Source organism: Xenopus laevis, chromosome 1S (genome assembly GCF_017654675.1).
Source record: "Xenopus laevis strain J_2021 chromosome 1S, Xenopus_laevis_v10.1, whole genome shotgun sequence".
NCBI lineage: Eukaryota > Metazoa > Chordata > Amphibia > Anura > Pipidae > Xenopus > Xenopus laevis.
The window spans coordinates 81,974,035-82,118,213 of NC_054372.1; the positions used below are offsets into that span (position 1 = coordinate 81,974,035).

General features: G+C 39.4%; 1 protein-coding gene across 2 annotated transcripts; it reads left to right on the forward strand.

The window, feature by feature from the left end:
- The first annotated feature begins 21,905 nt into the window (after positions 1-21,905).
- On the forward strand, positions 21,906-83,263 carry timm44.S (translocase of inner mitochondrial membrane 44 homolog S homeolog). Of its 2 annotated transcripts, none has more exons than XM_018237923.2 (13): positions 21,906-22,461; positions 22,852-22,968; positions 26,536-26,706; positions 29,060-29,140; positions 32,435-32,584; positions 34,482-34,621; positions 37,407-37,492; positions 42,346-42,438; positions 44,107-44,231; positions 45,943-45,993; positions 47,683-47,772; positions 54,558-54,668; positions 82,204-83,263. In XM_018237923.2, exons 1-13 carry the CDS (start codon positions 22,432-22,434, stop codon positions 82,321-82,323), a joined length of 1,365 nt encoding a protein of 454 aa, XP_018093412.1. In that variant the 5' UTR covers positions 21,906-22,431; the 3' UTR covers positions 82,324-83,263. The 2 variants fall into 2 exon arrangements, with proteins under 2 accessions (XP_018093412.1, NP_001087692.1); NM_001094223.1 differs by having other exon boundaries at positions 22,391-22,461; positions 22,852-22,959; positions 82,204-82,931.
- The last annotated feature ends 60,916 nt before the right edge of the window (positions 83,264-144,179 follow it).

The window sequence follows — 144,179 nt, forward strand, 5'->3', positions numbered from 1 at the left end:
TAATCAATCATTGCTGTATTATAAAACACAAAACTGTTTCTAAAATCCTAATCTCTCCATTGTATCCTAACCTTTAGTTTGTAAAAATAAAAAATGTATCAGTTAATAGTGCTACTACAGCAGATTCCTGCATTGAAATCCATTTTTCAAAACAAGGAATGGATTTTTTTATATCTAATTTTAAAATTTGCTATGGGGCTAGACATTTTGACATTTCCCAGCTGCCCTCAGGTCATGTGACTTGTGCTCTGATAAAGTCACACTTTACTGCTGCACTGCAAGTTGGAGTGATGTCATTACCCCTCCCTCCTACAAGCTGCTGTAATGTAGATAGAGCCTTGTCTGCTGAGCCTGTCAATTGAACAATAGGCAGGAATCAAGATAAGCTCTCACTGACACACTTCAGAAGAACTGAAATAAGATAGTCCTGTGATCACTGCCCCCACTTACGTTTCAAAAATAAATATATATATATATATATATATATACACACACACAATTCATTTTGGGCACTGGAAAAAATATTTTATATAGATAGTTTATTATATTTGTTTACACAAAAATGAATGGCAGAAACACAGGAGTACACTCCCAGGACTGATGACAGGGAATAGAAAAAAAGGATAAAATAAGGAGGACATACTTGAAAACCAGGAAAACTTAGGAGGAAGTCTAGGAAGGGTTAAAATAGCTCAGGAGAAAGGAGGCAGTAAGTAGTTAATGAAAAAAGAAGTATTGCAGGCAGGAAAGGAGCAAGGTCTGTGTGCGGTGGATAGCAAAGGGAACTCACAGCTCCTTTACCTCATCTAGTAACCAGTAAAACAAACTAGGAAGGCAGCAAGGAGAGAAAGTTCCCCCCACCAAAGGAATGCAGAGAACAAACTTACAGAACTGCAGGAGCTTTGATAGTGTCTGTGGGAGGAGGGGCTGCTAGTGCAGCTGTAGAGCAGGAGGTAGGAAAGTGAAAGTAATTGCTTCCCTGCAAACCATGTGACCTCTCTCCTCCAAACATCACACGCATGGGCAGAGAGGGGAGGGGGAGTGTACAGCTAGATTCTCAGGTCGTAGTGCAACCTGGCTTTTCATTACAGAGTGGCTGCCTCCAAGCACACAGGTAATGTTGTGCCTGCTGTTAGAGCAGCACAGGATGAATGTGTAATGAGCAGAAATGGAAGCCCCCATGACAAAATACAAACTAAAATAACTTACGCATGGATTTGTGGATTAACATTTTATTTGCCAGACAGTGTTTATGGATGTGTGTTTTTTATAAAAATGCAAAAAAAAAAAAAAAGTTTAAAATGACGACAGATTCCCTTTAATTTAACCAGTAACCTTCAGTGTGGCACTGTATCAAATGCTTTAGCAAAATCAAAAAAAGTAAATCACATCCAGTGCCATCCCAGAATCAAGGTCCCTACTTACCTTCTCATAAAAAAACTAAGTTAGTCTGGCACATAAACGTCTATTACACATAAAACCATGCTGGCACAAACTCAAAGTATTATGATTTGCTATGAAGTCCAGTATCTTATCCTTTATTAACCTAACCCTTCGAAAAGCTTTCCTACCACTGATGTCAGGCTAACTGGCCTATAGTTTTGAGACTGAGAATGGGATCCCTTTTTGAATAGCGGCACCCCATTAGCAATATGCCAGTCTCTCGGCACTATGCCAGACTTCAATGAATCCTGAAAAATTAGGTAAAGAGGTTTGGCTATCACAAAGCTAAGCTTGCTAAGTTCACTGGGATGAATACCATCTGGCCCAGACCTTTGTTTATCTTAACATATTCTAGTCTCTTTTGAATTTCCTCATGTGTGAACCATGCATCATTAGTTGTATTACTAGAAATGGGACTATTAGGAAGGAAACCTTCATTAACTGGTTCCTTATTTGTGTAGACAGATGAAAAATATGAGTTCAGAATCTGCTCTTTTTTTGTTTTCATCAACCAGCTTCCTGCTTAATTTTTTTACTATTAACATATTTAAATTTGCATTTTTTTTACTGCTTGCTGCAATATCCTTTTCCATATCAATTTTATCTTGCCCAGGGCCAGATTTACATAGTGGGTGCCCCTCGGCCCACTGCCGTTTGTCGCCCCTGCTCTCCCCATTATTTGTGCAAATTTTCATCATCAATGGCGCATGGGAAATTTAAAAAATGATTGTATCTCCAGCGCATCCCCAGTGTTTTTCAACCAATTTGGGTGTGGTTGGGCAGCATGCCGCCCCCCTAAAATCCTGCCGACCTAGGCCTGGGCCTAGGTGGCCTTTCCACAAGTCCGGGCTTGAGCTTGCCTTTAGTTTTTTTGCATTATTTATTGGCCTCCTTGTACCTTACATAGTAACATAGTAAGTAAGGTTTAAAAATGATACACATCCATCAAGTTCAACCTTTTTTTATTTATTTTTTTCCCTTCTTTTTCTTTCCCTTTTCTTTCTTTTCTCTTTATTGGATGTTCCACAAAAAAAGGAGGTTCACACATTGTGAGAAGTGAAATTATATAATTCTACCCTGAAGTTGCTGTACTGGTAGATACATAAGCTAACTTTTAGAAGGGGTTAAATTCTTTTTTTAACAAGTGAGAAAATAGACGGTAACTAAAAGTAGCCCGTGTTACAAAAGTTTATCCAAGGACTGACCTATTTGCTCTCTTGGAATTAGGAAGAAATTTCCCCCCTATAAGCAAGTTGGAAAGATTTTGATATTTGTTTTTTTGCCTTCTTGATCAACTAGCAGTTAGGTAGGTTACATTTAGAGATAAAACGTTGATGGAAACTCAATGTTTTGTTTTTCAAGATTTCTGCTTTACAACAGTAGTATCTATAGCATTGGGGCACGCTTGTGCGAGTATATGAATAGATGAACAGTGGTCAGAAGTGGGGCAGTAGAAGGTCGTGTGTGGGAGGGACAGATGCTAAGGTTCAGCACACACCTGCCCACGGCCCGAGAACATCATGCAGAAGTCGGCCCAAACCCACCTGACCCGCAGGTAAACCACCACTATTAGTACTTTAATACTGTATAACCATAGACCATTTATATTACAATCTGCAGCCCTTCCTGATCAGTAAGCACAGAGGTGGCTTTTGAAGTTCTCCCCCCTTTTCAACACGAGCCAATGAGCAAGGGGGAGTTGTGTTGTTGCAAGTGAGTTGTCCAGGGGCCCAAACAACATGTGGTATAAAATGGTATCACGCTTTCACCTTCAGTCAAAAAGCAGTCGTCTCTATGTTTTCGAAGGCTTCCAGCATATTTTACTTGTCTTTACCCTGGTAGGTGGTAAACACATGACCACATACACACAATTTGACAACTGTACATATATGTACAATCTTTATCAAAGTAATCCATTATCAAAAAAAAAACCTTAATTTAAGCATTGTATGGCCCATTGTGACTAGAACTCCAATCACACTGTAAAATTATGTATTTTTTTCAATCATTAGAGATTTTTACTGTGTTTTAAGCAGTGTTGTTGCATCCCAAATCTGTGTTGCTATGGATTACTTGTTTTTGCCTATAATGTCTTGATTGTACAAAGACACTACTGGAACAAGGAATGGGGCCCCTGATCCTACTGTACTATAGTTTTTCAGGTATTTGCATTTATTGATTATATAACACTGTAGTTATTTTATTGTATCCTGCATTGATATTGACTGCTTGCCCTTAAGAATTGTGTGTGGATTATCCGAGACCTTTCTAACAAAATTCCCTCAAATTTTTTTTTTTTGTTTTTTGGTCAGGTTCACACCTTTGTTCACTTTTTTCAAATTTGAATTTTTTTTATTTTACATATCAATAAAATACTGACATACATCTTTATTATACAGCAATATTTACTCTGCTTTCAATATACCTTGTTATACATAGAAATAAATATATATATCCCCATCGGAATGAAAAAGAAAAAATTAAACAAGTTAATACACATGAGATTGTTGTAGTATGGAGTTATTGACAATTAGCAATATTAAATATGACATACCGTGTAAAATATATACCATATCTTATTTAAGTATTTGTCGTCATCGGTCTATACCCGTATGAATTGGATATTTGGAAATATAGGGCTCCCAAATGACGAAACTTGTTTACCTCGTTATTTACCAGTGCCGTTATTTTCTCCATTACTAATAGCACCCTAATTTTAGCCTGGATAGAATCCCACATATGAGGAATAGATCCTTTCCAATGTTTAGCTATACACATTCTAGTAGCAAGGCATAACTTAAGTATCAATAATGTAGTAGGCTCATTATATGTTTTATTTTTTGGTAATAGGTTTAATAAAATTTAGTAAAATATTTAACCTGCATATCATACATATTTCCCGAAATACCCGTTTCCAAACTTTTTTTACTTGGGGTCATTCCCACCACATATCCATATATGTCCCTACCTCCCCACTCCCCCTAAAACACTGGGGAGAGATTGCATTTTGCATTTTATGGAGTTTTTGCGGTGTCATATACCATCTTGCGATTGTTTTATATCCATTCTCTTTTAGTAGGGTGTTAGTTGAAATCCTAAAAATATTTGGCTATATCTGACTCCAAGATATCTCCTCTATTGAGATACCTAGATCTTCTTCCCATTTGGTTTGAAATCCCAGAAGCCTATTATCTCCTGCGTGGATAAAATGATCATATAATCTAGAGATATATCCTTTAAGCTTTAGACCCTGTTTACACTGTCGGGCTATTTGTGCGAATATTTAATGAAATTATATAAAATTATTTAAAAGAATTTAAGGCTCCTTATAAGTAATAAACAGGAGGAGTCTTAAATAATATATGCCCAACTCTGAATTCGATATCGAGCTTTCCCAATCAATTGGTACAAAGGGTGAAAAATCAGGACAACTATTTAACAAAATAATTAATTTATTTATATATAATAATAACAAATCAAATTATCACTTCTTTTAAAATCCACCAAATACTTCTTAATATAAACACAAGATAAAATTTATCAACAGATATTAATTGATAAGACCAAAATCATTAATATGGCGAGCATCCACAAGACAATATACACTCTTATTAATAATAAGGTATTGGAATCAAAGGAGGAATATGTTACTGATTCTGATTTGCTAAGGAATTCTGTCCTTAAATTTTCCTATTTCCCCATTAAATTGTTAACTTGGATATCATATATATATATATATATATATATATATATATATATATATATATGTATATATATTAATGAAAAATAAAATGGACCCAAATTTAACAGATTATTCCCAGTTTGCAATTCTGGGAAAGTCAATGTTTAGGGTATGACTATAATACACATAGGAATAATAAATATCCAAGCATACAACTTAATCGAGAAAAAGTATAACCAAAATTTATATTTACCAGATGTAGAGTTTTCACTGGCCTGTGATGTCACCCTGATCTCACTTTCTGGATCTTTAAAAGCCACTGGTTCTTTTCTTTTTAGTTGAAGAATGAATCTTCTTATAGTTGAGAGTCTCCAATTAGTTTTAGATTTCTTTCCTTCTCTTTCTTTCAGATGTAGAGTTTTTCTTATTCAGTCAGCCCTCCTTTTCTTATCCTCTTTAGTTTCTTTTTCTTTTTTTTCTTCAGTATCACAGTGTCTCCTAATTTATCCCTCCTTTCTGTCTAAAACTCAACCCCTGGGATTAATCAATTAAACAATTGGAATTGAAGGGTAGTCTCCAAAAAGTTAAAATATCACCATTTAATCTAAATATTTTGTAAAATGTCAATCATTGACCCCTGGGCGTGATGTCCTACACTACCTGTAGATGGCACTATTGCCTCAAACATCATGACCTAAAAATATCTAAAAAATACATAATAGCCTTTGACCTGCTTAGTCTGGTGTTAAACATTACTGTTGACATTGTCTGAGACTGAAACAATACTTTATGATTCCTTAATACTTTTGGTACATATACAATATACTTGTGAATACACTAGCCATTCAAAATTGGTCTGGTCTTTGATTAATTATTACCCTCTCAAACAGGTGTGCTCTATACTGTGGATAGTTTGTATAATCCTTCAAGGTGTTCTCATTTTATTCACACAGACACCAAGGATTATACAACCTTTGAGATTTGCTTTAAGCATAAAGGTTATACACCTGTGTTAGGAGTCTGATAAAACATCCTTTTCAGAACAGAAGTTTCTTACCAACTAAACATTAATTTATATAAAACAAAATATAACATTCATTACTCAACACTATATGATTAATCAAATATGCATAATATCAATCATGAATATGTATTCTATTGAGTAAAATAATCATACGTTATCATTAATAAACCTGAATATTCTTATAGTTAATATTCATCTTATTTGAAAATCCGACAACACTCCAGTTCATACCTGGTATAATTTCCATCGCACCCCTCTTTTATTAAATCCTTTATCCAATGTGATAACTGCAAATATCAAAAATGCTCACGTATGGTTATATTATAACTTTCTATTAGGTTGTCAAATTATATAATCCTATTTCTAGCCAGCAGATCTCTACTCTCATAAGACCCTTTTGTATCCACCATTGAAAATCTGCAGTTATTTTATCAGATTTAAATGTAGCATTTTGAAACAGGAGTGTCAACAGGGACCTTTGCCCAGATAATTTATCTTTGAGTTTATAAATTGACCATAATCCTAGAGAATGTCCTACACAAGATGTAGCTTGTTTCTTTTCCTGCAATATGGACACATTCCACATAGAGTCAGCCAAATTAAAATTGGAATGTAACTCCTGTTCTAATAAAACCTACCAAGGTTTTTCTCTCTTCCAATGCCATGCTTTGATCTGTGTAAATTGAGCTGCTTTATAATACAAAAACAGGTCTGGAGTCCCTAATCCTCCCTTATATTTACTTCTCTGTAATGTTTTTTTACTTACTCTAGCTTTTTTACCTTCCCAGATAAAATTCTCTATGGCACTCTGTAAAATATTTCCATCTATCTTAGGATATTTTTTTTTTTTAATCTGCCTAACTGCTAGTTAGCTACCTTATAAATGATTCGGCTGTCCCAGCTAACTGATAAGCATTAAAAGCACGCCTTTTCTTACCTACCTCACCAAAACACTTCTATTGAACCAAAAAGGTTTTGCTTTGCAACGATGAAAATACTGCCATGTATATTTATTAAGCAGCATTTTAAAGACTTCCAATTTTTGTTCTGTGTTTAACCCTGTGAAAAGAATTTCCCACTTAATATTTGCGGAGATGCCCTTATACTGTCAAAGTTTGCACGTCTGAAATTTAGTGTTTTAGTTACTCCCTTATAGAATTGCTTCTGCAACAGAATCTGAAAGGAGACCATGTCATGATCACCATTTCCTAAATGCTCACCCATACAAATGCTTGAGTTCAGTATTATTAGTTATTACAAGAGAGTTATTATTTCTAGTAGGTTCTTGAACTAGCTGGAATAAAAATTTGTCATTCAGCACATTTACAAACCTACTAGCTTTTTCTGTCATGGCAACCCTATTATCCCAGTCAATGTCTGGATAATTGAAGTCACCCATAGCAACAACTTGACTCAGCTGTAAAGCTGCTTCTATCTGCAAGAGTAGCTGCGCTTTATACTCGTCACTTATACGAGGTGGTTTATAGCATACACCAATGATAATTCTCTTTCGAACCTTTTACCCAGAGGGATTGCACTCACTCACCAGTGCCAGCAATGGTTATTTCTTTAGTGCATGGCTTTAATTCAGGTTTTACATACAAACACACTCCTCCACCCTTTTTAATCTCTCTGTCCCTCCTAAAAAGGCTGTAACCATTTAAATTCACAGTCCTGTAACATGTTTCATCCCACTTTGCCAACCTCTTAGCCATTCTTTCCCATAGCACAGTTGACCCCCTTCCATTGAGGGGCAAACAGTCACGAATGTATAGGTTGTACCCCAAGGAAAAAATCAGCCCAGTGCTCTAGGAACCCAAACACTTCCTTCCTACACCAAGACTTGAGCCATGCATTTAGCTCCCTAAGCTCCCGCTGTTCTCTAAACTCGATATACCCGATCAACCACATGTCGAACTGCAGCACCAGGTAGACAGCAAATTATTCGGTTATAACGATCTGGATGATAGATTACCCTATCCACTTTCCTAATAATATCTTCTGGAATATCTCTAATCGTTTTAGCTAGTGGCTCCAAAATTAAATTAAATATTAGTAGAGATAGCGGGCATCCTTGTATTGTCCCGTTAGTGATTTGGAAGGGTTGTGATAGGAATCCCATGTTATTGACTTGGTTTGGAGTATAGCGCCAGTATAGAATGAAATATTTTTCCTTGGAATCAAATTGCTTGCAAAGTTTCCACTATATATAGCCAATGTACGCTGTCGAAGGCCTTTTCGGTGTCAAGAGCTAGTAAGATTGTTGAGGTTTTTTGGTGTGTAACTTTTTCTATGAGGGATATCATTTTCCTGGTGTTGTCCACTCCCTTTCTTCCCATAGTAAAGCATGATTGGTCTTTATGTATGATGTTTGCTAAAATCTTTTTTAGTCTGTTTGCTAGTACCTTTGCACATAACTTTGTTTGGGGTGTTCATCCTGTACTTTGCAATAGCAACAAACCTACATCACAAAAATGGTGGTAACAATATCAACCCTAAATAGCCCCAACAAAAGGTCACAATTACTACATTGGGCAAAACAAGCAAAAACAACCGTACTGTGCCTACAGGAAACCCATTTACTAACAGGGCAACCCATTAGACTTATTTGTGTAAGGAAGGCTTACCAGCATGGCTGCATTCCGTCCCAAGATGGCGGCACCTCTTCCTTCCATGTGGATCGTCCTGGGCGCAGTTTAGTGACGTCATCATCTAGATGCCAGCACAAAGACGCCAGCGTGATGACATCAACAGGTACGTTTTTGGCACCAATGAAGGGCTATTTAAGGCGCCAGAGCACTCCAGACTATGCCCTACAATAGGTTCCACTTAGTGAGTTCCTGGGTGTGCTATATTCTTCTGTTATCTGATCCTGATCTTGACCTTGCCTGATTATACCTTGTATTGAACCTTTGCCGCCTGTACCGACCTTATTGCCTGAACCTAACTCTTAACCCCTTGGATACCTCGATCTGGTGAGACTGTGTTTCCTCCTTGGTCCGCTACCCCTGTCTGAGCCTTCGGGCCTCATACAATTTGTAATTTGGGGAAGGTTGTCTACCGCTGTAGTGTAGCTTTGGTTATTTTATGTTGGTAAACATAACGCTTTTTTTGCATAATACCCCATTATATACTCCACATTTTGTAACATACCAGCAAAAGGCATCCTAAATATGCAGCGTCGGACTGGCCCACCGGGATACCAGGAAAACTCCCGGTGGGCCCAGGTGTCAGGGGGGCCCTTGTACTGCTAAAGATTTGGCCTATTTCATGGCCATTTCATATTTCTTTTTGAGAACAAAGAGGCTAAATAGATGGAATAATAGATTATAGTATGTAAAGAATAGAGAATAGGAGACTATAGGTTGAGTGAGGAGAAGAATAATAATAGTACTGAGAGTGGGCCCCTGGTCTATGGTTCTTTGGTGGGCCCCTGGTCTAAGGTTTTTGGGTGGGCCCCATACATAGACCCCCAAATGAAAATAGTACATACATGTGTATTATGCACCATAAGACCCCCTAAAAGTATGGAGACCCAGAAGTACACATTCTGATGAATCTCAAGCAGGTAATTACATCTTTCTACTGCAAACTACCAAACTGCAAAGCTATGCTAAACATAACAGTTTTACTTGCATTTTACCCCATTATATACCCCACATTTCGCAATGTACCAGTAAAAGGCATCCTAAACATGAACACCAGGGGTCTACTAAACAGGTTGATGCCCAATATGCATAGATTTACCAAACTATGTCACACACTGAGACCCCCAAATGGATATATTGTAGACACAATTTCCATGGTCAAAGTGAAGTAACAGAACAGATTAGAATGGTATAAAATCACTTAAATCCAACAAAACCACAAAAATTAATGCTTTTTTTTGCCTAGTGTAATCACCAGTCAGAATCAGAGTTTGAATATTTTAGCATGACAGAAATAATCGAACACCACCAATGCAAAGCTAAAAATTTAAAAAAATGCCTAAACATGCAATAAAATTACTAAAAATGGACCAAAATCACCAAAATTGCAATATAATCACCGAAATAACATACAAAAGGTATTGCGCAGTGCAATTGGCAAATATGCTATTCACAATGGCAATAAAACAGTTTTTTCAGGCAAAAAAAACAGACAATGCGATAAAAAAACAGACACAAAATAGTGTAAGTGTATTATGTGTGTATACAATTGGCAAATTGCATGTTGTGTGCATGTGCAAGTGTGTGTGAGTGCTGTGAATGTGTGCTCACTGCCTAGGTTCTGGGGTACTCGAACATCCAAAGAAAACTGTAGCACACCGATCAAACTTGTCTTGTGAAGAAAAGTGTTTTTATTGGCTCACGGCAGACATAAAGTTTGGCAACGTTTCGGGCCACGCAGGGCCCTTTATCAAGGCTTGATAAAGGGCCCTGCGTGGCCCGAAACGTTGCCAAACTTTATGTCTGCCGTGAGCCAATAAAAACACTTTTCTTCACAAGACAAGTTTGATCGGTGTGCTACAGTTTTCTTTGGATGTTCGAGTTATTTGGACCTTGAGCAGGAGGTCCTGTGGACTGTTTAGCACCCGGCACCCGAGAGGGTAATTACGTTCAGGTGAGCACTCTAATTCTGTGTAGGTTCTGGGGTACATGAATGAACAGAGTGAGTGGCTTTAAAAGCCACTCCTCCGTTCCCAAACCCTTTAATGCTGTAGAACGTAGAATCTACGTTCTGTGCCATTTCAAGAGACTTTTCCACAAAACGTAGATTCTACAATTTACTGCATTTAAAAGGTTAAAGAGATCATCTATCATAACATTGTCTCTGCATGCTATCTATAGTTTTGCCATAAAAGTATTCAAGACAACAGTAAGGGAAGAGTTAAAATCCTTTAAACAACCAACAGCCTTTGAGTGGCAGATGTCAGATAACGAGGAGGCCGGACCAAGTGGGTTAGTTCCGGGAGAAGATTCACCTGAAAGCGAAAGTTGGGAGGAAGAAGAGGATTACTCCTCTTCCCTAGATACCTCCATTATTGCTCCTCTTATCAGAGCAGTAAGAGAAGCATTGTCTCTTAAGGATTCAGAACCCACACCAGCCAAATCGGTATTTTTACCATCAGTCAAAAGATCAGCAGACCATTTCCCTATCCATGAAGAGGTCAAATGATTGCTACAGTCAGAATGGGAACAGATGTCTAGGTGAGTCTCAGTACAAAAAAGATTCCTCAAGTACTATCCGTTTAAGGAGGAGGACGTAAAGGACTTATGCAAAGTCCCTCTGGTAGATGCCCCTGTAGTTCATCTCTCAAAACGTATGGCTCTTCCAATTGATGACGTAGCCACTCTTCAGAATCCCATGGATAGAAGAATGGAAGCTGAATTAAAGAGGGCTTTTACAAATGCAGGGGAAATTTGTAAACCAGCAATGGCAAGTATCTCGGTGGCTAAAGCCCTAGAAGTCTGGATTGAAAACGTAGAACAGGCTCTCAGAGCAGGAAGAGAGAGGAATGATATCCTTGAAGGATTGGTGGAACTAAAACTAGCAGCAGCCTTCCTCACTAATGCAGCTGTAGATATCACCAGACTAGCTTCAAGATCCATGGCCTTATCGGTATGTAGCAGAAGAGCGTTGTGGTTAAGGCCCTGGGAAGCAGACACAGCCTCCAAAATGGCTCTGTGTCACCTACCCTTTCAAGGCCAAATACTATTTGGGAAGAAGTTGGAAGAATTAATTTCCAACAAAACTTCAGGGGGCAAAAGCCAGTTTTTGCCACAATCCAAAAAGAGGATATATACATTTAAACAATCAGGCAGAGGGGGAAATGCCTTCAGAGCCTGAAGGAACACTTCAGACAATCGGTCCTTTCTTAACAGACCTGAGACTCTAAGACAGTCACATAGGAGAGGAGGCCAGTCAGGACTTTTCAGACAGACTAGAGGGAAGAATCTTCCCCTTCCTAAGAAGCAATTCTGACGGTCTGCCAGCCCAGGGGTTTTGTATAGGAGGCAGATTAGTGGAGTTCCAAAATTCTTGGGCGGAATCGATCAGAGACTAGTGGGTTCTGGAGACCATAAGTCTACGTTACAGACTAGAGTTCATAGAACCCATCAGAGAAAATTTCTTCATTTGTTCCCCAAATCCTCAAGAGAATAAGAAAAGTCTTGTGGATTGCATTCAGGATCTTCTGACACAAGAAGTCACAAGAAGTCATTTCCCCAGTCCCAGAGGAAGAAAAAGGCAAAGGAATTTATTCCATCTTCTTTTTAGTAAAGAAACCTTCCGGAAAATGGAGACCTATTCTGGATCTCAAGAAAATCAACACATATTTACAAGTAAAAAAGTTCAAGATGGAGTCACTATCCTCAAGTAAAAAACTCCCTGTCCACAGGAGATTGGCTATGCAGCATAGACATCCAGGATGCATACCATCATATTCCAATATATCCCAGACACTTCAAATTCCTGAGGTTTGCCGTTCAGGAGAAACATTATCAATTCACCGCCTGCCTTTCGGTCTCTCAGCGGCTCCCAGAGTTTTCTCAAAGATAATCGTAACCCTAATTGCCCACCTAAGATTGAAAGGAATAAGGATATTCCACTATTTGGATGACCTTTTGATTGCGGCTCAATCCAGGGACAAATTGTTAGGGGATTTGCAGATAGTTATCAATCAACTAAATTCCCATGGTTGGTGTCTGAATCCTCGAAAGAGTCAATTGAAGCCAACCCAGTCCCTCCAATACTTAGGAGCTTGGATAGATATTCCAAGAAATCCAATAGCTCTCTCTCAGGAAATACAGAAGAAACTAGCAATTCAGGTGAGGACATGTCTGGAAAAGAGGAAAATTCCAGCACGCCAATTTATGTCAATGTTGGGCTCCATGTCGGCCTCAATAGGTCTGTTACCTTGGGCCCAATGGCACACGAGAATTCCCCAGATATCATTTCTCAAGCAGTGGAAAAGACAGAGTCTGGATCAACAAATCATTATCAAAGAAAATGTAAAGAAAGAATTAAGATGGTGGCTAGATCCAGGAAGACTAAACAGAGGAACAGTCTTATTTTCAGAACTTTGGTTAACCCTAACCACAGACGCCTCGGGAATAGGCTGGGGGGCAGTCCTTGGACAACAAGTAACACAAGAAGTGGCAAATTCCCTTAGGAGATCTGCCATCAAACATCTTAGAAGCAAGAGCGGTATTCCAGGCACTTCAGTTCTTTCAGGGAAAGATACAATGAAGAAATGTAAAGATACACTCAGACAATGTGACAACAGTAGCCTATATTCGGAAACAGGGAGGCACAAAAAGCATCTCCATGTTGAAGGAGGTGTCCCCTCTCTTTCAGTGGGCAGAACTTCACTTAGTGGACATAACAGCCATACATATTCCAGGTCCACAAAACAAAACCGCAGACTTCCTAAGCAGAAAAAATCAGGACATATTCCTCTCCATAGTAAGAAGATGGGGATCTCCCTCAATAGACATCATGGCAACAGAGAGGAATACCAAGTGTCACAGATACTTTTCCAGAAGAAAAGAAGAAGGGGCAGAAGCAACAGATGCCCTGGCTCAGAGATGGAACTTTCCTCTAGTTTACATATTCCCGCCAATTCCCCTAATTCCGTAAATCCTTTAGGAGATCATAGCGGAAAAAGTGGAGGTGATAGAAATTTTTCCCTTTGGCCTCGCAGGCCCTGGTTTACAATCCTACAGGGGCTGGTGATAGATCATCCATAGAGACTTCCAGGAATAGAGAATCTACTACACCAAGCAGGGATGTATCATCCGAATCCCTCAGACTTGAGCTTGATGGTTTGGAGACTGAGCGGCAAAAACTCAGGTCATGGGAGCTATCAGAAGAGGTAATAAATACTCTTCTCAATTCAAGAAAAAACTCAACCAATGCCAGGTATTGGAAGATTTGGGAGAAATTTCAACTCTGGTGTAGAGCCAAAAAGATTAAAGAACAACCCAATTCTGTGGCACAAATTTTGGGGTTTCTTCAGTCTGGCTTGAATAAAGGATTCAGCCCTTCAACTCTAAAGGTCCAAGTATCAGCCTTATCATCCATTTTAGGGGTTAGATGGGCCCATCATCCACTGATAGAGAGGTTCTTCAAGGCTACCAAAAGATTGGTTCCAATTAAAAGAAAGTGTTGTCCCCCAGTGGGATCTGCCCTCAGTCTTGGGAATTATATCGGAAGCTCCCTTTGAACCTCTACAGGACATCTAACACTTAAAGCATTTTCTTATTAGCTATCACTTCAGCCAAGAGGGTAGGAGAACTCCAATCCCTGGCTCATGATTCTTCCAATCCGATATTCCAATCCGGATAGAGTAGTTATTAAATTTATACCAGACTTCAAACCAAAGGTTATATCCTCATTCCACAAAGAAGATGAGTTAAATCTTCCCTCCTTAGACAAGGAAGATCCCAGACTAAAAAATCTGAATCCGGTAAGATGTCTGAAAGAATATGTCACAAGGGCTAAGCATTAGAAAGATGGATAGACTGTTTGTCATTCCAGGAGGTAATAGGAAGGGTTTAGCAGCATCCAAAAGTACCTTGGCTAGATGGATAACGATTATCATCAAGAAGGCTTATTCCTTAATGGGCAAAGCAAGTCCGCTACAAGTAAGGACTCACTCTACATGAGGCATTTCGGCTTCATGGGCAGTGAACATGGGCACACCAATGGAAGTGGTTTGTAGGCCAGCTTCTTGGTCATCTCTGCACACATTCATATCCCTCTATAAAGTGGATGTGGCTAACTCAGCAAGATCCCAGTTTGGTAGAAATGTTCTACAATCTGTATCAATACAAGAATAAACAAATACTTGCAACATTCGGAGTGTCAGGAGAATAATTATTATTGCCCGCCCAATTCGCTTGGGTACTTCCCAGGCGTAGCTGACATGGTGTGGCCAGGGAAAAGGGAAAATTACTACATACTTACCGTGATTTTCCTTTCCTGGCCACTAACCATGTCAGCAAGTTGCTCACCCACCCCTTTTAAGTAATAGACAGCTTGATACTAGACACCAGGTACTGGGCTGTGGGGCTATTTAAAGTTTATTGGGGGTGGATCCTTCTGTATGGAGCGCAGGGAGCGGCTTACCCAGGCGTAGCTGACATGGTTAGTGGCCAGGAAAGGAAAATCACGGTAAGTATGTAGTAATTTTCCCTTATCTACAAAAACCCCAATATCCTTCTCATTTAAGGAAACTCCCAAATCACTGCCATTTAGTGTATAACTTGCATTTATATTATTTTTGCCAAAGTGCATAACCTTGCATTTATCAACATTGAACCTCATTTTCCAGTTAGCTGCCTAGTTTCCCAATTTAGACAAATTACTCTGCAAAGTGGCAGCATCCTGCAATGGAACCCATAGTTCTGCACAATTTAGTATCATCTGCAAAAATAGAAACAGAACTTTCAATGCCCATCTCCAGGTCATTAATAAACAAGCTGAAAAGCAAGGGAGTATCTATATAGAAAAATTAAATGTATTTCTACAGCTTACCATTCTTTTGTCAGATGGCAGCATTTGCAACATTGGGAGTTGGTGCTCAGAATCATTTCCCTTTCATTTGAAAGGCATTTTCAGCAAATATGACCTAACATGCCCAGTTCTAAGCATTTTTGTCTGCCTGCTCAGAGATTTTGTAGTCATCTGGACAGCAAATCAAATTGCTAGATATACCGGTTCCATAATATAAGGACAGTGCTGGATTTGCTGGGCGGGCACCCCGGGCACCCGCCCCAGGCCCGGTCCTATGTGGCCTCGCTACAAATCTGGGCCTGTATAAGGATAATTGGCCTACAATACATTTGCTTTTTTATGTCACAAAATTGTAGCCTTACAATTTAGTTAGATAAGAAACACTGTGATTAACAGAAAAAAATATTAAATACATTCTAATGTGATTAGCTGATTGTCAAAATGTTCTTTCATTGATATGTATTCTTTCTGCTAGTGTGTGTGGTTTTGTAGCTTCATTTTCTCTTTTGCTCTCTATGGTTTAATATACTTCCTTCTTGAAATATATGTACAAAGTTAGCCATGTTGGAGCTCTAATAAACCAGTTGTTTAGCAATAACCAGTGAATCCTGCAAAACTTCCACTTTTAAGGTGAACATAACACTTTGTTTATGGCAACATGGATTACAATTCTGCTGTTTGAATAGAGCAGCAGCAGCAGCAGCATAGGATAAGTGCAGAAAAGGAACCACTCTCAGGAGAAACTACAGATCCACTGCAGAGATGGCTGCCCTGAGACACATGGAGGAATTTGATGTAAGTGACCCTGCTTCTTGGCACTCATGCAGAAAGACTTTCCTATTTTCTAGAAGCAAACACTATAGATAACCCCGAGCAGAGAAGGGCAATGCTGCTGACTGTCGTTGGCCCTAAAACATTTGCAGTCATTTGCTCACTCACTGCACCAGCTTCTCCTAAAACAAAAACTTATGAGTTGTTACCAATGCTAAAGGAACATTTTTCTCAAACACCATGTAAATATACAAAGATTTCACTTAAACCTTGTATAGGATGTGGTGCTCAGCATACAGATGCAGCCAGCCTGGTTTGTACGTTTGGCGCGCTGTAACTAAGCTGGATAGGCGCGCTATTCGCACTGAATGAAGATCCTCGCGCTGCCTTGACGAAGCAGAAAGATTTCCACTTCGTTTCCTTGAACTGCAATTCTTTAAACAGACACCAGGTGTCGCATAGAACACTTACGTCATAAGAAAGAACGTATTGCAGAGAGAGATCCTTCTGGTGTGCAAACTTCTCATGTCTAGCACTGAGCTCTATTGTAGCATAATGGTTAAGTTGCGTGACTTGAAAGCTGCAGGTCTTGAGTTCAAAACCTGTAACATCTCCTTTTTTTTAATTAATGTTTTGTAAAGGGCAACTAAGCCCAATATATGACAAGCCACTTTTTAAAGGGGAACTAAACCCAATATACGAGATCACACTTTTTAAAGGGGAACTAAACCCAATATATGAGATCACACTTTTTAAAAGGGAACTAAACCCAATATAGGACATCCCACTTTTTAAAGGGGAACTAAACCCAATATAGGACAATCCACTTTTTACAGGGGAACTAATCCAAATATATGACATCCCACTTTTTAAAGGGCAACTAAGCCCAATATACGAGATCACACTTTTTAAAGGGCAACTAAGCCCAATATATAACATCCCACTTTTTAAAGGGCAACTAAACCCAATATATGAAATCCCACTTTTTAAAGGGCAACTAAACCCAATATCTGACATCCCACATTTTAAAAGGCAACTAAGCCCAATATACAAAATCACAATTTTTTTAGGGGAACTAAGCCCAATATCTGACATCCCACTTATTAAAGGGCAACTAAGACCAATATATGAGATCACACGTTTTAAAGGGGAACTAAACCCAATATAGGACATCCCACTTTTTAAAGGGGAACTAAACCCAATATAGGACATCCCACTTTTTAAAGGGGAACTAAGCCAAATATAGCACATCCCACTTTTTAAAGGGCAACTAAGCCCAATATACAAGATCACACTTTTTAAAGGGGAATTAAACCCAATATATGACATTCCACTTTTTAAAGGGCAACTAAGCCCAATATATAACATCCCACTTTTTAAAGGGCAACTAAACCCAATATATGAAATGCCACTTTTTAAAGGGCAACTAAACCCAATATCTGACATCCCACTTTTTAAAGGGCAACTAAGCCCAATATACGAGATCACACTTTTTAAAGGGGAACTAAGCCCAATATCTGACATCCCACATTTTAAAAGGCAACTAAGCCCAATATACAAAATCACAATTTTTTTAGGGGAACTAAGCCCAATATCTGACATCCCACTTATTAAAGGGCAACTAAGACCAATATATGAGATCACACGTTTTAAAGGGGAACTAAACCCAATATAGGACATCCCACTTTTTAAAGGGGAACTAAACCCAATATAGGACATCCCACTTTTTAAAGGGGAACTAAGCCAAATATAGCACATCCCACTTTTTAAAGGGCAACTAAGCCCAATATACAAGATCACACTTTTTAAAGGGGAATTAAACCCAATATATGACATTCCACTTTTTAAAGGGCAACTAAGCCCAATATATAACATCCCACTTTTTAAAGGGCAACTAAACCCAATATATGAAATGCCACTTTTTAAAGGGCAACTAAACCCAATATCTGACATCCCACTTTTTAAAGGGCAACTAAGCCCAATATACGAGATCACACTTTTTAAAGGGGAACTAAGCCCAATATATGACATCCCACCTTTTTAAAGGGCAACAAAGCCCAATATATGAGATCACACTTTTTAAAGGGGAACTAAACCCAATATATGACATTCCACTTTTGCTCTTTCAAGTAGTACTTAAATGTCACCAAAATCACCAAATTTAGGAAAGGCTTGTGACTTGGTGCTTTGGAGTACAAAGACATGCATACCCAATTTGGATTTGCAGGAATGTGTACTTTCCAAAAATATGTTTTTTTGGGTTGAACTCATTTTTTTCTACTTTTTCCCCCCCAGTGATGTAAATGTGTTGATTTTGCAGTACTTGAAAAGACCAACCATATGGGGGGGGGGTCTTCATTTTGGGGCCTGTATACGCCACGTGCTTGGGGTACACTTATATGTATTGGGCATCCCACAAATCCAAACTTATGTGCTGCTGCCCTTAGTGCCTACTATTGACACAAAGCAGAACAGCAGGTATTGGGCTGTTGATGTTACCTGCCCACCCCCTCTCCACCATGTCTCAGTGTCCTGCTGGGAAGTGTAAACTATAATTAGCATATGTTAAGAAGGAAACAAATAGTAGCAGCTAGCTTTCTGATTGTTGGGATTGCCTGTGAGAGGATTGGGGGATGGTTTAGAGCAAGGTGATCTCAAATTACAGCTTCAGACAAGCATGTGAGGAGTCTCAGCAATGGAGCTCTGAATTTCAGAAAACCTGTCTCCCATAGACTCCAAATAATCCAAATTTTAACGAATGATTTCCTTTTTCTGTGTAATAATAAAACAGTAGCTTGTACTTCATCCCAACTAAGATATAATTAATCCTTAGGGTAGATTCAGGGAAATTTGAATTTATAAGTTCGAGTGCATAGGATAGACTTGCAAATTTTAATCGAATTCCAGCAAATAGACTATGCCTTTCTACTCCCATTGCATTCTTGGTATTGTAGTTTCACATTAACCTTGGCAGTAGTCATTTGCTTAATAAAATCTATGTTACCCAACATGCACTGGGATGGTACACTAGGGCAGTGATCCCCAACCAGTTGCTAATGAGCAACATGTTGCTCTCCAACCCCTTGGAAGTTGCTCTCAGTGTCCTCAAAGCAGGTGCTTATTTTTAAATTTCAGGCTAGGTAGCACATTTTAATTGCATAAAAACTAAGTATAGTCACAAGTAGAGCCTCTTGTAGGCTGCCAGTCCACATAGGGGCTGCCATATAGCCAATCACAGCCTTTATTTTGCACCTCTAGGGACTTTTTTATACTTGTGTTGCTCCCCAACACTTTTTACATTTGAATGTGGCTCACGGGTAAAAAAGGTTGGGGACCCCTGCACTAGGAGGAGAAAGGGAATGCTGAAACGTGGACGTAGTGGTTAAATTAAACCCATTTTGTGTTGCTAGGTGCAGGGGCCAATAAGGCTAGTTGAAAAACTTGCCACAGGCGGCAACGCCAGATAGGTTACCAGGGGCGGCAAAAAGCCTCTCCTGGTATCTTTAAGAGCCAACTTTACGGTTTTTAAACTGGAAATTTGGCTTTACTATTGCGAGAGTGCAATTGCGCTTCTTGCACAGGCCTAGTATTGAGGCCTCCCCCCAGGACAGGTACAGGTCATCGGGCGAGGGAGCGGCATTGCAGGATCTGCATCAGAAACTGCGCTGGGTAGGTGGCAATCCGACCCTTAAAGGAATAGTAACATCAAAAAAATGTTTTAAAAAATTAGTTAGAATACAATGAAAAAATATTTAAACAAATTTTAGACAAATGAAAATTTAAAATTGCAAAGCCTTTATTAAGAAATAACTTACCGAAATTCCACTTCCGCTCCTCTTCAGAAAAGGCGACCATCCACAGTGTGGCGCTGGATTTCTCCTCCTTGGCTAGCTCCCATAGTCTACTGACAGCAGGAAAATGTTGGACTGTGCTGGAAAGCTGCCCAGCTGGATGAAGAGCTGAAGTGCCTGGTGTGCGGCTCCTTCTACAGGGAGCCCATTATCCTCCTCTGCTCCCACAGCCTGTGCCTATCCTGTGTGCCCGGAACATCCTTGTGCAGACCCCGGACTCCCCGGATGGCGCACCTCGGGGGAGATCTTGCAGGGCTCACAGACATCGCTGATTGTCTATTCATCCCCTCTGAGTCACTTGCGTCTATCAGCGGAGGAGGAGTGAGTCCCATGGGTGACTGCTGCTTCCACTTGGGCCCCGCAACAATTAGCTTTTATACCATGATCCTCAGTGGTAGGTATTAGTGGGCGATACTGGGCAAAGAACATGTGTCTTATACCAGGTTTCTTCCATCTCAATAATAGGTATTAGGATGGCAGACAGGGTATTGAGCTCATACAAGACATTTAACCCCCTACTGACACGATTTCAGCCATTACTGCTGGCTTTGGCTTCCAACTTTATCTCTGGCCGTAGAGCTGTTGCCCCAAAATAATTGTAACGAATCTCTGCAGAGAACTGTTTCCCCCCATATCAAATTTTTAGCGGCCCCAGGTATATCCTGAAATAATAATGGGAACAGCTTATACAGTAACAGTGATCTTTCAGACCTACCACTGAGGATCATGGGGCCCGGTGGGAAGCAGCAGTCACCCACGGGACTCACACCTCCTGCACTTATAGACGCGCCCAGAGGAGATGAAGAGACAATCGGCGATGTCTGTGAGCCCTGCTGCCCGGCCGGTATTTTACCGGCCTAGCCGCTAAAACACCTGCCAAGGCCGGGGCCGGTAATACACCAAACAACCAAACTAACCTTTTTGCTGCCGGCTTGAGGCCAAACGCGTGCCGTGTCCCCTCCCCCTTTGACGCCACGACCCGCCCAACCAATCGCACACTGTGGGTCTGCCCCGTTAATCGTCGCAACCCGCCCCCTCTGGCATCAGAGCCCGCCCTTTTATTCCTGCCCCTCCACCGGCCGGTAGAGATTTTTTTAAAAGGTGGCAACCCTAGCTGTCAGTAGACTATGAGAGCTAGCCAGGGAGGAGAAATCCAGTGCCGCACTATGGATGGTCGTACTGTCACCTTTTCTGAAGTGGAGCGGAAGTGGAGTTTTGGTAAGTGATTTCTTAATAAAGACTTTGCAAAATTTTAATTTGTCTAGGTGTTTTTTCTTCATTGTATTCTAATAAATTTTTTTGATGTTACTGTTCCTTTAGAGCAAATGTTGTATACAGGTCAAAGATTCCAGCAAACACTTCTGTCTACCAAGTTGTGGAAAATTACAGCACGAACAATAACTATAATCTATAATTAGAGGGTTCTTAGCTGCGTCACCTCACCAGAAACCAACGTTCCCTCTAATTCCTTTTCGCTATGTGCGGAAAAAAAGTAATTTCTGCACACAATGTAAAGTTGTGTGCACACTTTTAAAGCGTGCGCGTGTCAGAATAAATGCAACATTTGGCGATTTCACATTCACACAAAATTCTTTGTGCGCAGGCTTCAAAATTTGTGTGAGCGCGCACAAGTTCAGAGGGAACATTGAGCCTGGCAATACCCAACAAGCAGAGAACAATTGCAGTGACACTGCAGATCCATTTGTAATTGCAACTCACATTTATTCATCGCAATTACCTTTAATAACCGCATCGTGAGCACAATATCGTTTGACTGCATATTTAGAATTGGGCAATAGTCCGGCATTAGAATTTATTTGATATAACACCATCGCTTATAATAAATGGGCCGGACGGTGCAAGTTCGTTGAAACCTGCGCTTCTGTAAATTAAATGCTTTAAATTAGCATCTATTATTCCATTTTGTGCAACATTTTTTAATTCGTACATGGCACTTTCCTTAGTCAGATGCAAAACCCAATAATACCTTACCTAAATTTGGTAAAAATTCTCCCCACCCGCAACACTTCACGCGTGCGCAACTTGACATCCAGAAGAAGGGAAACACATTCTGCTTCAGTGAGATCAGAACACTGGTGACGATAATCTGTATGCGTCTGTGACAAGGGAAGGTCATTCTGTGGGTCAGTTCCTCCTCCAAGATGGCGGCAGCCTTGTGCTACTCTTACCGGGTGAGTGGGATATATATATATATATATTTTTTTTTTTTTATATATAATAGGGTGTCGCTGTGTGTGTGTAGTTAATACACGATAACACTTCTGGTAAAAGTCAGGCCTCTTTTGTACGTCAGTTCGGTAGTTTATTGCTGGCGTATTTCAGCTCAGAGGCACAGTGCTGGGTCTCTTCAGCTGAAGCCTTAACCCCTGCCCTCACATGGTTGTAATATATACAGTAAATGGTTGTAATATATATAATGAGTTACTTTACACTGTTGTGTTACTATGAGTAAGGTTTATAAAAACTGCTTTGTTTTTCCAGTGCGCGGTACAGTCAAATGACAGGAGGATTCGCCAAATACGGCATACAATTAATGTGTTCCTGAATTTGTTCTTTTCCAGATGGGCATTTCCAGCAAATTAAAATTGATAACAACAAGATATCCTGTGTCTCTTGTAAATAATGGAAGTGTTTATTGTGTAGGCTGCCCTACCTTGGTTTGCCAACGGGTAAGGAATGTATGTAAAATATGTATATACATTTTTTTGTGTAACCTGCTCTCTATTAAGTACTACATTTCTTCTGTTTATTTTATGCTCTTTTTACCTTCCCATTCCTTTTGTGGTTAATTTTAGACTAGATTCAAAAATGAGCCCCAGTAGGACTCTGCTCAACTTGTTTCTATGAATACTGCCATCTTTGCAGGCAGACTGCAGGATAACGTATGACTGACAGCACTTTTATTTCATTTGATTGCTCTCAGAAGATGTCAGTTATCAAATGATCTATTATGCACTGTGGTCCATATCGGACTGCCTGAATATTCTAAATGTCAAATTAGTAATCGTTATTATGCTTATGCCGTGGTTGAAGCTTGTTAGTAAGCCTTTCTTGTGCAGTAGACTCTTAGTGATCCTGTCTTCAGAGAATTAAGGATTTTTTAACCGTCCTTATCTATGTATTTTTTTTTTTTCAGTAAGACGTGTGAATTTATCTAATCACCTCCCTAAAGCAGTTTTACTGGCACCCCTTTAAAGGGGTTGTTCACCTTCAAATCTTTTTTTAGTAAAGTTGGTTTCAGATTCTTTACCAGAAATAAATGTTTTACAATCACCTTCTCTTTGCAACCATTTTTCTAATATTGAAGTCATAAGTGGATTTTAATGAAGGCTTGGTGAGACTAAGATAAAAAAGGTGGCAGCACTAACTGTAGGCAATCTTTCCAGGTATCCAAACTCACCAAAACAATTAGCATCCACAGAGGTTCTTTATTCAGGGTACATTTGCACAGTTGGAGGTCAAAGGGAATACATTTATTTTCCTTCGTAACTTATGGAGCGGAACCTTACACATAGAAAGCAGAAATGGGAAAAGAACAATAGGAGGAACTTGCATCACACATAAGGAAGGGGAATAGGAGGGGTTACAGACATTGAAATAAACACCTTGAAATATGACTTTGGTCACTAGATGGCAACATAACTATGCATGGAAAGAATTAAGCATGTGAATTTTAAATATAGTTAACAAAGGTAGTGCCTGTTTTGCAATTACAGATTTTGCTTATTTATATGTCTTAAATGTAATCAATAAATGTTGTGTATGTGTCTATGAATGCTCTTTGTGCACTACTGTGCTAGTATGCTTTAAAAATGTTACTGCAATTAAAGATTAAAGTAGTAGAATTTAATATTTTTCATATAAAATATACCGGCAACTACTCTTATTTTATGTAATGTCACTATGTGACATTCAATTAATATGCAATTCCCCCAACCCCTAATGTTTCTTCAAGTAACTCCATGGTGCCCAGTGACACAACTACTTACTGAATAGGATCTGAAGGTGGTCCACTTGTCTAAAAGAGTGTGGGCCAAAGGGCCAATAGAGAAAAGGTGCCTAGTAGTACAAGACATAAAGGGTTGTAGTTTCTAATCCAAGTATATTTTTATACTTCCTCATGTGAACTGACATGCTCCTGTGCAAATGCCTGTGGCTCTGTCTATGTAAAGGCTGAATTGTGGCAATTGTACTGTGTACAATTACTTGATCTCATTTCTGATTCAGTTGCGCATGCTTGTTGACCGATAACTTCAATGTCATCGGTGGTGTTCATAAGCTGTGAAAAATAATAAAAGTTTTCAATGTAGTTAATTAGCCAAACATGTAATCTATAAAGGCTGGAGCTACTGGAACATAATAGCCAGAACCTAGCCAGTCATCACTGAACAGTTTTGTCCCATGTGCCTCTTTTCAGGTTTCTGATTAGAGAGATGTAAAGCAGGAAGTTGGATTATTATGCTAGATATCTGCTTGCTTCAGCCTTTATAAATTACATTTTTATTTAACTATAATAGAAACCTTTTTTTATTTCTCACAGCCTGAACTGTTCCTTTAAATTATATAAGGATAAATAACTGTTAGGGAGATCTCCCTAGCTAAATCTTTCTGCCTCTTAACAAAATCTTTGTGACCTAGCTGATACACATTCAGTTTCCTTCTCAAGCTGCAGATATAAAATACATATTTAAAGGAATAAAATAATTGTTTCATTTATTTTGCAAGTTAAAATCATTACAATAAAATCACTAGTAAATCTTTTCCCTCAATGGTAATGTTATTCAGAGTCTAAGAAAATACTTTTGTATATACTCTTTTCAAAACCAAATTCTATGTTTCTTCCCCATCATCCTCTGATTTAAAAACAGTACCTAAAATCTTGACAGAGTCCTTTAGATGTATTGTATAATCTAACGTAAATCTCTTAACATAAATTGTTTCTTACTTTACCTTAGTTGCTTTTGACTGCAGCTGCCACCACACATCACACAACACGGCTTATAGAACATAAAAACTAGATAAAATGCAAAAGGGAACACGGGACAAACATGCTTGACATCAAATTTTAAATTAAAGGGGCTGTTCTCCCTCCAAACAGTTTTTTAAAACTATGTGAAGAGTTGCTACCATCAAGGGCGTCTGAAGGAACTGGAATTGGGGCAAGGTGTGGCTGTTAATATTTTTTGGGACAGCTGTAAATATGCCACAAACAGGTATTTCACAAAAGGCGAGTGAGTGACTGTGCCAGGAGACTAGTGAGTGAGGACATTAAGAGACCAATGACACATCAGTTTATCTGGCTGAGATTGGAGAGACTATGCATACAACAACTGCTCTGAAGTAATTTACCAGTCACATCATTATGGAGTAAAGGAATCCAGAAGGATCATGGGATTGAGCTGGAAGAAGGTTGTATTGTACATTGAGACAAAAGCTTTTGCTTTCTGACTAAATGCCACATGTTAACAAACACACATCATAAACCTGCCATCAAAGAATGGTGGAGGCAACATTATATAGTGGGAATGTTCTCTGCAGCAGGCCCTGTATGGCTAAAAGAATAGAAGCTAGTAGAATCAATGGAGCAGAAGTGAAAATCATAGCGGTAAATCTGATGCAGTCTGCAAGACACCTGATACTTGTGAGAATATTTGTCTTGCAGCAACACAGTGACACCAAGCATATAATATTTGTCTTCCACCCAGACAATGACTCCAAGCATAAAGCCAAAAATGTACAAAAATAATAATGTTAATGAAGGTCCAGAAGGTGACGCCCATGAGCTCCACTGTGCTTACTCTGCACTAATACATGAGCAAAGTGTCCGAGGCACTTTTAGGGATAATTAACTATGCAGGGAGGGGGACTATCTAGGGTAGTAGGTAAGGGCTTTTCTTATTGGGGGGGGGTTATTTCTTTAAAGGCACTGTATATTAACATTCTTCTTATGACACCTTTCCTTAATTCAAACATCTTGTTCCAACATAACCAGGCAAAATGACCTGAGATGGCTGCCTACACACTAATATTACAGCTAAAAAAATACACTTGCTGATTCAGGAATGAACATTTTTATTTGTAGAGTGAATGAATTATTTGCAGTGTAATTTATAAATAAAAACTGCACCATAAAAACCATGACAGAATCCCTTTAACATTCTGTCAATGACACCTTTCCTTAATTCAAACATCTTGTGGCTTCATATAATTTAGACATTTATTTCTTTATTATACATTTTCTGTAGATGCGATTCTACTCATCCAATGGGAGAAGAGGTTTCCTGGGAGGGTTTCTTGACAACATTAAACAGGAACTGTCAAAAAATAAGGAAATGAAAGAGAACATAAAAAAATTTCGAGAAGAAGCAAAGAAACTTGATGAATCTGATGCTCTACAACAAGCTCGTAGAAAATTTGTAAGTAGAATAGATACTTTAGTTATATACACTAGGACCTCAGGGATCCCCAACCTTTTGAACCTGTGAGCAACATTCAGAAATAAAAGGATTTGGGGAGCAACACAAGCATGAAAAATGTTCTTGGGGTGCCAAATAAGTGCTGTGATTGGCCATTTGGTGCCACCTATGTGGATTGTTAACCTACACTGAGGCTCTGTTTAGCAGTGCACCTGGTTTTTATACAACCAAAACTTGCCTCCAAGCCTGGAATTAAAAAATAAGCACCTGCTATGAGGCCACTGGGAGCAACATCCAAGGGTTTAGTGAGCAACATGTTGCTCACGAGCTACTGGTTGGGGATCACTACACGTAGTGGAATTTGTATCAGAATTTTCCATTTGAAGGCCTTAAATTATGGCACATTTATCAGTGATCAGGTAAAGTCACAACCCCAAATCAAAATTTATTTACAGTTAGGTCCATAAATCTTTGGACAGACACAACTTTTTCTGATTTTGGTTCTGTACATTACCACAATGAATTTTAGATGAAACAACTTAGATGCAGTTGAACTGCAGACTTTCAGCTTTAATTCAATGGGTTGAATAAAAGGTTTGCATAAAAATATGAGTAACTAAAGCCTTTTTTTTTTTTAACACAATCACTTCATGTCAGGGGCTCAAAAGCAATTGGACAATTGACTTAAAGGCTATTTCATGGGCAGGTGTGGGCAATTCCTTTATTTCATCATCAATGAAGAAGATAAAAGCCCTGGCGTTGATTTGAGGGGGGGTGCTTGTATGTGGGAAATTTTGCTGTGAACAGATAACATGCGGTCAAAGGAACTCTCTACGCAGGTGAAACAAGCCATCCTTAAGCTGCAAAAACAGAAAAAACCCATCCAAGAAATTGCTACAATATTAGGAGTGGCAAAATCTACAGTTTGGTACATCCTGAGAAAGAAAGCAAGCACTGGTGAACTCAGCAACGCAAAAAGACCTTGACTTCCACGGAAGACAACAGTGGTGGATGATCGCAGAATCATTTTCATGGTGAAGAGAAACCCCTTCACAACAGCCAAACAAGTGAACAACACTCTCCAGGAGGTAGGCATATCTATATCTAAGTCTACCAGAATGAGAAGACTGCATGAAAGTAAAAACAGAGGGTGCACTGCAAGGTGCAAGCCACTTGGACTTCTCTAAAAAAACATCTAAAAAATCCAGCATAGTTCTGGAAAAAGAATCTTTGGACAGATGAAACCAAGATCAACCTCTACCAGAATGATGGCAAGAAAAAGTATGGACAAGGCGTGGAACAGCTCATGATCCAAAGCATACCACATCTCTATAAAACATGGCAGATTTTTTATGTGTTTATCGATGATGTGACACAGGACAGAAGCAGCCATATCAATTCTGAGGTATTCAGATACATACTGTCTGCTCAAATCCAGCTAAATGCAGTCAAATTGATTGGGAGGCGTTTCATAATACAGGTGTACAATGACCCAAAACATTCAGCCAAAGCAACCCAGGCGTTTATTAAAGCAAAGCAAAGAAGTGGAATATTCTTGAATGGCCAAGTCAGTCACCTGATCTGAACCCAACTGAGCATGCATTTCACTTGTTGAATACTAAACTTTGGACAGAAAGGCCCACAAACAAATAGCAACTGAAAGCCGCTGCAGTAAAGTCCTGGCAGAGCATTAAAAAGATGGAAACCCAGAATCTGGTGATGTCCATGAGTTCAAGACTTTAGGCTGTCATTGCCAACAAAGGGTTTGGGCCCCTGAAATGAAGTGATTGTGTTAAAAAAGTCTTTAATTCCTCCAATTTTTATGCAATCTTTTTGTTCAACACACTGACTAAGCTGAAATTCTGCAGTTCAACTGCATCTGAGTTGTTTCATTTAAGATGCATTGTTGTAATGTACAGAACCAAAATTATAAAACCAAGTTGTCTCTGTCCAAAGATTTATGGACCTAACTGTCTGTGTATGGTATATTTGTGTTAATCATGACTCTATTTGACGTTCTCATTTTCACAACTGCAAAGCCACAGTCTTTTTGTCTTTGGGAGAACAAAATAATTATTTGGGGCTATTTGTTGAAATTATTTGCTTTTTTAGCTTTCTAAAACTTTACATTTTTCACAAGTAATCAGGATTTTATCATTCTATACGCTGGTCTAAGGGGCATACGCACAGACAACATATTTAAGATGGTTAAAAATCACCCAAATGTGGCATTGCAATCCATAGGGATTTTACAATAGAGGAATGATTCTGCATATTCGTTTACATCATTGTACTTTCTTTTTAAATGCACTACGTTAATGCAAATAATGTTTTTCATAATTTTTAAATGCAGAAAACAATAGAACTGGAAACAATGAAGACTTCAGAGGTTTTCAAGAAGAAATTTGGACAGATAACAGACACGATGAAAGAGGTAAGGATTGACAATAATCTTAGCAAGACATTGTATGCAGTTATTGACCATAATACACTTGCCTGTATTGGGGGACATAGGCACCATGAAATGCCTGCAGATGGAGAACAGACACTGAACAGTGACTCCTTCTCGGGGCTTCATCTCCTGCCTACTTCCTGCATTCTTAAATTTTTTGTAGTGCACTCAGGAAGGAAGACAGACACCAGGTTGCTCAGGAGCAGTGGTTAGGATATATTCCAGGACAATGCAACCTAGGGGCCAAAGTTTTCATTCTGAGCCCCTCCAGCCTAATGAGATAAAAAATGACATCCTCTTAACCCCTTTTTACCCTCTGCCTTACCCACTCTCTACTTTATTTCTGAGGGGTCACTTGTTTTGTGATTCCGTCCCTGTCGGCTCTAATTTTGATGAGTCAGCCAGTTCAGTCAGCTTCACCTGTGGCTTACACTCAGTCCATGCTATCATGACTGTTGTACCTTCTTCCTGTGCGTGTCTTCAGCAACCATCTTGGTACCTCCAGCAAGAACCCTGCTAAGCCCTCACAGGTAAAAACCCTCCTCTGCATGAAGGGGTGCTGACCCCCAAAAAGCATACTCCTTGTCTGCTGCTTAAGGTGTGGCTTGGGTAGCGGATCCAAAATGCTAGCGGTCTGAGTAAAAATGCAGGTTGTGGATCCGGTCAGGTTCAGGTCTTAAAATTTGTTAGGCGAAAAAAAGAATTTAATGGTAAGGCCAAGTATTCCTCTTTGTGGTGGGGAAAAATAGATGTTACATGTATGTATGTTATGTACTATATATTCTGTAAATTTTGTTAGCCCAGGTTTAACTGCTTTAAGTCGTTTGGTATGTGTAGCAGCTTTGCACATTGGTTTGTAGTAATTTTGACCCATTCATCCAGGCAGATTTTGTTCTATGTTGTGCAAATTACCACCCTGATGATGCTTGTTCATCTCAATTTCTGAAATAGAAAAATAAATATTTTCTGTAGCTAATTTTATTGCTTTAAAATAAAAAATAACATTTGCAATTGCACTGCCAAAAAAATTTCTCACGTTTATAGTAGAAGATATATTTAATATGCATATGTACAACATAGCTAACCCCCTCAATGCCTGCAAGCAAGATAGAGAACAAACTAAATGAAGTTAAAGATATGTGTCAACTACAAAAACTGATTGACTACCGCAAAGAGAGACATTTTAAAGTTTATCAATATATGATAAGGTTGTCTTCAGGAGGCCTGCTGTTAATGGGTAGGTGGTTTCCCTGTTACAAAAATGCATTGAGCTTTGTAAAATTGTGGAGGTCAGCATGTATAGGTTTTATAACAACCACTAAAAATAGCTAAAATAGAAAGCCAAAATTGACGACATAAGAAGAAAAGATACTGCTCTTGTCAATTCCACAGTCATCTTATTTGTATTTTACAATACAAATAAGTTCATAACCCATAGGAGCCAAATGTTTATAACCATATCCCGACAACCCCTGGAAAAAATATGTTGTCTTGTAGAATGGTATAGTTTTATTAAAGGGAAACTAAAGTCTAAAATAGAATAATGCTAGAAATGCTGTATTTTGTATACTAAACATGAACATGAACTTCCTGCACCAGATCCCTAATTAAACAAACAATTTATACTTTCAAAGTTGACTACAGGAGGTCACCATTATGTAACTTTGTTAAACATCTTTGCAAGGCCATACAAATGCTCAGTGTGGTCTGGACTGCTGTTGGGAGGCTTAGGAATTGTCATAAATTAATAAAATAGCACAAATAATATCTGCCAGAGTCTGATACAGCAAGACTTATCAATGATCAGAATATGCAGACTGCACTGGGTCCTGTGTTGTCATCTAATGTGGATTTTATTGTTTTTGTATTGTTTAATACAAACTTTCTCCAATTCTCCAGAATTTGTGGCTGCAACAAAAAAAAAATTCTCCAAATAGAATCCCAGTTTATCTTTTTAAATCTGGCTCCGTGAACTTTGTCCCTGCAGCTGTAGTTGGAAACATTAAATAGAATGTAAAGGCAAACATAAAATACAATTTTTACTTTATTAACTGAAAAAGAAACCTGTTGCATTAAACCTTTTCATCAGCCATGATGCTAGTAAAATAGCATTTTTATTATTACAATCCATCAAGAGGCCATCAAGACCCAGAGTCTTACCCAATGGAAAGAAAATTATAATAAACCTGTTATACCTTTTGCACAGTCGAGTTAACTGTTTTCTGTGGTCTGATGTCATTACATATCAGTGTTCTGAAATAAGCACTAAGTTCATCCTCACTGAACTGGTTATCTGCCCACAAGTTCATTGATAGAATACCATTGTCTTAATGTATAGTAGTACAAAATTCTGTGTATATATTCCTGTGGTGCTCAATCTGGAAACCTTGCTGCAAACCTTAGCTCCAATCATCTATGGAATGTAGAAAAACAAATTTCAGAGGTACAACCTCCTTTCTCAAGTGCTCTCATCAGTGTAATTAAGTTCATAGGTATATAAAGGTGCAGAGGAGGAATACTCCCCTCCAATTAAGTGACATCACAATGTGCATATACAAACATACCAATTAAAGGCTGTAATACCTTGTCTATTAGTATACTATTATAATATCTGTGTAGTGACGTGAAGTGCTTATCCAAACATCAATAATAAAGGTGAATTGTCCATATATATCAATGCAATTTCCTCTTTATATTCAGATGTAGGATCCTTCCTTAATTTTTCATAGTGTTTCGTATTTGACAATTGCTTAAAAGCTTCTCCCCACTTATCTACTTTTTTTTTTTTTATAATGATCTGTGTATTATTTTTCTATTCCATCATTGCATTAAATTCATCCTTGGACAAGTTATACAATCTTTTATCCTTGGACTGCCAACCAAGGGATGCAACATCACGTGTAACCAATCGTTCAAAGACATTTAGCGATTCACTGTATATCTCCGGGTTATAGTAGGGATTTCTTTTTTTCAATTTGCCAGTACTGTCAGAAATATCTGTTTGATCCTTAAAATACTTTTTCAACTTCAAGGTCCTAACGAATCTGCTAAGATCCACTTTGAAGTTAAAAAGATTGCCCTTGTTATATGTACCTCCGAAACGTGGAGATCTCAAATTGCAAATATTTAGCACAATTGCCAGAGTGTGTGTGCCATCTGATTTTCTACATACTATTGTCTTAATTGGTTGCAAAGGCAAATGTATTAGCTTGTTTATCAGTTTTGAGTTTTATCAGTTTCATCCCACAAGCTGTTTTTCACTTCTTGCTTCTACAGAGTTTGGATGAAGTTGGCAAGAGTGACCTGGGGCGTAAAATTAGAGAAGGTGTGGAAGAAGCAGCCAAAACTGCTAAACACTCGGCTGAATCAGTAACCAAAGGAGGGGAGAAAATTGGAAAGACTGCTGCCTTCAAAGCAATCTCTCAGGTAATAGTACTGTTATACACCGGAGGGCCCACTGAACAGAGCAATGATGGTTATGAAACCACTCTCAATATATTAAGATATCAGAAAGGCAGAAATAGAAAATGAGAAAATTACTCCACTTGATAAGACCAATTCTAACTTATACTTAAAGGAAATGTTCAGTATAAAAATAAAAACTGGGTAAATAGTCTCTGCAAAATAAAAAATGTTTCTAATACTTATTATATTTATTTAGTTGGTTAGCCAAAAATGGAAGCTAGAAAGACTGAAGTGACTGGATGTATAACAGAACACAATATTACTTCCTGCTTTGCCGCTCTCTTGGTTTCCACAAATTGGTTACCAGGCAGTATCCAATCAGTGACTTGGGGGGGGGCACATGGGTCATAACTGTTTGCTTTTGAATATGAGCTGCATGCTGAGGATCAGTTGCAAACTCACTGAACAGTTATGTCCCATGTGGCCCTGTTTCAAGTCACTGGCTTATTCAGTATTAGAGAGCTGAAAAGCAGGAAGTTGGGTTCAGTATATTATGTTAGACATCTGCTCTCTCCAGTCTTTATAGATTACATTTTTGGCTAAACTATATTAGAAGCATTTTTTAATTTGCACACCCTATCTATAGCTCAGGTATGTATGTCACTATTCAAAAGACTGTTGTAAAGTTAAAATCTATATGTTCATAGCCCTAAGTTAGGAAAGCACTATAATACACGATGATCTAAAACACAGATGACAAAGTAGTTAAAATAGAGTTAAACACAGCTAACTGGAGCTCTGCATTCTTCCGTGTCGCAGCCTAATGAAGGGTGGGTGTTTCACTCTCTTTTGAAACATTTACTTCCAATCTTTGACATCCTTTATACAGAAACTAATAATGGATATTTTTTTAAGTCTGGTCCAGATATTTGGTACATTATCCAGAAAGTTTCTAATTTACAAGAAGGACCTCTCACATAGACTCCATTTTAATGAAATGTCTAAAATGATCTCCTTTTTCTCTGTAATATTAAACAGTATATTGTACTTTATCCTAACTAAGATCTAATTAATACTTATTGGAGGCAAAACAATGCCTCCAAAAATTCTGGATAATAGGTCCCATACCTGTATAGGGCAGTCCTATTCTTTTGGGTTTTTTTTTCCAAGTCTGGCGTAGAGCAATCCCCAATTTTTGTTCACGACATGATAAAGAGATGGAGGTCGACCCGCAGATGCCTCCTTTCTCGTATTTGGATTGACCTCTGCTGTTGGTTTAATATTTATAATCACATGTACAGATTATCAATAAATGATGGCATGAGTGATTGATGTTTCATTAGATGTCATACATATAATAAAACATTGTGTCATCTATAATAAAACATTTAGTATAAAACTAAGCAACAGTAAACTACTCACACTTGGATGCCTATTTAAATCAACCATCACGTGGAAGAAAGAAGTTCAGAGTCTGTATGTCTTATATTACAAATATTAAGAACTAAAGTTCTACCCATTAAAAGGCCCATATACCTCCCAGGGTCCCCAGATCTGCTTATGTAAGTTGGCATTATCATTATTAGCACAGAGTGATAGGACATGCAACATATATGGTCTACATGGGGGTTTAGTTGAGTCACATCTGTCTTAAAGTATATTATCTTTAGGGACAGTGCTTTAATATTGTTAAAAGCCTTAAGGGCAGCATAACACTTGAAATGTTTCAAGTGGCACTCCACTCATAATAAATTATAACATTTTACAGATTTATATACTTTCTTGTATATCACTAGTGGAACATTTTAAATAATTTTGTCATATATTTTAGTTTATTATACAAGTGGATTAGACCGTAGTGTATATCATGTATTTTTATTTTACTCTACCTTAATGCATGTAAATATTTTCAATGAAGGGTGTGGAGACTGTGAAGAAAGAATTTGATGAAAGTGTTCTGGGTCAAACAGGGCCTTACCGTCCTCCTTCCAGGTTGAGGAAAAGGAGTGAATTTTCAGGTGATAGGACCAAAGAAGAAAGGATCTTTGAAGCTAATGAGTATGTATTAAATGGAATTCCATTCATGCAAAATGGTTTCTGATGATTTTGCTGGTTTTCTTGAATGTTCTATTCGTTAATTTTATGATCTTTGGATTTATTTATTTGCTTTAAAAAATCCTGAGGTTATTATTATATTTGACAAAACTAAATTATTTATAAGTGGTAAGTAAGCATAACTATTAGGGATACAGAAAAAGCAAATATGTTAAATCGGGTATTTTCTTCACATTATACAATAGAGACATTGGGTTTAAGACCCACGCGATAGGGTTACATATGGGTGAGCTCAATTTAGTCAATGGCTGACCCAGGTTATGGTACATAAAGGTTTACTCAAAATTGAGGTAATGAGGCACCATGGCCTGATGAAATACAAACTCTCTTGTATCTGGTTTGGTACCCATGGATTGGAGAAAAGCTGCTGTGATTCCAAAAAAGGGATTACTACCTCAACCAGGCAGTTATTGACCCATTGGTTTGACAACTGTGGTGGATCATTTATTTGAAGGTTTGTTAAGAGATCGCATTAAAGATTAAGATGAGGAGAATGGAATTATAAACAGTAATCAGCATAGCTTTAAGGATTGGTCATTGGACAGCTGTGTTGCTGTGTAGCTGATCCATTTGGACTGCATAAACATTTGATGTTCTTAGTATTGGTTGTGCACAGTGTGTGGTTGTCATTGGAACATTCTCTACTTGATTTGGGGTTCTTAGTGGGTCCCACAACGTGTTGTGTTGGGGCCACTTTATATTTCATTTGTTCAGTAATGACTTAGGGGAAGACAAAAATGGTTGAACTCAATGGACATGTGTCTTTTTTTTTCCAACCTAATTTACTATGTAATTATTTTGCTGTTTTGAACCTCTTCTAGGGTTTTTGGATTTTTACATTTTATTCTTGTAACACGGTAATTAAGGTTGAAAAAGGACAAACATCAGTTGAGCTCAACCTTTTAGTCTAAATAAAACCTGCCTAACTGCTACTAAGGAAGAAGAAAAACTCCATTTGCAGCCTTTAATTTGTTTAAAGAGGAAAAAAGTCCTACTGGAACCCAAGTTGACCAGAACTGCCCCTGGATCTAAAATATAATTTTGGTAACACTGTATTTTTTCAATTGCTTCAAAAACTTTCTTGAACTTATCTAATGAATCTGCAAGCAAGGCTGCTTCAGGGAAATATTTTCACTACATAAAAGATGTTGTTAAATTTTTTAATATTATGATAAAATCTTGTTTCTTCATATCTTCATTTATGCCCTTGTGTCTATTGGAATGACCTACTTGTGAATAAACCATCAGAGATGTTATTGTATGGTCCCTTTATCTATCTGTTGGGTTGGGGGTAACAGTCTGTTTTTATTTTTTTTTAAATTGTCCCCCGCTAGCGCTAGGCCATCCTCACTGGGAAGGAGCTACCCATCCGCGCGGCCAAGTTGGGGCACATGCATACGCATAATTAGCAAATACCACAACTTGCTCATTTTGCGCATGCTTGTGACGACAGAAGCGCATTTTCTCTCACCAACATAACTGGGAGCTACCTCCTGGTGTGGGTGGCCACGGGTTAGCTTGCACCTTTGGTTGGGGATAATATTTTTTGTCAACAGGTGCCTTTTAAGGTGCAAAGATTCAAATTATGGAAAGATCAGAGCTGCTTCTTTTCTGTCTTAACTATTCTAAGAATTATAGCAGGCTGAATGTTTTGAGATCCCTTATCTGAAAAAGCCATTATCCAAAAAGCTCCCGATTATGGAAGGCCATGTCTCATTTAAAGCATATTATAGTTTTTTAAATTATTTTCATATTCCTTTGTAATAATTAAGGAGCATATTGATCAAAATGTCAGTTCAGATTTTAATAAATAAATAAAAACTCACCCATGTTCTATTTATTCCTATGGGATTTTTAGAAAGTTAATAAATGGGTGAAAATTAGAACTCACACATTGATAAATACACTTCTAAAAATCTCATAGGAACGAATAGGACAAGGGTGAGTTATATATTAAAATCTGAACTCACATTTTAATAAATTTTGCCCCTAATTGTTGTTTCCCCCTTTTGCCCACTCCAATAACTTTCACTGTACAAGGTCTGTCATAAAAATAGTTTTGAATAAAGGACAAATAGAGTGAATACAGGACAAACCCCTTGAGATGTAAAAACTTATGTAAATAGATATTTCAAGACAATTTGCTATTGGTTTGACATTTTTTGTGGCTTTTGAATTATTTATATGTTTATATTTAGCTTTCAGGCTTCAGAACAAACAATAGACATGCTACCTGGTTTCTAGGATAATTAACCCCTACCAAGCAATTTAATAAGTCAAGATAAGCAAACAAAATAAATAACCATTTGAAAAGTTGCTCATGATATATCCACATGCTACAAGTTAATATAAAGGTTACCTTCCCATTTGATACAGACCTTTTGTGAATGCAATGGCATTAATAAAATTAAGTTAATATTTTATTTAAAAAAAATGTGGTGAAGAAGGCTAGTTCTATGGAGCATGTTAATGTTTTTTAAAAAGGTAGTAAGAAATTCAGCAACAAATTTTAACATGTTTAAGAATAAGTGTATTTGAGCCCTTTATCCTCTGCATGTTTCTTATTTCTGCACTGAACCAGTATTCTTACTATTGGAAACTGAAATGTTTCTTTTTTATAATCCATGTATTATTTATAAATATTAAAGTCTTGTGTTTATCAGGTATTTTATTTTTTTGTTTTTATGTACACAAATATTACATGCTTTTTTCCCCCCAAATACTACAGGGAAGCTATGGGTGTGGTTTTGCATAAGGACTCCAAATGGTATCAACAGTGGAAAGATTTCAAGGACAACAATATGGTATTTAATAGTAAGTAGAAATGTATAGGTCAGTATACCCGTTTGTACATGGGACTTCTTCTCCATTATGTTTATCGTTACCATGTTCTACCCTTCATCGACAAGGAATTCCTTTTCTTCCTCAACCTAAACAAAGTGTGCATTTATGCCACTAGTGTTCCCTACTGACTTTTCATGCAGGAATATCTGGGATCTTACAGCACCATTATCTCACTTTGCTGCTTCTCTTCTATCACTTTCTCTTCCTGTCAGCTAACTCAGTCTTAAAGAGATATTGACCAGACAATAACATTTTTTTATTTCCATCACAACATTATCTTCGAATGCTATTTATAATTTTGCCATAAAAGTATTTGCATGATGCTTTTACATTACCTTTCTTACCCCCATGTTCCTCTATGAGGGGGCTGCCATATTTGTGCAGCAGTAGTCTGTTAGCATTAGAAACTCTAAGGGTAAGGCCAGACGAGGAGATTCGGGGAGATTTTGTCGCCTGGCGACTTATCGCCACGTCTTTTGCGCGACTTTCTCCCCGAACTGCCTCAGCGTTTTTTCCCCATAGGCTAGAATGAAAAGTCGCCTGCGCTAATGCACACGCGGCGATGCGTTTTCAATAGTCGCCCAAAGTTGCCTCACTGAGGCAACTTTGGGCGACTATTGAAAACGCATTGCCGCGTGTGCATTAGCACAGGCGATTTTGCGCTGTAGCTTATGGGGAAAAGACGCTGAGGCAGTTCGGGGAGATAGTCGCGCAAAAGAGGTGGCGATAAGTCGCCAGGCGACAAAATCTCCCCGAATCTCCTCGTCTGGCCTTACCCTAACTGACAGACTGAGATGGGAAAGTCAGGTTGGCAAAACAAGTCAGGTTAAGGAACTTCAAATAATAATTACTTACAGAAGCAGAACTATCAGCAAAAAAGTTCAACGTGACCTATATGTAACTTTTAATGTAGATTAATATTTTGAAAAGAATTTTTGGGGCCCATTTACTTAGCTCGAGTGAAGGATTAGAAGAAAAAATACTTCGAATTTCGAATAGCCTATTCGACCTTCGAATAGGCTTCTTCGACCTTCGACTACGACTTCGAATCGAACGATTCGAAGTAAAAATCGTTCGACTATTCGACCATTCGATAGTCGAAGTACTGTCTCTTTAAAAAATACTGCGACCCCCTAGTTTGCCACCTAAAACCTACTGAGACCAATGTTAGCCTATGGGGAATGTCCCCATAGGCTTCCTAACAATTTTCTGATCGAAGGAAAATCTTTCGATTGATGGATTAAAATCCTTCAAACCGTTCGATTCGAAGGATTTAATCGTTCGATCAAATGATTATTCCTTCGATCGTAGGAATATCGCTAAATCCTTCGACTTAGATATTCGAAGTCGAAGGATTTCAATTCGGCAGTCGAATATCGAGGGTTAATTAACCCTCGATATTCGACCCTCAGTAAATCTGCCCCTAAGTCTCATAAATACCCACACATACAAAGAACTTGGTTCTTTTACTGATGGATATAACGAACAACTAGTTGTTCAGATTCTCTGTGGCATTTCACAGGGCACACAAGCTTTATCTTTAAATGTTTAATTGATGAAATTTTAGAACACTAATGTAGTTCTAATGTCTGACTTTGATGCTTTAAACATTTGCTATTTCTTACCTATTTATATGAATTTATATCCGTGTCAGTTACCAGAGAACATTTGAGGTGAAATAAGGTTTATTTGATACAAGCTCTGTAGATTCTGAACTCTGAACAAAGAGTCTGAACCCTGAAACAAAGAAATCAGAGAGTTTTTAATAGATAGCGAAAGTCAAAGGGAGTTACCGGTTGGAGAGCATAGAGCTATCTCTTCACAACACAGAAAACCCTGCTCTTACAGCCAAACAGGTAACTCAAGCCATCAAGCCAGGGTACTAGTGACCAAGGCTAGCTTGAGAACAACATCCATCCAAGGCAGGGGTCTTTACAGGGGGTCAGCATGCATAGAATTTTATTCTCCCTCTTGCTTCAAAGCAACATACATATAACATACTGTAGTATATTGCGAAGTACCAAAAATACAAAAATTACGTGGCGTGACATTATTTAGGTAGGCTGCAAAGGAGGATATGAGAAAGAAAAATTACCAGCACACGGTTTACCTTTAAAAGAAGGATGTCCGTGACAAAGACAATAACAATGTAATGAGTTAAAACTACCATTGAAACCAATAGTTGACTAAGGCTGCGACCTGTCCGGATTTCACCTGGGCAGCCCGGTATTTGGAATGGTTGTCTTCATATTCATTACTAATTTTGTCAATGCCTTCCTAATGCAATACCTATAAACCCATAGGATTCCAAACAGCTTTAGTACTACCTTTGCATTCCATCTAACTAGTGTGTAGGGATGTTTTTACGAATTACTTTGATATGCCAGGTAGGAGGGAGTGATCTTAGGATCATACACTTACTTTAAAAACCCATAGACTCTTTTTCTACAAACATAACTGAGGAAAAGGTAAAATGTTGGCTCTCTGAGCATTGGAGCTTATGAAAATAAGAGGGGCATTTCAAATCATATGCTTATCTGTAGAACCCATAGGCTTTTTGCCCCCACAAGCACAACAGGAAATGCTTGAGTACTGGAGCCTATGACAATCAGAGGGGCAAAACAGGTGGTAGCTTAGTGTTTTCGCAGTGGGTGCTGGAATCCCATCAGACTATTCTTTAACGGAGAAGGAAAGGCTGTATTTACTTGGGTTGCTTGGCACCCCCATGTGATTGTATATACTTACCTGAAATCCCAGCAACCTACAGTACAGCACGGAGTACTTCGCAATTACCAAATCCCTGAGGTCCCAGAATGTCAGCGCTTCTCATCCCAGGCAGCAGTAAGCACAATCCCGGCTGAACTGTGAAGTGGCAGTATAGTAGCAGTCAGCGGAAGCAAGTTCCAGTGCTAGGACAGCGCAAAGTAGGGTCGGCTGCGCCTGCTATGGAATATATGTGACCTGACGAAATTGGGATGCTAGCATTTCATACAGTGTTGCTCGCCCCTCTCTAGCATTGCCTATGGAAAAGCAGAGGGTACACACTGTGCCCATGATTCTTCACCCGGCAGTCAGTGTTTGGCTACAGACAACAGCTCTCAGGCACTCATGTGCCAGTTGGATCGCTCATTCCGGCGTGAAGGCTGCAGCGCTTATGCCATACACTTCTATAGAGTAAGTGGCCGGTGCCGGCATTTTCTTCGCCAAACACCGAATGGAGTGCTCAGTGCAGAGACTGATTTGCTCAGACAGCAGCGGCGCACGAGTGTCTGAGAGCTGTAGTCTTCAGTCCGGCGCCGGGAGAGCCCAGGGGAAGGCAGGAGTTCCACAGCAGATTACACACTCCTATAAAACGAGCAAGTGAGAAACGCCTTTCTGTTCTGCCTGGGTAGTAATCACGCGCCGCATCTCTGCTCAGGGGAGGAGGGAAGACAGAGAGGGAGGTGAGGAGAGCGGAGGAGGGAAGCCAATGCACAGGGAAGGAGAGACACTGCTGCTGCTGGACGTCGGGAGGAGGATGCCTGTCAGTGAATAGCCAGGGAGGAGAAATCGATTGCTGCAGTGTGGATGGTCGCCGTTTCTGAAGAGGACAGGAAGTGGATTTTCTGTAAATTATTAAAGGGATACTGTCATGGGAAAAATTTTTTTTCCAAAATGAATCCGTTAATAGTGCTGCTCCAGTAGAATTCTGCACTGAAATCCATTTCTCAAAAGAGCAAACAGATTTTTTTTATATTCAATTTTGAAATCTGACATGGAGCTAGACATTTTGTCAATTTCCCAGCTGCCCCTGGTCATGTGACTTGTGCCTACACTTTAGGAGAGAAATGCTTTCTGGCAGGCTGCTGTTTTTCCTTCTCAATGTAACTGAATGTGTTTCAGTGGGACATGGGTTTTTACTATTGAGGGCTGTTCTTAGATCTACCAGGCAGCTGTTATCTTGTGTTAGGGAGCTGCTATCTGGTTACCTTCCCATTGTTCTTTTGTTTGGCTGCTAGGGGGAAAAAGGGAGGGGGATAATATCACTCCAACTTGCAGTACAGCAGTAAAGTGTGATTGAAGTTTATCAGAGCACAAGTCACATGACTTGGGGCAGCTGGGAAATTGACAAAATGTCTAGCCCCATGTCAGATTTCAAAATTGAATATAAAAAAATCTGTTTGCTCTTTTGAGAAATGGATTTCAGTGCAGAATTCTGCTGGAGCAGCACTATTAAATGATTCATTTTGGAAAAAAAATTTTTTCCCATGACAGTATACCTTTGATAAAGGCTTTGCTTTTTAAAAGTTTCATTTGTCTTGGTGTTTATTTTTTGTTGTGCACTAACGAATTTTTAAACATTTTTTTTTATTGGTTCTTTAAGACTAGGTTTAATGTGGGAAGTTAAAACGGTTGTCATAAAATGGTTCTCATTCCCAATTATATTTAATTATTACTGTTCTTCATTTATTGCCTTAAAGGAACTTTTCAGTCTAAAAAATAAAAACTAGGTAAATTCAAATAAAAGCCGCAAAATAGAAAAAGTTTGTAACCCTTTCAACACCCCTTTGTCAGTGTTACACTCCACGTGTTACCACAAGACTATATCCACATAAATTGTCGTAGCATACCAAAAAAAAACAAATGGTTGGTGCACACTGCAGGGATATAATTCATCACTCATATGTGAAAAATATCAATAAATGTCATATTAAGACTTAACAATTGACAGAAAACTATATGTTCCAGAGTGGGTGCCATCTTAAACTGTTTTTTCGGTGATGACTATGATAAAATGTTCAAATTTTAATCTTCTGCTTTTTTTTTTTTCTTGTTTGCAACAGGATTTTTTGAAATGAAGATGAAATATGATGAAAGTGACAATGCATTTGTTCGAGCATCACGCACCATTACAGACAAAGTCAGCGATCTTATAGGTAAAAAAAGGATTGCTACTGAAATAAACATAATCTGTATTACTTTTCACTGCACAAGTTGTGCACTATATCAAATTGAGTGACTTGGTAATATTATACATAGTTGGTACACAAGTTGGTAACAAGGAATTATGCATTTTAGTGCTTTTAAAACACTCTTCAGGTTGATAGGGAGGAAGGCAAATAAAAACACTGCTATTAGGATCAAATTGGGAGCAGTATCAGTAAACATTACTGGTATGCATGCCGGAGACCTCTAGTGACCAAACAGAGGTAAAACCATAAACTCAATAATTTCTCCAAGGCATGCTAGTAAGTAAAAAAATATACTTTATTTACATCAATAGTTAAAAAAACATGAAAAATATCCCCTCTAACGCCTGACGCGTTTCATGCTTACCCAGCACTTAGTCATAGGCAGAATCCAACTAGTCTCTTTTGCTCTGTTCCTTAAGTACTAGCACATGTAGTGGGAGGGGAGGGACTACATGTGCTAGTACTTAAGGAACAGAGCAAAAGAGACTAGTTGGATTCTGCCTATGACTGAAGTGCTGGGTAAGCATGAAACCCCTTTGTCGGTGTTACACTTAACTTACTTCGCAGTGCTATTGGTAGAGACTGGGTATCTGGTACTTACTAGCGTAGTGCCTCCACCTAGTGGGATCCGGGAATGCACTTTTGGGTGGCCCACTAGGAACACACAGTATTTGTTAAACTGAATAACTGTTTATCTAAAATTAAATTGCCAAATAGTACAAATAGCACTCCTAACCAGGGGGGAGTAAGGGCCCCACTATCTTACTTGCTTGCGCTAACTATCTACCTGACTAAAGAAGGCAAAGTACTTTAATGTCCTTCCACTAAACAGTCTCTGTATCTTCAAGCACTTCTTCAGGCTACTGTCCCTTTAAACTGGATGCTCACTCCAAATCCTCTTTGAATGCTTTACAGAGTTCTGTTCAGGCAAGTCCAGCACATTCAGACATACAGTGTAACTACTATCCCCTTTGGATGCTCAGATAAGAATCTCCTGCTGGTTTCTCCTCAGTCTGGATTCCTTTTACACACTCCAGGCACAGTATCTGGCTTCCCTGTGCCAGCCTGATCCAAATGTCTGCTTTTGGCGAAGCCTCTCGGCTCTCTGGGCCCACCGGCAGCTCTCTGCTCTCTCTCTCTGTCCACCATGTGGTTCTCTCTGCCAGGCTTTGCTCTTCTGCCAGAATCTCTGTCTTCTGCCAGCCACTCACTAGCTGCTGTGTCACTTCTTGCTGCACTGAGATCACAGAACAGCTGGTTGCTAGGTAACCGCTTACAGCACACAGACACAGGATCTATGCATGTGCCCTTACAGGGATAAGAGCAAGGGTTTTGCACTACTTCCCTACATGTTTCTTATGTAATTTGGCCTAAAAATGAATCTAGTCTAACATAATAGCTAGAACCCAGAACTGTTCAGTCAGTTTGCATTTGATCCTGCAGGTGAGATTTAAAATCAAATGGTTATGATCAATATGCCCCCCCTTAATTAATTATTGACTGGTAACCAATCAGAGAGCTGTAATGCAGGTTTTTATTTTGCTGGAGGAGTCATGAATGATATGCCATTGTTTGTTTGCTTTATTAAGTATGTAACCTATTTAAGGTATAACTCAAGACACTCTTTTTCAGGTGGGCTGTTTTCTAAGACTGAAATGTCTGAGGTCTTGACCGAGATACTGAAGGTTGATCCAAACTTTGACAAGGATAAGTTCTTAAAACTGTGTGAAAGGGATATAATTCCCAACATACTGGAGGTAAATCTGAAAACCAAAAATAGTGAATTTTGCCCTGATCAGTTTATAGTTTTGTAATTAGGACATTTATACAGTGAAGGAATCCTGTACCATATCAAAAGGCTATATTTTTAACAAAGTGGTAATTTGCCCCTAATGTGGAATCATCACTTAACCTATTAAGCTTTAGCTTTAGAGTTTCTCCCAGATTTGAGATCCATTTTGGAAACATATGCACAATATTTGTAAGGAAGCATGGCTTCTTTGTCTTATTTTTAATTTCTAGGATCACTTACATATGCTTTAAAGTAGTGGACTGCTGATGGTGACAATTATTTTTCATAGTCATATAGCAAATCAAACAGATACAAATAGCCAGGTAATACCGAATACCAAAAACTGTGGAAAAAGATAAATATAAAAAGCACCTTTAAAATGTTTAAGAGAAAGAGAGGAGTGCTAAAACACAGTATAAATAATAATATAATGGCTGAAAAATTGAGAGTGCTAAAGCTTCACAGAGTATACTACAGACCTTCTTACATAAGCAAAGAGTTAAAGGTTCACTTTTTGTTGCAGATACAAAAGACTGCTAGCTTGGGACATTTATTTATAATGGGGATTCTATTACCCAGGTATTGACTGAAGCCACAGTAACAGTGCAGTTAATGGAAACAAGTTAAACTTGCTACATGATGACAATTTTACATCACAGATTGTTGAGGTCATACTTATTATGATTAATAATTATGGGGACTAATTACTAATTTTGGGTCTTGTGGTCTTCAACAATCCAGTATGTCTAGCAAATGTACTAGAACACCTGGTTAATAGTAAACATAATTTAATTGAATTTAATGTTTCTTGAAAGAAATAACATAATGCGTCAGCAAACACTCTGTAAGGATAATGCTTCAATCTGGAAATTAGGTTTTTGGTTATTAACAGAAAAGATATGGTTGTTTTGTAAAATGATTAAATATAGTGTGAAAATGTTCACCCTATGTGGTTCAACTGAGACTCCCTGTCAGTGGCTGACGGGGAGATTTATTGCCCGAGATAAAAATGCATCACTGCTGGCAACAAATCTCCCAAAAATGTGTCTCCGATGGAAATAACTGAAATCTCTGGCAGTAAAAACAGTGCATCTATTCGTTCTTCTGAAGTTGCCGTGGCAGGGCACTTTGGTGACTTCGCGTTATGCAGGTTTTACTGCTGGAGATTTAATTTATTTCCAGTGGAGATGTGTTTTCAGAAGATTTGTCGCTTGCAGTCGTGCATAAATAATTGCAGTTGACAAATCTTGCTGTCAGCCACTGCCCTTAAGCTAATAAGAGTGACAAGGAAAGCATTTAAAAATTAAAAGTTAGGGTAAGGCCAGACGACGAGATTCGGGGAGATTTTGTCGCCTGGCGACTTATCGCCATGTCTTTTGCGCGAGATAGTCGCGCAAAAGACGTGGCGATAAGTCGCCAGGCGACAAAACCTCCCGAATCTCCTCGTCTGGCCTTACCCTTAGAAGGGACAGGCACTTCTTGAAAGAAGTGTAAATGGTTTGGTTGTAATGGACTCTTTAAAAAGATTAATCATTTTTTTCTTTATTGTATGCAATATAGGAGTCAGAGTTCATATGTATATTAGGGTCCAAATTTAGGTCATTATTATGGATTTGGAGGATCCAACAGTCTTATCAAAGGATTACTGCTAATGTATTTTCTGTCTCTTTTTTTAGGCCATGATAAGAGGGGATCTTGATGTGCTTAAGGACTGGTGTTATGAAGCTGTAAGTGATTCTGATGTTTTTCATTTTGTATTTTTTTTTTTTTACCCTCATTAATATATAACATATAATACCATGTAATAAAGTCTGATGCCTTATTCACCAGTAGATTTTTCCAGGAGACCCAAGGGAACCCTTTGAGGTTTCAATAAAAGGAACACCAATACTTTTTCCTGAAACATTGGACTTAGAAATGGGAAACATCTATTTGGGATTGTTTGTGCTTTCCTTTATGTGGGCACAAAGTCAAATTTAATGTATATTTTTTTAATGGATTTTTTAAGTCTAACTACTATGTAACTATATGAGTTCAGACTGTGCTCTTTTGAAACACTAGAATTTACCAGTAATGCCCTACTGTATTAAATGCCTTTTTCAGAGGATTGCTACTTCAAAAAGGATAAGGCAACATTTTCTTTCTGTTTTTACTGTATTGCATTGTTCTGTAGCTTCAATTACATTTAGGGTGTGATTTATAAAGGGTCTGAAAATGTTATCTAGTAATAATAATTATCACTTGGTAAAGCCATAGAGAGCCTTTCAGGTTTAGCAATTTATTTTCATTCTAGCATTGAAAATAAGTCTAATTGCTTTCTCCCTGCATGTAATATGTATTGGGATCAAAATAATTTCTGCCAAAGTTGCACTGTTATTAGCTTAGCAAAATGTTTCTGAAATTTAGGAAAGTTTGGATAATTGGGAAAATGTTGACATGCTGGGAAGTTTTCATGATATTTGATAAAGTACTCCCATAGACTGTTCCGTTTCTGAGTAGCGGAAGTTAAAATGCCAGGAATCAACAAAACTATTCTTACTGACCATCTTGAATGCTCTAAGAAAACTATTGAGGTGTTCATTCAGAACCAACCTAAGGTGACACCTGACATTTTGATTCATACAACTTGGTGAACTGAAAATATGTGGTGTAGCCCTTGACTAAAATCTTAATAAGGCAAAAGAAAGCACTAATATGACTAAGGGATTATATCATGATATTTAACAACAAATAGAAAACACTAAATATTGTCACTGTAACTTTACAGTTCACATATAGTTATAATGATCTATAATGACTTGTGGCATATGTGCATCCAAGAGTAATAGTCATTTAAAAAGCGGTGTTGCTGACATTGAATAGAACAAAAAGGCACATGTTTACACAGCAGATGTTTAGAATACAATGATTCAAGAAGATACACATGGCCAAATGCCAGCCATGGCTGTCTAAAGAACTAGTCAAGAAAATCTGTCTTTTATAAAATAGGATTTTTCATATTTTGACTTTGACGATAATGATCATCATTGTTTAAAGTCTGCCCCTCCACAGCATTTCCGTGGCTTATTGGGCCATTTTAGAGGCTCTCGGAAGTTCTTCGCCATTCACTTGATGTGGTCCGTCTGGTCACTGTAGACCCCTATTACAAACGAATTGTTGCCCTATGCTTTGATAGCCAAATCGGTTAAAGATTTGCTTGTTTGGTAGGTTGATTTATCACATATACCAAACTTTACATATTGGTAAAAAAAAAAAAGCTATATTTATTATGGTATAACTATTCTAGTTATTTGAAGATTGAAAATTTGATAAAAGCAGACATTTCTAGTGCACTGTAACTGAACTTTGCAAAATGGTCAGGAGCAACATTAGGTGTGTTAAAGCAAATAATTAATAACAATACTCTCTTATTTCAGACCTATAGTCAGTTAGCTCATCCCATTCAGCAAGCAAAATCAATGGGCCTACAGTTTAATTCCAGGATCTTGGATATAGACAATATTGATGTAAGTACAATACCATTGTTGTAATACATTCTCCTAATAATGTTAATTTTTTTGTTTTGTATACTGAAATTTGTTACTTATCATTTTGTGCCTCTTTTTAACTCCATAAATGCTACCGTTCATACTGTTAAAAAATTTGTAGTAAAATATATATATATATATATATATATATATATATATATATATATATATATATATATATATATATATATATATATATATATATATATATATATATATATATATATATATAAAACTTTGGATATCCATACCTTAAGTCTTTAGTAATTCAAACATGAAATAACCCCATTAGGATTGTTTAGCCACCAATATGGGTTTATGCAGCTTTATGTAGTTAGAATCAAGTACAAGCTACTGTTTTTTTATGACAGAGAAAAAAAGTAAATCATTAAAAAATATAATTCGCAAATTACAATTTTAAAAGATGTGATGGCTTCCTGTCACTTTTCCTTTATGTTGGAAAGTAAATAAATATTTTCACATTAAAAAATATATGTAGCACTTGATGATTAAAATAACAAGATTTTTGATACTCACCATTAAATCTGTTGCTCTGTAGTCCAAAGTGGACACAGGGGACACATTTAAGCTTCACCCTCCAGGATTCAGGACGCTTTACTAATAAATAAGGGTTGTGCCATGCCTGGCTTAACCCTGTCCACTGTACTCACCAATCAGATTGTCCCAAAAAATTTTTAACCAGAACAATAACATATTAACTGTAAGGCAGAGGTCGGGAAGCCCTGTGTCCCCCTTTCGACTACAGAGAAACAGATTTAACGGTGAGTATCAAAAATCTTGTTTTCTCTGTCGTCTTAGGGGGACACATGGAACAATGGGGACTTAAAAAAGCAGCCCCTAACAGCAGTGTGGGTACGAGCCTAGTTGCCATTGACACTGAATACTGTACCTTGTGTCCGAGTGAAGTGGATGATCAGGTAGCTGGTTTGCAAATCTGGTCCAGCAAAGCGGAATTGCGCCACGCTCATGAGACTCCCATTGCCCTTGTCGAGTGGGCTTGGACGACCTCTGGTGGTGTCTTCCCTTTGGACAGGTAAGCTTGTCGGATGGTCTGCCTTATCCACCTGGCTATGGAAGTCTTGGAAGCTGCTTGTCCTCTACGATGTCCAGCTGGTAGAATGAACAAGGATTGAGAGCGTCGGAAGGGCTTTGACCGTTCCAAATACCATCAAAGTGCTCTTACTACAATTAGGTTGTGGAGTCATCATTCCTCGTCGTCTTTAGAAACTGTACACAGTGATGGTTCTACAATCTTCTGATTTCCGTAGAATGATGTCTTGAGCAGGAATGATGGTACCGTGCGTAACACGGCCTTATCCTTGTGAAAGACCAAGAATGATGGTTCACAGGATATCGCACTCAGTTCAGACACTCTTCTAGTTGATGATATTGCCACCAGAAATACCACCTTCCATGTGAGCCAAGTGTCTGAAATCAAACTTAGTGGTTTGAATGGAGGATCCAGCAGTGCCTCTTGCACTAGGTTAAAGGGGATGTATGGTCGAAAACGAATCTTTCCTAGGCTTTTAGGAAAGATTATTTTATTTAATGCATTTTTTTTTTTTTTTTTTTACAGTTTTGCTGCTGCAACAGCCGTTAGCTTGACTGCATTCCCCCAGATTCAGCTCAGTATACTTGTAAAGAAATCCTCACGGCCCGCCCACCCACAAATGAAAAAACAGTAGGTGCTGTTTACAGATCAACTTTTCAGATGCGCACACAGCTGAAGGGAGACTCGGGAGAGAGGGGGAAGTGTAGCACAAGCACTGAAATAACCGTGACATTACAGCACAGCACATCACTCATTCCCCCTACACTGTTACCGAATCAGCACAATCTCCTTGCACTCGCTGCAATGCTTCCAGCTTTTTCTGACTGTGCCTGTCAGCGAGCGCAAGGGGATCACGCTGATTGCACTGACAGGCAAGCTAACGGCTATTATAGCAGCAAAACTGTAAAAAAAAAAAATAATGCATTCCAATTACAAATAACCATATAATATTCCCCAAAGCCTAGGAAAGATTATAGTTTTCGACCATACATCCCCTTTAAGGTCGCAACCTGCGACTAGTGGCTGAAAAGGAGGGGCCATATGTGCTACTCCCTGGAAAAATGTTCGTATCATGTCTTCCAATAACCGATGTTGAAATAGGATGGATAAGGCTGACACTTGCACCTTCAGAGAGCTGAGTTTCAAACCCAACTGCAGACCTCTTTGCAGAAATGACAGAATTTGTGGAATGTTAAGTTCAAGAAAGGGCAGATCGGACTCTTTGCATCAATTTGAGTAGGAACGCTACACTCTGATATGATCTGGACGAGGGCTTACGAGCCTTCAGCATCATTGTGATCACTTCTTCCGCTAGTCCTTGACTCCACCAGATGGAGTCAATACACCCAGAACTTGATTAAGTATTGGCCCTTGCCAAAGAAGATCGGGCCTGTATTCAAAGTTAATTGAATGCGCTACTGACATCTCCTGCAGGTCAGAGAACCAGGTCTTCAGAGGTCAATATGGTGCCACTACTATTACTGTGATCAGAGACTGTCTTATCATTTTTGAGAACTCGAGGAAGCATCGGAAGAGGGGTAAAAACGTAGGCCAGGTTGAACCTCCAGACCTGCAACATGGCATCCAAACCTGATGCTAGAATGTCTCTGTAGCAAGCAAAGAACCTTGGGACCTTCCTGTTGGCCCTGGATGCCATTAGATCTATCTGCGGTTGTCCCCAATGATCCGCAAGCTCTGTAAATGCCTTTGGATGAAGTTTCCATTCTCTCGGGTCCAGTTGGTCCGCTTTTATGTTGGACTCTGCCCATGTTATGTTATGTTGGCTGACAACTTTGCTGAGTTGGACTCTGCCCAACACAGAATTTGCTGAGCTTCCGCTAGTGCAGCTTTGAGGTGTGTTCCTTCATGACGACTGACGTATGCTGCGGTGGTTGCAGTGTCGATCTGCACGCATACTGGTTTTTCCTGAAGAAGATGTGCCCAGTAGGCTAGTGCTAGTTTTACGGCTCGTAACTCCAAGATGTTGCCAGTTTGGACTCCTCGGGAGGCCATCAACCCTGAGTGAAAAGGATGTTCCATGTTGCCCCCCAGTCCTGCAGGCTGGTATGTGTGGCTTTCATGATTTAATCTGGAGTTGTCCTGGGATTGACCTACTGCCAGGTTGCCCGCTGTAGCCACCATTGGAGAGCCAACCTCGTTGGCCTTGATAGGTTGAATAAGTGACAAGGAAAAGTTGTGCTCACCACTAACTTTTAAAACCATTAGGCGGGGATGAATAAGCGAGACAGGGGTCCCCCTTTCCATGATGATAGACTTACAACACCTCCAAATAAACATTCTATCTGAGCAAACGGAAACACTTCTATGGCTGACACCATGAGTGCCAGAACCTTCATCGCTGTGTGAACAGTTGTCCTCTGGTTGGCAAGCAATGATTGAACTTGACCTCTGATCTTGGTCTTTCTGTCCTGTAGTAGTGTCGAACTACAGACCTAGGAACGTCATCTGGTGACTGAGTTGTAGATTGGATTTCGACCAGTTGATAGTCCAGCCGAATTCCTGGATTAGTAGGATAGCCTGATTTAAGTGCTTCCTTGCTTTGTCCTCCAACCCGGCCTTCAGAAGAAGGTCATCCAGGTATGGAGTCCCTGATATCCCCTGTAGTCGTAATGTTGCTACAGTTACCGCCATAAGTTTGGTAAACACTTGTGGGGCTGATGAGAGGCCGAATGTTAGAGCCACAAATTGGAAGTGCCTTTTCGCAAATGCAAATCGTAGCTACCGGTGATGAGGGGGCCACATTGGACCATGAAAGTACAGCGACATCAATAGTTGTCCCTGTTCCATCCCTCTGATCACCAATCGCAGGGTTTCCATTTTGAATCAAATAAACTTGTTCAGTTGCTTGAAATCCAGTATGGGTCTGAAAGATCCTTCTTTCTTCGGAACTATGAACAGATTGGAGTAGAATCCCGACAATCTCTCCAACAGTGGTACAGGAATGATTACTCCCGTCTGCTCCATCCTGGCAACGCAGTTTAAGAAAGCCTGTGCCTTGTTTGGGTCGGATTGCACTCTGGACATGAAAAACTTTATGGGGGGGGGTGGCTGCAAAGTCGATGGTGAAGGTGACTTCCATGGGCTGCGGACCTTCACTATTCTTGAAATGGAAGTGGGAACATTGTGGTAGACTATTTCGTTGTGTGTAACGTCCACTTTGACCTTGAAAAAATTCCCCATGTCTAGATGATCCTGAGAGTCTGCTTCTGGCCTGGGGAAGGAAAAGTGTTTTGTTTCCCTGTTGCTTGAGAAATAATCTTTTCTAATTTCTCTCCAAATAAACATTGTCCTTTGAATGGTAGTGATGTTAGAAATTTCTTTGAACTAAGGTCTGCGGACCAGTTTTTCAGCCATAAGGTTCTGCGTGCCGCTGTGGACAAGGCTGAAGTGCGAGCGGTGACCAGAGAAGTGTCTAGGGTGGCGTCACATAAGTAGTGTTGTTGATAGCAGATCGGTTCTAGGAGCCCCCTCTTGTATATTCATGAATATTGATTCAGACCACGCCTAGATACCCAGGCCGAGGCAATACACTGACAAAATGTCGAGGCTGAAGATGAGTAGATTGGTCTTAAAAATCCATTCCAGCCGTCTCTCTGAGGCATCCGCCGGTGGGTTTGACCACTTGGGGAAGGGATGTGACCGGGATATGAAAATTTCTTTGTAGCTTGAAATTTTCATTCTTGAAAATTCCATTCCTCCTGAATTATGTTGAGGAACTTTTTGTGTGATGGGAAACAGCTTGTGGATTTGTGTTGTCTTTTGAGCAAAGAGTACATTAAGTACCTCCATCACCCCTTTAATGATTCCGTCTATATCATGAGCGATATCGCGGTCCCTACTCTCCTTCTTTCATCCTCCTCTCCAGAAGAGTCTTCAGAAGGCGACAGTTCACCTTCTGACTGGCAGGAAACCTGGTCCGCTGACGACCCGTCAGACGGGGTCTGGATGGCAATGTCACTCTTAGATTCATCTGCTCATTTGTGTTTTCCACTTGGCTTGTGGCTGAGCTTGACCCTTCCTAAATTATCAGCGATGGCCGTCACCCCTGCAGTGATGTTAGAGACTGCGACAGTTGAATGACCCAGAGGGGGGCTGGTGGCTCTGCTGGATGACTGCCTCCAGGGTCTTAGGAGGTTCCCTCCTGACTATAGATTTCTGTCTGCTCCAGTGCTGGGTTTAAGTTACAAACAGATTCAGGCAATGTCCCTTGCCCAGTCGCATAGGATTTGCACAGTGGCTGTCCCTGGCCCCCTGTCAATTTGGCTTGACATTTGGTATATGCAAGGTACTTGACCTGTGCTGTTGTGGGTTCTCTCTCCCCCGCCCCGGTGAATGGTCCCCAAGACCTACCTACTGCCATTTGGAGTAGCCTGAATGGTGAGCACGCATGGGAGTACCGTATAGCCTGTCAGCAGGGGATAATACTCTGTATATTGCCTCTCTGTATCACTACAGAGCGTCTCGCAGGGAAGCTTGTGATCCTTGCGCGCTATTCAGGCCAAAATGGCATACTCCCGAATGGCTGCTGGAATGCACTTGTGGTCCACTGCCACCCACAAGCAGCTAATGGCGCCGGCTTACCGCTCCGCGTGCTCTCCTCACCCTCACACTGCTCCTCCTGTCTGAATGCACTGTGAGACGTATTAATTCAGGTTACCAGGGTGGCGTGCTTAAGAGGGGACCCTTTGCTCCGCACGTTACAGCTGTTCAAGGACCTGACTGCAGGCAGCTCACGGGGACTCCAGAACAGTCCTTCTTTGCTAGATGAAGAGCTGATGTCCCCATGGAAATGTAGCTGAGTGTGATAGGAGCCCTGTGCTACCTACCTATTTTAGGTTTCCTCACCAGCCATACCTTCTGCCCCAGTATGTCTGATGCAGTGACTGTCTGGGTTATAGCCACCTTGTCTAGAGAAGTGACCCCAGTGGCTCCTCATCGACAGGGGCTCACCACAGGGGAGACCAGTAATCCTGCTCATGGTGTTACCCTGGGGTGCCAGCATCTGCTGACCGGAGAAATCTTCAGAATGTGATTGTCCATCCTCCTGTGAAGCAGGACACTAAAAAGATTGGTGAGTACAGTGCACAGGGTTAAGCCAGGTATGGCACACCCCTTATTTATTAGTCAAGTGTCTTGCCTCCTGGAGGGTGGAGGTGGAACCCCATAGTTCCCTGTGTCCCCATAAGAGGACAAGAGAAATTGCCATATGTATGAAAGCATCATTTGTTTGCTAATATATCTAAAGTAGTAATTGGTGTGTATTGTGAATAGATTCCACCATGCAAGAACAAATAGTGCTAATAATTTTAACCTATTCCATAGCAGCTAAAGAGCTGGGTGAATAGTACTTTGTGAAAAGTGTGTTTCTAGGCAACTTGTTTTTGCCCATTTTCTTGGGCAGGCTGTCACTTTGCTTGCTGACATCTTAGCAGCTACACTCACCATAGGGTTAAAGTAGTAATGTAAATTATTTGTTTGTAAAACTTTACAAACTTATGTAATATATCACTGATTACAGGTAAAAGTATCATGGCACCAATATCTACATGACTCATCATTCTGGTACTTTTCAAGCAGTTTACTGAATGAACTGATTTGCTTACTCGGCAGATTGTAATAGCACGATAAACTAGTCTTTTCTAACTCTTGTTAAACTCCTCGTTTGTTCCAGCTGGCAATGGGAAAGATGATGGAACAAGGTCCAGTCCTTATTATAACATTTCAGGCACAGCTTGTGATGGCAATCACAAATCAGAGAGGTGACATAGTAGAAGGAGACCAGGTATGTTTTTCAGTACTGGATATGCATACTCCTAAGCATTTTATTTTGTATATGACATGCACTGGATTTCCATGTGTCCCTCCTCTAGCAACTCTCCCAGCGACATAAATGTTCATTTTAAAAATGAATTGGTGTGAGCATACTCAATGTAAAGACCTTTGGACACAAGAAAATGCCAGTCTAAATATGACACTTGCCATATTTACACCCTGTTAAGCATTATATGTAAAGTTCCCTTTGGAAACACAGCCACAATATAGACTATAGAGAATTTGTTATTATTAACATTTATTTTTATGAAATTATTATGAAATATACAGCATTTGTCAAAGTGCTAGTGTGCAGCAATGAGTAAATACATAATTTAGCTGGTTTTCACTGTAAGTGACATCTTCCCAGAAACACTCACATTGCATCCCATACAGGTAAATGACATCATCACAGTGAGACAAATAGATATATCATTTTTTTTTTTTAAATGCTGCCTAAGATACTTATCCAACAACTTAAAAAGCGCAGAACAGAACTACACAAAAAACATTGTGCTAAAGACATTTGAATACAATATAAGCATAATATCAAAACAAAATATATCATACATATGAATTATTTGTTGCTTAAATTCCTATGTGCAGGATACAACAAGACTACAAAATGCAAGATACTATTGTCACATATAGGTGAAATTGTTGATGCGCTGTAAAATTAATGTGCTTATACAAAGGAATCACATGAATTACATATATATAACATACAGAGTTACATACATAACCAGTACCGGTACAAAAGGTGAGTAAGGGCCTGTGCAAAAGAGCTTACAATCTAAAGGGGAATAGAATGAGACACAAGGTGTGGGAGTGGGCAAGATCAAAAATAAGCATGCGAGGGATGTAGCATTTAGTATTGCATTTGGTAGCTAAACAGAGTGAGGCTAGGCTTCTCTAAATAAGTGTGTTTTAAGAGATCTTTTGAAAGCTGAAAGGTTGGGAGAAAGTCAGACAGACTGAGGAAAAGAATTTCCAGATGGGTACAGCCCTTGCAAAGTCTTGAATGAGAGGAGGTAATGAGAGAAGAGTTGAGGAGCAGGTCAGTAGAGGAGCTTAGTAAATGGTTGGGTGAGTATCTAGAGATGAGTTCAGAGATGTAGTCAAGGGCAAATGAAGTGCTTGAAATGTTGTGTCATTAGTTTGAATTATATTCTGAAAGGTAGAGGAAGCCAGTGCAGGGATTGGCAGAGTGGCATGGCAGAGGAAGAGAGGTTGCTGAGGTGTATAAGTCTGGCAGCAGTGTTCATTATGGACTGGAGCGGTGGCAGTCTCTGGCACGAAAGGCCAATTAATAGAGAGTTACAGTAGCTAGACGTGATAGGATGAGAAAATGAATGATATTTGGCAGCATCTTTGGTGATAAATGATCATATTTTGGATATGTTCTGTAGCTGAAATTTACATGACCTGACATGACATTTAATAAGTGACTGGATATAAGGAGTGAAGGACAGGGTATAATCTAGGATAACCCCAAATAGGGATGCCCCGAATCCACTTTTTTGGATTAGGCTGAACCCCCGAATCCTTCACGAAAGATTCGGCTGAATACCAAACCGAATCAGAACCCTTATTTGCATATGCAAATTAGGGGTTGGGAGGGGAAAACATTTTTTACTTTCTTGTTTTTTGACAAAAAGTCACGCAATTTCCCTCCCCACCCCTAATTTGCATATGCAAATTCGGATTCGTTTTGGCCAGGCAGAAGGATTCGGCCGAATCCTGCTGAAAAAGTCCGAATCCTGGCTGAATCCCGAACCAAATCCTGGATTCGGTGCATCTCTAACCCCAAGGCACCCGGTCTGGGGAGATGGAGTGATTGTGGAATTGTTAACTACGAATGATTTTATCATTTTTACCTCCTTTTACATCATGTCCAAAGACTATTTTACACTAACATTTGTGCTGGCCCAAAGTCCAAGTATAGAACAGTTTTGAAGCATGTATACTGCAAATATGACTGCATACAAACTGTATTGTTTAGCCTCTGCCCATGATTTGTCCACCACTGCCTGGGCCGGCGGGGCACCGGGAAAAAATGGTGGCCCCCCCCGGCTCTTGTGGGCCCCGCCTGCCCAGGTCCGCACCCACATCTGCTTCTAAATGCTACAACCCCCTTTGTCGGAGGTCGCAGCAAAAAAATTCTGTCGGCGTGCGAATCCGCACTGCCTTGAGCCACGTGCTTGCACACAACCTTGGCGCCCTGGGCCCCCCAGTCCGACCATTGCTGTTGTAGAATTTTTTTTTTTTTTAACTAGGGAATTGTGTCTTGTTTCCCTCTCCACTTTAAGTTGTTTACAGGGTGCGCACCACATTGCATAATCTGCACCTTTTAATCAGCCACCATAGCATTTCATTACTAACTATACTGTTCAGCAAGGTTGCCACTGGAACATCTTTGGTATCCTTTTACATCCCAATGTATTTATAGAGAATGCCAAAAGCCAGTCTGTTTTAGGGTAAAATAAATATATATATATATATACAGCAAAATACAGCATTTGTCAAAGTGCTACTGTGCAGCTATGAGTAAATACATAATTTAGCTGATTTTCACTCATTTAACAAGTAAGTGACATCTTCCCAGAAACACACACTGCATCCCATACAGGTAAATTCCTATGTGCAGGATACAACAAGACTACAAAATGCAAGATATTATTGTAACATATAGGTGAAATTGTTGAAACATTATAACCCCAGTCTATGGGCTGAAGGTGGAAAACCAGGAAACGACACGTAACAAAGCATACTACAATTTATGTGAATTCATTCAACATTTAAAAAAGTGCTGCAGGACCAGGACCAAAAAAACCAGTCCAATGCCAAATCTAGTAATAATTAAACTTGTTAACTGACTGGTATACCTGTGTATATGGAGTCTGGGCCATTACTTCAGAAGCCTGACCTTATATTTACTTTATCTTATATTTATCAACATTGACTCTGTTGCAACTTAAAGGAATTGTTCAGTATAAAAATAAAAACTGGCTAAATAGATGTGCAAAATAAAAAATGTTTCTAATATAGTTAGTTAGCCAAAAATGTAATGTATAAAGGCTGTGACTGGAGTGACTGTGTGTCTAACATAATAGTCAGAACACTACTTCCTGCTTTTCAGCTATCTTGGCTTACACTGACTGGTTACCCTGGTTACCAGGCAGTAACCAATCAGAGACTTGAGGGGGGGGCACTGTTTTTATTTTCACACTTAACTGCTCCTTTAAGGTTGCCATAGACATTAAGATCTATAGATTGGGAGTTTGTACAGGTCCCCCTGCAAGGATGACACAATCTAAAGGCAATGACAAATGGGATGCTTTGGCACCCGCTAGCCGTGCCGCATATGTTTCACCAGTTACGTGTTAGCCTCTGGAAAGGACACAATGAACATTTTGTCAGCCACTGTTGCCGAGATTAATCGCGAGCCCTAATGCATTCTAAAATACAGCCATATTGTTTTGACATGCGCTCCATGGTCCTATGATCACCACATGTGCATTGTATCATGGCTTATGTCGGACACACATGTGAGGCTACAAGGGGGTACATTTTGAGGTGATTGTGCATTTTTTGGGTCCATGTCTTTTTTGGCACCTTTCTTGTTTCAGTCCCCTCTCCTGCAGTGTACCCTGCAGGAGAGGTTTTATGCTGATCTGTTACAATCTTATGGCTCTTATGGCATATAATACACACACAGTGCTTATACTGCAGCAGTAGGAGTGTCATCTGTGAAAATCCATATGCATATTTTCATTTAGATGCCTCTGTAAGCCACATAGTTTAGTAATCCTATGCACAATGGGCATCATAACTGTCCAGTGGGTATAAAACTGTCTAGTGGGCCCCTGGCATTCATATTATGGATTTTTTTGGTACCCAATGCTATGTGGGAGATAAGATTTTAAAAAGTGGAAGCTTTGAGGTGATTTTCAGGTATTAAATCAAAAGCGACTATTTTGGCAAAGACTTGATCAAAGGGGGCCGCTCCAGTTTACACTCCCATTTGCTGCTCCAATCGGGTGCTCTGTCCGCAGCGTCCCCGCTGCTAAAACTCACATGGACCTCAAAAAGAAAAGGACGGCACTCCGGTGCATGGAATATACTTTTATTCCAGTTTGAAACAAGGATCCAACGCCCTACGCGTTTCGGGAATCACTCCCTTAATCATAGGCATACATCCTGATCCAAACAGACAGGTTATATACAAAATGTGAATAGCGACCCCTACTGGGCGCAATATAGTAATTCAGTTAAAACAATCATATTTTATTAATATTGTAAAACCAATCAACCAAAGGTAAAAACCTCGTTTTCATATAAAACCTTTCTGTAATCAGAACAAACAAAACAAAAATCCTTGTATAGATGTGTGAGTCTTACTTAAAATGCTGGAGAATAAGTAGCTGATAATTAATTCATTGATAGTTAGTAACTGGCTACCTGGGATAAACCTTAGTTCAAATATAAATAAATAAATATATAAGTCTTCAATTATTTGAACATACAAATATAAATATAAATATATATGTTTGAAAGAGTAGAAAAATATAGAAAATTGTAGAAAAAAAAAATAAAAAATGTGAATTGAGAATTCTCAAAAATTCTATATGAATCAGATAAGGTAAAATGAGGGACAATGAGGTAGAAATTGGGGGAAGATGGAAGAGAAAGCAGGGCTTCTGTTGAACATAACTCAGTTGAAGGCCCTGACTGGCTAATATAGATATAACAAGTCATGCCTGGTATTCAGGCCACTGGGTATCCTAGTCTCCAATTTTAGGATCCAGAACGCCTCTCTCAAATTTAACGAACGCTCTGCATCCCCACCCCTAAGGGGTAACTTCACTTGTTCGATGACTTTCACTAACAAGTCTCGGACTCCTCTTTTAGAGCATAAAGTGAAATGTTTACCCATAGGAGTCCCCTCATCCTTGTTCTCAATCGATCTTAGATGTTCCCGTATTCTTTCTTTTAGACAACGAGTGGTTCGACCCACATATTGCTTATTACAAACTGAGCATTCCAACAGATACACCACATTCCTGGTGTTACAATTGTAAAAACCACTATTTTGGAACACCCTGCCCGTAGCACTAGATCTGAAGGTTGCCCCTGTAGAGATGACCTTGCAAGTTTTGCAAATGTTGGCCCCACATCTATAGCTCCCCTTAGTGGACAACCAGTTGTCCCTGTGTCTCTCACTAACTGTACCCACTAGACTTGGCGCCAGCATTTTCCCCAAAGTGGGTGCTTTCCTCGAAACACATTTAACATTTGTAGCTGATAGAACTCCTGATAGTTTTTCATCATTGTACAATACTGGGAGATATCTTCTAATGACGTTACATATTTTTCCATACTCCTCACTGTACTCTGTGATGAAAAATATATCATTATTCATATTGGTACTTACATCTCTACTTGAACCTTCAAGAGTATTGGATCGCCCATTAGTGCGGATTCTACTCGCTTTCTCGCATGACATTTCTATCATCTCCTTAGTATATCCGCGCTTCAGTAGTCTTTGTCCCAGGAGCCCTGATTTTGGCAAATGGTTTCATAGTTCACAGTAGAAAGAGATGGTTACCCATTCTGTATTCATCTGAATGTGTACATTTTTTTAAAAAATATATACTTTTGGGTCATTATCACTTTTTGTTTTTACCCTGCAAAAAATTTAGAAATTGTGTTCATTATTTAGTAGCTGAATTGACTTCTGGGACAATTTGTATGCGTTAGCTTTATTTTGGTAACTCTAAATGCCTATTCAGAATGTGCATCAAACTGTTCAGTGGATCTCTGGCATTCATATTTAGGATGTTTTCTCTTGGTGCCTGATGCTGTGTGGGTGATAAGATGCTAGAAAGTGGAAGCTTTGAACCAAATTCAGGTATTTCATCAAAACAGACAATTCAGGGAAAGCTTTGCAACTCTGTATTTTAGGAGTAGAAAGACATGGTTACCCATTTTGGATTTGGATGAATGTGTGGTTTTTGTGTTTTTTTTTGTTTTTACCCAACAAAAAAAATGTAGTAAATGTAAATTATTAAGTAGGTGAAGTGACTTCTGGGACAATTTGAATGTGATAACTTCATTTTGGGGTCTCTAAATGGCAGATACTTTGGTAATCCTATGCAAAATGGCCATCAAACTGTTCATTGGACCCCTGCCATTCATATTTGGGATTTTTTTCTTGATACCCAATGCTGTGTAGGAAATAGAAACTTGCAAAGTGAAAGTTTTGAGGTGATTTTTCAGAATTTTCAGATTTTTTTTATAGAAACTTCATAAAAACTTTGATGTTTGGTACTTTCGAGTAGAAAAACCTGATTACCCATTTTGGATTCAACAGAATGTTTACTTTTCAAAAATATATGGTTTCCTGGGATAAGCCATAATGTTAAAGGATTTTTGCCTTTGGAATCTAAAGTATGACATATTATACTGTAGTAGTTTGAAATTTGGTAATTTACTGCTGGTAGTTTTTGATATATAGAAGTCTGAACTCTCCATAAAACTATACATATCTGGTATTGACATGTTCGAGACACTTGAGACTTACCAAATCAATTAAATTTTTGTGCATAAGAACATTTTTTTGGTATAAATCCCTATATCAAGAAAAATAGCAATTTTTGTTTTGGTATTTACAGCTCAAAATCTTGTTCTAGAAGTGGTACAACAACTCGGATTTAGAAAGCTCAGTTTCTCCAGAAAAAAAACAATGCATAATTTTCCAGGGTAAAATAAAAATAACCCCCAGGAAAGGCCCCTAAAATGAGAGCGCACAAAATGATCAATAAATGTCTAGCATTGAGTGCAAATGAAATGTGATATTCTGCTGGCACTTAAAATGTTAACATTCTACTCTGTAAAGTTGATTTTTTTTTTTTTATAAATTCATGTTTCAGCTGTAACACACACAAAATTGCTGTACGGTTTAAATCATTTGATCATATGTACAGTGGTGTGAAAAACTATTTGCCCCCTTCCTGATTTCTTATTCTTTTGCATGTTTGTCACACAAAATGTTTCTGATCATCAAACACATTTAACTATTAGTCAAAGATAACACAAGTAAACACAAAATGCAGTTTTTAAACGAAGGTTTACGTTATTAAGGGAGAAAAAAAACTCCAAATCTACATGGGCCTGTGTGAAAAAGTGATTGCCCCCCTTGTTAAAAAATAACTTAATTGTGGTTTATCACACCTGAGTTCAATTTCAAAGGTTATAAAGCCATTTTTAAAGCTTTGCGACTCCAGTGAACCACAGTGAGAGCCATTATCCACAAATGGCAAAAACATGGAACAGTGGGGAACCTTCCCAGGAGTGGCTGGCCGACCAAAATTACACCAAGAGCGCAGAGACAACTCATCCAAGAGGCCACAAAAGACCCCAGGACAACATCTAAAGAACTGCAGGCCTCAGTTGCCTCAATTAAGGTCAGTGTTCACGACTCCACCATAAGAAAGAGACTGGGCAAAAACGGCCTGCATGGCAGATTTCCAAGGCGCAAACCACTTTTAAGCAAAAATAACATTAAGGCTCGTCTCAATTTTGCTAAAAAACATCTCAATGATTGCCAAGACTTTTGGGAAAATACCTTGTGGACCGACGAGACAAAAGTTGAACTTTTTGGAAGGTGCGCGTCCCGTTACATCTGGCGTAAAAGTAACACAGCATTTCAGAAAAAGAACATCATACCAACAGTAAAATATGGTGGTGGTAGTGTGATGGTCTGGGGTTGTTTTGCTGCTTCAGGACCTGGAAGACTTGCTGTGATAGATGGAACCATGAATTCTACTGTCTACCAAAAAATCCTGAAGGAGAATGTCTGGCCATCTGTTCGTCAACTCAAGCTGAAGCGATCTTGGGTGCTGCAGCAGGACAATGACCCAAAACACACCAGCAAATCCACCTCTGAATGGCTGAAGAAAAACAAAATGAAGACTTTGGAGTGGCCTAGTCAAAGTCCTGACCTGAATCCTATTGAGATGTTGTGGCATGACCTTAAAAAGGCGGTTCATGCTAGAAAACCCTCAAATAAAGCTGAATTACAACAATTCTGCAAAGATGAGTGGGCCAAAATTCCTCCAGAGCGCTGTAAAAGACTCGTTGCAAGTTATCGCAAACGTTTGATTGCAGTTATTGCTGCTAAGGGTGGCCCAACCAGTTATTAGGTTCAGGGGGCAATTACTTTTTCACACAGGTTTGGATTTCTTTTCTCCCTAAATAATAAAAACCCTCATTTAAAAACTGCATTTTGTGTTTACTTGTGTTATCTTTGACTAATAGTTAAATGTGTTTGATGATCAGAAACATTTTGTGTGACAAACAAGCAAAAGAATAAGAAATCAGGAAGGGGGCAAATAGTTTTTCACACCACTGTATACTGGACTGCATCATCTGTACAGGAGATCCAGTAGTGGGGACATTATCAGACACTGTTAACAGACAGGCAGGGAGCAAACATGCATAGACTGCTAACTGCTGCAGAGTTCTTTTTATGTGCTACTATTCTATTTTTTTTAATTCAGGTAAGTTTATTGAAAACCAAAGATCATACAACAATGAAAATGCATAAATCTTATTACAGGCATGTTGTACTCCTATTCCTTGAGCATACTGTGCAGTTACCTTATTGTGTTTTTATAGAGTTACAATAAAGTGTCACATATGAAATTACAAATTGTTAACTCACTTTGACATATTTACATCATTACAAAGTCCAAGTCTACAGGTGACCCCTATCCAGATAGGTTTTTACAGTGCGCCCTTCCAAGGTGATAGTTGGGGGGATCTTCCCACTTTAAATGGGCGGGAGGTCGCTTGGGGGATGAATGGTGGGGCTGGGAAATTTACTGAGCCAGGGGAACCCTTCTCTGTAGTACTTAGGTAATTGACCTTTCCATTTAGAAACAAGATACTCCACTGAGGCTAGGTTGGACATTGAGCTGGTCCACTGACCCAGGGCAGACGGGCTGTTAGATCTCCAATTTAGAGTTATAAGCCTCCTAGCTTGAAACATGGCTTTACTAAGGAAGGCTGTAGTCTAGCTTGATCTGTAAAGATGCCCAGGATACAGACAAGTGGGTCTGGGGGTATCATTTGTTTTAGGACTGCTGATACCATTTCTGTTATATCTGTCCAATATGGTTGTAATACCCTGCAGGACCAAATGGTATGCAACAAGGTACCTTCCTACTCTTTGCATCGCAGACATAGGGGTGAGTGGTCGGGGTTGAACTTGTTGAGGAAGGTAGGAGTATAATATGCTCTGTGTATCAGGCAGAGCTGTAGGATTTTGTTCCTAGGGTTAATTAAGATTCTATTAGGGGATTTTAAGAGATCAACCCATTCTTCACCTACATCTTTCTCCCATGCAGTTCTAGATTTGATTAGAGTTCCCTTGAGGTGGCGAGGACTTATTGTCCCTGTGCACAGGTTGGATATTATACCTTTTGGGGACATTGGGCTTAGTATAGGGAGGAGTACGTGGGATCCGAGTTTAATTGGTGCAAGTCTGTGCCTCTGTGTTAATGCATTGTGCAGCATCCTATATTTAATCCAATGCGTTGCTTGCAAACCAAATTTTGTTTGTAGTACTGGAAAAGGGGTTATGGCACCATTCTGCCATACATCCCCAAATGTGAGGCCTCCCCTTTTCCTCCACCCACCCAGGGGAGCAAGGTCTGTCACTCCGCGAACCATCACTCCTCCATAGGGGCATTTGGGGGTCCAGCATGTCAACTGACATTAGTCTTGTGGCTTTGAGGAAGAGGTCTGCTGAAGTCAGCAGAATTGGATTAGTTCCCCTTTTTTTATAGGGAGTAAGCAGAGATTGGGCTATGCTTTGGTCTTTGGGGAGTATAGAGGTCCAGGATTGTGACATAGCAGAGCTAGTCATTTCACCCATCAGTGTTGCCATATGAGATAATTGTAGTGCAATGTGAAGTATATAGAAGTCTGGTACCACCAGACCACCCTTCCCTTGCTGTCTTGTCAAGGTTCCGAGCATAAGTCTAGATCGACTCTTACCCCATATGAAACTTCTTAGCAGGGCCTCTAGTTTCTTAAAGAAGGTTTTGGTTGTGAGTAACGGGGCATATATCACAAAAAGAATTTTCAGCGTTGCTTATTAGGATTCAAAAGTTTTTTTTCTCTTCCTACGAGTCCTGCGGTACACTGTTACTTCATTTGTTATTTATTAATTTGTTTAATTGTTTATTTAATTCTTTAAATACGCTTAATGCCGGTTTTGAGGTCACCCTCCAAGTTTGCTGGTCCGGGTGCACAAAGCCCCAGACCCCTCGTAAAATCACAGGATTCAGCTTCCCAGATATATAAGGATATATGGTCTTACCCGGACTTCGTTGTGACCCAGGTGCAGCCGCCCTGAGTCCGTCGCTAAGGGCAACAAAATACTGCACACACCAAAATCCTGGACAGCGCACTCTTCGGATCACATCAAGGAATCGCTTGGTCGTCAAATCATTGGTAAAAAACTTGATTTTATTTAAATATTCAACATCTTAACAAACTGTATAACCCTGCGCCATGAGGTCTAGCTTCCCAGATATATAAGGATATATGGTCTTACCCGGACTTCGTTGTGACCCAGGTGCAGCCGCCCTGAGTCCGTCGCTAAGGGAAACGAAATACTGCACACACCAAAATCCTGGACAGCGCACTCTTCGGATCACATCAACAAATCGCTTGGTCTTACCCGGACTTCGTTGTGACCCAGGTGCAGCCGCCCTGAGTCCGTCGCTAAGGGAAACAAAATACTGCACACACCAAAATCCTGGACAGCGCACTCTTCGGATCACATCAAGGAATCGCTTGAGTAACGGGGCATGCCACAGTGCTTATGTGACTTTAGGTTGGATAAACATTTTCACTAGTGTTATTCTGCCCACTGGTCCCAATGTTAGAGAGGTCGAGGCCTCCAGTTTGCTTTTGACCCACCCAAGTTGTGGGGCCACATTTGAGTAGTAGCTTGAGATCGGTAGTGCAATTTTTATTCCAGGTATACAAAGATGGACAAGATCTGCAAAGGGCATCTCTCCATGTCCTCCTCAGGTAGTTGCTGGCCTACTAGAAATAGTTTATTTTGAGGGGTTAACCTTTAGGCCTGATAGGGTACCGAACTGAGTTTTCAAGGCAAAAAGCTCGTGGCGCAAGCCTCCTCTGTCTCCCAGGTATATCAGGGTGTCATCAGCATATAATTGTATCTTATCGACCCCAGACTGTGATGACCAGCCCTCTATTTGGGGGTTCTGTCTGACTGCTGCTGCGAAGGGCTCTATTGCCAGAGAGAACCACAGAGGTGACAATGGACATCCCTGTCTAGTACCTCTCGTCAGAGCAAACATGGGGGTGTCTGAGTTGCCAAGCCTAAGCGCAGCAGTTGGCTTAACATAAAGTAGTTGTACCATTGAGACAAATCCCTGCCCAAATCCCATTGCTTTCAGCTGCTTGACCAGTTTATGTATTACCTTTTTTAGTCTGTTCACAATTATTTTGGCGAATATTTTGACATCAGCTGTGAGGAGCGATATGGGGCGGGTTTTGCTATTAGGGCTTTGCGGCTTCATACAGGGAGCCTGGCAGGGCTGTGGATAGTATAGCTTTCTTATATACTTTTAGAAGCAGGGGTGCTATTGTTTTACTATGCCTTTTCTTTTACTATGCCTTTTGTACAGCTCAATCGGGAGCCCATGTGCCCCTGCCGCCTTACCCATAGGAAATTAGTCGATGGCTTCCTGTACTTCAATCAGTGTTATTATTGATAATCTCCCGGTAGTTGCTGCAGGTCAAGGTCCGCTAGGAAATCATCTATAGTACTTTGCTCGATGCCGTGGAGTGAGGAGGAGTATAGCTTCTCATAGAACTTAATTAAGGTCTCTTGGATTTCTTCTGGATCTGTGGTGAGTGTTCCCTGTGAATCTCTTAGGAGCGGAATTGTGGAAATAATTGTTCTAGTGAGGTGGGCTATCATTTTCCCCACTTGCTCCCCGTGTTCCAGTATGCTAATTTTCCAAAATTGCTTGTACTTGGCCCTCTCATTCATGTATCTATTTCTAGGGACGCAATTCAATTCTCTAACACCTTTATCTCTCTTGAAGCCTGTTTCTTGTACATGCAAATTTCAGCATGTAGCACACCCCTCAGGTAAGCCTTCAAGGCATCTCAAAACGTACAGTGATCTACTGTGTCTTCATTTATTTTTGTGAATTCTAGGATCTCGGCATCTAGGGATTCATAGTTATCTAGTAGGTTTAGTCAAGTTGGGTTCAGGGACCATCTAGGCCTTGTTTGGTTTTTCATCTAGTGTGACTGTAAGCTCAATGGTGGCATGATCCGATATCCCTCTTGGAAGGTACTTGATACCACTTATCATGCCAGGGCTTTTTGATTAACAAAACAGTGGTCTATCCTAGATAGCACCGTATGTGTGCTGGAAAAGCATGTGTATTGTTTGTGAGTGGGGTTACATAGTTACATAGTTGCATAGTTAAATTGGGTTGAAAAAAGACAAAGTCCATCAAGTTCAACCCCTCCTAATGAAAACCCAGCATCCATACACACACACCTCTCTACTTTTAATTAAATTCTATATACCCATACCTATACTAACTATAGCGCTTAATATCACAATAGCCTTTGATATTATGTCTGTCCAAAAAATCATCCATTGTAACTTGTATTTTATTGATTTTCCAATAAGGCCAGGTAGCTAAGGTAAGTAACAATGGAATATTACTAGCAAACGCTGGGTACATTCAATACATATCCGTTCCAAGCCATTTTTAAAGGCATTAACTGAATCAGCCATCACAACATCACCCGGCAGTGCATTCCACAACCTCACTGTCCTGACTGTTAAGAACCCCCTATGTTTCTTCAAATGAAAGTTCTTTTCTTCTAGTCTAAAGGGGTGGCCTCTGGTACGGTGATCCACTTTATGGGTAAAAAGGTCCCCTGCTATTTGTCTATAATGTCCTCTAATGTACTTGTGAAGTAATCATGTCCACTCGCAAGCGCCTTTTTTCCAGAGAAAACAACCCCAACCTTGACAGTCTACCCTCATAATTTGTCTTTCATCCCTCTAACCAATTTAGTTGCACGTCTTTGCACTCTCTCCAGCTCATTTATATCCCTATTAAGGACTGGAGTTCAAAACTGCACTGCATACCCCAGATGAGGCCTTACCAGGGACCTATAAAGAGGCATAATTATGTTTTCATGCCTTCCGTTAATGCCCTTTTTTATGCAAGACAGAACTTTATTTGCTTTAGTAGCCACAGAATGACACTGCCCAGAATTAGACAACTTGTTATCTACAAAGATAGATCCTTCTCATTTAAGGAAACTCCCAACACACTGCCATTTAGTGTATAACTTACATTTATATTATTTTTGCCAAAGTGCATAACTTTGCATTTATCAACATTGAACCTCATTTTCCAGTTTGCTGCCCAGTTTTCCAACTTAGACACATCACTCTGCAAAATGGCAGCATCCTGCATGGAACCTATAGTTCTGCACAATTTAGTATCATCTGCAAAAATAGAAACAGTACTTTCAATGCCCACCTCCAGGTCATTAATAAACAAGTTGAAAAGCAAGGGACCTAGTACAGAGCCCTGCTGTACTCCACTAACAACACTGGTCCCATTAGAAAATGTTCCATTTACCACCACTCTTTGTAGTCTATCTTTTAGCCAGTTCTCTATCCAGGTACAAATACTATGTTCCAGGCCAACATTCCTTAATTTAACCAGTAACCTTGTGTGTGGCACTGTATCAAATGCTTTAGCAAAGTCTAAGTAAATCATATCCACTGCCATCCCAGAATCGAGGTCTCTACTTACCTTCTCATAAAAGAAATTAAGTTAGTCTGTTAGTCTGGCAAGATCTATTACACATAAAACCATGCTGGCACAAACTCATAGTATTATGATTTGCTATGAAGTCCAGTATCTTTTCCTTTATTAACCCTTTGAAAAGGGTTGTAGTGCCTCTATGCCTCAGTAAACCCAGTGGCTGACATTTTCTTTTATGTTAGTAGGGGATTCCTGCCCTGTTGTGGGTAATTTTCTTAGCCTATCCAAAGTGGCATCTAGGATTGTGTTGTAGTCCTCCAGTGCATATACTACAGCATGATCATATCGAGCCATTAATCCAATTAGCTGCACCAGGCAGTCATCCTTATACGGAGGGGGTATATACTATATATGGTTGCTAGTATAACCTCCTGCTTGCAGGTATCCATGAATAAAGACAAATCTGCCCCTGCTGTCGTTCTTAATGGAGTCTTTTCTGAAAGGGGTGTTTCTAGTTATTAGCACCGCCACCCAGAGAAGTGAGTTGAATATGGTACATGTTAATATCATCCTACCCATGGGTGTTTTAACACCAGTGATTTGGATCCAACTAGGTTGGTTTCTTGAAGCATTATAACATTCCTGTTTTCTTAAGAAATTCCAGTACTAGTTTGCGCTTAATGCAGTCATTTAAACCTCTGACATTCCAGCTAATAACCTTAAGTGCCATATTTCATACAGTAATACATGAAGTGACAGATACTGGATTTTGGAGAGAAAACCTTCATCTTATGCGATGTATCTATATTGGCTAACTGCCGTAAGGCTCTTATTGCATACATTTTTAAATACATTGACCAATACATTACTGCTTTCACATTAGATTTAGGATATATAACCTTCTTCTTGTACCTGAACTTGAACCATAACACCTGAACATAATACAACCCCAATGTTAAACCTCATCCCCCACCCTTTCTGCTGGGGTCCCCAATTTTTGTCAGAATTCAACCCAGAACTGCAAATAAACTTTGTGAGCGCCATCAAGTAACAGGCCACTCAGTCCAGTGTTTGTAGGGGGGGTGAACTAAACTGGTATCGCCTCTGGTCTGGTCTGTATTGGTGACCCATCTGCTGTGGAGAAAGTTTATGGTGGTTGGCTTAAAAAGCTCAGACTCAGGACTAGTTACTGTCTGTGCTTGCAAGAGGTGAGCACAGAAAGTTAGCTCTATCTTGGACCACTTTAGAGTATTGTGTGGCAGTTCCTATCAAAACTTTAGGTAAAATTGTGCAGGCAGGCACAAGGGAGGCATGGCTGTGTTATGGGAAAACCTTGCTTTTTTCTGTCTTACCCAATTTTACAGGGGAGTCGTCGGTGCTGGGAAGTGACTGTAAATTCTTTGGCATTCCTGAATCGTGGGTTTGCGGGACCTATACTCTGGGTATGCAGCCAGTTGCTTAGGTTAAGCGGTGTGGTGAAAAAATGGGTCTGGTTGTTCATAACCACCCACAGTCAGGCAAATGCATGATTGCTGGAACAAGGCAGAGCCAAACAATAGTGCTTTACAAAGGTTCGTGGAATGTGCCCTTAAACCCTCAGGTGCTAACTTGCCTTGAGATTGGTAGGCTTTGGAGATACATATGGACATCCATCTACTGATGGTGGACACCGCGGCCACCTGACCTTTTCTGATGCCTGCTGGGATAATAATCTGCTGGATTTTCTGAAGGCATTTGACACTTCCAGGTAGGGTTTCAGGCAATGTACTGGATCAATCTTTGGGAGATTCTCAGAGTTCTGCATAGTCTCAGAAAAAATGGGAAGAACCACTTCTTTCTTCAGATGAAAAGTTGAGACAACCTTGGGGAGAAAGGACTTATCCGGTTTTAGAATCACTCTGTCATGAAGAAAGGAAATGTGCTTCTCGGAGCAAGAAAGAGCCTGTAATTCTCCTACTTTGCATGGCTAGCAGAAATAGAGTTTTGAGAGTGAGACACCAGGTAGAGAGAGATTCCAGACGTTTGAAAGGTGACACGGACAAGGATTTTAATACGAGAGGAAGGCTCCAAGCTGGAAGTACTTTATTTGCAGGAAGACAAACTTTAAGAGCTGCATTGAAGAACCTTTTGACCAGAGGTTCTTCGGACCAAGCCTTTCCCGATAGGGCTGAGAGAGCAGAAGCATGGACCCTAAGTGTTCTGTACTGCAGGTCTTTGTCTAGACCGGACTGGAGAAATCCCAAAATTTGGGAAAGAGAAGGTTCTTCCAAGGTGTCCTGACTCTTGGAGCACCAAGACAATAAAGATTTCTGAGAATGAGAGGAAATTGAGGGAAGGCATACGCTAGATTGAATGACCAAGGGTGAAGGAGAGCATCCACCCCTTGCGCTGTAGGGCAAAACTTCCTGGAGAAGAATACTGGAAGCTTTGTGTTGGAATTCATTGCAAAGAGGTCAGGCTCCAGAAACCTCCATCTTTCTCCCAGAATCTGGAAGACTTCCTGATTCAAAGAGCACTCATGGCTCAAGACGCTGTTGTGACTTAGAAAATCCACCTGTCTATGCCCGGAAGGTAATCTGCTGTTCGCAAGCAGAGATTTTTCAATGCCCAATCCAGGATCTGTTTAACTTCTAGAAGTAGAGATCTGCTCCTGTTCCCCTCTGCTTCTTGATGTAGCTCACAGCCGTTGTGTTGTCTATCAAAAGCTTGACTGCTGATCCCCAAAGAATTTTGGTAAAATAAAACAAGGCTAGCTTTGCTGCTCTTATTTCTATTACATTCTAAGGAACATTGACTTGGCGTGAGAGCCTCTTTCCCTGAACCAACTGCGAGCCCATGTGTGCTCCCCAGCCTAGAGTCGAGGCATCCATGACTAAGATTCTCCATTGAGACTGATACAGAGGAAAACGCTGTGTCAGATTTCTCTCGGACAGCCACCAATGAATCAATTCTTTGAAGGGCTGGGAAAGAGGGATTAACTGGTTCCAGTCCTTCTCCCATCTGTTCCAATGATCCAAAAAGAGGAACTGAGCTGGTCTCATGTGCCATCTTGCCCATTTTGTTACCGGAATGGAGCCTATCAGGGACAACAAATCTCTGACCGAAACCTGGTTCTTGACCTGGAAGCTCGAGGCCAGATCGGTAAGAGTACTGATCCTCTGTGGAGGAAGTGAGACTGATCCTTCCTCCATGTTGAACCACAATCCCAAGTAAACCAAGGACTGGGATGGGGTCAGTTGGCTCTTCTCCATATTTATTAACCACCCATGGGTTTCCAGAAAACTGATAACTCTGTCCCGTTGATGGATCGGGTGCTTTTCTGTTTGGCTGAAACAAGGATATCGACGAGGTAGTGCCAAATGGAAATGCCCTCCAGCCAGAGAGCTTGCAACCAAGGTGACTAAAACTTTTGAAAACACTCTTGGGGCTGTGGACAACCCGAAAGGCAGACATTGAAACTGGAAATGCTTTCCTGCAATGGCGAAGCGAAGGAAGCGTTGGTGAGATTCTGCCACCGGCATATGCAAGTATCCTGTAAATCTATGGAGAGAAACCAATCCCCCGGATGCACTGCTGCAATTATTGAGAAAATGGACTCCATTTTGAACTTCTGAACTCTCAGGTACCTGTTTCAGATCCAGAATGGGTCTCCAATCTCCCGAAGTCTTCTTGACTAAAAACAGGACTGAGTAAAAAAACTTTTTCCAGTCTTCCGATAGGACTGGAAAAACCACCTTTTCCTCCATCAACCACCTCAGATTATGATCTAATGCTTCTCTTTTTGGCCCTGCTCTGGAATAAGAGGAGACTACAAAATGGTCATCTGGAGGAATTGAAGTGAACGCTAGGAAATATCCCCTTCTAAACATGTCCAGTACCCACTGGTCTGAGATGGTGGAAAGCCAATGTCCCTGGAAGCGTGCCAACCTGGCCCCCACCTTCTTCCTCATGGACGCATAGTCAGTAGGATTTTTTTATGAACTGGGAAGGCTTGGACTTTTCCTCTCCTTGAAAGGAAGCGTGCCCCTTCTCCATGTGAGAGGCTTGGCACCTGGTCTGGAAAACTGCTGAGAAGGCCTAGCTCTTCCTGAGTCCCGAAAAATAGAGGATAGCTTTCTGCTTTTTTTTCCCTGAGGCAAAAACAGACTTTTGACGTTGACCATCAAAAGGAAGAGTACAGAGACTCATCTTAGATGACATGTCTGCCAACCCTGAGCCATAGAGCCCGGCGAGCCCCCACTGAGATGGCCATAGAGCGAGCTACCAAGCTGGTTAAGTCCACAGCTCCCTCTGAGATGAAACTCGTGGCCAACTTAAGTTCCGCTAGGCTAGAAGAGATCTCCTTTTTATCAACTCCTTCAGCTAACGCTCGGTCAATGTTGTCTATCCAGAAGGACATAGCCTTTACCACTGATACTAGAGCAACCACTGGCTTACAAGCTGCCCTCGACACCACAAAATTCTTCAAGAGTTCGAATCCAGATGCCTGTCCATGGGGTCCTTCAAGGCCGCACTATCGGGGAACAGAAGAAAAACAGAGAGACAAAATAAGAACAGAGGGAGCTAAATAGCTTGGAGGGCAGAGGCAACCGAGGCTGAGGAATCCATACCCAGGACAAGAGGACCTGAGCCAAGACAAGAGCAGTGTAACCAAAACATTGTTATGCTATGAAGATAATGGTGTTTCAGGCTTTAGGAGTACACGCAGAAGAGATCCAATGCTTTCCCGCAGAGAATGGAAAAACCAGGGCCGAACTGCCCTGGAGGCAGAGCTCCCAGGGGAGCACGAACAAACAGGGAGAAGGAGAGGTAGGCCAACCCCCTCTGTGATTTAAAGATCGTGGTCCGGAACTGACACACAGTTCCACTCCTGCTCCCAAAACCAAGATGGCTGCCGGACACCACCTATCGCGAGACTTGCAACTTGCTCCAAAAGCCGGATCTCTCCGAGGCCCTCTGCCGAGATGTACCTAGAGGGGCTACTCACCAAACCAGGGAAGATAAGCCAGGCTAAGTATGACCCTGAGACAGTCTTGAACGTAGGACAGAAAGAAAAAAGACAAGGTGAGGGTGTTCTTGGGATACCTTTATAACTTTTTTGGGGAGGGACGATCTGGTCTATGGGCGGGGATGGGAGGGAACTCCCAATTGTAATGCTGATATGGAGTGGCCAGGAAAAGCTAGCTTACTCACTCTACTTTGCTTGCACTGGCCTGGGGCAGAAGAAAGAAGTGGACAAAGAAGATTGTACCATTGTTCTCAATTAGAAGTATTCCAGGCAGGTGTAAATTATTATCACTGGGGGATGCCTAACATTTTTGGCATCCCACTATGTTTATAACTTAATAGCGGCAGAATACAATTTTTACACACATTCTGAGCTGAGTTAGTTTTACTATAGACACATTGAGCTGGATATACTGTATATGCATCTAGCAGTCTATCTTAATTTTTTCTGCTCATTTTATTGTTCAGTGGTTGTTTTCTACTCAAGCAGCCCTCCAGCGATGGGATCATCCCTCCTGCTCCTGGAAAGGTAAGTGGCCTTTATTTACACACATACATGTTTACACTCTTACACACTTGTATTAGTAAAGATTTTTATTTTTGTGAAATTTTTTTCCGCTTATTTTGGCAGCGTGATTGTTGGATAATCTATTTTGGCCACTAATAACACTGTCGGATCAGTTTTTTGTTTTTTTTCATTAATTTACACAATTTTTGTGGTTTTATTGCATTATTGTTAACTGCACATAACGCACTGTCAGGGCTCTGTTTTCAGTTTATTGGGCTTCAAACTATTCAGTAGAACTCTGATGTACATATTTAGGGTAATTTTTCTTTGGACGTAAAACATTGTGTGAGATAAAGGCAGCAAACCGCAACATTTTTAGGCGATTTTCAAAAATGTCATAAAAACCTCTACATTTAGAAAAGCTTTACAGTTTGGTAGTTTTTCTAGAAAGATGTCTTTATATTTGTTGGATTCATCAGAATGTGTACTTTCCAAAAATATATGGTTTTAAGGTGTCTTTGTGTTGTTTGGAGGGTCTTGTGGCACATAATACGCAGTATGGGGGATTTGTTCACAGAAGGCGAATCGGCAGCCGAGAAAATTCATATGTACTATTTTCATTTGGGGTCCACACATGTCAGCTGGTTTGGTATATCTATGCATATTGGGCATCAAACTGTTCAGTAGACCCTTGGCGTCAATATTTAGGGTGTTACAATTGTATGTAAGAAATTGGGTGAGATAAATGCGGCCAATTGCAATATTTTTAGGCAATTTTCAGAAATGTAAATGTGTTGATTTTGCAGTACCTGAAATGACAGACCATATGGGAGGGGTCTTCATTTTTGGGGCCCATATTTGCCACGTGCTTAGGTAAACCTATACATATTAGGCATAAAACTGTTCAGAGGACCACAGGCTTTCATGTTTGGGGTGATTTGTCTTGATACCTAATAATAGTATGTGGGAAAAACAATGCTGCAGGGTGGAAGTTTTGAGATGATTTTTGGATATGTCCCCAAAATTGCCAAATTTAGGAAAGGTTTGCGGGTTGGTGCTTCGAAGTAGAAAGACATGCATACCTAATTTGGATTTGGGAGAATGTGTACTTGCCGAAAATATATGGTTTTCTGGGGTGGAAGTACTTTTTTCTACCTTTGCCTCCCCCCAAAACTATGTAAATGTGTTGATATTGCAGTTGTATGCCACATGCTTAGGTAAACCTATACCTATTGGGCATACAACTGTTCAGAGGACCCCACACTTTCATATTTGGGGTGATTTATCTTGATACCTAATAGTATGTGGGAAAAACAAATGCTCCAGGGTGGAATTTTGAGGTGATTTTTGGAAATGTCACCAAAACTGCAAATTTAGGAAAGGTTTGCGGCTTGGTGGTTTGGAGTAGAAAGACATGCATACTTCCCCCCCCCCTGCAGTATCTGGAATTACAGAACTGATGGCTCAAATGGGGTGTCTACATTTTGTGGCCCCTATATGCCACAGCTTAGGTAAACCTATACATATTGGGCATCAAACTGTTCAATGGACTCCTGCCAATCATATTTAGGGTGTTTTACATTGGTTCCTAATGATGTGTGGGAGATATGATGCTGTATTGGAAGCTTTGAGGTAATTTTTCAACAACAAAAAAAGACACATTTTTCATTTTATTAGACACTTAGAAGCCTATATCTATATCAATATATTGTTTTCCTGGGTAAACCAAAAGACCCCCCAGGAAAGGCCATTAAAGTGAAAGAGTACAACATTTCTAAAAACTGCTTTGCAGTAGATGTTCGCATTTTTTACTATGTTTTTTAAAACCATGCATAGCAATGTGTAAAGTTGATTGTTCATTCAAGCTGAATGGATTTAACTTGTAGTTTTGCATTGGGTAGTTTGGTTAAAATATGTGTATTGTCTGTGAGCTTATGAATAAGTTATTATATAGCATTAGGCTTTATTTTAGTTTTAAAATGTAATAAAACCTGTTTATTTGCTGAACGTATACATTTGGTTGATTTGGACATCATTCCATCTCTATCTAGGACCCAGGGCCCATATTCGGTGAATTCTTAGTGTTGCTAGTTTAAAATTAAATGGTGCTATGTAAGAAACTTTATAGCTTTGCAAAAACTTTGTTGTTGATTGAAAATTAACATAAGCTGCTGGTTGCTTTTGCTGTGCTATTGATTAAATATTAATGCAATCAGTTTGGTGCTCTTGCACCAAGCCACCAAATATTTTCTTGACATTATATTGCTATTATTTTTAAATTTAGATATTTGTACATATATATCTGCATTGTATGTGCCATTACTATCATTCCAACTGCTTTCACAATTTTGATCACTTTAACTTTGTGCACTGAGGTAAAACTTCCAAAAGAATATCTGATAACTGAAATTGAGGTTCTATTTGTTAAATGTCATTTTAATCCAGTTAATTGAATCACCAGGCGATTAACATTTTTTTCTTTATACCATTGCAATAATTGAATTGTAGTGTTTAGTTTTAATAGGAAAGGGCTACATGACCACTACATTTAAACTAACAAACCAGATAAATGTCATCTTGTATTTATTTTACTTGAATACCATAGATGCATGACAACTATTTACAGATTGATCCAATATGAATCTTTATACAGTTGCTTCATCTTTCAGAATTCAACACGAAAGTAAGATGACAACATCTTTTTAAACATAGAAGAAAATAAGGGTTACATATGTGTATTCGAATTAAACCCCCCATTCAGTTTGCATTTCTGTCCTTGGTTTGAGTAAGATAAACAGTTGTGTTCAGAATAAAAGCAGTGCATTTTAAAAAAAGTGAATAAAGCTCAAAATTTATAATAGCTCTTAATTCCATACACACACATGCATTGGGAACACTGCACATTCTATTCAAAATTAAAACATGAAGAAACATTTTTCAAATTTGTGTTATTCCTTTCTTAAAGCTATCTAATGTATCAGCCAGTACAACTGATTCAGGGAGAGAATTCCACATCTTCACAGCTCTCGCTGTAAAAAACCCTCTTCCAAATATTTAGGCGGAACCTGTTTTCTTTTAAATGGAATGGGTGACCTCGTGTCAGCTGGAAAGACCTACTGATTATTATATGATCCCCCCTATATATTTATACATAGTTATCATATCACCCCATAATCACCTCTTCTACAGCGTGAACAACCTCAATTTGGCCAGTCTTTCCTCATAGTTAAGATTTCCCATACCTTTTACCAGCTTAGTTGCCCTTCGCTGTACCTTCTCTAATTAAATAATGTCCTGTTTGAGCACTGTAGACCAAAACTGTACGTCAAATTCTAGATGGGGCCTTACCAGTTCTCTATACAGTGGAAGAATGCCCCCCTCCTCCCGTGAATCAATTCCCCTTTTAAAGGAATAGTTCAGTGTGAAAATAAAAACTTTATAAATAGATAGGCTGTGCCAAATAAAAAATGTTTCTAATATAGTTAGTTAGCCAAAAATGTAATCTATAAAGGCTGGAGTGAACAGATGTCTAATAAAACAGCCAGAATCCAACTTCCTGCTTTTCATCTCTATAACTCTGAGTTAGTCAGAGACTTGAAGAGGAGCCACATGGTACATTTCTGTTCAGTGAGTTTGTAATTGATCCTCAGCATTCAGCTCAGATTCAAAAGCAACAGATATGACCCATGTGGCCCCCCCTCAAGTCTCTGATTGGTTACTGCCTGGTAGCCAGGGTAACCAGTCAGTGTAAACCAAGAGAGCTGAAAAGCAGGAAGTGACTGACATGTTATACATCAAATCACTCCAGCCTTTATACATTACATTTGTGGCTAACTAACTATATTATAAACATTTTTTATTTTGCACAGCCTATCTATTTACCCAGTTTTTATTTTTACACTGAACAATTCCTTTAATACAGCTCAAGACCTTATTTGCCCTTGAAGCATTGCTTGCTACAACCAAGTTTATTATCTACAAGGACTCCAAGGTCCTTTTCCATTATGGATTTGCCTAGTACAGTCTCATTAAGGGTATAAGTGGCTTGGATTCGTTTACATCACATTTTTATATTTCATTTGCCACTTAGCTGCCCAGATTGCCAGTTTGTCAAGATGCTGTTGCAAGGAAGCTGCATCCTGAATGGAATTCATCTGGCTTGAAAGTTTTGTATCATCTGCAAACATGGATATATTACTTAAAATACCCTCCCCTAAGTCATTCATTAACAAGTTAAAAAAATTGGACCCAATACTGAGCCGTGAGGGACCCCATTAACCACAGCCACCCTCTGTACCTGATCCTGTAGACCGTTTCCTATCCATGTGCAAATTACATTATTGTTAATATTATTTGTGGGGCACGGTATCAAATGCTTTGGCATAATCCAAATAGATCACATCTACTGCTCTCCCACTGTCCAGCATCTTATTTACCTCATCATAAAAAGCAATCTGATTTGTCTGACATGACCTATCTTTCATAAAGCCATGCTCATAATGCCTATCTTTCATAAAGCCATGCCGCTCATAATGCCATTCACTAGGACAATATTTTGAATGTGATCTCTTCACAAGCCTTCAAATAATTTGCCCATCACAAATGTCAAATTTAGTGGCCTATAATTGCCAGGCTGATATCGTAATCCCTTTTTAAATATTGGAATGATATCAGCTTTTCTCCAATCCATAGGTACCATACCAGATGAAAGCGAATCTGAGAAAATCAGAAATAGGAGCTGGTCTAAAACTGAACTAAGAGCTCTCTTAGAACCCAGTGGTTTATGCCATATGACCCTGGCACCTTCTTTTAATTGTTTTTATTAAAGCTTTATGAATCATATCCTGCGTCGGCCACTGACGAGATTGAGCTGAGCCAACAGTGCAGCTATGAAGTGAGCCTGCCAACTCCTACTCCTCTATTGTATAAACTGAATAAAATAACTGATTTAGCCTATTCTGTATCTCTTACAACCATACTGGTACCATTATTTACTGGTACCATTATTTAAAGGAGCAATACTCTCAACCCGCATCTTTTTACTATTAATATACTTAAAATACACTTTAGGATTAGTCATGCCACCTGGGATGTAAAAATATCCAAGCCACTTATACCCTTAATTGGACTGCACTAGGCAAATCCATTATGGAAAAGGAGTCCTTGTAGATGATAAACTTGGCTGTAGCAAGAAATGCCAGTCTGCAGCATCAAGGGCAAATAATGTCTTGCGCTGTATTAAAAGGGGCATTGATTCACACCAGGAAACGGTAATTCTTCCAATTTATAGAGGACTGGTAAGGCCCCATCTAGAATATGCCGTACAGTTTTGGTCTCCATCACTTAAAGAGGACATTATTGTATTATAGAAGGTACAGAGAAGGGCAACTATGCTGGTAAAAGGTATGGAAAATATTAGCTATGAAGAAAGACTGGCCAAATTGGAGCAAGGGGTGATATGATAACTATGTATAAATATATAAGGGGATCATATAATAATCTCTCTAATGCTTTATTTACCAGTAGGTCATTCCAGCTGACACAAGGTCACCCATTCCGTTTAAAAGAAAACAGGTTCCGCCAAAATATTCGGAAGGGTTTTTTTTACAGTGAGAGCTATAAAGATGTGGAATTCTCTCCCTGAATCAGTTGTACTGGCTAATACATTAGATGACTTTAAGAAGGGGTTGGATGGATTTTTAGCAAGTGAGGGAATACAGTGTTATGGAAGATTGCTCATAGTACAAGTTGATCCAGGTACTAGTCCGATTGCCATTTTGGAGTCAGGAAGGAATTTTCTACCCCTCTGAGGCAAATTGGAGAGGCTTCAGGTGGGTTTTTTTTTTTGCCTTCCTCTGGATCAACTGGCAGTTAGGCAGGTTTAAAAATCTCTTTTTTCAACCTAACTTACTATGTTACTATGTAGTCTTCGCCTCAGCCGCAATGCACTCCTCAATACCTATCTTTGCCTTCCAGATTGCTGTTTTACAACATTTATTATAGTGTTTATATTTTAAATTCAGCTTTTGTCCCTACAGACTTTTTACATTCCTTTCTCTTCTTTCCTATTAACTTTTTTACTTCTTTATTAAGCCACATAATAGGGTGATTCTTAGTACTTCTACATTTACTCTTTCAGCGAATAAACTGGCAGTTAGGCAGGTTTAAAAAAAAGTTAAAAGGTTGAACATCTCTTTTTTCAACCTAACTTACTATGTAGTCTTCGCCTCAGCCGCAATGCACTCCTCAATACCTATCTTTGCCTTCCAGATTGCTGTTTTACAACATTTATTATAGTGTTTATATTTTAAATTCAGCTTTTGTCCCTACAGATTTTTACATTCCTTTCTCTTCTTTCCTATTAACTTTTTTACTTCTTTATTAAGCCACATAATAGGGTGATTCTTAGTACTTCTACATTTACTCTTTCAGCGAATAAATTCAGAACAGTAATGACTCAATATCATTTTAAATTACAACCATTTCTGTTCTGTGTTGTTAGATGAAAACATAATGCCCCAATCTATGCTCTGAAGGGGAGCCCTCAAGGCACTAAAATGAGCTGAAATTCAGGGTTTTTGTTGCAGCAGTGTATATTTGTTTTTTGCACCAGACATTAAATGATATCGCATTATGGTCACTTACCCAGGGGTTCAATTACTTGCACATTTGCTATATGTTCTATGTCATTAGAGATCACTAGATCCAGTATAGCATTTTTTCTGGGGGGTTTTCTGAAATTGTCATGCAACAAGTTTATAAACTTGTTCCCATTAACTGACCTGAGAGTACTGTTGCCACAGTCAATATCTGGATAATTAAAATCCCACATTATCATTACTTTCCCTAAACTAGCAGCCTTTTCTATTTGAATCAGGAGCTTAGCCTCCTCCTCACTTACATTAGGGGGTCGATACTCCTACAATAAATTTGCTGGACTCTTTACAATTAGTGAAGAGCTCCACCCATAAGACTTCCGCCCTCTCATTTTCTAACAGCACCTCCTCCCTTATATTAGCTTTTAAATCCTGCCTAACAAACAGACATACCCCTCATCCTTTTCTATTGCCTCCGAAACAAAGTATAGCCGCTGATATTAACTGCCCAGTCATGCGACTCATTCAGCCATGTTTCGGCCTTACCAATCATATTTTCCTACCAGCACCTCCAGCTCTCCCATTTTACCAGTCGGACTCCTTGCATTTGCAAACATACATTTATTAATGTTACCATGTTGAACATATGACATGTGGTCCTCCCTGTCCTTAACAGTTCCCCCACCCAAATCTCCTCCCCCATTTTCCCTTCCTTTGCCAACTACCTCATCTAACCTGTCTTCCACAGAATCCTTCCCACCTCCAACCCTCTAGCGATCTTCTCCCCTGAAAATCGCTGCACCATCATCATTGAGGTGCAGCCAATCCCTGGCAAATAGCCTGTAGATGATTGAGAAAACTGCCCAGCTCTCCAAAACCCTTCTCCCTAAACCAATCTCTCAGCCACACATTAAGCTCCCGCTGTCTTCTTAACGTTGCTCGTGGCGCAAGTAATGCCTCTGAGAAAATTACCTTGGAAGTCCTCACCTTCAATTTTACACCTGGCAAATAGCCTGTAGCTGATTGAGAAATTAGCCCAATTTTTCAAAAACCCAAAACCCTCCTCCTCCTTCTTATACCAATCTCTCAGCCACACATTAATCTCCTTAAACTCCCGCTGTCTTCTTTACGTTGCTTGTGGCACAGATAATATCTTTGAGAAAATTACCTTGGAAGTCCTCGCCTTCAACTTTACCCCTAGTTTTTCAAAATCATTCTTGAGGACCTTATCACCTCCTCTAACTTTGACATTGTGCCAAAAACCGCCGGGTCTTCCCCAGCCCCTCCCAACAATCTGTCTGCTTGTTCCACCACCTCTACTACACCTACTAGTAAATTATTTGCTATGTAGAAATAGAATTTCTACCAAAACAGTGATTGATCAGGTAAGTGATGTCGGACTTCTATTATTCTGAATACAACTGTACATTCATACACTGAGGCAATAAGGGACATTTCTGTGATAACTCTCCTTGACTCCACTTTCCATTGCTTATCCATTTTCTTTTTAAAATTCCTTGTCTCCATTTTCTCTTTTGCCAGGACAAAGTTTTACGAATGCTGTATGTGTGGGCTCTCTGCAGAGATCAAGATGAACTTAACCCTTATGCAGCCTGGAGACTCCTAGATATATCATCATCTGCATCCGAACAGATCCTCTAAAAGCTGCTATGTGCCTTTTCCTTATGCAATATGGATTTTGGAAAGGGAAGAAAGGCTGATGAAAATGATGATTGGGGTTTAATGCCAATGCTAGCTGGCTTGAAACATACTCTAATTATTTCTCCATCTGAGAGAAAGTGCTCTTTACTACCATATTGGTTAGAACCATTTGCGTCACATAGAAGATGCATCTGTGGTTTGTTACTGCCTCTAAATGTAAAAAATTAGCAATGACCGAAGAACACATTTAGTGACTTTTGACAAGTTTTGAGAAAGGACCAAAGTTTACTAATGGCTGTGACATCTGATGATCCAAGAGGCTTTTTGTTGGACGAGGTTGCATCTTTCTTCTTATTTTCAGATATGGCTGAGTGTTCTACAAATTAGTGCAAGAATACTTGCAAGGACTTTAATATCTTTGTGCTCTATTTGACATGCTACACTCTCTTGTGACTGATATTCTTTTTTCTGTTATTATTGCAAAAGAACAAAATGTTATAACAGAATAGAAATATTTTTTATTTTAACAGTGCAACTTGTAATAGGCATGCCTCATTACTTTCTCCTGCAAGGACATACTGTGTTTTAATAAAATATTTATGAAGTTATTCAGACACAAGTTAAGTCAAATTTGAATGGAAGTTGAGCAAACACACTCTTAAAGTACTACTGAACAGTTCTTTTAAAATGTTTAGGAATGTGGCAGTATTACTAAAATGAATGGGTGCTATTTTTTTCTTTACAAAAATGCCTCCAAACTAACCATATCCCAGCGATCTTTACCATAGCCAACACTGCTTGATTTCCCATGGATGGGATGGAGACTGCACATTCGTATCTATTTTAATATGACCTGTCGAACAGTGTATCAATGCTGTGTGTCATCTGTCAATTTTTAAAACTATTAACTCATAAAGTGATTTTCTCATTTGTTGCAAAAGTGGTGAAGCAGTGTTTGTGCCAGATACTTTTGTCAGCAGAAAAACAAGTTATTTACCATGTCATTTTCATAAGAACTCTCTTTTGGGATTTTAGCTTTGACAAATTAAATATATTTGTATAGTGTCTGGGAATGCAGAAGATCTGTACAATTTGTAGGTTTCAGGGTCATAAGGTTTAGAGCTCTCTATTGTCTTCTCTACATAAATGTGCTCCATGCAGTACTTACGGTTGTAGATTTTATGTTGGATCATATAAAAATGAGAAGTGTTTTGTTTCAAAACATTATACTAATTTATTCTAATGCAGCAGTACGAATCATATATATGAAACCACTTGTTTGAATATTTGGAATTAATCCTTTATTTGACTAGTTTAAATGCATACAACTGACTTTGTGTGGGCTAAGAAAATTATACCTTTTTCAGTTTAATCTCCCCAGACAACCAAAACTAATCAACCAATTATAAATCAAAATTTTAATTTGTGAGGTTTTAGAGGTTTTTTTCTACTTCGAATAAACTCACAATTTAAAAAAAAAAAAACTTGAATGTATTTTTAATTATTTGAAGAAAAAAAAACTTAAATACGTGTGAATTTCCCAGATCAAACAACTTAAATTTGTACATTTATAAGCTCAAAAAACTTGAAAATCTTGAATTAAAAAAATGGCTTGAAGATGCCAACATTTTAAGTTTCATGTTTTTCAAGTTTTCTGTGGTAAATAAATATCACATTCTAGGCTGTGAATTCTTGAAAACAAAAATTCTAATACAAACGTTTATAAAAATCTTCCCCTTAATGAGGTAAAGTAAAGATGTTGAATCCTATATGCCCGGTGTGTAAAACTCCTGACTGGACACATAATTTCAGCAACCTCAACGGCCTATCCGACAGAATGATTGACCCGAGTGTGGGTATTAAACCCGGGTCCTGCACTTGTGGTATCTGCCAGCACAAAGTCACATACATTTTTAAAGGAAATAACACATTCACTTTTTCTGTGGGTCACCGACTCTTGTGTTCTAAGCTGATACATTTGTTATCTTTGTCCCTGCCGAGCAGAATCCCTGTGTTTCATTGAAAGTAGCTGTTAGAATTAATACAATAGTTGCTGAGAAATTGAGCAGCTAAATGTAGCAAATTGTAACAGTTCAGAATGCAAGATTTATTATGCTGCCAAAAGTCTGAATCTGAATTTCAGATTTAGAAGATGTTTTTAACCTTTACAAATTTTGGAAGTTTCAGGGATAAATTTGAGTTTTTCCAGTGGAAATTCAATAGTCATATGATTCTAATTGAAACTTGAAAAAATTGATTTATTTTCAATAGATTTTTACTACCTGAAATAATAGGAAATAAGCCAAATTCTTTAAAGGGTGTAAGGTTGATTGTTTCTGGTAAAATATGAGGGAAAAAAATAGTTTTAGTTAATAACATAATAAGTCTACTGAAAATACTTTTAGGGGCCGATTTATCAAAGGTTGAGGTGAATTTTCGAATGAAAAAAAAAAATTAAATTTCGAGCTATTTTTTGTGTATTTCGACTAGGTAATAGTTCAAATTCTATTTGAATTTGAAAAAAATTTGAATATTCGAATATCGAAATTTATCATGTACTGTCTCTTTAAAAATTAGACTTCGACTATTCGACATCTAAAACCTGTCGAATTGCTGTTTTTGCCTATGGGGGGCCTCCTAAAAACCTATTTGGAGTCAATTGGTGCACTTTGAAAAATCTGTTTTTTTTGAGAAAAACTTTGAATAGAATGCAATATTAATTCAATTCATATGATTCAAATTTGGCGAAAATGAACCTATTCCGCCAAAAAAAACAGACTTAATTTCGACTGGTCTTTTTGAATTCGAATTTCGAAGTTTTTCAAATTCGAAATTTGACCCTTGATAAATATGGCCCTAAATGTTAAAAGAAAACTATATCCTCCAAACAATGTAGGTCTCTATAAAAATATATTGCATAAAACAGCTCTTATTCAAAACCCTGCTTCTTGTAATTAAACCATTTTCATAATAATATACTTTTTAGTAGTATGTGCCATTGGGTAATCATATATCGAAAATTGCCATTTTAAAAAATAAGGGCCGTCCCCTGGGATCCTAGGATTCACAGTGCATACAGACAGATTTCTGTCTTCCACACTTCTTTCTTTTACAGTTCAAGTTGTAGTATTTCTGTTAGGTGATCTCTGAGACAGTACAAAGAGCATTGCAAAATGGTGGTTCAAGGCAAGATGTAAGTAACAGGGCAGTATTTACTTATATATATATGCTAGTTTGGTAAGATTCTTTAATATGAAACTTTATTTCATATAAACTATCTACTGCTTAAGTGCTCCTTTTGGGGGAATAGTTTTCCTTAAAATAACTCAAATAGTATTAATTATCTTAGTTGGGATCAAGCACAAGGTACTGTTTTATTAATACAGAGAAAAAGGAAATATGTTATAAAATGTTGAATTATTTGATTAAAATTCAGTCTATGGTAGATGGCCTTCTGGTAATTCTAAGCTTTCTAGATACGTGTTTCTGGAAAACAGATCCTATACAGTACCTGTATTGGAAGTACAATGACGCTGTGACCACAAGTTTTATGCAAAGATCGCGTGTGGAGTTGGATACACACAGGTAAGTGATGCAAATATACTGTATATCTCTGTCTCTTATTTCATATGTGGTGTATAAAATATATTGAAAATTGAAACAGCGAAAACTTTGTGAAACACATTGAAGTCAATGGGCATCAAAATTATTTTGATGCACAACAATTTTTACACAAGTGACTATTTTGTCCAAATGCATTAAAGTCAATGGGCTTCCAAACAATTTTGAAGTGTGACTATTCTTTTTTGTTGCAGTGAATTTTTTGCCATGAATCCATGCCTGCTGAATAAAGTCGCCTATCACTAATAAAATATATAAAAGTGCTCAAATTCATTCCGGATAAAATAGCATTAAGCAGCACAAATATATGTTGCTATTTTGCAGTTACAGTTGTGTTCAGAATAATAGCAGTCAGACATCACTAACCTGGACCTTAATCCAACAGAAAACTTGTGGGATGACATAAAAATGCTGTTTTTGACGTGGCAAAACAAAGAAATGCAGAACTGTGGAATGTAACAGGTGCCGGAAGTTGGTGGACTCCATGCAACACAGATGTGCACAGTGCAGCAGTTCTCAGAAAAAGTGGTTATACAACTAAATAATAGTTCAGTTTTCAAAGGAAAACAAAATCTTGAAACATTTTTCATTTTATACAGTGAATGTTTGAGTTTGTAAAGAAGAATGCAGGCACTGCAATTTTTTGAACAGCCCAATTTTTCCTTTGTTTCACTTAACGCACATTTTAATTAATGTTTTGATTTGGAATTGAATGTGCAGTGTTCCAATGTATTTGTGTGTATGGAAATAAAAGCTATTATAAGGATTTTGAGCTTTATTCTCTTTTTTTTAAACTCGCTGCTATTATTCTGAACACAATTGTACCTTTAATGAATAGGGTTTAAAGAACAACAGACTACAGAGGGAACACAACTGCAGTAGTGGGCGCAAATTACCTAGTCCCTCATTGTCACTGTATGGAAATGCAGTCAGATAACTTGGAGTGTGAACTATACAATCGGGTTGAAAAAAGACAAAGTCCAAGTTCAACCCGTCCAAATGAAAACCCAGCATCCATACACACACCCCTCCATACTTTCACATAAATTATATATACCTATATCTATACTAACTATAGAGTTTACTATCGCAATAGCCTTTGATATTATGTTTGTCCACGAAATCATCCAAGCCACTCTTAAAGGCATTTACAGAATCAGCCATCGCAGCATCACCCAGCAGTGCATTCCACAACCTCACTGTGTTCTTTTTTTCTAGTCTGAAGGGGTGGCCTCTGGTAAGGTGATCCTCTTTATGGGTAAAAAAGTCCCCTGCTATTTGTCTATAATGTCCTTTAATGTACTTGTAAAGTATAATCATGTCCCCTCGCAATCGCCTTTTTTTTTTTTCCAGAAAAACAACTCCAACCATGACAGTCTACCCTCATAATTTAAGTCTTCTATCCCTCTAACCAGTATAGTTGCACATCTCTGCACTCTGTCCAGCTCATTTATATCCCTCTTAAGGATTGGACTCCAAAACTGCACTGCATACACCAGATGAGGCCGTACCAGGGACCTATAATGAGGCATAATCATGTTTTCAACTCTTGAGTTAATGCCGTTTTTTATGCAAGACAGAACTTTAATTGCTTTAGTAACCACAGAATGGCACTGCTCAGAATTAGACAACTTGTTATCTATAAAAACCCCTCCTCATTTAAGGAAACTCCCAACACACTGCCATTTAGTGTATAACTTGAATTTATATGACTTTTGCCAAAGTGCATAACCTTGCATTTATCAACATTGATCCTCATTTTCCAGTTTGCTGCCCAGTTTCCCAACTTAGACAAATCACTCTGCAAAGTGGCAGCATCCTGCATGGAACCTATAGTTCTGCACAATTTAGTTTTATCTGCAAAAATAGAAACAGTAGGGAATCGAGACTTAAGGTGCAGGAGAAGGCACAATGGGAACTGGCTCTTGACAATATTAGGAAGGCGTCTTTTAATACAATCATTAAGGAAAATGCCTATAAGCTATTATACAACTGGTACCTCACTCCAGTAAAGCTCAACCGAATATGTCACTCTGAACCAACCTGCTTTAGAGGCTGTGATGTAGTAGGAGATGAACTGCACATGTGGTGGGAATTCCCGCTAATTTCTGATTTTTGGAAAGAAATATTTGCTCTTTTGAGTGATATACTCAACAAAGAGATTGCACCGGATCCTTGGCTTGTCCTTCTTACCTTTCCATCAACATCCCTTACTAGGAAAGAATTTAAGCTCTGCTCCCATATATGCTTGGCAACCAGATGTGCTATTGCTCGTAAATGGAAAGGGGGTACCCCTACAATACCGGAAATTAAGCGCAAAATATGGTGGGTGTCCTCCATGGAAAAACTTACAGCAATGATCCAACATAACATGGACAACTACAATGCAATTTGGACCCCATGGGTGCTTTGGTGTGAGACGAACTTACGAGTTCCTTCAAACTTTCCTTCAACCTGCAAACGCAATGTGACTACTTTCTTACAGTCTCTCAAATTGTATTTACTGCTTTTTATGTGTTTTCTATACAGTTTGTAGTACTGCATTATTCATATGCTTATTTGATATATGGTGTCAATTGGCGAGAGTCCTACCTTCTTCCCCCCTCCTTTTCCCCTATCATTATCTTCTTTCTCTTTTTCCTTCCTTTTTCCTCAAGTATTTATCTTTCTGTTACAGTTATATTTTCACAGTCCAGATATCAGCACTTGTCATGAATCGTTGAGTAATTTTCTACCTTGCAAATCTCTGATTTCTTTTGTAACTCAATTACCAAACCATATGAATGGATTGTTGAAAAGATAAATAAAAAGTTACAAAAAAATAGAAACTGTTTTCAATGCCCACCTCCAGGTCATTAATAAACAAGTTGAAAAGCAAGGGACTTGGTACAGAGCCATGCAGTACTCCACTAACAACACTGGTCCAATTAGAAAATGTTCCATTTACCTCCACTCTTTGTAGTCTATGTTTTAGCTAGTTCTCTGTCCAGGTACAAATACTATATTCCGAGCCAACATTCCTTAATTTAATCAGTAACCTTCTGTGTGGCACTGTATCAAATACTTAAGCAAAGTCTAAGTAAATCACATCCACAGCCATCCCAGAATCGAGGTCCCTGCTTATCTTCTCATAAAAAGAAATTAAGTTAGTCTGGCAAGATCTATTACACATAAAACCATACTGGCCCAAGCTCATAGTATTTTTATTTGCTATGAAGTCAAGTATCTTATCCTTTATTAATCCTTCAAAAAGCTTTCCTACCATTGACATCAGACTAACTGGCCTATAGTTTTGAGGCTGGGCCACCTTCATGAGTGCTGAGGATGGTGTGAGCAGGGGAGGTCCCCTCAGGCTAAAGGTGCCTCCCTGTGGGGTAAAGGACAAACCCCTCACGGCTACCTCCACCTCCTTCACTATGGATGAGCCACCCATGAAGCATCGCTGCAGTTACACAAACAGCACAACACTATCAGGCTGTTCTGCAACTCCTGGGGCAGAGGAGTCATACTGAACCTGAGCTCATAGCTGCCTTCTAGATTTAGGTGCAGCAGTGGTTCACTCCCCACCAGCTCCAAGCAGGTAATATTGTATGCGACAACGGTTGCAACCTACTGGCCACTCTCCACCTAGGCCAACTGACATGTGCCTTGCTTTGCACATGTTGCTGTGCTCCTGAAGAACTTCCAAGGGTAAGATGACTTGCTGGAGAAGGCACTTAGGGTATGTGGCCACTTTCGCAGGTCCCCTTCCGTCGGCACAGATGCAGCGGCAGCATCATCTACCACCCCACACTGATCTACGACCTGCCGACACTGGAATTTGACGCTGCATATGGTGAAGTGTTTTGTAGAGCACCACTGGGTAAATGGGTAGATGACCTGCTGCATCTGAAGGGCAGTCAAAGAGAGATTGTTTGGGGGCACCTCTTCTACATGGCTGCCCATATACAGACTTGCCTCCAGAGTGATCCCCAGATCTGCTCCATCAAAGACCGGGATGATTACTGGGTGGCCACCATACTTGGGAAGGGAAAGATGGGAGAGTTCCTTGTACCAAGCCAGAGAGAGAGAAGGGTGGGTCAATTGAAGAAGGCTCTGTGCTCCAAACTGGTGGAGGCCTTCACCCAGTCAGACACTTCTCAGGCCTCCACTACTCCACACACATCCAGCAGAGATAGGGGCCTAGCAGCAGGTAGGGATCTTCATGGGTGTGTGGAAAATATTTTTAGAGCCTCGACAGGCAGCAGCAGGCCCCATTAGCAGCCAACAGCGACTTGAGAATATGGTGGCTGACTACATGGGGTCTGTCAATGTGCAGGAAGCCATGTACAGTTACCCCATGCATTTCTGGGTGTAGAGGCTCGACTGGCACAGTACACTCTGGAGGTGCTGGCTTGCCCCTCTGCCAGTGTTCTGTCAGAGTGTGTTTTCTGTGTCACAGGTGGGGTGGTCACTAAGGAGCAGACATGGCTATCCACTGGCAGCGTGATCCACGGCATAGATGAGCGAGGATATCCAAGTGCCCATTGCAGACATCAGAGATTAGCCTCCTCTCCTTCTAACACATGTACCCTCCTTTCATCCATTGCTACCTTATATTCGTCTATATACTCTCCTCTCATAGACTCCTCCTCACTAGTTTTGTCTATTCCCCATCTGGCTGCTATATCTGCTTCTGATGCTGCTACTACTAGTACTACTGCTGCATTGTTCAGAAATGTTTTTCTGGTGGGGCCTATCAAGGCTCCTACTACTGTTGCTGATACTACTGCTGCATTGTCATCAAATGTTTTTCTTTTTTTTTATTTAAAGATTTTATTTTTATGAGAAAACAGTAATTACAAGCATAATATTAACACATGTATGATTTGTACAGTTACATTATCATGGATCGGTAAATCAAGATTCGCAGGCACTGCTAGATACATATCACTTAGTAACCAATAAATCTTCGTATGGAACAGATAAATGCATCATTGTCTTTATTAGTGCTACTGTCATGTGCTCAATCTATGGTATGGGATATGCAGTGTCCAGTCCGTTAATAATGCTTCATATGGATACTAATAGAAGTTATAAAGAAGAGAAAAAAAAAAGGGGGGGGGAGGAAAAGTTAGGGAGGGGAGGTCAGAGGGTGGATGCAGAGGAGCCAAGCCTTTGAGTCAAGTGGAGTCTGACTGAGCTGACTCAAATTCTGCCCAGGGGAGCCATAATAGTGCATTTTTGTATCCCGTATCTTGTAGATGTGCTCTGATAGTTTCCATGTTTCTTATCCATTTCACTTTAGTGATAAGGGCCTGTTGGTTTGGCAGGGAGGTGCTCTTCCACTTGGCAGCTCTTAGCGTTTTCGCAGCCGTAAGTATATGTGTTGCTAGTTTATTGGCATCTGAGGTTTTCAGTGTAGTTAGAGGTAGGCCCAGGAGGAATGACAGAGGATTGGGTTCAATGGAAAGCTTAAAAATAGCAGATAGAATATGGGCCACCATTTTCCAAAATTCCCTGACAATTTTGCAAGTCCACCACATGTGGTAAAATGTACCTCTCTCTCCACATCCCCCAAAACATTGCGAGGAGGAGGCGGTACTTGAAAGGTGGGCGAGCCATGAAGGGGTATAATACCACCTAAATATTAATTTATAGGCCTTCTCCAAAATTATGATGCACACTGATGTTTTACTGGCCTTGTCCCAAATTGTGTGCCATTGCTCCATCTCAATTGTCTCTCGTAGGTCTCCTTCCCATTTAGCCATGTACGGTTGCATCAAAGTGGTATTATCCTCAGCGAGCTTGTTATATATTATTGATATCAGATTTGCATTCTGATCTGAGTTATGGCATAAGAGTTCGAAATGCGTGGGAGATGATGCCAGAGTATCGCCCTGTAAAAAGGTTTGGGTTACAAAATGACGTATTTGCAGATATCTAAAGAATTGGCCGTTAGGAATCTGGAGGCTGTCCTTGAGGTCCGGAAAAGTACGTATCTCTTGCCCCTTTACTAAGGTCGAACAGAGATGTGCTCTGTTATCGATCCAGGGGAGAAAATCCCTTGTTTCCAGCCCTGGAGGAAATTTTTTATTTCTCAAGAATGTGCAGCACATTGAGCCGTATGGGGATAGGTGCAGCTTTTCTCTGTACTTGTCCCAGATTTGTAATGAGTGCATCGTTGTGGGGGGGAGGTGGTCAGATATGTCTCTATCTTTTCCCGGAATCCAAAAGAACTGGTCTAAAGTCATAGGGGTCAGGCCTGCGTTTTCGATATCCAGCCACGGCATGTTAGGGATTCTATGCATCGCTACCACCTCAGACAATCTCGCCGCCATGTAATATCTAAATATGTGCGGTACCCCCAGTCCCCCCAGTTTCTTCGGCTTCGTCATTATGCCTAGTTTTATTCTAGGACGCTTGTTATCCCATATAAAATTCGTGACGGCCTTTTGGAGGGAAGTAGCTGTCCTTTCAGAGAAATGTATTGGGAGAACTCTAAATAGGTATAAAATCCTGGGAAGTAGTGTCATCTTTACTGCTGATATACGGCCAAACCAAGAGAGTCCATATTTGCCCCAAGTTTGCAAACATGTTTTGAGGGAGGCCAGTAATGGGGCATAATTGTTGTCATAAAGAGAGTCAAATGTGGCAGTTAGCTGTATTCCAAGGTATTTAATTGCCTGTTCTTGCCAATGGAAGTCAAAATTGAGATGTAATAACTTCTTTTCCATAGGGTGCATTTTGATTGCGATTGCTTGAGATTTGGAATTGTTGATCTTGAACCCTGAGAAAAGGCGAAATTGGTCCAGCAATTTGTTAAGATATGGTAGTGAGGTTTGAGGTGAGCTCAAGGTGAGAAGAATGTCATCCGCATATAGACTGATCTTGTAATCTGTCTCACCTACCCTGATGCCCGTTATCAAATGTTTTTCTGATGAGGGCCAATCAAGGCTCCTATTACTGTTGCTGATACTACTGATGCATTGTTGGCAAATGTTTTTCTGGTGGGGGCCTATTAAGTCTCCTACTACTGTTGATGATATTATTGCAGCATTGTCGGCAAATGTTTTTCTGTTGGGGAATTATCAAGGCTCCAAGGACCAGAACTAGGGGTAGGCAGAAGAGGCACCTGCCTAGGGTGCAACTATAGGGGGCACTAGGCAGGTACCTCTCAAATTGTCTTCTGCCTACCACTATTCTGTTTTTGCAGCCCTCTTTGGTTCTTGCCTCCCCTCCGTCACTCTCCCCACTCCCCTCCATTGCTCTCCCCCTCAACTCCGTCGATCTCTTTCCTCCCCTCGACATTCCCACCTCTCTTCAGTTGCTCTCCCACATCCTACCATCCTCATGCAAGTGGGAGGGGGGAGGCGGGAGCAGGGTGGCCGGGTTGCCTAGGGCACCCAGCTGGCTGGCACATTAGTTGGCACATTTCTTCTGGTAGAGGCCTGTAATAATGTTGCTGCTACTATTGCTGCATGGTTGGAAAATTTCTTCTGGTGTGGAGTCTGTCAAGGGTCCTAATAATGTTGCTACTAATACTGCCGCATGGGTGGCAAATTTCTTCTGGTGTGGGGTCTTTCAAGGGTTCTAATAATGTTGCTGCTACTGTACATTTCCAAATCTGCTGTGTTATCCTACATAAAATAAATTATGTTTCTGATATATGTGATTGTACTGATTTGAAGCATGATTTTTTTCATTTTATTAGACACTTAGAAGCCTATATCTTTCTACAGAAGTTGAATTACACCAAAATCCTAGCATATTTTGAAAGCTCAGTTTGTCCTGAAAAAAAAACCTATATATTGTTTTACTGGGTGAAGGAGTACCAAATGTCTAAAAACTGCTTGGCAGTAGATGTTTACATTTAGGACAAATCGGCTGGCAGGGAAAGGGTTAAGGAAAGCTTATGTAATTGTGATACAGGCATGCAATCTATTATATTGAATACTTGAGACCTGGGATTTATGAATTCCCAACAGTACAACTGGTCCTTGGTCTGTTGGTTGTACCGTATATACCCGAGTATAAGCCGAGTTTTTCAGCATCCAAAATGTGCTGAAAAAGTCTACCTCGGCTTATACTCCTGAGTAGCTGAGATTGCAGTCACTTTTAATCATTCCTATACCAACAGTTCACTTGGGGAGAGACTGCAATATCCCACAATGCCCTCTGTTGGTTATATGAAAGAATAACAGTGCGCCCTCTGTTGGTTATATGAAAGTATAACAGTGACTGCAATATCACACCGCGCCATCTGTTGGTTATATGAAAGAATAACAGTGACTGCAATATCACACAGCACCCTCTGTTGGTTATATGAAAGAATTACAGTGCGCCCTCTGTTGGTTATATGAAAGAATAACAGTGACTGCAAAATCACACAGCGCCATCTGTTGGTTGTATGAAAGAATAACAGTGACTGCAACATCACACAGCGCCCTCTGTTGGTTATATTAAAGAATAACAGTGACTGCAATATCACACAGCACCCTCTGTTGGTTATATGAAAGAATAACAGTGCGCCCTCTGTTGGTTATATGAAAGAATAACAGTGACTGCAATATCACACAGCACCCTCTGTTGGTTATATGAAAGAATAACAGTGACTGCAATATCACACAGCGCCATCTGTTGGTTATATGGAAGAATAACAGTGACTGCAATATCACACAGTGCCCTCTGTTGGTTATATGAAAGATTAACAGTGACTGCAATATCACACAGCGCCCTCTGTTGGTTATATGAAAGAATAACAGTGACTGCAATATCACACAGCGCCCTCTGTTGGTTATACGAAAGATTAACAGTGATGGCAATATCAAACAGCACCCTCTGCACATGGTAGTGGGACAGTGGGACAATGCACACAGTAATCCGTTTGGCAATTCTCTGTCACCATCAACTTTGCAAAGAAGTCCGGTTGATCGCTGGGGGGGTCGCTTTGGCAGAATGTGCGCTGCTGGGAGCCAGGGCTGTAGTTGTGTCTAGGCTTATACTAGAGTCAATAAGTTTTCCCAGTTTTCGTAGGTAAAATTAGGTACCTCGGCTTATACTCGGGTCGGCTTATACTCAAGTATATACGGTAATTTCAGTTTACTTATAGTCCATATCACCCCCATCCTAATCATACTTATAGAGAAAGACAGTACTGAACAGTGCAAAAAGGATTTTGCAGTTTAAAAAGCATCACTGGCTGCTGTCCACTTTCTTTGTTCCCAAATTGCACTATGCAAGTTGCATTTTCACTCATAACTGAACCCTATAGATTCACAGGAATTGGGAGAAATTGTTGTCATTCATATGTTTTACTGCCAATGATTCACACCGAAAAAAATTATTAAAAAAAAAAAGAAGAAGGTATTTTCAGGGTTGTTGTCTACTGGTAGAGGACTGTGTTCCTGTGGGAACTTTTAGTTTACCTAGAAAAACTATTGTTTTCTTCAGAACAGCCTACATTTTCTAAATCTGCCAAGATTTTTGCATAATTCCACAACGGTGATATTGAAAAAGTGGACTATAAATACCTGAAAATTGGGAACAGAAAAGACTTTTCATAATACAGACATTTCAGGAACATATTTTATAATATACACAAAAACACAAATGATTTGTAAAGCCCTATGCCCCCTCCCCTTCACACCAGATATCAGAATACGTGTCAGATATGCCACTGCCAGTATGTTTACCATGTAATGTATACATATTCTGACAAGTCCAACCTGGGTTAATATGTCATTATATTTCACACTACCAAACTGCATAGGTATGCTAAAATTTGTATTTTTCACATTTTGACAAAATTAGTATTTAAAAAATGCTGTAAAGTCACTTATATCCAATAAACAATTAAATTGCAATAAAAGCTATGAAAAAATTACATATATAACACAATATAAGGAAAAAGAGTATTTCTTACTTGTTATTGTGTTGTGTATGCATGTGTGTGTGTGTGCGTGTGTGTCTGGGGCAGGCTAGTTGGTAGGGTGCAGGACTTGCTGGAGTGCTGCAGCTCAAACAATGTTATGAGGTATGCATTTGGGTGGTGCAAGAAGTGATGAGAAGTGATTTTCTCATGTATGATTTTGATCTGGGACCCAGGGGCCTCATTACTTCTGCTCATTGCAGAGGGGAATATAATAAAAGTAGTTGGAAAACTATCATTTTGTGATTTTTACTTTGTGGGAATTTAATATAGCTTTTGGGAATCTGAAGAATACCAACAGTGGAAGAAAAATTGTTAGTTTTATAGTGCATTTCATTCTTTTTTGCTGTTTTTACACCTGTTTTTAATAATTGCCTTAAACTTTTATTCGATAGTACTCAATTACTATTATTATTACATTATTTCCTGAAATAATAAAAGTGATAAGCGCTCAGAAACAATATCAGTTAGATGTAATCAATGTTCATGAAATTATGCAAAACTGCAAAGTCCTCTTTATTACTGTAAATGTATTAAATTACCACTTTACTTAAGCAGTCATAAATTTGTGATGAAACTGGGTATCATATGATTAAAATTTGCCTGGCAAATAATTGGTGGAGAGCTTGACAGAAAAATCTTTGTGTTTTCCTTTAAAAGGCTGGCAGCAGAGTGCTTCACTGTGAACAATGACTGGCCAACGGAAAACTGCTGTGGTTACTATGGTGTCTACTCTTTTCCCAAGGAGCTGTCTGTGCTTTCCCTCTCACCTAACAAGTTGAGCACTTACAAACAGATACGCTGAAACATCTACCTTGGAGTTCACATGCAGGATATGGTAAGAGCCTTTAGTCATTAAGCTCTTCCTCCTTTTTACCTCAATACATTTTTTTACATTATTTATAAATTAACATGTACCTTTTCTAAAAATAGATTTAAGGGCTATATGAAATCAACAGAATGTGTTATCATTTCTATGCTTTCGATTTATTAACTCCCTATTTTAGAGATATCTCTGTGATATAAACATGGAATAAAAATATCATTTGTAAGGTATTTTTTATTTTTACTGTTTCCATGACTTATAACAGATGACCACTTTATAAATAAGTGTTGAAATTGTATTTGGGTGTGAAGAAAACACCCACAGTAAAAGCAGTTGTTGGCTGGTATTACTTGTTGCATTTCCTTCTTATAAATCACACAACATAAGAATTCAAATTACTGTACAAGTATGGGATCCGTTATCTGTAAACCTGTTATCCAGAAAGCTCCAAATTATGGAAAGGCCATCTCCCATAGACTCCATTTTATCCAAATAACCCAAATTTTAAAAACAAATTTCCTTTTTCTCTGTAATAGTAAATAACAGCAATAATAAAACAATATCTTGAACTTGATTTAAACTAAGATATAATTAATCCTTCTTAGAAGCAAAACCAACCTCTTGAGTTTATTTTATGTTTACATGATTTTCTAGTAGATTTATGGTATGAAGATCCAAATTACAGAAAGATCTGTTATCCGAAAAGCACCAGGTCCCAAGCATTCTGGATGACAGGGCCCATACCTGTACTTAGTTTCCAAATAACAAGAAAGCTGATGATGAAAAATCAGTTTTATTTACTGTGTACTGTGAAATGATGGTTTCCTTAGTTACACTGGTAGCTGCATTCATACACTGTTGGTATATTGATGCACTTAAGAAATTGTGATTGTTAAAATAACCAGAGTTACCAAACTAACAGTTTATGTAAAATGTCATGATATTTAAATGTATTAAGTCTGTGTTTGTCAGAATACAGTACAATTAATATTGCTTTTCACATTCCACTAACAAGCAAATAAGGAACAATACTGTATTTTCAAAGGACACAATATATCTGTGCATACCAATGATATTTCTACACAGTTTTTAACTACAATATTTTATTGTTACATTGCTATTACATTGTTACAGCGCCAATAATACAAAAAAATTGATGTTCAAGATCTTGCCAAAGTGTTAGAAGTATTTGTTTTTATTATGGTGAATTTTCTGTCTCTTCTGATGTCAGTTGTGTTAAATGTAACTTGCCTAATAAATATTCATGATGTGTCAGAAAGATAAAAGTATATATCAATAAAATAAGGTAAGTAAGTTTCTATAGGGAATTTTTATATCAGGTATTGCACATTTGGTTGAGCACTCTTAACGTTTGAGATCATGTTTTTTTCCATCATTTGACAAAATCACGGTATAAACTTGTTTCATTTCAAATTTTTGAGATGTATCAAATAAAAACATCTAGAAGATAATAAAAAAAAACTGTCAACTAAAACCTAGGGAGCTTCTATAGAAGTCAATGTTAGATGTATTTTCAACATTCAAGCTTTTTTATTTTATATATAATATAGCAACCAAGTTTCTTGTAAAGATGCTAGTGATCGAGGTGTACTTGTAAAGCTGTAGCGCTCCAATGTTTTAAGTAGGTTCCTTTATAAAAAGTCACAGTAAGGGCCTTATTTATATATAGGCACCCTTGGACCTGTGCCTAGGATGGCAGCTTTAAAGAAAAACTAAAGGTTAACTAAAGAAGTAGGCTATAAATGTTGTAAATTATGTTTTGGCCTTCTGTTCCAGCCCAAGGCAACCACAGCCCTTTAGCAGGGAAGATCTGTGCCTCCAAAGATGCCCCAGTAGCTCCCCAACTGCTGACTCACTGCACATGCTACATTCAGTTACTGAGCTTACAGACAGACTCCAAATACAGAGTACACATAGAATATAAATGTCACAGTATAAGGCTAATTAGTAATTAATTAAATTAATCACTACATGGTAGCACAGAAACCAGTGCAACTAGAATCAGAATTTAATTATCAGTCTTGTAGCATCAGCTTATATTACAGGCCAACTTCATTTTCTGTTTGATAATTTGCGACGACCCCTAAGACCCACTGAGCAGACACTTTCCAAGATGTTGACTCCCTGTGACAAGTTTGAATTTCTGGATCATTGCTGCTATTGAGACACTGAAACTTTAGCCTGGTACAATAAGTTCAGTATATAAAATATGGCATTTTTAGCCGCATTATTTTTAGGGTTTAGTTCTTCTTTAAAGGAGAAATAAAGCTGAACTAAAGAAGTATCCTAAAAAATGTTGTACATTACGATTTGGGCTCCATCAGCCTAATTCAATCACAGCCTTTTAGCAGGAAAGATCTGTGCATTTGAAGATGCCCCAGTAGCTCCCCATCTTCTTTTCTGTTGATTCACTGCATATGCTTTGTGCTGCTGTCAGTTACTGAGCTTAGGGACCGAATCAAAATATTCAGTACACATAGAATATAAATATCACAATATAAGGCTGATTAGTAATTAATACAGATATTTACTACATGGTAGCATAGAAACTAGTGCAACTAGCATCAGAATTTAATATACAGCCTTGTAGCATCAACTTATAGTACAGGACAACCTCATTTTCTGCTTGATAATTTGCAAAGACCCCTAAGCTTAGCTTCTCCACAGCTGTTCTCATAGCACACTGAGCATGTGAGTGTTGCAGACACTTTCCAATATATTGACCCCCCCATGACAAGTTTGAAGTCCTTGATCATTGCTGCTATTGAGAAGCTGAAACTTAAGACTGGTGCAATAAGTTCATTATATCAAATATGGCATTTTTAGGGTTTAGTTCTACTTTAAGGGAACAGCCCTTTGGTGCCTATATAATCGCTTTGTTTTTTTTAAGAAAAAAGAAAAACCTCTCTAACCACCAAAATCTACCTGCAAAAATCTAGTGGTGGAGCTGGGGGGGGGGATGTCAGCCTGAGATTCCACAGTTGCTTTGAACTGTAAAGAGTTTTGAAGAACAAGGAAGGTCAAATTCACTGTGGTGGTGCCAATGTGTTTGGTCCAACCACAGTAAAAATGAGAGATTGGTGCATTGTTTCCTCCAACCAGAATTGCAAACCTTTAAGATGCGCTTCAAATTATTTACAATAGCCATAGGCTGCTGCCTATGGGGCCCCTGGGTGATCGCGCCCAAGGGCCTGCTCGTTCCCCCTTGTGCTCATTGCCTAGGGGCTGGGGAAGGAGCCACTCCCCTACCTGGAAGTGCTGCAGATCGTAGAATATACAATCTGTAGTACTTCAGTCCCTTTATCCACAGATCGTAGCACTTAAAGGGGTTTTTAATTCAGGCTTTATATACAAACACACTCCTCCATCCCTTTAAATCCCTCTGTCCCTCCTAAAAAGGGTGTAACCATTTAAATTCACAGCCCAGTCACATGTTCCATCCCACCAGGTCTCAGTGATACCAATTATATCATAATAATCTAAGAGCATACAACTAACTTTAGTTCTCCCATTTTGCCTGACAAACTTTGTGCCAGCATACAGCAGAGGTTACTACTTTTTCTTTTGAGATTTACATTACTTAATGGCAAATTATTATATTACAAAGACAGCTGGGTCATGTCCAGCCTTACCAAAAAATGTTTCTACTCGATCAATGACATGCCGAACCCTGGCCCCAGGAAGAGAGCAACCTCCCTACTACTACTACCTCCCTACTGGTCTCACACTCCCATCTTCTTCATCCAATCTGGTGAATCTGCTGGAATCTATAAGCCCTGGAGCAGCCTCCTTTTTCATTTTGCCTTCACTAGATTTTTTAACTGTCACCCGCTAACTGTGTCATCATCCTGCTGCTATTCTGTTCCCCCCCAAACTATCTGACCCTGCTAGGTACTGCTCACTGAGCAAGAGATTTCCCTCAAGTTTGTCAATCGACTGCAGTGTTGTAATTTGTTGCTCTAGTGCTCTAACATGAGCCTTTAAAGTAGCAATTTGCTCACAACAGTCACAGAGGTAAGCTCTTGTTCAGAGAGAACTCTTGTTCCTAATCTGCATACATATGGTAGACTGTGCACTGGGTCAGACCTTCAATCTTGGTAGTGCTCATTCTCCCAGTTACAGATCAACAAACAAAAACCAAAAAAATATTGGCATTTAGAACAAACTTTTGACCTTGTTTGAACCACGTTTAGTTTGAAACTCTCGTGTTTGAAACTACACTTACAGAGTGCTCATTTAAAGAGAAAACACTTAAATAGCAGCTAACTACTAGAGCAAGCCCCACTGGAGTCCCAGAGGTTATATTTATGCCATCTGTTCAGGTACACTAATCAAATCCCACCCACCTTAAACTGAGGGAAAACTGCAAAGTAAAGCCGTTTGTGGCAAATAGCATACACAACTTTGCTATTTTGCACCCAAAAAAATTATAGGAAATTAAACCACAGTACTTACTGTAAATACTTTGTAACATAGTAAGTTAGGTTGTAAAAAGTCCATGAAGCTCAACCTTTTAAGTCTATATACAGTATAAACTGCCTAACTGCTAGTTGATCCAGAGGAAGGCAAAAAAAACAATTTGACGCCTCTCCAATTTGCCTCAGAGGGGAAAATAATCCCTTCCTCACTCCAAGATGGCAATAGGACTAGTCCCTGGATCAACTCAAGCTATCTTTCATAACCCTGTATTCCCTCCCTTGCTAAAAAGCCACCCAACCCCTGTGCTAGCTTTCATAAACTTGTATTTCATCCCTTGCTAAAAAGCTACCCAACCCTTCTTAAAGCTATCTAATGTATCAGCCAGTATGACTGATTCAGGGAGAGAATGCCACATCTTCACAGCTCTCACTATAATAAAATCCTTCTGAATATTTAGACAGAACCTTTCTTCTAGTCGGAATTGGTTATCTTGTGTCAGCTGGAAAGACCTACTGGTAAATGATTAGATAGATTATTATATGATCCCCTTATAACTCTTTTATGCATAGGTATCATATCACCCCTTAGCCCCAACTTGGCCATTCTTTCCTCATAGCTAAGATTTTCCATACATTTCACCAGCTTTGTTGCCCTTCTCTGTACTCTCTCTAATTCAATAATGTCCTGTTCGAGCACTGGTGACCAAAACTGTATGGCATATTCTAGATGGGGACTTACCAGTGCTCTGTACAGTGGAAGAATAACCCCCTCCTCCCACGATTCTATGCCTCTTTTAATACAGCTCAAGATTGTATTTGCCCTTAATGCTGCTGACTAGCATTGCTTGCCACAGCTAAGTTTATTATCTACAAGGACTCCAAGGTCCTTTTCCATTTTGGATTTGCCACTGCAGTCATATTAAGGGTATACGTGGCTCGGATATTTTTGAAACCCAAATATTGAATAAGTAAATGTAATTCTAGCAATTTTCGAATAGGCAATAATTAAATGTAACTGCCAATTTAAATGTAACTTTCTGTTCTTTGCTTTAATCTGTTTAGTACCAGTTCTGAATACATTTTAAAAGAAGAAGATTTTTTTACATTTCAGCGTGTGCTGTTTGCCCTGTTTTCTCAATTTTGAGCACTATGTCATTGGTTTTATTCCCATCACCCAATAATCTCTGCAGCACTGTGGTAGCAAAGGGCATTGAGCCTGATACAACTGTGGCTAATGCATCAAAATTAACACAATAGTGCTTGCACTTTGTTGTAAATTGGATGCAGTTAAACTAAAGGTTTTTCAAGTCCAGTTGTGCCCATGCTTGTGTTCAGGGTAAGAGTAAGTGTGTGCCCCATTCTTTAGGTGCCTAATGACACAGAGGACTGAGGACATCTTTGGAGCTAATGTAAAAGCATGTAGGCTAATGTCATACAGGACTTAAACTCAGCTTGCTGAAGAAAGTTCTGTGGTGTTTATACAAATGGCCTGTAGATGTCACTGTGCCCAGACTTATACTGTGCATACTTCCTGACAGCTTAAAAGTGAAAGTTACTGTTGTGTAATGCCGGCATGAGCCTGCCAATAAAGCACTGTTATACTCTACTCATCCTTGGCTACCCAAAACATAACAGACTGGCGACGAGATGGCTCTTCTACCTCTGCAGCAGCCTGCACCTTTTCATCCAAACCCTGGTGTGCCAACCATACCTTTTTCTGCTTGGATCCGTATGTTTGAAAATTATATTAATGCTGCTGACCAAGGGGAGATTTCTGCTGCTAGAAAGCGTGCTTTACTTATTCACTGCCTGGGAGCAGAGGGACAGCTTATATTCTATACATTACCAACACCTGATGATACTTATGAAACTGCTCTTACTGCTATAAAGAACATTTTCATGCCAAGAGTAAATGTGGTGGCTGAAAGATATAAATTCAGCCAACGTGGACAGCGTAATGGCGAATCCACAGAACAATTTGAAGCAGCTTTGAAAGAGCTTGTTGTTACCTGTGAGTTTGGGAATCTAACAGATGAAATGCTAAGAGACCAAATAGTGGAAAAAACAAACTCACCTCGCATTAGAGAGAGACTGCTCCTAGAGCAGGATTTAACCCTTGCAAAGGCTATTACAGTTGCTAGCCAAATTGAAACAGCAGTAGCAGAGGCTGAAAATCTCTCTACGGAACTCATGGGAATGTACAGATTGTGAATTCAACACTGTGGCCTAATAATGCACAGTCACAAGCAAAATACAGTGCTAAGGAAAGGGATTCACTGCAAAACCGTGCAGCAAATACAAATAGAAAATACTGCTTTTGCTGTGGTTCAACACAACAAACTGCAAATCATGTTACATGTCCTGCAAAAGCTAATGCAAATGCACAAAAGTAGGACATTTTGCTAAGATCTGCTGTAGTTCTGCTAAAGATGTTCATGAAGTCACTACTACAAATGTCACAGTATTAAGTGTGGATAAAGCTGTTACATTTATTCCAGACAAGTTTATATGAACTGTCAGTGCTGCTTCTGCTGACAAGGGACACTCCATTAACCTGATGCTTGATGCAGGTTCAGTTGTTTCTATACTACCAAAGGATGTTTTCTTGAAATACTTTGCAAAAGATCCGCTTGTTGCACCTGCCCTGAAACTGGTCAGTTACTTAAAAGATCCAATCCCTGTGCTTGGCTGCTTGCCAGTGACTGTCCAATTTGAATCAAATACTGCAAAATGTGACTTGTGAATAAGGGTACTGCTATACTTGGAAGGGATCTCTTTGCTGCATTAAACCTACAATTAGTTGATGGTCTCATTACTACAGCACCAGTGCCTGCCACACAGCCAGTGTCTAAAATTTCACCACAAAGCAACACTTCACTGGGCTGTGCAAAGAACTTTGTACACACAGTTAAGGTGAGACCAGATGTCAAACCAGTACCATTCTCTGATTCATCATGGGAAAAACTTGCTATTGATATTGTCGATCCTTTTACAGATGCTCCTATAGATTGTAGATTTGCTATAACCTTGATAGACTATTACAGTAAATGGCCTGAAATTGCATTTGTTTCTCATATAACATCAGCTATATTAATAACATTTCTGTCTACAGTCTTCAGCAGAGAAGGTAATCCAAAGGAGTTAATATCAGACAACAGACCACAGTTTGTCTCATATGAGTTTGAATCCTTTCTGAGAGAGAGGAATATTGTGCATAGGAAATCTTCAGTGTATTACCCACAAGCAAATGGAGAAATCGAGCGTTTCAACAGTAGTCTGAAAGAAGCACTACAGACAGCAAATCTTACTGGGAAATCTTGGAAAGTATTTACAACAGAGTTCCTACATAACTACAGAGCAACGTGCCATGCAACAACCCAATCATCTCCTGCTGAATTATTACATGGCAGACAGATGCGCACTAAGTTACATGTTGCAGAAATCAAACTTCCACAAAATACTCTGCCCAACATCATCTACTGCTAACATGAAACGTCAACAAGCCAAATGCAAAGGCTTATACTGACAGAAAATGTGGTGCAAGAGAAGTACACTTTCAGCCTGGATCTTTAGTCAGAATTAAGAAACCAGGAATACTGAAACAAGGACAATCTAAATTTACTACACCACTTTAAGTGAGACGGCAGCGAGGACCATACACATATGAACTGGACGCATATGGAATGCAAGTTGTTTTTCTCCTGTTAGATATGACTTTGGAGAAGCTCCATTTGATGAAGGACATTTTCCTACTGCAATAGGCCTGAAGAAAGTGAACCTATAAGGCGTACTGAGAGAATCAAAAAACTACCTGCCTGCATTGGCCCAGGACTATAATAATTTATATTATTGCTTTAAGATGCATTGTTGTTGTTTATTACATTTGCCCAAATGCTTTCCTACTATGGGGGAATATGTGGTGTTTATACAAATGGCCTGTAGATGTCACTGTGCCCAGACTTATACTGTGCATACTTCCTGACAGCTTAAAAGTGAAAGTTACTGTTGTGTAATGCCTGCATGAGCCTGCTAATAAAGCACTGTTATACTCTACTCATCTTCGGCTACCCAAAACATAAGTTCCTTAGCTTGTCTGTACTTGATCCATTGTGTTGACCCGGGTGCAGGCACACATAGTGATTTTCCGTGCCAAAAAGCATGAGTTTGCATGTGATGAATGATAGCAGATGGATTCTACGGCACAGTTTAAAAGGGGCATGTATGAGCTTTGTAAGTTTATGCAACTGAGTTGTAGAAATATGTATTTGGCAAATGTATTATGGTGAAGGACCTGGGGTCCTTGCAAATAATACACTTAGCTGTAGCAATCGATGCAAGGCCACAAAGGCCCAGGCCTAGGGTGGCAAAAATTTAGGGGGCGCCATGCCCCAAGCTGCATCCCTAAGGAGCACTGGGGACACAAATTGTGCTTGCTTGTGCATTGTGCAACAGAAGATAAGGGCACTGGGACTGTGGCCTTGGGGTGCCGCTACTCAAAATCCGGCCCTGCCCCAATGCCAAGGTCTGCCCCCAAATGTTACTGGGCCAACCATAAAATCTGGACAGCCCCCTGATGTCACCATCCATCCCACTGATGTCAGAGTCTGCCCTCTTTGTCCATATTTGAACAAGGACGAAGGTGGCAACCTTATGGTTTTTATGCCTTGCTTTACTATAATATGGAGATCATTAATATCATTGGTCCTTCTTTAGGAAATCCCGTTCATCAATCTGTAGATGAAAGGGTGCATGAGGGTAAAAAAAGATTTGTTCCTCATTTGCTGACATTATGTATGTTGTTGTCTGCTGTTCCAGAGAACACCAGACAATATGAAGAGCCCAAGAGTAAGCTGAAGATTGCATAGATGAAGAAACATAATTTCTAGAGAACCCCTATTCATTTTACCCTTTCTGAAGGCAACTTTTACATGGAATTTGTGGCCAGATCTAGTTTAAGGTATTCTATTTTGGCATTCCTATTATAATGTATTTCAGTTTGACACCAGACCTCAAAAACTAAGAACCTACCAACCTATTAGTATATCCTACTGTGAAGAAAGCTGAGGAGGAAGAGGCCCCTACTGCTTATACTGTTCAGTCAATCTCCTTGGATGTGTCTCTGTCAGCTCCTGTGCCTGCAATCCAGCCACTAGCTCTTGCATTTGCAGTCCAGTCACCAAATCCTGTGCCAGCAGTCCAGCCACCAACTTTTGCATCTGCAGTCCAGTCACCATCTCTTGTGTGTGTCTTACCACCAGCTCAGATGCCTGCAGTCCAGCCTCCAGATCTTGAGTCAGCAGTCCAGCAACCAGCTTCAGGACTATTCTGTCCAATGGTTTAGAGTTTTTATAATCCCTAGTTTATGTTCAGAGGGTGGTGGGAATCAAAGAGAAAATACTTATCAGCATGAGTGGGTTTCCTTCAATGTCAGGGGCGTTTCATGGGCTTCTGTCACCTGAGGCTACAGCCCAGATGCCGCCCCCCTTCCTACTCTGTGCTTTCAACTTTTAGCGGGTCCAAGGGGCCACATCACTATTGCAGTGAGTGCTATTGCCGAATTTTCGTTTTAAAAAATGGAAATTCTGCATTTTGCCGCCCCGGGTAACTGGCTGCTGGCAGCCTTTGTTTCACATATTCATATGTCTTCATAGCCTTTCATAAGTTTATGATTACGCCCTCAGCTGAGAAGTTGGTCTGTCTCAAGTTTTTTGTTGGGCTTTATTTCTGGGCTTTCTTTAGGGTCAATGTGGCCTTTTACCAAATAACCTAGACAAAGGCTGAACAGTGTGATATTGACATTGTAGGTTAAAACATATAAATGTTTTCTGTAATTCTCAAGTTTTCTGGATGTCATCTCATATTGCTCTACCAGACTCTTAAAGGGAACCTATACTCCCAGAATGAATAGTTTACCAACTGATCACTTATTATCACATTTAAGTGGCCTTTTAAAGAATTATACCAAACTTGCATATATATATATATATATATATATATATATATATAACTTGAGCCATCATTTCTCTGTGTTGCAATCACCTGTCCAGAAATACTACAGCTCTAACTGTAATAGGAAGAAATGTGGGAGCAAAAGACAAAACGTTGTTTAGTAATTGGCCCATGTAACCTAAAATGTACAGTACTGTATGTGTGTCCTTGTTTTGTTTGTGTGCACTGTGAATTGTAAGATCCCAGGGGGTGGCCCTTAATACTTAAAACGGCAATTTTCTATTTAGGATTACTTTCAGCATTCTGTTTAATTTATCCCATGCAAGTATATATTTTTGCAAGTACTTAATTACTTAAAGGGATTCTGTCATGATATTTATGGTGTCGTTTTTATTCCTAAATTACACTATTTACACTGAAAATAATTCACTCTACCATATAAAACTTAATTCCTAATCCAACAAGTGTATTTTTTTAGTTGTAATATTGGTGTGTAGCAGTGGCGTAACTAGATATTACTGGGCCCCACAGCAAATTATTTTTCAGGCCCCCAAAATGTTTAGAGGTTGAATTGTTTCTCCAATATTTATTGAAATTGTATATGAATTAGGGCCTCGTGGGGCCCCTATACCTCCTGGGCCCCCCTGCAGTCGCAGGGTCTGCTTCCTCTATAGTTAAGCCCCTGGTGTGTAGACAGCCATCTCAAGTCATTTTGCCTGCTTTCAGAAACAGCCAGTGCTGCACTATGGAACTACTTTCTGACAGGCTATTATTTAACAATGCACTGAATGGGGTTGCAGTAGGACATGGCTTTTTACTTTTGAGTGCTGTTCTTAAATGTACAAGGGAGCTGTGATATGGTTACCTTCCCATTGTTCTGCTGATGGGCTGCTGGGGGGGGGAAGGGAGGAAGGTGACAATGCCATCTTGGTGAAAAGATGTGTGCCTCAGATGGGGCCGCAAAAGCTTGTCCATTTCCCTTTGAAATGACGCTGAGGCAGTCTGTAAACCAAAGTGCATTCTCCTGTATTGAAAATGGCCATCAAATGCTGTTTTCTCCTGTGCCGCCTGGGGCAGTGGTATTTGCCAATACCTCTTTATGAGGTCCAAAATGGTGATTTAAAGGGTAGGATTTACCTCTCTATATGTTTGTCTACCCGGGGCAGGGGATAGTCGGAGAATTTGGAAAATTCATTGAGTTTTCGAAAATTATTGCAGAATTGTAGAGTACCATTTGGCTTGGGTACCAGTACGATGGGGCTATACCATTCACTCTGCAAATCTTCAATGTCTCATAACTCAAGCATTTCCTTTACCTCATCTGAGACAGCCTTACTGTGAGCCTCTGGGGTGTGGTAAGGTTTGAGACATACCTTTACTCCTGGTTCTGTAATGATGTCATGCTCTGCAGAAACTCACTTACTTGTTGGGTCTGGGTTTTTTACAATGTTGTTGCCACCAGGACACTGTCAGCACCAACCTATGGTTCAAGTCTCACACTAGCCAGAGCAGACACTGGTTCACTGGCCCTCCAATGTTTTAATAAATTTACATGGTAGATTTGTTAAGGATTTTGCTTATCATATTGGTGAACCTTATAGTTCACCTCACCAACCTTGTCTACAATTTTAAAGAGCCCTGTCCAATAAATTGCTCTCTACATTGGAAGCAGTACTGCCACTCTGTCCCCCACCTTAAAGTGCCTCACCTTAGTGGACCCATTCTATACCTGATGTTGCTTGTAACATAGTAACATAGTAAGTAAGGTTGAAAGAAGACACACGTCCACTAAGTTCAACCTATTAGTTTTTTTTTAATCTGCCTAACTGCTAGTTGATCCAGAGGAAGGCAAAAACCCCATCTGAAGCCTCTCCAATTTGCCTCAGAGGGAGAAAAAATTCCTTCCTGACTCCAAAATGGCAATCGGACTAGTCCCTGGATCAACTTGTACTATGAGCTATCTCCCATAACCCTGTATTCCCTCACTTGCTAAAATGCAATCCAACCCCTTCTTAAAGCTATCTAATGTATCAGCCTGTACAACTGATTCAGGGAGAGAATTCCATCTTCACAGCTCTCACTGTAAAAAACCCCTTCCGAATATTTAGGCGGAAACTCTTTTTTTCTAATCAGAATGGGTGACCTTGTGTCAGCTGGAAAGAACTACTGGTAAATAAAGCATAGAGATTATTATATGATCCCGTTAAATATTTATACATAGTTATCATATCTCCCCTTAAGCACCTCTTCTCCAGCATGAACATCCCCAATTTGGCCAGTCTTTCCTCATAGCTAAGATTTTCCATACCTTTTACCAGCTTAGTTGCCCTTCTCTGTACCCTCTCTAATAAATAATGCCCTGTTCAAGTAAAGGAGACCAAAACTGTATGGCATATTCTAGATGGGGCCTTACAAGTGCTCTATACAGTGGAAGAACGACCCCCTCCTCCCGTGACTCTGTGCCCCTTTTAATACAGCTCCAGACCTTATTTGCCCTTGATGCTATTGACTGGCTTTGCTTGCTACAGCCAAGTTTATCATCTACAAGGACTCCAAGGTCCTTTTCCATAATGGATTTGCCTAGTCCAGTCCCATTAAGGGTATAAGTGGCTTGGATATTTTTACATCCCAGGTGCATGACTTTACATTTATCAACACTGAATCTCATTTGCCCAGATTGCCAGTTTGTCAAGATCCTGTTGCAAGGATGCCACATCCTGGATGGAATTTATTGGGCTGGATGGTTTTGTGCCATCTGCAAACACGGATACATTACTTACAACACCCTCCCCTAAGTCATTAATGAACAAGTTAAATAAAAGTGGACGAAATACCAAGCCCTGAGGGACCCCACTAAGAACCTAACTCCAACTAGAGAATGTACCATTAACAACTACCCTCCTGTAGCCAGTTTCCTATCCATGTGCAAACGACTTCATTAAGCCCAACAGACAAGTGCTCCTTAACCAGTGGTATCATTCCTGCAATCCTTTACCTCATTTGAGAGACATTCTCCACACCACATTTGTGGGGAGTAGCTTAATTTTCCTAGGCATCCTTTACAATATCAAGCAGTACCTGGGGCCTGCACTATTATACTAACTCAAATGCGGAGAAACCTATGGATGCCTGAGGCACCTTGCGAATTGTGAGTAACAGTGCAGGCAATAAACAATCCCAATCTTTACTGTTTTTTTGTATCACCCACTTCAGCATTTAAGGTCTTATTAAAATGTTCAACCAGGCCATCTATCTGAGGATGGTAGACAGATGTACATAACTGCTTTATCTGGAATAATTTGCACAATCTGCCCTAACCTTTGACATGAATGGGGTACCCTGGGTCAGTGAGTATTTCCTTGGGAAATCCAGGCCCACATTTGAGCGAGGCCTAGGTCGGCATAAATTAAGGGGCGTCATGCCGCCCAGCCACAGGGGTAGTTCACTCTATCCTGGAGCACTAAGCGCTATAGACGCCTGCGTGCTATCCTGCGGCAGGGAGGGGGCACCACAGGACAGTGGCTTCCATGCGCCCTGATGAGAAATCCGCGCCTGGGGAAATCCCATCCTCAAAACCATCTGGAACAGCTCACAGGCAATGGCTTTAGATGAGGCATTCCTTAGGGGAACAGCTTCGGGGTATTGGGTGGCATAATCAAAGGTCATCTATATATACTGATGCCCTTGGGCAGATTTTTACCAGGGGACCAGCCAGATCCATGGCTATATGCTTGAATGGTACCTCAAAAATGTGTAAGGGCACCAAGGGGCTGGAAAATGAGAGGCAAGAGCCGTTAACTTGCAGGTAGGACAGGATGAACAGTAGGTTTTCACTTCAGACTTTAAACCTGGCCAGTAAAACCAGTCTGTTATTCACACTGATGTAGACAGTACGCTTGAGTACACTTGAATTGCCCGTAAACAAGTCAGTGTATGCAGTGTAAACTTTCTGTGTATAAAAGGAAAGTTGCTGGAGAGCTCCAGCATTTGCTCCTACTCCCATAGGCACTGTGCTCTAGTGTGCCCCCAGGCATACCACTGCAGTACTGCACACTACCCCCCAAGAGGGGTACTTGTTTGCACCCCTTATTGGGCTGCTGATAACACTTCTCGGCTCTCTTTCACATCGACTCAAATCTGCTGAAAACTCTTTCCATCAAGGCTAAGGTCAATCCTGATGTGAGACTGTCAGTGAATGGTCACAATGTATCTTTCAACCATCTCAACCAACTGCTCTGCTGTTTTTGGAGTCCCCATGCCTCACCAAATAATGTAGGTTAACAGGGAGGGATTGAATGTATTGGTCTGTCACAACCCGCTCCAAAATGTGACTTTCGAACAGCAGGAGGAGCACTTTATTTTGCAAGTATGCTTTTGCACTCTTTAGTGCCCTTGCTCTATGCCTGTAACCCTGTAGGTTTGGAAACTGCAATTGGCAACTTTATTAAGAGATACCATTCAAGAGTTGTTCTGGAGAATGGCATTATGAGTAGTAATCAGAATTACTTTATGAAGGATAGCTCATGTCTACAAATTTACTTTACTAAGTTAGTTTGAAAAAAGACACACATCCATCAAGTTCAACTTTTTGACTCTATTTTAACCTGCTTAACTGTGCTAGTTGATCCAGAGGAAAGCAACAACCCCCATTTGAAGCCTCTCCAATTACCTCAGAGGGGGAAAAATTCGGACTACTCCCTGGATCAACTTGTACTATGAGCTATCTTCTATAACCCTGTATTCCCTCACTTGCTAAAAAGCCATCCAAACCTATGTAATTTATCAGCCTGTATGACGGATTCAGGGAGAGAATTCCACATCTTCACAGCTCTCACTGTAAAAACCCCCCTTCAGAATATTTAGGAGGAACCTCCTTTCTTTTAATCGGAATGGGTGACCTTGCATCTGCTGGAAAGACCTCCTGGTAAATAAAGCATTAGAGAGATTATTATATATTTATACATAATTATCATATCACCCCTTAAGCGCCTCTTTTCCAGTGTGAACAACCCCAATTTGGCCAGTTTAGTTGCCCTTCTCTGTACCCTCTCTAATTCAATAATGTCCTGTTTGAGCACTGGAGACCAAAACTGCATGGCATATTCTAGATGGGACCTTACCAGTGCTCTATACAGTGTAAGAATTACCCCCTCCTCCCATGAACCAATGCCTCTTTTAATACAGCTCAAGACCTTATTTGCTTTTGGTGCTACTGACTGGCATTGCTTGCTACAGCAAGCTACAGCTTGGATATTTTTACATCCCATGTGCATTATATTACATTTATCAACATTGAATTTAGCTGCAAGATTGCCAGTTTGTCAATATCCTTTTACAAGTATGTTGCATCCTGGATGGAATTAACTGTGCTGCATAGTTTTGTGTCATCTGCAAACACTGATACATTACTTACAATACCCTCCCCTAAGTCATTAATGAACAAGTTAATTAAAAGTGGACCCAATACCAAGCCCTGAGGGACCCCACTAACGGGGAAATGTAATATCACGCGCAATCGCATAAACTGTTTGCAAAGCGAATTGCGAGTAGTTTGCGCGCGAGAGTGGGTATAATTCGCTTTGCGACTGTTCTGCTATATTTGCGACTGTTTCCGAGTCGTGTCTGTAGTCGCTGTTCAGTGCAAATGTTATTCGCAATCTAATCGCAATGTAATTGTGTTCACGTGACTTTGCTATCAGTGTTATGAGAAGAAGGTGTATGTACAACTTTTGCAGAAAGATATTCGTGGAGCAATTCCACTGTTCGCATTGCGTAAGTTCGCTATTCTTCATGTAATTTAAAAATGTGGTCAAGTTATATGTGGTAAAGATATAGGTCAGCATTTTTTCAGTTTTGTTGCCAGTGGTTAATGGCCAGTGCAAATAAAATGGATTACAGGGGTCATTCCTGCCTGGTTCCTCTCCCCAACTCAAATGCTGCAGAGAGAGTGTTGTTGATCCAGACTTGAGTGGTAGGTATCTTGTGTAGAAAGCTGAGGTAAAGCTAGTGCCAGGCTGGGTTTCGAACTCTGGACTTTGTGCTGAGTTACCTGTTGTGCCACTGAAGATCCTTAGTTTTGGCTTGTTCTTTATTCCTGTGGTTCCTGGTATATTCCTGTCTTTTGCCCTATCTCTCCACCCATCTTGTTATCTCCATCTATTTCTCATGATCCAATCCTGACCATTTATAAGCCTGCCCTTGACATCTGCCCAGTGCTTTGTAATTAAGCTGTCCCAGTGACTTTGCTGTTGTTTCCTGTATCTTCTGATCCTGTTCCAAGTTCCTGTGGCCTGCTCTGTTCCTTATTCCAAGTTCCTGTGACCCGATGTGTTCCTTATTCCAAGTCCTGTTCCAGTTCCTGCCTTGTTCCTATATTTTGGTTCCCCTCCTTGCTCTGCTTTTGGATTCTCACTCCTGGCCTGTCCCTCGACTTAATTTGTCTTCCGCCTGCCTTGACTCTTTGGCTTGATTTTGGACTGTGTCTCTGCCTGCCACTTTCTACAAATTCAAGTTTGTACATACTTTGTTAGCACCATGAGTTGTAATCACTTCTCTAAGTTTATTAAAATATTCTTTCACCTTTATCATGGATTCTGATCTCCGTAATGATGTATATAATTATACCCCGGGTTAACCAGTCTTCAGGCTCCTAGCTTCCTGGTACTCCACGACGTCTCCCCTGGAAGACGTGACAGTTAGGTCCAAACCCAATATCTGCCAGAGATGTGGCCAACTGAGTCTAAGGCCTATGTTTATCTAAGGAGGCAACAGGCCTGATGGAGTAGGTCAATTGAATGCATGTGTACTGAATGTGTGTCTAAGATAAATTGAAGTAGTTTCAAGGCAATTCACCAGTTAGGTTTGGGTGGATTAGTGATATAATATCTTATTTAACCTATTTGCCAATAGTTTAGGAAGTATCTTAGTGTCGGTGATATATGTCTATAGGATTTCCATGAATATGGGTTCTTCACATCTTCATTTTTAAGTTTTACTGCACTTCATGTAAATTGCAGCAAAAATGTTTTATCATGGTTTTTCTCCAATCTTGTTTTTTAAAGGATAAGATTACAAAGGTGATGTTTTAATATTTAGAGATGTTTATATGAGTGTACATTTATGCAGAGAGGGTTAATGTTTCATTTTTTTTGGCTTCACATTTTTGAGCTACTCAGTATGTGGTATCTTAGCAACAGGCATCAGTTCCCATCCTTACGGAATTGTCTGGTTTGGTTACCAGGCAACCACGCTTCTGTCCCCAAGACCTATGTCTATGGACCAGTGAGTTCAAGACCTGACTGTAACCAGGGGTAGTGAAGGAATATGTAGGAAGGAATAGCATGGCTGTAAAGCAGATATTGGTGATATGATTAGAATGATAAAAATATCAATATCAACATGACGGGAGGATTTCTTGATAGGTCACAGTTAGCATCATGCTATATGATTGCAGTCATACATATAGGGGACACATGAATAAATTTGAAAACAAAATTAATAAGCCAGTTGAAATATGCTCCCACATAAGTGCTAGCAGATCTAAATCACAAAGCTGTCTAAAGACAATATGATTCACCCACACACCACTGCAGTTGTTATAGTAAGTAACTGACACAGTATATGGATATATAATATGTACAGTATATATTGGTCTGTGCAACTATAGCTGCCCAAGACACATAGATGTTATGAGTGAAACTTAGAATAAGCCTATAGTGCTGTCTAACTTCAAATAGCATTGGAAGATATGGGATCCATTATCTGGAAACCGTCTGGATTTCCTTTTTCTCTGTAATAATACAACAGTACCTTGGACTTGATCTTAGCTAAGATATAATGAATCATTACTGGAAGCAAAACAATCCTTAAGGTAGAATTAAAGTATGGAGATCCAAATTACAGAAAGACCCCTTATTCAAGATAACAGGTCCAGCACATTTAATATATTTTGCAAATCAAATATAAATACAGGTATGTATTTAGATCATTATAGCTTGTCTACTTTGATGTAAACATTAAATAAATGCAATAGGCTGGTTTTGCTTCCAGTTAGGATAAATTATATCTTAGTTTGGCTCAAGTACAAGGTACTAATATATTATTACAGAGAAAAAGGAAATCATTTTTAAAAAGTATGTATTTGGATAAAATGGAGTATATTTGAGATGGCCATCCCGTAATTCATAGCTTTCTGGATAATGGGTTTCCGGATAATGGATCCAAGACCTGTATATGCTGAGATGGGGGGGGCAGAAAAGTGGTTTGCTGCAGAAGTGGGCACCTTATTTAAAATCTGAACTAAGCACTATGAGCAATTTGTTTCCTCTCACGCTCCAAAAGCATTGAAGCAGGTATACTGAAGAATGTTACCTTGCAAAATGCCAGTTTTTATTTATATTTTTTTTCAGTCTTCAGCTTTTATTACAACACCATACGTCCATAAATAATTAAAACCAGCTAACTTTTTACATCAGGCCCTTTAACAATAACCCCTCAGTTGCTAGGACAGGCTCAATCAATTATTTCCTCTGGGCCAGAAACAACCAGACTAAAATATTTTGTGTACAGTATGTATAACATCTACCTATATATATTTTTGTCTATTTACATACATATGTCTATTTAGAAAACTTTTTTTATTAAAGGGGTTGTTCACCTTTCAGTTAACTTTTAGGGGCACATTTACTTAGCTCGAGTGAAGGATTAGTATTTTTTTGGCTACTTCGACCATCGACTACGACTTCGAAGTCGAAGGATTTCACTTCGATGGTCAAATATCGAGGGTTAATTAACCGGCGATATTCATCCCTAAGTAAATGTGCCCCTTAGTATGTTGTAGAGAGTTATATTCTGAAACAATTTGCAATTGGCTTTCATTTTTATTAGTTGGGTTTTTTTAATTATTAGTTTTAGTTATTTAGCTTTTTATTCAGCAGCTCTCCAGTTTTCAGAAGTCTGTTTGCTAGGGCCCAAATTCCCCTATGAAGTAGTAATAACAATACATTTGTAGCTTTACAGAGCATTTGTTTTTAGATGGTGTTAGTGACCCCCATTTGAAAGCTGGAAAGTTAGAACATGAATTTCTGAACAACCTTTTGCTAGGTAGTAGGACTTTAGTTTTTTAATGTTACAGTTCCTTTAATCCTAGCAAGCAGAGTTCTGGAGAGTGAATGTTTGGGAGTGCAAGCTTCACATAGAGACATTTCACACACCACAGTACAGGATCTCTAGATTGCCAGGCAGGACAAGAAATACAAGGGGGTTGGGGGAGCACTCCAGGCTAAAAAATATGTTTAAATACAATGGAAGTACAACTGATTTATCCTATTAATCAATGCACATTCCCTGGTCCTCTGTCTCACACAAGTAATTCAGTATACATATGCAAGTGCATGTGTGTATAAAAACAGGGGTTTTTAGTTACAAAGTTACAAAGTTATTATCATATCATGCGCTTTTCAACAGTCGCCTGAAAAAGCCTGGCGAGGCATTTTCAGGCGACTGTTGAAAAGCGCATCGCCTCGTGTGGTTAGCACAGGCGTTTTTACATAGGTGCCCATACAAAACTGTCGCCTGCGCCGGTCGCGGCGACTGTCGCGGCGCTTTGTCGTCGCGACCGCAAACGCGTCGCTAGTATTCCTTGAGATCAGTGTCTCCTGACCTTGGCTTTGGTTTTTATCAGAGGGCTAGATCCTCCCCCGCCACTAACTGTTGCGGCTTTTAAGAGAGAGAGATTGCCCAAACCAACACCCATTTTTAAAGGCATGAGATAACCTTTGTTGAAGGTGTGGGTATGGCGGTGCTACAAACCACTTGAAACATTGCCTGCTTCTGGCTGCAAAACAAAAAATACAAGTTTTGGAATTTTATTTGTATGTATAACTCATGGAAATTGATGTATCTGGGACATGTTTGAGAGTATCAGACCACAGCTCAGCATTCAATACAATCATTCCTCAGTACTTGAGTGTTAAGCTGATCATGCTGGGCCTGAACATCTCTATCTGCAACTGGATCCTGGACTACCTGACCAAGAGACCTTCAGTACCATCACACTGAGCATGGGAGCTCCCCAAGGTTGTGTGCTTAGTCCACTGCTGTTCACATTGCTGACTCATGACTGTGTGGCAAGGCATGGATCCAATTACAACTGTAGTAGGTCTCATCAGCAAGAACAACGAGTCAGCATATAGACAAGAGGTAAAATGGACTGGTGCAAAGTCAACAATCTGTCTATGAATACAAACAAAACAAAGGAAATAGTCGTTGACTTCAGGAGAACATGTGGGGATCATTCTCCACTGTACATTGACGGATCTCCGGTGGAAATTGTCAAGAGCACGAAATTCCTTGGGTGGAGAACCTCTCCTGATCCCTTAACACCAGCTCTATAGTGAAGAAAGCACAGCAGCGTCTCTACTTTCTGCGAAAGCTGAAAAAATCCCACCCATTCTCACTATCTGCTACAGAGGATCTATTGAAAGCATTTTATGCAGCTGCATCACTACTTGGTATGGAAACTGCTCTGTATCAGATCACAAGATCCTGCATCGGGTGGTGAGGACAGCGGAATTGATCATTGGGGTCTCGCTTCCTGCCATTATGTATATTTACCACACCCGCTGTCTCCAGAAGGCTACCAGCATTGTCAGGGATAGCACCCACCCTGCACATGATCTCTTTGCCCTCCTGCCATCCTGTAAAATATACCGCAGTATTCGAGCGCTGACTTCCAGAATGCGAAACAGTCTATTTCCACAAGCCATCAGGTATCTCAACTCCCAAGGACTGAACTGAATATATTCATAAGGAACTGAGATATCCACTTTGCCCAGCATGACCGTGTACTAGAGTTATTGTATAGCACTGGGGGTTTCTGGAGGGACGTCATTTTATTTCTACTATGTACTGTACTATGTACTGTATATGGCTGAAATGACAAAAAAATCCACATGACTTAACTTGACATCTCGTTATTCAACGCAAGAATGTCTCTCTCTGCCGTTTAATCTTGTATTTAAGAGGAGAAGGACTTGAGAAGGACAATATAAAGTAGAGCCAGAAGAGGGGTTTAGTTGGGTCTTGTCTATGAAGGTGTTTTAATTGTGGTTTTAGTAGCCTCTCGGAAGTAATTGAAACACACTGGCTAGGTATAAGCAAAGTTTTTTTTTACATACATAGAATGAAAAAGATATACATTACCGAATGAGTATAAGAGCAAAGCACAATCAATCTGCAACCAAGGCTTGGAGATCCTGAACAGCCCGCAGATCGAGTCCCCCAAACGGTGCACAAAAGGTCCTGTGGCTGCACGCGTTAACCCCACAAGTGAGATCTCAAATGACCAAATGATGACCCCCAGTTTATATTTGCTTTCAAACAGTAAGCTCATTGAGAGGCTTAGTCAATAACTCATAATGATTTGGTTAATAACAGATCTTGCTTCCCATGTGCTCATCAGAATCTGGCCAGACTCCCAACAAGCACATCCGAAACAGAGATCTTGTCTTAGCTAACTGGTAGCTGAATAGCATATTGTGCCCCTATCTATAATAAAGAAGAGTGTGATAAGGGCTTTAGAAATCATAAGCATATTAGATAATACATATAAGAATATCCAGAATAAAGAACAAATATTAAGTCATTGAGTTGATTAGTTCCCATGATTTCTCTTGCACAAAGCTTCATTATACAGGATTATAGATTATAAAGCCGCCTTGTATACTAGGATACAAAGCTTTGTTATACACAATTATACATTATAAAGCTGTCTTGTACACTATATTGGGCTCAACATACGACATTGGGCTAAACAGTAGAACAGTTCTTTTTGTTATAGTTTTATATAGTTCTGTAGCAAAGTATTGCAATGAGCTATTGGGTTTAATCAGAGTATTAACATGAGCCATTATTGAAAAAAAAAACTCCTATTATTACAGAAGGTAACCTTACAGGCCTTGTAGGGAATTGCGTATTGAAAGCATGATACAGCTCCAGGAACCAAAATAGTATGTTGGGGGGAATGAACCTCTTGTCATATTGTCATAATTTGTTTTGCTTTTACCACCAGTGACAATGTCCCCTAGGATTTTAAAACCCAACTATGGCAATTGCCATCTGGCAATATCTGTAACAGTATAAAAGTGGGGAAGATGGTTGCTTCCCCACAGTGGGGTGCAGGGAGATCAAACCTCAGACTGGCCACAGGCCAACTTCTGGTATTTCTGGAAGGCCCGTATGACTGTGTTCATAGAAGGTGTAATAGTATAATATAAAGAAACAAATCGGTTAGGAAGGGCTCCAAATGAACCTACTGTAACAGCCTCTAGGACTACCGCTGACTTATTATATTAGGGACCAACCACCAAAACTCATAAACTAACTGGGCAGCAATTAAATTTATAACATGTTTCATTAAATGTATATGATATAAAGATTTGTATTTTGACATTGTGAATAATAATGGAAATATAATTCCTTATTTCAGAACCAAATAATTGTGAACAGTTAAAAAGTGGAAAAGGAATATGTGTTCTATTTTGTCTAGTAGATACAGTAATTAGCTATTGGCAAATAGTCAATACTGAAGATAAAGTAACATTCAGTCATCCTTATGTATAGTTTGTGTGGAAATCACAACCACAATATAGGATTCTGAGTTTTACTATAATCTGTGAAAAAAATAGATCATACATTTGTTGACTAAATGTCGAATTTTAGTGGTTTAATGCTTTTTGAAACCAGGACTAAACTCACAAACTCTAAAACCATGAATGCCACTGAATTTATTAAAAGTATCAATGAAAAAAGCATTAAATGAAAAAAAAGTATACCTCTAAAACCTCTAAAAATTTGAGTTTACAATTTGTAGTGACAAAATCCCAAAACTTCTAAAATTAGATCAAAAATGGTCAAATAGGATCAGTGTAGCTCCCATTGCCTTCTACAGGATTTTTAGAACTTTTTAAAACTATATGAAAACCACAAATTTTAAAATTGCAATTCGATTGTTAGTAAACGGGCCCCTTAACGGTTTAGAGGTTTGAGAAATCACAACTTAACTCAAAAACTCACAAACTCTAAAACCACGATTATCATTGACATTATTAAAAGATCAGAATATAGAAAATGGAATGAAAAAAGTGCTGAATGATGCGCTAAAAATACAAATATCTCGAAAAATTCAAGGTTTTCTGACAATTCCTAGTGAAAACAAATCCAAAAATATCTAAAAATCCATTAAAAGTAGTTCAATAAAATCAGTGCAGCTTCCATTGACTTGATATTACAGTTTTTTGTGGGGTTTTTTTTTCACTTAATAAATTTGAAATTTTGAGAAATGTAGGAAAAAATTAAATTGTTAGTAAATGAAAAAATCAGGAAATCCAAGTAAGTAAGAAATGCATTTTAAAGTGCGGGAGTCTCTGCTTGGCTGTTAAAAAGGGAAAATAATAGCAGAAAGTAAGAGCTCACCTTGCATATAGTTAAATGCCCCTAGAAGGGCAATTAAAGGACAAGAAAAAAAAGAAAAACTGCCACTTTAAGGATGTCAACCCAAAAAATGTGCCTATTAAAAGAAAACATAATTCTAAGCAACTTTGCAATATATTAATTACAAAATGTCTTTGGTTTTTAAGTTATATGTATATGTATTGCTAGCAGTTTTTGTCTCTTTCTATTGTCTGCCCTGGAGGCCCTGGCTTTTAAAACATTGTAACATAAACCAACAGAATAACATACCTATTTTGCTGGAGCAAACTGACTTTTGCAACATTGTTAAAAACGTAAAGGGGAACTATCATGTAAATGAAAATTTAATATAAGCTTCCTCGATTGACAATCTTGAAAGGAGTCTTTTGCTCATTGAGCAGGATCTAGCGGGGTCAGATAGTTTGGGGGGAACAGAACAGCAGCAGGACGTTGAGGCAGCTAGCTGGGTGACAGTTAGAAAATCTAAGGTGGGCAAAAGGAAAATGGAGGCTTATACATCGCAACAAATTTGCCAGATTGTGTGAAGATGATGGGAGTATGAACTCTGGATTGGCAAGAGAGCTGTTATCTCTCTAACAGCTGGGAAACCAGTTTCTCTAGTAGTTTTGGGGAGTAGTGATGGGCGAATTTGCGCCGTTTCGCTTCGCCGAAAAATTCTCGAATTTCGCGCGAAATTTGCGAAACGGCGAAAAATTCGCGAAACGGCGCCGGCGTCTCGTTTTTGATGCCGGCGCCCGTTTTTGACGCCGGCGCCCGTTTTTTTGACGCCGGCGTCCGTTTTTTCGAAAAAAAAATTTGACGCCGGCGAATTTTTTCCACGAATTTTCGCTGGCGTTTCGCGAATTTATTCGCCTGACGTGAATCGTGCAAATTCGCCCATCACTATTGGGGAGGAGAGTAGAGTCAGGCCTAAGCAGATTGTGGTTGTAGGGGACCCAATTATTAGGAAAGTGGATAGGGTAATTTGTCATCGCTACAACCGAACAGTTTCCTGTCTACCTGGTGTCAGGGTTCGGCATGTGGTTGATCGGATAGACAAATTATTGGGTGGGGCTGGGCATGACCCAGCTGTCTTAGTGCATATCGGTACTAATGAGAAAATAAATGGTAGATGGAAGACCTTAAAGAGTGATTTCAGGGATCTAGGCTCTAAGATCAAGGAAAAGTCTTCCAATGTCATCTTTTCTGAAATATAGCCCGTACCACGTGCAAGTTTAGGAAGACAGCGGGAGTTTAGGGAGCTAAATGCGTGGCTCAAGTCTTGGTGTAGGAAGGAAGGGTTTGGGTTCCTAGAGCACTGGGCTGATTTTTCCTTGGGGTACAACCTATACAGTTGTGATGGTTTGCACCTCAATGGAAGGGGGTCCACAGTGCTAGGGGAAAGAATGGCTAAGAGGTTGGAGGAGTGTTTAAACTAGGGGTTAGTAAGGGGTCATGGGGGAGGAGTGAGGGGGGCATACAGTTTACCAGCTAAGGAGGTCCCTCTGTTACAAGGAAAACAGAATAATACTAACTTAACATATAATTCTCCACTAAGTAATGCAAATTTTCCCTCTGTTACAAGGAAAACAGAATAATACTAACTTAACATATAATTCTCCACTAAGTAATGCAAATTTCAAAAGTAAAAGTAGTAATCTACGCTGTATGCTGGCAAATGCACGAAGTTTGTCAGGTAAAATGGGAGACCTAGAATTAATTGCATGCTCTAAAAAATATGATATAATTGGTATCACTGAGACCTGGTGGGATGAAACGTGACTGGATTGTGAATTTAAATGGTTACACCCTTTTTAGGAGGGACAGAGGGAATAAATAGGGTGGAGGAGTGTGTTTGTATGTAAAGCCTGAATTAAAGCCATGTGCTAAAGAAATAACAATAGCTGGCACTGGTCAGGGTGTAGAATCACTCTGGGTAGAGATTTTGTCTGGGCAAAAGGTAACAAAAAGAATTATCATTGGTGTATGCTATAAACCACCTCGTATAAGTGTCGAGTATGAAGCCCAGCTCCTCTTGCAGATACAATCGGCTTCACAGCTGGGTCAAGTTGTTGCTATGGGTGACTTCAATTATCCAGACATTGACTGGGGTAATGGGGTTGCTAAGACAGAAAAAGCTAGTAGGTTTGTAAATATGCTGAATGACAACTTTTTATTCCAGCTCGTTCCAGAACCTACTAGGAATAACTCTCTTTTGGACCATATAATAACTAATAATGCTGAACTCATTTCTAACATTTGTGTGGGTGATCATTTAGGGAATAGTGATCATAACATGGTCTCCTTTGAGATTCTGTTGCAGAAGCAATTCCATAAGGGAGTAACTAAAACACTAAATTTCAGACATGCAAAATTTGACAGTATAAGGGCATCTCTGCAACATATTAAGTGGGAAATGCTTTTCACAGTGTTAAACAAAGAACAAAAATAGGAAGTCTTTAAAATGCTGCTTAATAAATATACTTGTCAGTATATTCCACTTGTAAGCAAGGAAAGTCGTTGCAAAGCAAAACCTTTTTGGTTCAATAGAAGCGTTGGTGTTGAGGTGGGTAAGAAAAGACGTGCTTTTAAGGCTTTCAAGTTAGCTGGGACAGCCGAATCATTTATAAGGTACAAGGAGGCCAATCATGCAAATCATTTGCAAATCATGCAAAGAAGCTATAAGGCAAGCTAAAATTGCTATAGAAAAGGATATTGCAGCAAGCAGTAAAAAAAATCCAAAATTATTTTTTAAATATGTTAATAGTAAAAAAATGAAGCAGGAAGGGGTGGGACCCTTACTATCAGAGGGTGTCAGCTGGTTGATGAAAACAAAATAAAAGCGCAGATTCTGAACTCATATTTTTCATCTGTCTACACAAATGAGGAACCAGTAAGTGAAGGTTTCCTTCTTAATAGTCCCAATTCTAGTAATACAACTAATGATGCATGGTTCACACATGAAGAAATTCAAAAGAGACTAGAACTTGTTAAGATTAACAAAGGTCCGGGACCAGATGGTATTCATCCCAGGGTAATTAGCAAACTTTGCTCTGTGATTGCCAAACCTCTTTACTTAATTTTTCAGGATTCATTGAGATCTGGCATAGTGCCGAGAGACTGGCGAATTGCTAATGTGCTTCTATTCAAAAAAGGATCCCGTTCTCAGCCTCAAAACTATAGGCCAGTTAGTCTGACGTCAATGGTAGGAAAGCTTTTCGAAGGGTTAATATAGGATAAGATACTGGACTTCATAGCAAATCATAATACTATGAGTTTGTGCCAGCATGGTTTTATGCGTAATAGATCTTGCCAGACTAACTTAATTTCTTTTTATGAGAAGGTAAGTAGAGACCTCGATTCTGGGATGGCAGTGGATGTGATTTACTTAGACTTTGCTAAAGCATTTGATACAGTGCCAAACAAAAGGTTACTGGTTAAATTAAGGAATGTTGGCCTGGAACATAGTATTTGTACCTGGATTGTTAAAATAGACTACTAGAGTGGTGGTAAATGGAACATTTTCTAATTGGACCAGTGTTGTAAGTGGAGTACCGCAGGGCTCTGTACTTGGTCCCTTGCTTTTCAACTTGTTTATTAATGACCTGGAGGTGGGCATTGAAAGTACTGTTTCTATTTTTGCAAATGATACTAAATTGTGCAGAACTATAGGTTCCATGCAGGATGCTGCCACTTTGCAGAGTGATTTGTCTAAATTGGAAAACTGGGCAGCAAACTGGAAAATGAGGTTCAATGTTGATAAATGCAAGGTTATGCACTTTGGCAAAAATAATATAAATGTAAGTTATACACTAAATGGCAGTGTGTTGGGAGTTTCCTTAAATGAGAAGGATCTAGGGGTCTTTGTAGATAACAAGTTGTCTAATTCTGGGCAGTGTCATTCTGTGGCTACTAAAGCAAATAAAGTTCTGTCTTGCATAAAAAAGGGCATTAACTCAAGGGATGAAAACATAATTATGCCTCTTTATAGGTCCCTGGTAAGGCCTCATCTGGAGTATGCAGTGCAGTTTTGGACTCCAGTCCTTAAGATGGATATAAATAAGCTGGAGAGAGTGCAGAGACCTGCAACTAAATTGGTTAGAGGGATGGGAGACTTAAATTATGAGGGTAGACTGTCAAGGTTGGGGTTGTTTTCTCTGGAAAAAAGGCGCATGCGAGGGGACATGATTACACTTTACAAGTACATTAGAGGACATTATAGACAAATAGCCGGGAACCTTTTTACCCATAAAGTGGATCACCGACCCAGAGGCCACCCCTTTAGACTAGAAGAAAAGAACTTTCATTTGAAGCAACGTAGGGGGTTCTTCACCGTCAGGACATTGAGGTTGTGGAATGCACTGCCGGGTGATGTTGTGATGGCTGATTCAGTTAATGCCTTTAAGAATGGCTTGGATGGTTTGTTGGACAGACATAATATCAAAGGCTATTGTGATACTAAGCTCTATAGTTAGTATAGGTATGGGTATATAGAATTTCATTAAAGGTAGAGAGGGGTGTGTGTATGGATGCTGGGCTTTCATTTGGAGGGGCTGAACTTGATGGTCTTTGTCTTTTTTCAACCCAATTTAACTATGTAACTATATACTGAAGTAAGAAACTTTCTAAATACAATCAAAAATTCTGCATTGTTTTTGAAATAAACGTTTATATTCACTATTCCCCTCTCACCGTCTGTTTCTCTTCATTCTCTCTTCATGTAGCAGTTGGGTGTCCGATGAAGGATCCAATATACCTTATAGGGAGGCTACCTTTCCTAGCAGATTTATTAGAGCACACTCAAATAACTAATTCCAGGACAAAAAAAAAATCGAACAAAATAACTGTCTTTTGCACAAATTCTGCATGTAGAGAGACAGGATTTCTGGTGATTTTAATAGAGTGAGCTCAAATACATCTTCTAGGCAAAAGGAGCCCGCCACTGGCGAACCTTATTTCAGGAACTGCCAAATTTTACTGCTAAGTTTGTGGCAGTTTGCACAAATGCCTGCTTACATGAAATAGTTTGCACAGAGGCGGAGGAGGACACCCGAGCAAACCAAGAGATGTATTCTGTGCCTTTTACAATTTTACTACCAAAGAAAAGATACTTCACAAAGCCAGAGAAATCAAGACTGTACAATTGGAGGGGGAACCATTCATATCTATCAGGACCTGACCTACACCACAGTACAGCAACATCGATGCTGTGAAATGTTGTACAACTTTTGAAAGAACGGACTATAAGTGGAGCTTCCTGTTCACACTGCTGGTGCACAAAGGCGGTAAGACATATTCGCTAAGGGAACCACCAGATGCAATTAACTTTTTCCACAATCTGGGCCTTCCAAGTGTCGGTATCCAGGAGTGGAGCTGATATGTGTACCAAGACGAACTGCCCAGCGACACCGCTCCAAATCAGCACGGCATTGCTTCACTGGACAAAGGCCCAGACCCTCCGAACCCCGGACCTTTGGACACATCTTGAAAGGATGGCTAACATCACCATCATATTCCAGCAGCATCTCTGGGACATCTTCCTACACCTGGTGAGCCAGCAACAACATAACTCGGCTTCGAAACCAAACATTCTCAATATGAATACGAAGATGCTGACTAAATGAAAACAATGCAAATAACCCATAGTTATACCCAGCAAACGTTAGCAATTCCTGCACTGTGCCCTAAAGCCAGTCGACCCCTTAAGTAGCCTTCTGGTATAGTTTTGATTACTGTTATTGCAACTATAAATGTAACTTTAATCAAAGCTGGCTTAATAATAGATGTCCCATATTCTGTTATGAGAAGCGACCATTACCATTAATGAGCCATAGCTATTACTATCTAGATACAATGTGATCCCATTACCATTACTGTTGGACTCATATTATGCCTGATACAAGGGTAAAGGCAACAATTCAAGTTCCCCCCCCCACTTCCTTCACTAACTTTACTTCACTTTTTTTCCTCTTTCTCCCCTCCATTCACAATGCTTCTCTTTGCCAACTCACTTCAATGAATGTGTCGTATAACATGGTTTCAATACAACACCACTCAGGGGATAGCTTCATCTGTGCCACAAATATTTTAATAGATTGAAGCAAACATCAGGACAGGGGAGCACCCCAACCATTTTTTCCATAGTGAGGAGCCAATTTCCTGTTATAACTACACAATACTCCCTTGGAACCTCCAACAGGGTAAGACTCATCGATGAAGGTCAAGACTGTACAACCCAAGGTACTCTAGACTATAGATGACTTAATTATTTAGGTGGCTCAGGGCACAGACCTTTCATGGTCAGATACTTATTCTACTCCCCCCCTTTTTTTGTTGGACTTCATGGCATCCATCTTCCTGGTCCTCTGTAAGCTTACTGGGAGATCGGTATGTCGGCGCATGCGCAGTTGGTGGAGCAATTTTTCGGTATTCGACAACTGTGCTTGCGCCGAAATTGACGGAGATTTCCGATCTCAGCTCACCAAGGACCCGGAAGATGGATGCTGTGTAGTCCACTGCCAGAATCTGCAACGAGGGGTAAGTATAAAGTATGGGGCATTTCCCCGGGGGGGAGTTAGCCTGAGGGGAGCATGACCTATCCTTCATGACCTATCCTTCATAAAACCATGCTGATTGCTGCTCATAATGCCATTCACTAGGACTAAATTTTGAATGTGATCCCTTAACAAGCCTTCAAATAATTTGCCCACCACAGATGTCAAATTTACTGGCCTATAATTGCCAGGCTGAGATCATAATCCCTTTTTAAATATTGGAATGACATCAGCTTTTCTTCAATCCATAGGTACCATACCAGATGAAAGTGAATCTAAGAAAATCAGAAATAGGGGCTGGTCTAAAACTGAACTAAGTAGGGATGGGCGAATTTGACCCATTTCGTTTCGCCAAAAATTTGCAGCCGGCGAAATGTCACAGACGCTCTACGGGCCCTGGAGCCTTGTTTACATTTATTTTTATTAAAGCTTTATGGATCATATCCTGAGTCAGCCACTGACTAGACTGAGCTGAGCCATCAGTATAGCTATGAAGTGAGCCTGGGAACTCAGACTCCTCTATTGTATACACTAAAGAAAATAACTGATTTAGAACATTTGCCTTTTCTGTATCTGTTATAACCATACTGGTGCAATTATTTAATGGAGCAACACTCTCAACCTGCATCTTTTTACTATTAATATATTTAAAAAACTTTTATGTAGGAGAAAAGAAAGAAAGTATCCCCATCTTTTTGATCAGGAAAAACACACAAAAAAATAAAAAAAATTGTTATCACTATATAATTCGAATTCAGTTAAACCATTTAATCCCGTGATTCTATATATATTGGTTCCCCCTTAATAAGTGGTCCCACAAAGTGCTAGAGCTTAACCTTAAATAGATAGCTTAAATAGAATAAAACTGGGACTCAATTAATTTTTCTTTTAAATATTGTGTATGCTTTGTAATTTCTAACTCATAAACAATTCATTTAGCATTAATTAATTATTGAATTACTAAAAATCAACTAAAACACCAATAAGGGTGATAAAGTGCCAACAGATTGTGATCAATTCACTTATAAATCAATTAAAGTGCAATTATTAATATCTCTGATTCCAAGAAAAGGTAGGAAAAGGAAATTGATAGATGGGTGGAGAAGTCCTGTATTTTCTAGCTGATCGTTTTACTAACTACGGGACCCCACAAAGAGAGAGAAGTCAGTGCTTCTGGAACTGTGGTCTCAATTCTATTTTAACTAACTGAATTGAAGAGCTATCTTTTCTAAAAAAACACAAATTCCAGAGCACCTATAGTGAAAACAGTTAACAAGAATACAGATAGGAATCTCCTTAATCTGGGCTAAAAGAAGTGCCCAGATCACTATAAAAAGTTTTAGTTTCTTAAAAGGAACCCCCCCAAGGTTTTATCTAAAATGGTAAAAACCGTCGAGAAATAGCAAGCCGACGCGCGTTTCGCAAATTGCTTTTTAAAGGCTGTGTGTGCTGCCACGGACGCCAAATATTTATAATCTTTCGAACATGCGCCTATGGGGTGCCGTTTGTCCCAAATACATTCTGTATACAAAACTATCCCTAATACACAAAATGAATGTCTCTCATGTTATATAAGTATTTGTGACCATAGCCAGAGGAAAAAAATATACAAAAGACTTATTTCTATTAAAGAATGAAAACAAAATCTGATTAGTGCACAAAAGGATGTCATTATATCACAAACTCCATTCTGTACAGTTTAACAAGCAATCTGTCACACAAATGTATAACCTCCATGTAACGGACGCACTTATGTGCAAAGTTACTTACAGAATGAATTATGTAAAAACAAAGTTGGACATAATATATAATAGTGTAACTAACTAGTGATTGTCAAGCTAGATTTGACTGACAAAATAGATATCTGTGACAGAAAGCAAGATTTTATAGTACAGGATTCATTCTTTCCACAAAATGACAGTTTTGTTTCACAAAACAGATAAAATAACCATTCTGTGAAGCAACACTGTCAGTCACATTCCTGAACCAATAAGAACAAAGCTTTTTGCCATATACAAACAAGATGAGAAGTGGCCAGCTCTGCTCCACATGGCTAAGGCAAAGTATCTGACCTGCTATAGAGGGCATCCTCTAATGTCCCCTGTGCTGCATAGTAATAAACATGAACAAACCTTTCCTAAAAGAGCTGCTGTTAAACTCTACAGGTTCATAAATGGAAGTTTTTACAAATGGCTGAGAAATACAATGCTGCACTTATAATGATTGTAGAGAAAGAAAAGTATGCAAAACTTATATAAATATGATCATTTTAGGTGATATGGCTATTCTTGTTGTAGTAACCTGCTTGTGTGGCCATTTTGATTAAGGGCATTCCTGCTGTTTTGCCATTATCTTATGACTCACTCCTGTTCCTCTTCCTGTCTAAGCTGAGAGCAATAATGGGACAGGCCACACCCACTTGCCATGTTGTATTAAATGTACCACAAGTTACTGTGCTTGTCTGGCTGCTTTGACTGACTCTCAGAGTCAGTTATAAGTTTTGTATATGATAGTTAGACTCCAATGTCTCCTCCTAGCTGTAATCTTGCACCAATTAGCTTGTAGTAGTCTCTTAATAATGTGCTTACCTATAGTTCAACTACTACATAATAGCTTTAGCCAGAGACTTGGGACTGATCATGTGCACAGTCATGTGTATAGTATGATGTGTAGGTTATATGAGCAGCCACTCCTGAGTACTGTGTGTAAACAAAAGGCTTCAGGACTTCAACTTCACCTCCTTTCGTGAATTCGGGTCTTTTCACCGCTTCGGGACTTCAGCTTCGTCTTTTCGGCACTTGCGCATTCGGTAATATGCTAAATGGCCGCACGGCTCGGGCGCTCGTAAAGGGGACACCGCTCTTTGAAAAATGCAGCACTTCTGGGCCCCCCTTCAGGCCCGGAACACTTGTCCCCCCTGTCCCCCCCTGCTGGCGGCCCTGGACATGCATGTGACATGGGCGCAGTTGTGCTCTCTGCTCTAGTGTTGTGCCCCCCTTGACCCACTCTGATGTGAAAGGGTTAAGCACTGGGCAGGTAAGGGGACGGCATCATTAAAGTCTTTTGTTATAAATAAATATAAAGCATTGTACAGCTTGTTGCTTCTATATAAATAGATTATGATCCCCTAAAATTGCCCCTGCCTAAATGACCCCCTTTTGTTTACACACAGTACTCAGGAGTGGCTGCTCATATAACCTACACATCATACTATACAGAATTCGTGGTCATACCTCCCAACATTTTGGAAGTAAAAGCGTGTCATGTAGTGCGGCAAAATTTTTTTGACCACACCCCGTAATTACCATGTTCAGTTTACAAAGTTTGGCAGGTTATAAAAGTTTGAAAATATTTCTCCTTATCTAAACTGTTAAAATTACTTATTTTCTTATCTCAAAATTATTACAAAGTATCTTAGTTGCACCTGTTAGCTGTACTGGCCTCTCTGCCAAAAGCCAATTAAGTTAGAAATTTTGGACACAATAAAGATCTTTACACTTTGAATTGGTGCCTGCTGGAAGTCTGCGTTCATTGAGTGCCTGCTCCTTTTTACATTTCGGTTCGTCCGCCCCCTATGCTGAGGGCTCAGGGCAGTGCACCTGGGCCACTTCCCTTACGTGGTGAGTAATTTGTGCCACATTGAAGTACCCATACTACAGATGACTTCTTTTTCTGGCTGTTCAGTGCAGAGAAAAGAGGGACTTTCCAGTACAAATGAGGGACTGCAGGCTAAGCTGTTAAAAGAGGGACTGTCCCTCCAAAAAAGGGACAGTTGGGTGGTATGCTGACTGTGCACATGATCAGTCCCAAGTCTCTGGCTAAAGTTATTATGTAGTAGTTGAACCATACCTCCCAACATTTTGTAAATAAAAAGAGAGACAAAAAATTTTTTTGCATTTAGTGCAGCAATTTTTTTTGACCACACCCATTTTGTGGCCACACCCCTAATTACCATGTTCATTTTACAAAGTTTGGTAGGTTATAAAAATTTTAAAATATTTCTCCTTATCTAAACTGTTAAAATTACTTATTTTCTTATCTCAAAATTGTTATAAAGCATCTTAGTTGCACCTGTTAGCTGTATTGGCCTCTCTGCCAAAAGCCAATTAAGTTAGAAACTTTGTTTCTTTTTCTGGCTGTTCAGTGCAGAGAAAAGAGGGACTTTCCAGTACAAATGAGGGACCTCAGGTTGAGCTGTCAAAAGAGGGACTGTCCCTCTGAAAAAGGGACAGTTGGGAGGTATGCACTGTGCACATGATCAGTCCCAAGTCTCTGGCTAAAGCTATTATGTAGTAGTTGAACTATAGGTAAGCACATTATTAAGAGACTACTACAAGCTAATTGGTGCAAGATTACAGCTAGGAGGAGACATTGGAGTCTAACTATCATAAACAAAAGCACAGTAACTTCTGGTACATGTAATGCAACATGGAAGGTGGGTGTGGCCTGTCCCATTATTGCTCTCAGCTTAGACAGGAAGAGGAACAGGAGTGAGTCATAAGATAATGGCAAAATAGCAGGAATGCCATTAACCAAAATGGCCACACAAGCAGGTTACTACAATAAGAATAGCCATCCTATATACTAATCGAAGGCCTATCTATGTCCCGAGTGGAGGGGAGGCAGATGCGCACGCAACTTCGGTTAGGATCTATGAGATGCGCGCGCAACTTCAGCCGAAAGACATAGATGCGGCCTTCGATTAGCAGATGTGCTGGAAGGTTAGGATCAGAACAGGTTAGGATCGGGGAGGCAGATGCGCTGGAAGGTTAGGATCTAGGGAGGCAGATGCGCTCACCGTCTCCTTCTGCCTCCCGCCGCCTCTTCTTTCCTGCTCACTCAGGCGGCGACCGCTGGAAGGTTAGGATCTAGGGAGGCAGATGCGCTCACCGTCACACTAGGGGAACCGGTTGCGTACCTGCACGAAAGTCTGTATAAGCGTCGGCCATCTTGCTACTCCTCTGCGACTTTGTCATCCGCCCACTGCCAAATCCGCCCACTAAAGTCTGTATAAGCGTCGGCCATCTTGCTACTCCTCTGCGAGTTTGTCATCCGCCCACTAAAGTCTGTATAAGCGTCGGCCATCTTGCTTCTCCTTTGCAAGTTTGTCTAATGGCGGCGCTAGCGTCACTCTAGGAGGGGAACCGGTTGCGTACCTGCGTGGGTGGCCATTTTTAGCAAAACGGGCTATATTATCTCCAAAAAATATTGATGTTGACATGATAAACAACCAAGTGATTGCATTACTTCCTGGACAAAGCTGTGTCTTTCTGAGTACTGACTGTATTGATTCTGAAGACGAAAGTGAGAAACTTAATTTCCCATTAGAATATTTAAACACTATCAACCCTGCTGGATTACCACAACACAATCTTATACTCAAAGTAGGAACAATAGTCATGCTGTTAAGAAACCTTAACACTAAGCAAGGTTTATGTAACGGTACACGGTTGGTTGTGAAGAGCATGAGACAAAATGTTATCAAGGCAGAAGTGCTTACAGGATCCCATAGCGGTGATACTGTTTTGATTCCCAGAATTGACCTTACCAGTTCTGACCAGGAATTACCTTTTAAACTTAAACGACGACAATTCCCCATTAAGGCTGCATTTGCCATGACAATCAACAAATCACAAGGACAAACATTGGATAAAGTCGGCATTTACCTATCTGAGCCTGTGTTTGGTCATGGTCAACTTTATGTTGCATTTTCAAGAGTGCAGCGTTCATCTGATGTTAAAGTCAAGATTTTAAGTACAGCTCACCAGGGAGAACTCATTCAAGGACAGGAGAACATTTTCACAAAAATGTTGTTTATAAAGAAATTTTTCAGTAACACTTTACTACCAATAAACTCAAAATTAAGAATTCTAATAGCAGATAGGTAATAACAAGCAATAGGCACAGATTCACTCTACATCCCCACAAATTAGCGTCGCCAGTTGCTGCCTGGGGATGCAGAGTGAATCAGCACCCATCGCATTTTGCTGCCTCACTGTTGTTACCATTCATTCATTAACGATTCTTTAGAGAATCGGGGGTTTACTGGTATCACCTAAAATGATCATATTTATGTTTTGCATACTTTTCTTTCTCTACAATCATTATAAGTGCAGCATTATATTTCTCAGCCATTTGTAAAAACTTCCATTTATGAACCTGTAGTGTTTAACAGCAGCTCTTTTAGGAAAGGTTTGATCATGTTTATTACTATGCAGCACAGGGGACATTAGAGGGCGCCCTCTATAGCAGGCCAGATACTTTGCCTTAGCCATGTAGAGCAGAGCTGGCAACTTCTCATCTTGTTTGTATATGGCAATAACCTTTGTTCTTATTGGTTCAGGAATGTGACTGACAGTGTTGCTTCACAGAATGGTTATTTTATCTGTTTTGTGAAACAAAACTGTCATTTTGTGGAAAGAATGAATCCTGTGCTATAAAATCTTGATTTCTGTCACAAATATCTATTTTGTCAGTCAAATCTAGCTTGACAAGCACTAGATAGTTACACTATTATATATTATGTCCAACTTTGTTTTTACATAATTCATTCTGTAAGTAACTTTGCACATAAGTGCGTCCATTACATGGAGGTTATACATTTGTGAGACAGGTTGCTTGTTAAACTGTACAGAATGGAGTTTGTGATATAATGACATCCTTTTGTGCACTAACCAGATTTTGTTTTCATTCTTTAATAGAAATAAGTCTTTTGGATATTTTTTTCTCTGTGTATGGTCACAAATTCTTATATAACATGAGAGACATTCATTCTGTGTATTAGGGATAGTTTTGTATACAGAATGTATTTGGGACAAACGGCACCCCATATGCCCTGGCGACATTACGCACGTCTACGCTCAGCGCAATGACGTTTCCAAAGTGCGCCTGCGTAATCGCGCATAGCGCAATGACGTCTTATGTACCAAAGTTAAGGTTTGGGCACTAGAGAAAATTAATTTGGGAATTAGAAAGGGCAATTTAGAACAAACCTTATTAAAACGTGAGAGTTACTGGATATACAAGATGAACACTGTATCCCCACATGGTATCAATGAAAATGAAATAATCTCTTCACAGCATTCATTTGAATACTTTATAATAAGATCTATTAATGAATTTTATACTGAGATGGTTAACCATTATAATTTTATTAACTATCTAGGAGTTTGTCGAATAAATCAATATGATCACTAATGATTCACATACTACACAATCAATGAAGAAATAAACATTTTATTTTTATATTATAAGTAATTGTAAGCATGTGGTATGAATTGATTTAATGGAATCTGTACAATTCATTTATATGCATAAAATAACAAGAAATAAGAAATAAAGAATATTGGAGATTCAATCCTTTTAAATCAAGAGTAAGTTTATTAACAGTTTTTAACATTTGTATTAATAAAGATAATTAATTTTAATTAATTAATTTTAATTAATAAAGATACATTTTAATAATTTAGTTGAATTAATTCCCAACAATATCCCCTGGAAGTCAGGCTAATTTCTAGCCAGAATTAATACAATAAGCAACTATTTGATTAATAGTTCAATCTTCTTTCAAAAAAATTTATAATACAAGGATTATCACTGCAATTCTCGCAAGATCTTGGTGGAATATAACAGCAAGGTTTTCCTATAATGATTACAGCAGGGCTAACACGGAACGCATCATCATACATAAGACGTCATTGCGCTATGCGCGATTACGCAGGCGCACTTTGGAAACGTCATTGCGCTGAGCGTAGGCCAAATATTTATAATCTTTCGAACATGCGCCGGCGTCATTACGCCGCGCATGTTCGAAAGATTATAAATATTTGGCGTCCGTGGCAGCACACACAGCCTTAAAAAAGCAATTTGCGAAATGGGCGTCGGCTTGCTATTTCTCAACGGTTTATAACATTTTAGATAAAACCTTGGGGGGGTTCCTTTTAAGAAACTAAAACTTTTTATAGTGATCTGGGCGCTTCTTTTAGCCCAGATTAAGGAGATTCCTATATGTATTCTTGTTAACTGTTTTCACTATAAGTGCTCTGGAATTTGTGGTTTTTTAGAAAAGATAGCTCTTCAATTCAGTTAGTTAAAATAGAATTGAGACCACAGTTCCAGAAGCACTGACTTCTCTCTCTTTGTGGGGTCCCACAGTTAGTAAAATGATCAGCTAGAAAATATGGGACTTCTCCACCCATCTATCAATTTCTTTTCTTGGAATCAGAGATATTAAAGGGATACTGTCATGGGAAAAAAAAAATTTCCAAAATGAATCAGTTAATAGTGCTGCTCCAGCAGAATTCTGCACTGAAATCCATTTCTCAAAAGAGCAAACTGATTTTTTATATTCAATTTTGAAATGTGACATGGGGCTGGACATATTGTCAATTTCCCAGCTGCTCCAAGTCATGTGACTTGTGCTCTGTTAAACTTCAATCACTCTTTACTGCTGTATTGCAAGTTGGAGTGAAATCACCCCTCCCTTTTCCCCCCCCAGCAGCCAAACAAAAGAACAATGGGAAGGTAACCAGATAGCAGCTCCCTAACACAAGATAACAGCTGCCTGGCAGATCTAAGAACAACACTCAATAGTAAAAACCCATGTCTCACTGAGACACATTCAGTTACATTGAGAAGGAAAAACAGCAGCCTGCCAGAAAGTATTTCTCTCCTAAGGCTAAGGCCACACTAGGCGATAGCGCCGCGATTTGACTCGCGGCGACTTTTCGCCGCGACTTTTAAGCCGCAATCGCTGGGGAAACTTTTGCGCTGGCGTCTATGGGGAATCGCGTAAAATCGCCAGCGTAAAAACACACGCGGCGATCTTTTTTCTATTGTCGCTCGAAATCGCCTAGCGAGGCAATTTCGAGCGACAGTAGAGAAAAGATCGCCGCGTGTGTTTTTACGCTGGCGATTTTACGCGATTCCCCATAGACGCCAGCGCAAAAGTTTCCCCAGCGATTGCTTAAAAGTCGCGACAAAATCGCGGAGCTATCGCCTAGTGTGGCCTTAGCCTAAAGTGCAGGCACAAGTCACATGACATGGGGCAGCTGGGAAATTGACAAAATGTCTAGCCTCATGTCAGATTTCAAAATTGAATATAAAAAAAATCTGTTTGCTCTTTTGATAAATAGATTTCCGTGCAGAATTCTGCTGGAGTAGCACTATCAACTGATGCGTTTTGAAAAAAACATGTTTTCTGATGACAGTATCCCTTTAGTAATTTGCACATTAATTGATTTATAAGTGAATTGATCTGTTGGCACTTTATCACCCTTATTGGTGTTTTAGTTGATTTTTAGTAATTCAATAATCAATTAATGCTAAATGAATTGTTTATGAGTTAGAAATTACAAAGCATACACAATATTTAAAAGAAAAATTAATTGAGTCCCAGTTTTATTCTATTTAAGCTATCTATTTAAGGTTAAGCACTAGCACTTTGTGGGACCACTTATTAAGGGCGGAACCAATATATATAGAATCACGGGATTAAATGGTTTAACTGAATTCGAATTATATAGTGATAACAAAATATATTTTTTGTGTGTGTTTTTTCTGATCAAAAAGACAGGGATACTTTCTTTCATTTCTCCTATATAAAAATTCAAATGCTGACAGAAGTCAGATACCCTCTTTTTAATCAACTTTACATATCTGAAGATAGATCATTCCTTTTTATTGAAATATTTAAAAAACTTTTTAGGGTTAGTTTTCACCTCCACTGCAATTAACTCTTCATTTCCTTTCTTTGCCTTCCGGATTGCTGATTTACAACATTTATTACAGTGTTTATATTCATTAAATGCAGCTTCTGTCCCAACAGATTTGTAGTTTTTAAATGACTTTCTCTTCTTTCCTATTAACTTCTTTACTTCTGTATTAAGCCACATAGGATGATTCTTAGAGCTTCTACATTTACTCCTTAAGGGAATAAATTGAGAACAGTAATGATTTAATATCTTTTTAAATGACAACCATTTCTGTTTTGTGTTTTTAGCTGAAAACCTAATGCCCCATTTAATGCTCTAAAGGGCAGCCCTCAAGGCACTAAAACTAGCTTTTATGAAGTTCATGGTTTTTGTTGCCCCAGTGTATATTTTTTTTTTGCACCAGACATTAAGGGGCCGATTCATCAAGGGTCGAATATCGAGGGTTAATTAACCCTCGATATTCGACTAGGAATTGAAATCCTTCGACTTCGAATATCGAAGTCGAAGGATTTAGCGCAAATGCTACGATCGAACGATCGAAGGATTATTCCTTCGATCGAACGATTAAATCCTTCGAATCGAACGATTCGAAGGATTTTAATCCAACGATCGAAGGAATATCCTTCGATCAAATAAACTTAGGCAAGCCTATGGGGACCTTCCCCATAGGCTAACATTGACTTCGGTAGCTTTTAGCTGCCGAACTAGGGGGTCGAAGTTTTTTTTAAAGAGACAGTACTTCGACTATCGAATAGTCAAATAGTCGATTTTTAGTTCGAATCCTTCGATTTGAAGTCGTAGTCGTAGTCGAAGGTCGAAGTAGCCCATTCGATGGTCGAAGTAGCCCAAAAAACACTTCGAAATTCGAAGTTTTTTTACTTCGAATCCTTCACTCGAGCTTGATGAATCGGCCCCTATATGATATAAAATTATGTTCACTATTACCCAGGGGTTCAATGACTTGCACATTTGCTATAAGCTCTGTGTCATCTTCTCCCCAAAAATATATTTTTTGTTGTATACCTATCACCGGAAGTGATACTTTGAAAGTGGGGCCCCTGAGCCAGGGAGTGGGACCTCGAAGAACACTAGACACACTTCCTGACCCCCTACCTCCTACGTCCAACTAATTCCTATAGGCGTAATGCCTTGTGCCTACACCTTGTAGTGAAGTATTTTCATTTTCCCCCACACCTAACCTTCTCCTTCCTTACTTTCTTAACCCTAACCTTTACCCCCTCCCCCACACACAAGGTAACTCATACCATCTACATTAACAAAACCTAGGGGCAAGTCAGACTCCTTCAAGATTATTAGCATCAATGTTAATGGTTTAAACTGTCCCCAAAAAAGAATTCTCTTTTCCTCTGACCTTTAAAAACCTACTTTAAGGAGGGAGTAGTACCTAAATGGAATAACAAACATTTTCCTAAAATTTTAATGAGTAAACCACAACCCTCCAAAACACACAGGGTTTCGATAGTTTTCTCCCGCAATTTTGGATTGACATCTGTGTTTTTTTCAAGAGGCCGTTACATGGGCCGAATTTACACTTTTGTTAATATATCCCCAACAATGACCAAGCCCAAGAACTTACACATATAATGGAAGTACTAAATACCTTTGCTGAAGGTACCCTAGTGTCAGGAGAAGACTTTTTGCCTTTAGAACCGCAACTGGACTGCTCTTCTGGCAAATCTAGAATTATTGCCAAGCAACTATCATGTTGCAAACAATTACTCCATTCCATGCAATTAAGATTACACCAATTTTACCTCTTTTCTCTGTTAAAATCATAAACTTAGAATCATTGGCCACAGACCTAGGCATTCAATTTCAGGAGGACCAGATTGGCAACTTTATGAATAAACTTTTTAAGAGTACCAGCTGTTGCAGAATACAAGAAACAAAATTTAAAATAGCCTCTAAGTGGTACCTTACCCCCTCCAGACTAAAGCTAATTTACAAACACACCAGCAATAGATGTTAGCGATGTGGTATAGATAAGGGATCTTTATTATACTTATTTTGGTCATGTCCACTTATCAAAGCCCATTGGAATGCTATCAGACAGACGATGCACCATGTGTTAAATTATAACATACCTGATGACCCAGCATATGTTTTGTTATTCCATATAGACAAATCACTTACCACCTTCACATCAACAATTGAACCTTATGTATAGTACAAGATGGTTCCGTTGGCTTTCATTTAAGCAATCAGATCACTATTAGCAAACATCCTCCTAGACCTAGCAGGTTAATTATACCTCTTCCCCCTTTTAAACTCATAAAACAGGATTGTGACTTATAATGTACAGTATCTGTTTCCACTTTATTCTAATTTGTAAACAATTACATACATGGCTTCTCTCTTGTTTTTCACCTCTTGGTAAAATTTTCTCTGTTTACGGGTACATTTGTTACTATGTAAAAACAATGACTGTAAGTGATTTTTTCCCCTGTGATCCTCAATCACCTTCTTTTCTGTTCTCCTCCTCAAGAGGGTTGAAAGATTTTTAAATATGTAAAGATCTACATAATTATAGTATACTGTTCTCAGTTGCTACAGTACTGATACTAACTACCAGTATTGAATGGCAAGCGGAACAGAAGATTCACACACAATCAGACCTGTGTTGAAAGAGTAGGCACAAATGTATGTGCAACAATATATACAGTTATGCTTGATGTGGCAGTATTAGAAAGCACATTGTTGATAAATGCCCAAGTACACTAATTAATGCACTCTGATGTTTTTGTTTTTTTTTTGCTGTGCCAAAAATAGGACGTAGAAATATACAACAGTCTTTCTCATAGCTGAGTTTTTCTGACAACCCCAGGGCCTCTTGGAGACACCACAAATTAACTACCTTTTACTCATTGTTCACAGAGATCAATTTTTATAATATTTCATCAATTTATCATAAATTTAAGGGCAGATTTATCAAGGTTCAAAGTAAAAATAAGAATTTTGTAATTCGATCTTCAAATTTTTATAAGTAGAATTCGAATAGGGAATAGATAAAATTCGATTCGAGTTTTTTAAAAAAATTCAAATTCGATTTTCCAAATTTATCATGTATTTGCCCTTTAAAACTTCGAATTCAACTATTCACCACCTTAAACCTACCAAATTGCTGTTTAAGCCTATGGGGGACATCTCAAAAAACTCAAATTCAATTAGATTCAAATTCAATTCAAATTCAATTAGAATTTGCGGGTCGATCCCATTCACTCGAGTTTGAAAAATGTGATTTTTTGAAAAATCTCGATCGGTTGTTTTTTTTTGAATTACGAGTTTATGGGAGTTTTTACAAACTCCTATGAACTCTAAATTCGACGCATGCTAAATCTGCCACTAATAATTAATATTTTTTGATCTTAAATGGCATTTGTTGCCAAAAAATATCCCAACCAAAAGTGTGGGCTAATAGAAGCCGGTTGGTGGTAACAGTATTTTATTTTCAAAAAATTGCCCCAATACCAGCACTAGGACACTTGCACCCGGGAGGGAGCTTATAGTTTGAGCAGCCATGTTGGGGCACACGCATGCGCATAATTAGTGTAATGATTGAATGCCACAAATTGCTCATCAGGCATGTGATGTCAGTGCATTATGTACATGTGCTCTGACCAACATGGCTGCTCGCACTGGGAGCTCCCTCCTGGGGTGAGTGTCCTAGCACTGGTGGGGGGCAATTAAAAACTAAATAAATACTGTTACCCCCAAACAGAGTGTTGGCTCTGTTAGCCCACACTTTTGGTTGGGGATAATATTTTTTTGCAACAGGTGCCCTATGAAAACCTTTATAGCAAATCAAGCTTTATTTACTGCATTTAGTATACATAGGTATCTTTTAATTAAAGGACATGTGAATCCCAAAAATGTTTTTTGCTAAATAAAAGAAAACATTCTAAATAACTTTACAATATATATTCATTACAAATTTATATATATATAAATACTATTAGTTAGAAAAAAAACTGCACCAAACAGGGCTTAGTATAAAGTCAAAATATCAAAATTTATTTTCAACGTTTTGGCTCTGTAGCTCGAGCCGTCTTCAGGAATATATATACATATTCTATATATGCATTGCTATTGAAGGCAGTGTTTGTACCTTTCTAGTTTCTGCCCTGGTGGTTCTGGCTTTTGAAACAATGTGACATAAGCCAACCGATTAACAGACCTGTCCTTTAAACTGATATTTTAAATCAATTAAGTCATGGACTGTGCATCATCACCTATGTGCCAGCACTATTGGAAAGATATTATCCATAAACCCAGAACCCCAGAACATCCACAGCCAGAAAGTTTTATTTTGTCCCAGCAGGGTCGGACTGGGTTGACGTGACACCGGTAAAAAACTAAGTGGACCCAACTGGCCAGACCCGCTCCATACAGCTGGCTTCTTTCCTGACCTCCCGGCTACCCCCGCCTGACGTGCCTGACGTGCATGACGTGCATGAAGCAGGTACACGCTTGGTGGAGGGCGGAGACAGAGGGGAATTTGTGGCTGGGGAGGGCGGCCCTTGGGGGGTTCAGGGGCCCTGATGTGGAAACCCTGGTGGGACCAGACTTCTACAGTCCAACTCTGCTTCCCAGCAATCTGCCTTCTCTTACCCACAGCTCAGCAGGCCAAGCACGCAAATGCCAAGTACTACCCAATCCACTATCTATACTACCATAATGTAAAACAATGGAACCAATTATTATTCATATCCAGGGGGGGGGGAAATGTGTAAGAATCAAAAATCAGTTTTTGTTTGACACATGTTAACATGTGATATACCTATACCTGTTCTTCCAAAAGAATGGAAAATAAGCTGTGTTAAAGATTAATTTAACCAAGATGCATAAACTGGCATGACAGAATGATTAAACTATAAATATACATAGTATATATTGTATTCACTGATGTATTTCTCACATAATATTTATTGTGTGTAATTGTAATCATCTGCACCTGGGTTCTGTATATGTATGCCAATAATTTAATTACATATATAAGACATTGTATACCTTCAGCATGTATGTATATATTACAAATCAGCTTTATGCACTGATTACATAGTAACACAGTAAATTAGGCTGAAAAAAAGACACACATCCATAAAGTTCAACTTTTTAAGTCTCTATATAACCTGTCTAACTGCTAATTGATCTAGAGGAAGAAAAGAAATCCTTCCTGATTTCAAGAAGGCAATCAGACTAGTCCCTGGATTAACCTGGTTTATGAGCTATCTTCCATAATCCTGTAATCCCTCCCTTGCAAGAAAACAATCCAAACCCTTCTTAAAGTTATGTAATATAGTAGCCTGTACGACCGATTCAGGGAGCTCTTACTGTAAAAAACCCCTTCCAAATATTTAGATGGAACCTCCTTTCTTTTGATCGAAATGGGTGATCTTGTGTCAGATACCCGTATATATTTATACATAGTTTTAATATCACCCCTTAAGCTCCTCTTCTCCAGCATGAACAACCCCAACTTGCCCATTCTTTCCTCATAGCTAAAATTTTCCATTCCTTTTTCCAGCTTAGTTGCCCTTCTCTGCACCTTCATTAATTCAATAATACCCTGTTTGAGAGTTGAAGACAAACTGAACAGCATATTCTAGATGGGGCCTTACCGGTGCTCTATACAGTGGAAGAATGACCCATTCCTGCTGTGAATCAATGCCCCTTTTAATACATCTAAGGACCTTATTTGCCATTGATGCGACTGACTGGCATTGCTTGCCACAACCAAGTTAATCTACAAGGACTCCAAAGTCCTTTTCCATTATGGGTTTGCTTAACGCAGTCCCATTACAGGTATAAGTGACTTGGATATTTTTACATCCCAGGTGCATGGCTTTACGTTTATCAACATTGATTCTCATCTGCTACTTAGCTGCCCAGATTGGCAGTTTGTCAAGATCCTGTTGCAAAGATGCTGCATCCTGGATGGAATTAATTGGGCTGCATGGTTTTGTGTTATCTGCAAACACTGATACATAACTTACAATACTCATTAATGAACAAGTTAAATAAAAGTCGACCCAATACCGAGCCCTGAGGAACCCCACTAAAAACCTTACTCCAAGTATAGAATGTACCAGTAACAACCACCCTCTGTACCAGATCCTTAAGCCAGTTTCCTATCCATTTGCAGACGACTTTATTAAGCCCAACAGACCTTTTTTTTGCTTTGGCAAAATCCAAATAGATCACATCTACTGCTCCCCCGCTATCCAACATCTTACTTACCTCATCATAAAAAGCTAATTTGTCTGACATGACCTATCCTTCATAAAGCCATGCTGATTGCTGCTCATAATGCCATTCATTAGGACAACATTTTGAATGTGATCCCTTAACAAGCTTTCAAATAATTTGGCCACCACAGATGTCAAACTTACTGACCTATAATTGCCAGGCTGAGATCATAATCTCTTTTAAATAGTGGAATTACATCATCTTTCCTCCATTTCATAGGTACCATACCAGATGAAAGCGAGTCTGAGAAAATCAGAAATAGAGGCCAGTCTTAAACTGAACAAAACTCTCTTAGAACCCGGGGGTGTATGCCATCTGACCCTGGCACCTTGTTCACATTCATTTTTATTAAAGCTTTATAAAACCATATCCTGAGTCAGCCACTGATTAGACTGAGCTGAGCCAACAGTGCAGCTATGAAGTAAACCTGGGAACCCTGACTCCTCTATTGTATACACTAAAGAAAATAACTGATTTAACATTTGCCTTTTCTACATTTACTTCTTAAGGGAATAAATTGAGAACAGTAACAATTTATCCTAGTGATAGCCCTGCTGGACTTGCTTTTTGTTCCTCCTTACATTAACCTGACCATCAAAAGGATGCCATAGACATCATTGAAGCCTTCTTATTATTTCCCATATTATCTTTCGATATGGTCTTTAGTCTACAGTTCTAATGTGCTCTCCATTCTCAGTATAATAGAGCTGCTAAGTTGACAGACCTTAGAGTAATTTCATTTGGGTTGATTCCTTGGCCAGAATTCTTATAATGTATCTTATGCTTTTACGGTAGATCTCACACCTTTATGGCATTCATCCTGTATGATGTCTGCAGGATTCTCTTTTTTCTTAATGTATTCCCCACATTTCTGCTAAATAACTTGTCACCAAGGGTAACCTTTGTTATATCGATCAAAAACTCCTGCCTCCTCCAGGAGGCATATATTTTTTCCCAAATATGCCATTGTTTGCAAAGTGAACATACCATCTTCCAAACTCAGTGTATAGTTTGCCAAACCATTATTCTATTTCCTGAAGATCCACATTCCTAATGTGTTCCATGTTTCCCTTGTCAAACCTGTGATAAACAATAATTTTTCTGCTA

Coding starts and splice junctions, on each gene's coding strand:
- timm44.S (XM_018237923.2), top strand. CDS start 22,432: ATGGCGGCAGCCTTGTGCTACTCTTACCGG. Junction 26,707..29,059: donor AACAAGCTCGTAGAAAATTT/GTAAGTAGAATA, acceptor TTTTAAATGCAG/AAAACAATAGAACTGGAAAC. Junction 29,141..32,434: donor TAACAGACACGATGAAAGAG/GTAAGGATTGAC, acceptor TTGCTTCTACAG/AGTTTGGATGAAGTTGGCAA.